General features: G+C 42.9%; 3 protein-coding genes and 1 long non-coding RNA gene across 8 annotated transcripts; 3 read left to right on the top strand and 1 right to left on the bottom strand.

Annotated features, from left to right (window-relative positions):
* Positions 1-35,310: 35,310 nt before the first annotated feature.
* sox13 (SRY-box transcription factor 13) lies at positions 35,311-90,003 on the top strand. Of its 3 annotated transcripts, XM_086117375.1 has the most exons (14): positions 35,311-35,582; positions 61,152-61,315; positions 70,343-70,563; positions 71,105-71,201; positions 73,863-74,035; positions 74,532-74,600; positions 76,795-76,909; positions 77,062-77,126; positions 78,134-78,284; positions 80,536-80,666; positions 81,981-82,086; positions 83,295-83,459; positions 84,521-84,737; positions 87,840-90,003. In XM_086117375.1, the coding sequence occupies exons 3-14, from the start codon at positions 70,345-70,347 to the stop codon at positions 88,129-88,131; spliced, it is 1,800 nt and encodes a 599-aa protein (XP_085973501.1). In that variant the 5' UTR covers positions 35,311-35,582; positions 61,152-61,315; positions 70,343-70,344; the 3' UTR covers positions 88,132-90,003. The 3 variants fall into 3 exon arrangements, with proteins under 3 accessions (XP_085973501.1, XP_085973502.1, XP_085973500.1); XM_086117376.1 differs by lacking the exon at positions 61,152-61,315 and having other exon boundaries at positions 76,798-76,909; XM_086117374.1 differs by lacking the exon at positions 61,152-61,315.
* A 3,990-nt stretch (positions 90,004-93,993) lies between these two features.
* On the bottom strand, positions 93,994-106,295 carry etnk2 (ethanolamine kinase 2). 2 transcript variants are annotated; one of them, XR_015101577.1, is made up of 10 exons: positions 105,909-106,295; positions 102,122-102,259; positions 101,905-102,026; positions 100,808-100,948; positions 99,024-99,166; positions 98,671-98,754; positions 97,211-97,371; positions 97,040-97,113; positions 95,085-95,938; positions 93,994-94,980 (listed from the first exon to the last, which is right to left on the bottom strand). XR_015101577.1 is itself a non-coding variant. In XM_086117377.1 (9 exons), the coding sequence occupies exons 1-9, from the start codon at positions 106,053-106,055 to the stop codon at positions 95,866-95,868; spliced, it is 1,083 nt and encodes a 360-aa protein (XP_085973503.1). In that variant the 5' UTR covers positions 106,056-106,295; the 3' UTR covers positions 93,994-95,865. The 2 variants fall into 2 exon arrangements, 1 of the variants encoding a protein (XP_085973503.1); XM_086117377.1 differs by having other exon boundaries at positions 93,994-95,938.
* An 8,785-nt stretch (positions 106,296-115,080) lies between these two features.
* On the top strand, positions 115,081-117,254 carry LOC147200900 (uncharacterized). Its single transcript, XR_015101628.1, has 4 exons — positions 115,081-115,218; positions 115,542-115,715; positions 115,810-115,975; positions 116,150-117,254. It is a non-coding gene; the product is annotated as an uncharacterized LOC147200900 (long non-coding RNA).
* Positions 117,255-120,892: 3,638 nt separating this feature from the next.
* Positions 120,893-129,533, top strand: LOC147200899 (EF-hand and coiled-coil domain-containing protein 1). Of its 2 annotated transcripts, XM_086118022.1 has the most exons (10): positions 120,893-121,634; positions 122,600-123,029; positions 123,111-123,245; positions 124,037-124,101; positions 124,363-124,507; positions 124,631-124,790; positions 127,935-128,051; positions 128,195-128,261; positions 128,354-128,547; positions 129,287-129,533. In XM_086118022.1, exons 1-9 carry the CDS (start codon positions 121,037-121,039, stop codon positions 128,521-128,523), a joined length of 1,887 nt encoding a protein of 628 aa, XP_085974148.1. In that variant the 5' UTR covers positions 120,893-121,036; the 3' UTR covers positions 128,524-128,547; positions 129,287-129,533. The 2 variants fall into 2 exon arrangements, with proteins under 2 accessions (XP_085974148.1, XP_085974147.1); XM_086118021.1 differs by lacking the exon at positions 129,287-129,533 and having other exon boundaries at positions 128,354-128,998.
* The last annotated feature ends 223 nt before the right edge of the window (positions 129,534-129,756 follow it).

Here is a 129,756-nt window from a genome sequence, read left to right as displayed (position 1 = left end):
TCCTGTGTTAAATTTGCATGTCCTGCCCATGCCTACGTGGGTTTTCTCCAAGTATTTTGGTTTCCTCCCACATTCCAAAAACATGCATGGTAGTTTAATTGAACACTCTATTTCGTAACTGTGAGTGAGACTGGTTGTTGTTCGTTTATTTGTGCACTGTGATTGGCAGGTCACCAGTTCAGGGCGGCCCCCACTCGCCCAAAGTCGGCCGGAAAAGGCTCCAACTCACCCTCGACTCGAGTGAGGATAAGCCGTTCAGAAAATGAATGGATGGATTGATGTTTGTTTCTATTTTTAAGACTTTATTGAGGGAGCGACTTTACATTCTACTACAAAATATACACATGCCCTTTTTTGCTTCAGGCTTTCACATCGAGATCATCCATTCATCTATTCTCAACACAGTTTATCCAGTTCAAGATTGTAGGGTGCTGAAAACAGCAGACTACACCCTGAACTGGTCGCCTTTTAATCACAGGGCACACACAGTGACATACAGTAATTCACACTCACATTAGCACTGTTCTTAATTGGGGACCGAACCCACTCTGCCTGCACCGAAGTCAGGTAATCGTACTGCGACACTTTCAATGATGACGTGAATTTCAAAAGAAAAAAAATGAGTGAACTTCTGTAATTGGTAAAACAATAAAACTGTTTTTAAATGCCTTTTGTCTGTCTGTTGCATCCAAGGCAAACATTTTCAACAAGTGTGACGCCGACACTCCCATGTTTTGCTTGCTTTTAAGAAACGTTGGGCCAGTAGACACACGTTGTTTTCAGTGCTTTAATCTTAAGCGCCGTGGTTCACTTTGCAACAAATGTGAGGGATTGTTTTAACACGGGGTGGAGAGATGACCACTTTTTTGCTGTGGGTCAAAGGACACCTGCAGGCTGCAGCCATTTGGAAACAAAACATTTTGGGTTTACAAACACCATGCAATGATATGGAAGTGTGAAACTGCCGGTGTGGGGTAAACATCTTTGGAAAATTCATTTGAATATTCAATTCAACGAATTTGCACAAACAACGGATTTACAAATACACTGCAAATCTCTTGGTGTTAATTCAACACCTAAGGTATGCATTTGAACCGAGACAAAATCTCTTGCATCCACACCACCCTGTGTTAAAGTAATATTTGTGTGTTACAGCAACAAAAGGTAGTCAGTGTTGACAGTGCAGCAATAATAACACTTACGAGTGTTGAGATTAACACTGATGGGTGTTCATGCTAACACTATACACTGTGGGCAAAAATACCCCATGCCTTGCTACTCTAAATAAAATACATTACACAATTTAAATTCAAAACACTTATCTTTTATTAAATCAATTTCAGACAGCTCATACAAAACATCAAGAATATGGATACTAAGCCATTCTTATTACATACTCAACTCAATTTTCTGTAGATCTACATGGCCAAATGAGAAAACCTTTGAGGTTTGTGCAATCCAATATTCACATCCTGTAACAAGTTGGTGAAGCCTTCCAGATTGGAGGAAGGACATTTGTCAAGCAGCAGACAAATGATGCTCATTCGACTGAATGAAGTCAGTTGGGTGACTCACTAGAGCACGCGAAACTCGTTGGCGGGTTTGCGTGTGGTAGAGGGCTCCTTCCTTCAAGTTCACACATACACTGGATTCTATATGAACTGTAATTTAAGCGGAGTCAAAAGAAAAGTTACGGAAATCTTTTTTAAAAAAGAATTTATACAGTGTTAATGATACCGATGATACCGACAGAAAACACAACTATGATTGGCCAAGTAGCTATACATTAAAGCACAGTACTGAAAAGATGTAACAATGACAGGGTGTCTTTATTGTTGGCACATTAATGTTATCCATTTTAAACAATACAAAAGAGAAACTGCATGTGCGGCTTTCGCCTACCTTTGGCAAGTTTGAGTCTATCTTGCGGGGAGGAAAATGATGCTGAACAAAATTGTCTCGACTCTAACCAGTGAATTTCAATCATAATGGTAAGGGTGTGGTTTCAATTTCAACCATCCATCCATTTTCAACACTGCTTATCCTGAACAGGATCACGGGGAGTTGCTGGAGCCTATCCCAGCTGACTTCAGACAGAAGGCAGACTACACCCTGAACCCGTCACCAGTCAGTCCCAGGGCACATGTAGAGACAAACAACCATACACACCCACATCGACAGTGTCACTGGGTGGGACTCGATCCCACGCTGCTCGCACACAAGTCCAGTGAGTGTTACCACTACACCATCAGTGACTTGGTTTCAATTTCAAATAAACATCAATTAGGGTCTAATCCAGCAAATGACACACCATTTTAACACTGTATCAGTGTTACATTCCACACAAGGCTAATTTAATGCAACACCGTCTCCGAACTTTTAACAGTGGCTGATTTGCATGGTATGTTCGAACAAATTTACAAGTGAAAAATGTTTGCTCCAGATTGGTCGTTCCACGCTTCCATACAATGAACACATTTGTACACTTTCTAGTATGCAATCCAACTACAGGAGTACTGCATAGGTTAGGAGTGTTGTTGTCTTTTCTTAATGATTATTTTCTTGCAGTTTACAGTATGAAAACTGAGGACTCCCTTTCAATGCGTTTCCACCATGTAGCACAGGCAGCCAAGTCGGAGGAACAGACGCTTGGAACTTGTTCTGCCAGCTAGTGATCCATCATCCAAGTTATATCAAAACTTAGCGACATTTTGATTGCAACTTTTGGTTGGGGAACTGTACATTTTTTTGTCTGAGTTTTTTTCCGAATGTTGATCATTGCATGTTGCAGTTGGATTTTGTTTGATTATTTATTAGCAGCTTTTACGCTAGTTGTGTGAGTAATGCTGGTTTCCTGGTATGTAGCCTATCAAAAACACATCTGCTGATCAAATTACAGGTAGCATGGCTGACTCAAGAATGTTGTTTCACTCTCTCTATCTCTCTTTCTCTCTCTGTCTCTCTCTCTCTCTCTCTCTCTCTCTTAACAGTTTACAAATAACATGTAGTTGACAAGAGCATTAATAACATACAAAGCAGGCCAAAAGCAAAAGTGTGATGGAAATAAGCAGTAGAGGACAGACAAGAGTCTGCAAGTGTGAAGAAAGAAAAGAAACGAGGAGCCTCAGTGGCGCAGGCCTTGATGTCTCCTTTTAGATCAGACAGCCCTCTGCTGCAGTTTATGGAAGCACACGTCCCTCATTGGGCATCGTTCAAGCACCAGATGCATTGCTTTGTGCTACAAGAGCTGCTATGAATGGCTGACTCTCAATGCCACACAAGCTCGCACTCACAAGGAAGTCTCAGAGAAGGCGACACTGTAGCCCGAGGGCCCCCAAAAATAAATAAATAAAAATGAGGAAGCAGGTTTTAACATGCACAGGGTGGTGCCTTTACAGCCATCATAGCTGTTACCATAATCATCATCATAATGGCCATAATTGACTATAATTTCATGAAAGAGAAATGTGCTACTAATTGCCCCACCTAAAAACATGAAATCTGAAGATTAAAAGTTACCTTGGTTTTATTTCATTGTTTGTTTTTTTAAACAAACACACAATTGAATGGGATCAATCATAATTTCATGAGTTGATTCTTGCCAAACGTTTGGAAAAAAGGATGACAGTAAACACATTTCCTACAGGACAGGTCCTTCATGATCTGTCTTGCTTGAATGATGTGTCACAAAATTCAAAGTTTGCTTTTGTAAGAACACAAATCCAAATGGCATGCAGTACAGTAAGCCCGATTTCTCTTGCTTGTTGCTGTACAATCGGCTGCATGTGCCCCTTTGAAAAGCCAATTATGCTATACGGAGTTACATATCACCATGCAAAACCTTCTAAAAATTTCTACAAAACTATTTGTGCATCATTCCAATTGTATAATCTATAGATTAACATAGTTGTGGTTGGGGAAACAGGTCGTGCGTCATTCGAAACATACTCTAATACTCTAGATGTAGCCATTGTGTTGTTGGTTTATAAGACAATACAAAAGACCATTATTAAAACATGAATGTTTAGATTCACTTTTATGATACAAATCTTTTGCAAAAAAAAAAACGATGTAGGACATTGATATAATGTTATAATAATAGACACACATAAGATATTTTGTTTTTACCTGTCTTTCACACCTTTACTTCCCTCATCTGACCCAGCCTAAGAGTTGGCTGAACCTCCTTTATGCATCACTTCCTGTTCCTGTTCCTGTTGGTGATTGTTCAGTGAAAAGGATGGAAGGCGGGCGGGATGGGAAAAGGGGGTGGGGGTGGGGGGGTATCCTCTTTGTTCTCCTGTCTGTCTCACCTGCTTGACCTTCACCTGACAAACTTGACCCGTGCCCCTGCCAAAGCCAGCCAGACACAACCCAGTGGATGTTTGTTTCCTGTCCCATTGACGGACAGGATATTCATTGCATGCTTGAAACACAGTTAGTTAGATGGCTGGTCTATGGCAATATTATTCCACCTTCTAAAAAGAAACTAGGCACAACAGCTCAGTACAGCAGAGTGGGCCAGGACCAAAAAGTCAACACAAATTCCTGCACTAGTCATACAAAAACAATTCGTGCGGTTTGTGGCAACTGTGTTAAACTTCTTATAAATATTGAGTTTCTGTTATAGTTGTACAGTAATATGCTCTTTAAATGTACCATGAGTGCAGGTGGTCTGTGGAGAGACTCCTCCTTGATGTGGAGAAACCACTTGGTTTTGTACCATGGTTGCTTGGAACATAACTTCCCCAACAACTCGTCTTTGTCTCTGGATGTTAAGGTTTGAATCCTGTTGCTTGCAATGGATGAAAATGAATTTGTTTCTCAACAACTGTCATGGGGCCCTGAAGCAAGGCACAATAGCCGCCCAAGGAGGCTGGCTTCATTTCAATAATATGAACAACCGTGTCTAAGGCTTTAATTATAATCCTGCACATTGCATAGCCTATTTTGGAAAAGTTAGCAAATGTGTTCTCCATGTGTATCAACAGAGTGCCAGGCATGAAATTGACTGAATAAGTAATGACACTGTTTTTTTTTGTTTTTTTTTTACAATTCATGAGCAGGCAGAGTAGTGGAATGTGAGTTGCTTCAGCCCTTGAATTTTGGACCTACCTGTATTTATTTGTCATTAGGTGTGACACTTGGGTCACGACTTGTGGTGTCCTGAATGTGGTATCAGTCACTGAGGTGACAGCGGACAGTCAGGGCACTGCCAAGCATGAAACAAACCTATTCAGTCACTTCATTCAAAGTAGGCAGTCTGACGAGCCGTCGTGTGACTCATTATTTTCCTAACCTTTGCTGGAGGAAACAAGCCAGTTATAGAAACATTCGTAGCTCTAGTTTTATTGTTTCTGTCACCACCGAACCAAAACGGAAATACATGACTGATTAATTGCATAGCTTATAAAATGTTGAACAATTCTTTGTCTATTTCTATTTGTATATCCTGTAGGTGCAAAATCAAAGTGGTGCCCTGTGATTGGCTGGAAACCAGTCCAAGGTGCACCTCACCTCTTTCCCCAAATTAGCACAGATAGGCACCAGATCATAAGCGGTAGAGAGAATGGAAAGAGGGACGGATGAATATCAAATTGTACTTGCAGCCATATAACTGAGAGCGCAGGTGTCAAACTCAAGGCCCGGGGGCCAGATCTGGCCTGCCACATCATTTTATGTGGCTCGCGAAAGCAATTCAAAGATGTCAACTTTTATGATGCTTGCTGAAATCTCAACCAAAGTTTCAAATCCTCATTTGTAATAAAAAAGAGTGATAGTATAAGCATTTTCTTGTCACCAAACCCCTCATTACAGTAACTTAAACAATAGATGAATTAACTGTTATTCTTGACTTCTTTATATCATTTCAGTCATAATGGCCCTCCAAGGGAAACTCACTCAAATCTGGCCGTGGACAAAAATGAGTTTGACATCTCTGACTTAGAGTATATCATAACTTCAGTTGCAGTTTCCCGAGTGCTACGAGACAGATCGAATGTTAGCACGTCTGCCTCACAGTACAAAAGGTGCAGGGTTCGATTCCTTTCCTTTGTGGAGTTTGCATCATGTTCTCCCTGTGCTGTGTGGGTTTTCTCAGGGTACTCCGACCTGCAAGGCAGGTTCATGGAACATTTTTAATTGTCCCAAGGTGAGATTGTTATTCAATATATATATATATATATATATATATATATATATATATATATATATATATATATATATATATATATATATATATATATATAAATTCCTCATCTCACCCCTCGGGTGGTGTCCGTCCCTCATTCAGCTCGGGTCCTCTACCAGAGGCCAGGAAGCTTGAGGGTTCTGCGCAGTATCCTTGCTGTTTCCAGCACTGCACATTTCTGGACTGAGATGACCGATGTTGTTCCCGGGATCTGTTGCAACCACTCATCGAGTTTGGGGGTCACTGCCCCGAGTGGTCCGACCACCACAGGCACGACTGTCACCTTTACCTTCCAGGCTCTCTCCAGCTCCTCTCTGAGCCCTTGGTATTTCTCGAATTTCTCGTGTTCCTTCTTTCTGCTGTTTCCATCACTTGGGACTGCTACATCCACTACAACGGCTTTCCTCTGCCCTTTATCTATGATCACGATATCTGGTTTGTTCGCCATTACCATCTTGTCAGTCTGGATCTGGAAGTCCCACAGGATCTTTGCTCTGTCATTCTCCCAACCACCTTCGGAGGTGTTTCCCATTTTGACCTTGGGGTTTCCAGTCCATACTCCGCACAGATGTTTCGGTAGACTATGCCAGCCACCTGGTTATGGCGTTCCATGTAGGCTTTCCCTGCCAGCATTTTACACACTGCAGTTATGTGTTGGATCGTCTCAGGTGCCTTTTTGCACAACCTACACCTTGGGTCTTGTCTGGTGTGGTATATCTGGGCCTCAATGGCTCTGGTGCTCAGGGCCTGCTCCTGAGCAGCCAGGATGAGTGCCTCTGTGCTGTCCTACAGGCCAGCCCTCTCTAGCCACTGATAGGACTTCTTGAGATCAGCCACTTCAGTTATGGTCCGGTGGTACATCCCGTGTAGGGGCTTGTCTCCCCATGATGGTCCCTCTTCCAGCGCCTCATCCTCTGTTCCCCATTGTCTGAGACATTCTCTGAGTACGTCATCCGTTGGAGCCTTCTCCTTGATGTATTCATGGAGCTTGGATGTTTCATCCTGGTCAGTGGCTCTCACACTCACTAGTCCCCGGCCTCTTTCCTTTCGGCTTGCGTACAGTCTCAGGGTGCTGGATTTGGGATGGAACCCTCCATGCATGGTTAGGAGCTTTCGGGTCTTAACGTATATGTATATATACAGCCCTCCGTGAGCCGTCACCTTACCGTCACCTTACCCTCAGGGGTTTGTGTGTCCCAATGATCCTAGGAGCTAAGTTGTCTGGGGCTTTATGCCCCTGGCAGGGTCAGCCATGGCAAACAGGCTCTAGGTGAGGGACCAGACAAAGCACGGCTCAAAGACCCCTTATGATGAGTAAAATTAATGGATCTCAGTTTCGCTTGCCCGGACGCGGGTCACCGGGGCCCCCCTCTGGAGCCAGGCCTGGAGGTGGGGCTTCTTTGGCGAGCGCCTGGTGGCCGGGCCTACACCCATTGGGCCCGGCCGGGATCAGCCCGAAGGGGCAACGTGGGTCCCCCTTCTCATGGGCTCACCACCCATGGGAGGGGCCAAAGGGGTCGGGTGCAATGTGAGCTGGGCAGCAGGCGGTCCAATCCTCGGCTGCAGAGGCTAGCTCTAGGGACGTGGAATGTCACCTCTCTTGCAGGGAAGGAGCCCGAGCTGGTGTGCGAGGTAGAGACGTTCCGACTGGCTATAGTCGGACTTGCCTCCACACATAGCCTGGGTTCTGGTACCAGTTCTCTCGAGAGGGGTTGGACTCTCTTCCACTCTGGAGTTGCTCACGGTGAGATGCGCAGAGCAGGTGTGGGCATACTCATTGCCCCCCGGCTCAGTGCCTGTACATTGGGGTTCACATCGGTAGACGAGAGGGTTGCCTCCCTCCGCCTTTGGGTGGGGGGGACGGGTCTTGACCGTTGTTTGTGCATATGCATCAAACAGCAGCTCAGCGTACCCACCCTTTTTGGAATCCTTGGAGGGTGTGCTGGAGAGTATTCCGGCGGGGAACTCCCTTGTTCTGCTGGGGCACTTCAATGCTCACGTGGGCAATGACAGTGAGACCTGGAAGGGCGTGATTGGGAGGAACGCCCCCCCTGATCAGAACTTGAGTGGTGTTTTGTTGTTGGACTTCTGTGCTCGTCACGGATTGTCCATAATGAACACCTTGTTCAAACATAAGGGTGTCCATATGTGCACTTGGCACCAGGACACCCTAGGCCGCAGTTCGATGATTGACCTTGTGGTTGTATCGTCAGATTTGCGGCCGCATGTTTTGGACACTCTGGTGAAGAGAGGGGCGGAGCTGTCAACTGATCACCACCTGGTGGTGAGTAGGCTCCAATGGTGGGGAAGATGCCGGTCCGTCCTGGCAGACCCAAACGTATTTTGAGGGTTTGTTGGGAGCGTCTGGCGGAATCCCCTGTCAGAAAGAGTTTCAACTCCCACCTCCGGCAGAGCTTTTCCCATGTCCCGGGATGCCGTCAAGCTGAAGAAGGAGTCCTATCGGGCCTTTATGGCCTGTGGGACCCCAGAGGCAGCTGACGGGTATTGACTGGCTAAGTGGAACGCAGCTTCGGTGGTCGCCGAGGCAAAAGCCCGGGCGTGGGAAGAGTTCGGTGAGGAGGAAATTCTGGTCCACCATCCGACGTCTCAGGAGGGGGAAACAGTGCACCACTAACACTGTGTACAGTGGGGATGGGGCGCTGCTGACTTCGACTCGGGACGTTGTGAACCGGTGGGCAGAGTACTTCGAAGACCTCAACTCCACCAACACGCCTTCCTTGGAGGAAGCAGAGTCTGGGGACCCTGAGGTGGGCTCTCCTATCTCTGTGGTTGAAGTCACCGATGTGGTTAAAAAGCTCCTCGGTGGCAAGGCCCCAGGGGTGGATGAAATCTGCCCGGAGTTCCTCAAGGCTCTGGATGCTGTGGGGTTGTCCTGGTTGACACACCTCTGGAGCATCGCGTGGTCATCGGGGAGAGTGCCTCTGGATTGGCAGACCAGGGTGGTGGTCCCTCTTTTTAAAAAGGGGGACCGGAGGGTGTGTTCCAACTACAGACACACTCCTCAGCCTCCCTGGTAAGGTCTATTCAGGGGTGCTGGAAAGGAGGGTCCGTCAGGAAGTCGAGCCTCAGATTGAGGAGGAGCAGTGTGGTTTTCGTCCTGGCCGTGGAACTATGGACCAGCTCTTCACCCTTAGCAGGGTCCTCGAGGGTACGTGGGAACTTGCCCAACCAGTCTACATGTGTTTTGTGGACTTGGAGAACGCATTTGACCGTGTCCCTCGGGGAGTTCTGTGGGGGGTGTTTAGGAAGTATGGGGTACCAAGCCCCCTGATACGGGCTGTTTGGTCCCTATACTGCCGATGTCAGAGTTTGGTTCGCATTGCGGGCAATAAGTCGGAATCGTTTCCAGTGAGGGTTGGACTCCGCCAAGGCCGCCCTTTGTCGCCGATTCTGTTCATCACCTTTATGGACAGAATTTCTAGGCACAGCCCAAGCGTTGAAGGGGTCCGTTTTGGTGGCCTCAGTATTGCATCTCTGCTTTTTGCAGATGATGTGGTACTGTTGGCTCCTTCAAGCAGGGCTCTCCAACTCTCACTGGAGTGTTTCGCAGCCGAGTGTGAAGCGGTTGGGATGAAGATCAGCACCTCCAAATCTGAAACCATGGTCCTCAGTCGGAAAAGGGTGGAGTGCCCTCTCCGAGTCGGGGAGGAGATCTTGCCCCAAGTGGAGGAGTTTAAGTATCTTGGGGTCTTGTTCACAAGTGAGGGCAGGAGGGAGTGAGAGATCGACAGGCGGATCGGTGCAGCATCTGCTGCTATCCAGACATTGCATCGGTCAGTCGTGGTAAAGAAGGAGCTGAGCGAAAGGGCGAAGCTCTCAATTTACCGGTCGATCTACGTCCCAACCCTCATCTATGGTCACGAGCTATGGGTCGCGACCGAAAGAACGAGATCCCGGATACAAGCGGCCGAAATCATTTTTTTCCGCAGGGTGTCCGGGCTCTCCCTTAGAGATAAGCTGAGAAGCTCGGTCATCCGGGCGGGGCTCGGAGTAGAGCCGCTTCTCCTCCACATTGAGAGGAGCCAGATGGGGTGGCTCGGGCATCTAATTAGGATGCTTCCTGGACGCCTCCCTGGTGAGGTGTTCCGGGCATGTCGCACTGGCAGGAGACCCCGAGGACGACCCAGGACACGCTGGAGAGACTATGTCACCCAGCTGGCATGGGAACGCCTCGGGATCCGCCAGGAAGAGCTCGAAGAAGAGGGAAGTCTGGGCTTCCCTCCTAAAGCTACTGCCCCCATGACCCGACCCCGGATAAGCGGTGGAAAATGGATGGATGAATGGATATATATATATATATATATATACATATATATATATATATATGCAGTGATCCCTCGCTACTTCGCGGTTCGTTTATCGCGGGTTCAGTGCATCACGGATTTTTTCAAGCATATTTAAAAAAATTTTTAAAAAAGTATTTTATTTTATTTTTTTAACATATACATGGAGTACAGTACTGTATACGTTGCTCTATGTGACTCGCTGTTGTTTTGCAGCTTCTCGCGGACCGTTTACGGACTTTTAAAAAAAACAACTTTTTTTTTTTACCTGTTGATGTTAATTGGACGCTACTTCGCGGATTTTCGTTTATCGCTGGTGGTTTTGGTCCCCATTAACCGCGATAAACGAGGGATTACTGTATATACTGTATATATACAGTATTTATATATGAGAAGTCTTTTACCAAACTTTATTTACCTTAATCAAGGTAAATGTATGTACATCTGCTAGTGTTGTTTAAGTAGGTACTTTTTGTCACTGCTTTTTGTTCTTTATTTTCTTTCTGTCTGTCCCCCTCAAAACCACATTCAAACTGAAGTTGTCATCGCTGGTATTTGTGTTGTGCCCATTTTTGCCTTTTGTTGTTGCTTTTTCTTTAGTTTCTCTCTGACCCTGACAAAATTACATACTGTATTATCAGGGGTTGTTGTTGTTGCTGATACATGATAAATTTGTGTTATTTGATCTCTTTTTATTTCTCTTTATGTCTTTCATCTTTCAAGCCATGTAGTGTACAGTACTTACTACCAGTGGCATGGACTCATCTATTGTACAGAAATTGTGTCTCAAATGCATGGAGATTACTTGTACCGCACCAAATAGTTGGTAAACAGAACATTAAAAAACAATAATGATTAATAAGTGGCATCTACTTTGGGGTGATCGGGTTAGTCATATCAGCAATGGCACGATTTTGCACAAGAAGAAATAGAAAAATGAATTTGTTCACACTGTCTATATTTAACAATTCATTCAATGAGCTGTTGGATTTGCTCATGCAGGTTCTTATCTTGTTTTAACAGCAGTGGTGAGATGCACAACACATGTATTTTTTTGTCCAATTAACACGTTCCATAATACACAGGTCTGATAAGAGCTTTTTGTTTCCAAATGTGTTTGTGAAACTGAGGAAATGTGGAGGCATTTTTCATTGTGAGATTGTTGGCTGTAACATGAGGATCTGATCAACATGTCAGCCACAGCTGCTGCAAAAGGGTAGAGGGGGTCAATTGGCTGAGGCCTGTGTGAAGAGGAAGAACAGAAGGTAACTGAAAACTCTGTGACTACATCACTCTCCTCAGATATTAATCAGCTTTTCTTCCCAAACATTATGCTCCTTTTTTTACAATGTTGTTTGGCTTAATATTTTCATTTTGTTCCTCATTGCAAATGTCTATGTGGCAACAATGTATGTTTCAATTCTAGTCAATATGTAATGCATCAAGCAATAGTCGTACATTTAGCAAAACATTAAACTTGAGCTCACCTTTAAGGGCTCTTTTTTAGTGATTGGTGTAAATTCGGCACAGTGGGCGGTCCCAACTGTGCGCCAGGGGCAAGTTCGATTGGTGCTGGTAATTTATCGGACAAGCGCAGCCTAAGGGATTTGCAAGAGGGCAGGCTGCGCCACTGTGAGAGTGACTTAAATCGCAGCTAATCAAATCGGTTCCTCTCATTTCCTTTAAAAATGGCACAACTGTCAGTCTGGACAGAGACACAGTACCTCATGCTAGATGTGCATTGGGCACAAAAATAGAGCCCATGCAGCTCACCTTCTTTCCCCTCTAAAATGATTCAAAATGGTTTAATAATAAGTTTCATGCAGACACAATGGGCAGGAAACAGGACATACCCTAAACTGGTTGCAAGCCAATCACAAGGCACACATAGATGAGTTTAGAGCGTTCAATCAACCTACCATGCATGCTTTTGGAATGGGAGAGGAAACCGGAGTACAGGTACCTGTAATAAACCCACACAGGTACAGGGCGAAAATGCAGACTGTACATTGGAAGGCTGGGGCCGGATTTGAACACATGACCTTTTTACTATCAAGCGGAGGACCTGAGAGAGAACCAGCAAGCTCCTCATCTGTTTTGTTCTTCCCGAGCGTTTGTGGGCAGTGTTCCCTCTTTGTTCTTTCACACCAAACTCATGCGCGCACGTCGTTATGGACCTTGCCTTGTGCACAGGGTACAAAAAGGGTCTTTCCCAAACTGTTTGCACAAAGGTGGAGCTGCTGATCAGATCAGATCAGTCCAGTCCAGATCATATCAGTTTCCCCACCTCTCACCCAAATGTCAGAAGAGATATGGTCCAGCTCACACATGACCTTGTACAGCATAACTGGCAGAAAGTGAATGTGAGGTATTGGGAAGATAAAAATTAAGATTAAGTCTATGAGGAAAACGTGCTAAACTCACACAATATTATGTTAATCTACATGAATTAATTCATTGATTAAGAACTGTTTATGGAAACGTTTGTTAATAGGCTATACTAGATTTAGGATAGGCTCCTGTTGCTTGAGGGCTACACAAATAGATCACATGTTGTATGGGTTGCGGACAATAGCAAAAAGTACAATAGGTCCGCTTTAATAATGCAGGGTCAAAATTGGTTCAGTGCATTAGCTTGAACCAATTCTGACAAAAAGGTAAACCAGATAACCATGTGTTTTTCTGCTTAATTATCGAGAATTCTCTGGCAAGTGAAGCTTGAATGTGGGGGTGTTACAACTGACCAAATATTTACTGTGAAGTAGAGGTAAGATCAGGCCTAAAAAAAATCCAGCCCGACCCGGCCCGCGGGTATTAAAGCCCAACCCGGCCCGAGCCCGACCAATTAACTTGATTTGCAGGCCCGAGCCCGTAGCAAACCCGAATTTTTTTTTGTGAGGACTCGGGAGGAGGAGGGGTGATTTATGATAACAAATTCAAGCCTGTCTTGTGTAACGAAATCTAAGTTAAACAAGACTGTATAAACATTTACATCTTTTATATTTCTGTTTCTGAAGAGGGTACATTAACCGACCATTTTCCATCATTGATGGATTTTTTTAAGAGTTGACGGAAAAATTTAAGGCCATCCGTCATTTTGACAGGTTGAAAATTGGGCCATAAACCACAGCAGTGGTACATCCTTAAGAATCTAGCGCGGCACTTTAAGAGGGAGAAGCAGAGAGACAAAGAACAATGACGGGTGGATAATAGACAGAGACAGGAAGGAGTTCTTTGAATTATCATTGCAAGAGTTTAGCTTTTCCATACCTCACTCTTACCGGTGCGTGTTTGTCTTTTCAGTTCTCCTGTCTTTAGTTTATCCTTAACTTCTTGCTCCTCCATATTGGGGATACCAGGCCGAAAAAGATGCGGACTTGCGGAGGGGAAGATTATTAAGAGGGCGGCGTTCACGTGCGCAGAGCATGCTCTGGCTCTGCTGCTCCTGTTTAGTAGTTAAATAGCAATTACATTACAGCGCCTTCTCTGTTTTAACCAAATTATTTATTTTAAAACAAGTACCAGTATTCCTTAGTTTAGTATCCACACATCGTTTTAGTATCCATTTTTATAGAAAATTATTTATTAAAAAAAAGTCAGCGAGAGAGAAGCCCGGCCCGACCCGAATTTCGGTTCGGGTCGGGCCTAATATGTCAATGTCGAGTTGGGTTCGGGCTTGGGCTTAAGATCTTACCTCTACTGTGAAGAGAGCAATGCGTTTGACAGTCGCTTTTCATTTTGCACATTCTCTTCATGAGTTGAAAATTTACCATATGCACACATTCCACATGCAATATTAATATTATTGCGCTTAATTATCGATCATCTTTTGCATTCTGCACTGGATGGGATATTATCACAATGACAATACTTTTTTCATATATTGAGCAGCCCTAATTTAAATTTGACCTCCCCTGTATGGGTAGAAAATAAAATGACCCCCACCCCCAACATAATCGTAGCTCCCTTTTGAATTCTAACACCTCTTCTGTCGAAAATCCGGCTTCATTTCAATGTAATAATGTCATTTATAAAACAGTAGTCAAACAAGTACGTATATTAATTTAACGAGAAAAAATAAGTAAATTCAGTCTTTAGATTTTATCCTCATAGTTGTTTCCTTCTCCATCCTGTGTTCCCGGGTCTAACAATCACGGAACTCAGTCAACTTTGCAGATAAACCCTCTCCTCATACAGCTTTTGTGTGTTTTTCTGTGTCGATATATGAACTTTGAGATCTCCCGGCAACTTTCTTCCACATTGAAATATGTACGTGCGAGCTTTGCACACTGTTACCTTTTACGTGTGTCAACACTGTCCATAGCTAGGAACAGTATTCATAACACATTTCTCGGCCCAGTGGCTTCAACCACAGCAGTGAAACAACGGTAAATGAAGGGGATGGCGTATTGCTTGCTTGAAAATGTTACCTCATCTGAATGATTTGTTAAGTTTACAGAGCAGCACTCAAAATTGGCATGTATTTCTTTGGTTCCAAAGCTTTTCACAGGTCAAACTTTTAGGACGAAGGCTAAAGTGGCCTTTAGCTCTGATCATCATAATTTGTTTTTGGTTGCATTTTTTATGCAGGCGGCACTGTGACTGATGGACAGATGAACGGAATTTTAATGCAATTGTCTCCAAACTTGATGGGAATGTTGATGTTGATGGCTGTTCAGCTGTCCAGTTTTGGCTACAATTAACCATGACCTTCAGGGGAATCCCTCTGTAAAAGTTACCTCGCAGAATCAAAACAGAATTTGCAACAAGTCATACTCTTTCATCATACTAAAGTTGAGATCAACATCTCGACATACGTACCACATTCAGTAATACAAAATACTCCTAAAATCATTTTGTCAGTATTTAATGTATCCATTACATCTCGTAGGTGCTTTTGGAAAGCAACTTGGTCACCCGACATGTGACTTTACTTGTTATTTGTTTTGTTTTCACCTTAGAACGTGTTGCGGTATTTGACTCTTGAACAAAAGGGTTTTTTTCTTTTTTATATTAGACATGCTACATACACTCAGGGTGTCCCCCGCCTACTGCCAGAAGACAGCTGGGATAGGCTCTCTTGTGAGGATGAAGCGGATCAGACAGTGGATGGATGATTTGAGTTGTGCGCTCTCATTTCTGTCCATATTTTATTATTTATGTTTCTGGTCCCAAAGCTAAGTCCCAACAGAGTGAGGCACCACTAAATCCACTGATTTAGTTTGCAGTATTCCTGTCATTTTGTTTATGCTGTAACAAATATCACATGGAAGTCGTCCTTTCCCAATGGGCTTAGCTCGACTGGAGCCCAGGGGCCTTCTGAGTCAAGGGTCTATGAAAAAAAAATATAATAATAATAATAATAATAATAAATTCTAATTGATTTTCCTGTCAATCACTCTACATTTTTGGCATGTGTTTCACAACCCACAGGCGATTCTGTGCAGCGCCGTTGCTGTAATTATAGTGTCTTTAAAGTCTTAATCGTTTCAGATTATTCTGCCACGTGTTTACCTTTGTGTTCACGTTGCCGCTGCAAATGTTGACGAAGAAGAAGCAGGCTCTAATGCCAAAGAGCCTATCGCAGGGCATGAAATTCGACATTATTCTGCCATTTGTTTGGCTTTATCAGTCAACCAATCTAAGCCACGTTTCGCATTTCCAAAATCAAGTGCCGTCCATGGTTTGAAAATCCGCCCCCCCCCCTGTCATCCACCGTGATGCCTACAAAGGGTTCACTTCATCTCAGAGAACCATTTCATCGTGGTTCCTGTTTTTATCTACTTTTGAAAATGACGCCTACTCAGACACACTCAAGCAAACAGACATATTGGCAGTAGGTCCAAAATGAAGTGCCTAAATATGGTGAACAAAAGGTCTGATGGGGAGTGAAAGGAGAAGCGGGAAAAAAAACAACAAAAAAACAAGTAATGAAATTATAACAATACAGAGAGAGGGTGAGATAGAGAGACAAAGCATGAGGCAAGGAACAATCGTGCCGCGTCAATGGAAAAAAAAAAAGGAGGTGGGGTGGGGGGGGGGGCGCTCTCTGGACAATGGAGCTGGTGACAGGAGCACAATGGCTCCAGTGTTTTCAATTAGACATTATCTGATAGACAGAGTGGCAGGTCTCATTGTGAGAGGGGGCTATTTCAGGGCTGCCTTTGTGTGGGGCAGTGCCAGACTTCCCCGCCCCTTCTCGATCCTCAACTCTATGAATCCCTCTCCATCGTACACTCGCCCCGTAGAGGCCCCTGAGAGTGTTTGTGCATGTATGTGTGTTTCCACAAACAGGTCTTTTATGTGGTTTGTTATTTGCGTACTATTAGTGAAGGGCAAAGTGCACCCAGCCAGCATGACCAAAGCTGCAGAGATATGTAGACTGAGAGGTAAAAGTGGGGGTTGGGGAAGCTGATGGGTGTCTATTTCTTGCTGAACTAGCTGACCCATTCAGTTGAAGTGTGGTGGTTAGATTCATCCGTGAGCTTGTTTGCCCACACTGATCAGAACAATCTCTATACCAGAGAGACTTTCCACACAGCACTGTGGACATGGCAATCAGCTCAATCGGTTTATTGTGGTCACTGCATTGCAGTAGACTAATGCTTAAAAAAAAAAAAGTTCTCATCTTGGGGCAATGCTTCCGTTGTGGGTCAGAATGAAATGTACTGCAATGCACTTGTTTCTGAGAAATATGGGCTTTTCTTATCATAAAAGAGCATCTGACACACAAAACATTTCGGCAAGCGTCATTCAGTCTCTGTGTGGTTTGGTGTGTGTTAGGGCGATGTTGGTAAAGAAATGTCTGATCGAAAATACACACATGCAGATTGCAGTGATACTGCAAGAGGCCCAAGCAAGTATATCTTGAAATGTTTTTCACACTGATGGTGTTTTTGTGGTTTATCTCACACAGTTGTTAGTGTGCAAGGGACATTCCAAATTTAGGTTAAATGTCAGTGGTCATATTGTACCAGGGTTACATGAATTTCTCAATAGTCACCAAACTATTTCAGAATTAATCCACACAACGATGATTCTACAGTATTTCTATGTTTGTGTTTGGCCTTGTAAAAATAATATGAATGTTGCAAGAAATTATTTGGTTTCTTTTTTGCATTTGTAAAACACGGAAATATCTTTATTTGATCCATCCAATTTTTGGACCTCTAGCCATCATTAAGGTCGCAGAGGAGCTGGTGCCTATCCCAGAGTTTGAGGCTTGGAACATCCTGGACTGGTCGCCAGTCAATCACAGAAAGAAAAACAACCACTCAAAATTATGATGGACAATTTCTTTAGTGAACCCACCATGTCTGTTTTTTAAATGTGGAAGGCAGCCAGAATAGTAAAAAAAAACCATGCAAGCATGGCAAGAACATGCCAACTCAGCACAGGAAAGCCTGAGCCGAGATTTCAACCAAAAACCTCTCGACTGTGTGGCAGACCTGCTAAACACACGGATTTATTTGAGTCTCATCTTATTTTCTTTTCATATCATTATAGTTGTCCTTTATATTCTGACTATTAATGTTGTTCTGAATCACTAATTATTACAAACGTGCAAGAGCGCGTCTCTCAAACATGGCAATTCATCATGGCATTCTATTATTGTGTAGCGAAGTGTGTAGTCTGGATAGTCACAGAGAACACAGATCCAGCTTCAACAATATGCTAGGTAGCATTCGCTTTTTTAATTTAAATAACAACAACATGTGAAATCTCTTCTTGCGGATGAGTGAGTCGGCCGTGCATGGGAGGTGGACCGTTGGAGACCGCCTTGCACGCCCGATCGTCTGTCCGAATGTCTACCAAAATGTTTTTGCGTGGTTACATAAAGAAGAGGCTTGGATAGGTTGGGTTGTGCAATCATAATGTAGCCACCATAGGAAAAGATAGACATCTAAAGGTTGAGTGGTCGTTGTAGCTGATGAGCTGATTGCTGATGAGTCTTTATCATTATATTTTGTTACATATAGGGAAAATTGGTACACAGGAAGTGGGTGACTAACATCACATGAGGATGCAGTATATTATGACCTGTTGCATGCAGATTTTTAGAAGTTTTAATTTGAAACGCAGGCTCGTCAGACCACAGTACATGTTTCCGCTTTGCGTCAGATGTTCAGTTTTTATGTCTTGTTGATACACGGTTTTCGCTTTGTATGGTAGAGTTTTAACTTGTACTGTAAAATCCTGTGAATAACACGCACTTATTAATAATATGCGCTCCAAGGTCAAAATTACACAGCAGCTCTCTGTATTTGTTTATGATATGGTCCCCTGATTTGCTGGTATAATTTATTATCAGAGTGAATAATATGAATGAATAAAGATTCAAACAGTGGTGGGCTTAAATTTTACCAGTCTGTAATTCATCATTAGCCAGTAGTCCGTCATCGCCAGTCCGTCACTCCGTCAGCGTTTTTTTCCATCATCAATAAATTACACTTCTTTTTTTAAGCTTTATTAAATAAATCACTACAGTTCATCACCTCTATTTTAGCTTTGAGGCAAAAATATTTTTTCATCAAATCACATCATGTGGGAGTTTTCTCTACCTTAGGGATGTTTAATTTTGTCTTGCAAGCGAGGAGCAAAATGATACTGAAGAAAATAGTCTCAACTCTAACCAGTGAACTGCAATCATTCCCAAAGGGCTTGGTTTCAATATCAAATAATCACCAATCACGGTCGAATCCAGGTAACACTCCATTTTAACAACATATCTGTGTTACATAGATTTAGACTCCAAAGGCTGTATTATTTCAGAGTGGTGTCAATGCAACACCAACAATCTGTTTTTAAAACCGTCCCCAAACTTTTAACACTGGTATACTTGCAGTGTAGGAACTCTGCACATGTTTGTCTCTTCAACGAGCAGGCTGATGTCTTTTTGTGTTCCACACCATAGTATATTGTAAGACCAGACATCATAACAGGCCTCCCAAAAAAAAAAAAAAAAAAAAGGATTTCTCAGTTTCACTATTTCTACATTACTTATACTTCAGTTGGATTTGAGGACAGACTGTTGGATATTTTGGCCAATAAAACACAATGACATAATTATATGTTCAAGTTCGTTCAAGTGATGTATTCAATGCTGGTTAGCGTGAATAGACTGTATATAGAGGCCCAAAACATAACAACAGCCTATAATATAATAATGGCCCATAACATACAAAATTGTCCCTTTTTCAAATGTAACAAAGCCAATAATGTAATAAAAGTCCTGTAATAAAAGACTCATATCCTAATAAACCTTTGGCCAATAACAAAATACCTTTTTACATTATTGGCATGGTAAAAAAATGTATTTATATATTTGTAAATGTCTCACTTGAGCTGTAACATAATAATGAATATCATTATATGTAACTCTGTTTAATTAACTTTTTTGGAATATCTTCTTCTTCTCCTTTCGGCTTGCCCCTTTTCAGGGGTTGCCACAGCGAGTCATTAATTTCCATCTTTCCCTGTTCTCTGCATCCTCGACTCTGACTCCAACTACCTGCATGTCTTCCCTCACGGCATCCATGAATCTCCTCTTCCTCTCTGTCTCCTACCTGGTAGCTCCATCTCTAACATTCTTCTACCAATGTATCCACTGTCCCTCCCCTGGGGACCTCTGGTGAGGGACAGTGGGCCTAACGTCAAGACAGTGAAGAGTAGCAGTCACAAAATTTCAAAAAGACATTTTTTACATCAGGTTTTGTTGTGAAAAGAAACCTGATATTTGGCAAATAGACATCCTTTTCAGAGTTTGTTGAGGGGGCATCTGCGAATTATTTACAATCAATGGATCTTGAGTAGGCGGTTCAGTGGTGCACTGGTTAGCGTGTCGGCCTCACAGTGCAGAGGTGCAGGGTTTGATTCCACCTCCGGCCTTCATGCGTGGAGTTTGCATATTCTACCTGAGTGGGTTTTCTCCGGGTATTCCGATTTCCTCCCACATTCTAAAAACATGCACGGCAGGTTAATAGAACACTCTAAATTGTCCCTGGGTGTGATTGTGAGCGCGAATGGTTGTTCATCCATGTCACAGGTGTCAAACTCAAGGCCCAGTGGCTAGATCTGGCCCACCACATCATTTTATGTGAATCAGAATCAGAATCATCTTTATTGGCCAAGTATGTAGAACACACAAGGAATTTGTCTCCGGTATAACACGCCGCATGAGTATCATCATAAACAAGGACATGACAAATAAGTATGGAAAAATAAGTATAGCAGGACATTCCGTAATGTAAGTGAACCGTAGTGCGGTGGTACCACCCAGTGACAACTGTGAGACAATGTGCAAAGTATCAAGCAGAGCTAAAGTGATCAGTGGTAGAATACAATACTATAACAGTTGTACAGTTGGTGCAGAAAATCATTGAACCATTTTAAAGTGACCAGTAGCAGTATTTGTAGTACAAGTGTGCAATTGTGCAGATGACCTTGAGCGCTTTAAAGTGTCTAGTGCAGTGGAGTATACATGAGTGACAGGGGTTCAAGTAAGTACAGAGCTGGAGCTACAGTGATTATAGTGGTAATGCTATTCAACAGGGTTGTGCAAAATCGCAAAGAGCCACTATACAGGTAGATTTGGTTGACTGTTTAGGGAGTTAATGGCGAGAGGGAAGAAGCTGTTTAAGTGTCTGCTGGATTTGGTGCGTATGGATCGGTAGCGCCTGCCTGAGGGGAGTAGCTGGAAAAGGTGGTGGGCAGGGTGCAGAGGATCCAGTCAGATTTTCCGTGCCCTTGTCTTGATTCTTGCAGTGTGCAAGTCCTCCAGAGTGGGTAGGGCAGTGCCAACGATTTTTTCCGCCGTCCTAACTGTCCGTTGAAGTCGGATTTTGTCCATTTTTGTGGTGGCCCCAAACCAAACCGTGATAGAAGAACACAGGATTGATTCGATGACTGCCGTGTAGAACTGTCGTAGCACATCCTGTGGCAGGCCATGCTTCCTCAGCAGCCTCAGGAAGTGTGTGTCAGAATGTGGCCCGCGAAACCAAATCAAACTTGTCAACTTCCATGATGCTTGCTAAAATCTGTACCAAAATTCATATTCTCACATGTAGTGAATAAGAGAGATATTGTAAGCATTTTCTTGTTGCCAAATGCCTCAATACAGTAACTTGAGGAGCAGTTGAATAAACTGTTTTTCTTGACTTCTTTATATGGTTTCTGTCATAACGGCCCTCCAAGGGAAGCAGTAACTAAAACGCGGCCTGTGACAAAAATGGGTTTGACACCCCTGATCTACGTGTATCCTACGAATGGCTGGCAAACAGTTCTGGACAGCTGGGATAGGCTCGAGCACGACCCACAACCCTAGTGACGATAAGCGTATCCTAAAATGGATGGATGGATGGAGCTCGCGGAGACACATACGGTGATCCCAATGTCTGACACTGAATCCTGCCCTCTGTCTGACACTTGAAGCAGGCCGACATGCATTTTTGACATTAATCTCTGCTCCTCCGTCCGACACTGAACTTTGATGTTGAAGTTCAATCTGTGGCCAGACCCTTGCCAGAATTCTCCATACCTACCCACAAAAGCGCCTAACAATGATAATTTCCCATTCTCTCCAACATTCTCTCCAACAAGTGTCAACAAATGTCCGTACAAGGAATGTTCAATAATTTTCGTTTTCTACAACCTGGATGCACTATTTGAAATTTTGAAACTTGAAAGGAATAACAACTGTTCCATCCGTTCTTATTGTTAGTATTAAACTCTACAAGGCAACAAGATGTTGCAGTGGTCTCAGTGCTCTTCTGAAAGAAAACTGTTTTGCAAGGACTTTACACGAGATGGATAAGAGACTGGATTGGGTGAAATCACATGCCCTTTGGGCAGTGCAAATTCAAGGACATCAACTGTAAGAAGTAGGCTGGCCAATTGACCATTTTAGTCATTGTGTTTGCGTTTTTTTTGTTTTGTTTCAGATGAGCAAGGAGACTGCTATGCAGCCATATTTGTTATTCATTCATTCATTCATTTTCCAAACCGCTTTATCCTCACTTGGGTCGCGGGGGGTGCTGGAGCCTATCCTAGCTGTCTTCGGGTAGTAGGTGTAGTATTTGTTATTTTGTTGCTCATATTTCATGTTCTATTTACAGTTCATGGTCTTGAAATAAGGTGAACATAACAAAAAGCAGAAATTGATATTGTGGGTATTTGAACTTATATCTTTCATTTCCCTCCTGAACAGCTTTTTTCAAAAATTGCAAGAAATAAATTTTCAATGAATAATGAGTGGCCATTTTATTTGAGAATGCGTCATTGTCAAAGTGGCACAATTTTCATTTTGGTCTACATGCAGTATCGAAGCAAGTATATAAATAAAAAATTAAAAGAAGTGATATAGTCCTTTGTATATTACGTCATAGGCTCCATTATGACATTTGCATTCATTCAGCCAGTTGGTTATGGACTTTTACTTCTTAATTGGCAGGTTATTACATTGTGGCCTATTACATTTTAAAAAGGGCGCATTGATTTTACATAATGGGCTGTACTTACATTTTGGGTTTCTACACACGATCATGGAAAATTGGTGACTGTCATGTGTTCCCCTGCTTATCATCGTAAACGGAGTTCCGAATGCCACTGTGGCGCTAAACATATCGACAAAAATCTGAAGTACCAGGCTGACAATTTGCAGCGATAACGGCTTCCTCTCTTCTTGTAAAGCTTTCCACAACACTTTGGACTTACGATCAGACGCTACTGTTAGGCAAGCGATATTCCCCTGAATGCAGCAGGCAGATCTCTATCTGAAAAAGCATGATGTTTCTTTCTTGAGGACCATGTTTGAACTTAAGTGCATCGCTGGGATAGAAAATGACACATACTGTACATAGAACACAGAAGATAAAAGAAAGGGTACAGGGAAGGGGAAAGAAAAAAACACAAGGTGCTGAACAGGGTTTTGTAATCGCCGTATGGTGGTGTTGTGCCATCTCCATGGTGACTGGCACAAAGGCTCATGGTTGGCCATTGATGGCCAATTGTATTCTTCACAGCTCTTTTGTTAATTGTTGTCTGCCCAGCTCCCACTTCCTGCTGGGCCACAGCACAAAGCAAGAAACAGGAGGGATTAGAAATGGCACGTCAACTATCCCCAAGCACAATCAACCTCTCTCTACCTCCTTCTCTTTTTCAATCTCTCCTCTTTTCTCCCTCTTTCCGTCCCCACTGAGTTGCATCCCTTTTTATCTTATCGTCACTGCACGCTCTCCCATGACCTAACTCATTCTTTCTGTCTTTCTTCTTTGCTAAGAGGTTGTCAGTACTTCTCACTCTGCTCTGAAAGCGTGTTTTTCTTCTATTCCTCACCTCATGGCCAGTTTTGCTCTTAAAAGAGTGACTGTATAAACAGTTTGCAGACACAGAGGTTTGTTTTTGGAATGCATTTTTCACTGAAACATTTTGCTTTCAAAAGGGACATAGAAAAGAGTTTGTTTACAAATTGCTTGGTGGCTGACGTGCCGTGCCTACCCTTCTGAAACGAAATTGAACAACCCGTAATCCTTAGTCTTCCAATCTCAACAAAACTTTCCATGAGCGATCGGTTCTGAAATAAGGCCAATTTACAGAACATGCAAACTCCACACAGGAAGGCCAGAGCTGGAATCGAACCCACAACCTCTGCACTTCAAGGTCAACAAGCTAACCAGTCGACCACCGGGCCACCTGTAGTGAGACTTAATGCTGCTTAAAATGACCTGTGGGCTAAGATTAAAGGGGGGGGGGGGTATTCATATCACAGATCTCTATCTATTGTATCTCAGGTTTTGGACAGGTGTGATACTGGTTTGGCCACCGTGTGCGTGTCTGATTTTCTCACAGATGTCAATATGACTGGCCTAACAATTGCCCTCTCACAGCTGAAGCCAGAGAGCAGCCATTTTATGCTGCCATGGGCACTGAATGTGTCTGTTTTACGCCAGTATCCCTGTATGGAGTAATAAGAGCTTTTGAATGAAAGAACCACCATATGCCAGACGCAGTGGCATTTTGCATTATAATAATGTCAATAAGGTGAAAATGCCACAGAGAAATCAATGTATTCAAGTTAGGTGCGCTAAGGAGTGGCAATATAAGATGGCTGCCAGTGGCAAACAAGTGGCATTGTTAGTCCTTTGATACTGTACATACCGTGGTCCAAGGAACGCTAGGGGAGTTTGTGTGAATGCTCAGACACGTGGAAAATTACAGGGATTCGAAAATAGCAACAAAGTCGTGAAGTTGGCAACATTGCTCTCTGCAAAAATCAAATCTCACTCGTGTATGTAAAGAGATGAGTGAAAAAAATGGAGGGACTATGGAAGGAACCTGCTTGATTTGTGCATGTAAACATCAGTAATGTCATGCCCAAAGGAGACATTCCAATTCAGCTTTCTTGCAGATGTCTGAAGGTTTTAGGGCTAAAATGGACTATTTTTCATCTCTACCTTCATTGAAGCTGCAACTCAAGAAAAACAGCTCAAAAGCATCATACACAAAGATCAACCTTGATTTTATCAGAACCGGTTCACCAAAGTGCTTTCGGGAAACCAGATGGATGTTTTTCTTTGAATGAAAAGGTTGCAGTTTAGCTACATCCGCCCATCGTCCAGATGAGGAAAGGCCAACTTTGATGGTGTTGAGGGCCATATGTTTATTCATACACTTGGCAGCCAGACTGTCAACATGTGGCTGGTAATACCAACCTCCGTTGTAGGACGCTATAACTTTGTTTAAAGAGGTTTTCAGTTTGCCCAGATTTTAGTTCTCCTTTGTGTGAATTGAACCCAAATACACAAACCACCCTGAACTAGACTCGCCCTGGCACGAAAATGAAGAAACACCTATTCTTTGGAGCACAGTCTTCTACCATGTAACCAAATTGTCAGGTACAATGGGGGCGCGCTAGCTCCCTCCGCCAGAATGCAGAGCATGGCGCAACACGGTCTGCCAAATTCCCAAACATGATGAACTAGACTTGCCCCAGCATGCTAATGAAGATGTGCTGGTTTTTACACTGAGCGCATGGTCGGTCGTCGAGGAAAATATGGCCCGGAATGTGTTCTTGTTGCACACAGGGGCATGTGGGCATGTCTTGAATGCACAGAAAAAGTTGCAGTGTTCAAGAAATCAAAGGTCGGACGTGCTGAAGTGTACAGACATTAATGTTCTGAACTGTTAGTACAGTTTTTCTGAGTCGCTTTGGTACATTTCTGAGATCAGTATTGAAATTTGCCAAAGAGAAAATGCATTTCCTAAAGGTAGTGTGTAAAATGTACTTGGAGAGTCACAGCAACCTCCCTGAACCCAGTTACCATAACAGTGGCAGACATACAGGAAAGAGTCTCAGATATGAAAAACTGGACAGCACCAGGCCCGGACATGGTCCACACCTACTGGCTAAAGAAACTCACAGCACTCCATGAGCGCCTAGCAGCACAAATGAACCAGCTGCTGAGGAATGGGACTCACCCAGGATGGCTAACCGAAGGGCGAACGATCCTGATCATGAAGGATCCCTCAAAGGGTGCAGTACCATCCAACTATCGGCCAATAACCTGTCTCTCCACAACATGGAAGCTCATGTCAGGCATCATTGCGGCTAAGATAAGTGGACACATGGATCAATACATGAGCGAAGCACAGAAGGGCATTGGTAGAGATACCAGAGGAGCCAAACATCAGCTCCTGGTTGACAGAGCAGTCGCACAAGACTGCAGGTCCCGACATACCAACCTGTGCACAGCCTGGATTGATTACAAGAAAGCCTATGACTCGATGCCACATACATGGATCACTGAATGCTTGGAGTTGTATAAGGTGAACAGGACCCTAAGAGCCTTCGTTGCGAACTCGATGAGGATGTGGAAAACCACACTTGAAGCCAATGGCAAGCCACTTACCCAAGTGTCCATCAAATGTGGCATATACCAAGGTGATGCACTCTCCCCACTGCTGTTCTGCATAGGACTGAACCCCCTAAGCCAAGTAATCACCAAGACAGGCTATGGATACCGCCTCAGAAATGGAGCTACAATCAGTCACCTCCTCTACATGGATGACATAAAGCTGTATGCTAAGAGCGAAAGGGACATATACTCCCTGATCCACACAACCAGGATCTACAGCAGCGACATCGGGATGTCATTCGGGCTTGAGAAATGTAGTCGGATGGTGACTAAGAGAGGAAAGGTAGTCCGCACTGAAGGGGTCTCACTCCCTGAAGGAACAATAGCAGACATTGAGGACAGCTACAAGTACCTCGGTATACCACAAGCCAATGGCAACCTCGAACTGGCAACAAGGAAAGCGGCTACGGCCAAATACCTCCATCGAGTGAGCTCAAGCTCAATGGCAAGAATAAGACCCGGGCAATAAACAGCTATGCCCTGCCAGTGATCAGATACCCTGCAGGAATAATAAGGTGGCCAAAGGAAGAGATTCAGACCACGGACGTTAAGACCCGAAAGCTCCTAACCATGCATGGAGGGTTCCATCCCAAATCCAGCACCCTGAGGCTGTACGCAAGCCGAAAGGAAGGAATCCGTGGACTAGTGAGTGTGAGAGCCACTGTCCAGGATGAAACATCCAAGCTCCATGAATACATCAAGGAGAAGGCTCCAACGGATGACGTACTCAGAGAATGTCTCAGACAATGGGGAACAGAAGATGAGGCGATGGAAGAGGGACCATCCTGGGAGGACAAGCCCCTACACGGGATGTACCACCGGACCATAACTGAAGTGGCCGATCTCAAGAAGTCCTATCAGTGGCTAGAGAGGGCTGGCCTGAAGGACAGCACAGAGGCACTCATCCTGGCTGCTCAGGAGCAGGCCCTGAGCACCAGAGCCATTGAGGCCCAGATATACCACACCAGACAAGACCCAAGGTGTAGGTTGTGCAAAGAGGCACCTGAGACGATCCAACACATAACTGCAGGGTGTAAGATGCTGGCAGGGAAAGCCTACATGGAACGCCATAACCAGGTGGCTGGCATAGTCTACCGAAACATGGCAGAGAGAATGACAGAGCGAAGATCCTGTGGGACTTCCAGATCCAGACTGACAAGATGGTAATGGCGAACCAACCAGATATCGTGATCATAGATAAAGGGCAGAGGAAAGCCGTTGTAGTGGATGTAGCGGTCCCAAGTGATGGAAACATCAGAAAGAAGGAACACGAGAAACTCGAGAAATACCAAGGGCTCAGAGAGGAGCTGGAGAGAGCCTGGAAGGTAAAGGTGACAGTCGTGCCTGTGGTGGTCGGCGCACTCGGGGCAGTGACCCCCAAACTAGATGAGTGGTTGCAACAGATCACGGGAACAACATCGGACATCTCAGTCCAGAAATGTGCAGTGCTAGGAACAGCAAGGATACTGCGCAGAACCCTCAAGCTTCCTGGCCTCTGGTAGAGGACCCGAGCTGAACGAGGGACGGACACCACCCGAAGTGGGGTGAGACGAGGAATTTTATATATATATATAGATAGATAGATAGATAGATAGATAGATAGATAGATAGATAGATAGATAGATAGATAGATATAACACCCCCCCCCCCCACACACTCACACACACGCACACACCACTCGCGATCGACTTGGGACCAGTGTGTGAGCTACCAGTCGATCGTGATCAACGTCTTTGGCACCCCTGCTGCAGTCATCGATCCAGGAAAATTGTGTTGGGCTGATTTGTCTCCTTTGAGTAGCCGTAGCAGGAAGGTGATGGCAAAACCTGTCAGTTTCCTGTAAAGTGAGGTGCAACACATGTAATTAATTTTAATTGACCTCCAATTATATTTAAAAAGTGTGTTGATGTGATAGAACATTTTTTTCATATCACTGAAATTCAGTAGGTTTTTACACACTGTCCCTTTAAACAGGGATGCCCAAACATTTTTGACCGAAGATCTACTTTTGAAGCAGCCAGCCTTCCGCGATCAACATGTTCCCCCACATGCACGCACACACAGGGGTGCATATGTACGCACACATGCATACCGTGATGAGCAATACCCATAACGGACCTTAACAGTCAGGTTCAGGTGCAAACCTGTAAGGAGGGGATCCCATAAACCTCGACACGAATAAAATAGAACAAGAAATTTAGTTACAGAAAAATGCAAGACTGACAAGTACAATAAAAGTCCCTTGGCAAAAAAGAACCAGAAGAAACGAAATCACATAAATCACTTACAACCTACAGGGTCAGAAATAAACAGAAAATAACTTGACGAAATAGCAAGAAATTCAATTATGTGAAAGAAAAGAACGAACGAATTTGCAACGTAAATTATACTTACATGCGAGATAAAAAAGCACAAAGATGAACAAACCATGAACTATGAACATGAGCCAAAAAGATTTGAATTCATGGAATGAGCAAGGCAAATAATCCGGTAGGTCCTTGCCCACGTCCATTGATAATAATGGACGTGGGCATGGTAATTGGTGCCATGCCGGAGGGACTGAAACAAAAATAAACAGCAATGTGACACGAAAATGAAGGAACCAGAGAAATAAATTAGATACAAGGCAAGACTGAGTTTGTAAAAAGGAAATCACTGCCTTATCTTAGCGAGAGACCTGACACAGGGAGACAGGGACACATTTTTGTAACATGTTAAGTGCAGAAATATCACAATCCTAGCTCACATGCAGCATTCGAGAATGCTCCTCCCGGCGCGACAGATTCCCATTCTTTGAAAATGCCATTGGTGAATTCAAATCAAACTGTGAATGAGAAAAAAATAGACTGCTGACTGCGAACAACTTTCTGTACTGTAGTTCAGATGCCACCGTAGGTTAAAGGTGACTTACTTTTTTATTTTATTTTTTGGCGTGTGTGTCAAAGTGAAGCTGATCGGATGCTTAGGGTGCAATGTACACTCCCAGAAAAATCCATCAATCCATCCATTTTCCAATCCGCTCATCCTCACAAGGGTCGCGGGGGGTCCTGGAGACTATCCCAGCCGTCTTCGGGCAGTAGGCGGGGGACACCCTGAACCGGTTGTCAGCCAATCGCAGGGCACACAGGGACAAACAACCGTCCGCGCACACACTCACACCAAGGGACAATTTCGAACGCTCAATCAGCCTGCCATGCATGAATTGGGAATGTGGCAGGAAACCGGAGTACCCAGAGAAAACCCACGCAGGCCCGGGGGGAGCATGCAAACTCCACACAAGAAGGCCGGAGCCGGATTCAACCCATGACCTCTGCACTGTGAGATTGATGCACTAACCTAACAGAAAAAAAATAATATTATTAACACACAAACAGACACACAAATCTCCCCCCACCAACCCCTCATTTACCCCGATACGCCTCGACCAGTCGTCCGTGGACTGGTCCCAAGTTCACTGGTTGGGCAGTCCTGCTTTAAAACAATTCATATGTTTTGCAAAACATGATGGTTCAACTGCAAAAGCCATTTTGTTTGTCAAAATCCTTAGTTCATCCCTCAAAAGTAAATATTTGTGCCACTGAACATGTCAGTGTTGCATGATTGTTGACGGGTTTGACAGTCTGCCTCACAGTGCAGGGTTCAATTCCGGCCCCAGTCTTCCTGTGTGGAGTTTCAATGTCCTCACAAGGGTCGCAGGCGTGCTGAAAAATATCCCACTTGTTTTCGAGCAGAAGGCGGCCTAAACCCTGACCTGGTTGTCATCGCAGGGCACACATACAGTAGACAAGCAGCCATTCACACTCACAACCACACTTAAGGACAACTTAAAGTGATCAATTAACCTACCATGCATGTTTTTGGAATGTGAGAGGAAACAAGAGTACCCTGAGAAAACCTACGCAGGCAAGGGGAGAACATGCAAACTCCACACAGGAAGGCCAGGGCCCGGAATTGAAAGCCATGACTGATTAATTATGATTATCCATCCATCCATCCATCCATTTTCCGAACCGCTTGATCCTCACTAGTGCTGGAGCCTATCCCAGCCGTCTTCGGGCAGTAGGCGGGGGACACCCTGAATCAGTTGCCAGCCAATCGCAGGGCACACAGAGACGAACAACCATCCACGCCCACACTCACACCTAGGGACAATTTAGAGCGTCCAATCAGCCTGCCATGCATGTTTTTGGAATGTGGGAGGAAACCGGAGCACCCGGAGAAAACCCACGCAAGCCCGGGGAGAACATGCAAACTCCACACAGGGAGGCCGGAGCTGGAATCGAACCCGGTACCTCTGCACTGTGAAGCCGACGCGCTAACCACTGGACTACCGGGCCGCCCTAATTATGATTAATTCATTGTAAAAAAACAAAACATATACAGTATATATATATATATATATATATATATATATATATATATATATATATATATATATATATATATATATAAAGTGATTCATTAAAAAAATAACGCATTTTAAAGCTTCTCTCAGGTTTGGTTGACGTGAAATCTATCTCCCATTAATACGAGCAAAGTGGTTTTATCTGATTCATTTGTTTTGGTAGCCGCTAGGCACATGCTTAGTCAAGCACTGACGTGCATCGTTTAATTCGTAAATATGGAAATCACGTATTGACAAAGCTTCCAAGTTGATTAATAAAAGTCGTTTTTGTGCAAATTGTGCGAAAAAGAGTTTGCATACCACCGGCACAATACACATGAAGAATAAGTATACAGTATTCAACATACATGTACCCCACTGGAGAGTGTCAGCACTTTTCATACTTGTGGACTTCACAAATAGCAAAATGACAAGGATGCTCGGACATTGACGGACACAATGCTTGACAAACTGGGAATTGTTTTTTGTCGGTCGGGTATTTTTTCTCTTTTTTCAATGCTTGTTGTTTTAATAGGACATGGTGTAATGTCGCAAAAAAAAGGAAGTAGGAATATTTCCCTCACTAACAAAGATAGTATTTCAGTCTCTAATCAGACATAAAAAATAGTCTCAATTGCTTTTGATTGTATTATGCCATTCAAACTCAATTTTAGCAGTATTATTTGCCCACATTATGACTAATACAAGATTGATAGATCCTGCCCTGGGATCAAACACGTGATCACCGTCGGCACTGATTGAGAGTTGAGCGCACTAGCTGGATGGCAGTGTTTGGCTGTGGTGATCCTGCTTTCAACATCAAAAACCTTTTCAGTCAATGTATTTTGATCGGCACGCTTGCATCCACGAAATCTACATTTCCCCAGGCGGTTCTAAACCTCGAATGCATCTCTTGCATTTGAAGTTCTGTTACATGTCAATCCTTCTGGCGTGCAACTGGACCTTTGACACATGAGAGACTGGATCCCACAGTTTTCCATAAGTGGGTCAAAAATTACTCCCATCAGAATCAGTGTTTCATGCCATTTTGGCATAAAACACATCAATCATATTAGTTATTATGTTTTGGCCAGCCAAGTGTGTTTCAGTTAGAAATGCTTTTGTCTTTCAGTCATGTTATATATGCATAGCAAGAAGGAAAAGAATGATTTGAGTAACCAACAATCAAGCATTGATCAACATCTTGTTACTGTGTATAAATATAGCAGACATGCGTACACACACAAAGTTGCTTACCTCTGCATTTTTTTTACACAATAGTCATGAGTGAGACACAACACACACAGTAAAGTTGCCTAATTTGTTGACACATTACAAAACATATACTGTCACAGTGGCCATGGATGACACACACCTACACACAGTACATGTCAGTAATGTGAGCTATAGTTAACTGTAAACTGAGTGATTGTGTTGATGTATGATAATAGCACAGAGAATTATTTTCCACACAGTGATCATGAATCATATGGAAACTCAGTTTTAGGCCCAATTCGAATACAATACTCAAAAGTAGGGGTGGGGTAAGACATGGCACTTCTTTTTGTTTTAATAAATATACGGTCTATTCTTGATAGTTGCAGTTGACAAGAATTAAGGGTTGCCATCAAATTCAATGAATATTGTTAAATTATAAAGAAAGTAGCAGAGATGCAGGGTTCGAATCTGGCTCAGGCTTTCCTGTGTGGAGTTTGCATGTTCTCCCCATGCCTGCGCGGGTTTTTTCTGGGTACTAGGGTTTACTGCCACATTCCAAAAAACATATGTGGCAGTTTAATGGCCCTCGAAATTGTCCCTTGTCTATTGTGAGCATGGATGGTTGCTCGTCTGTGTGTGCCCCGCGATTGGCTGGCAACCTCTTCAGGGTGTCCCCCGCCTACTACCCGAAGACAGCTGGGATTGGCTCCAGCACACCCTACAACCCCTGTGAGGATAACTGGATCAGAAAATGGATGGATGGATGATATAAAAAAACAAGTTAAAAATTCAAATTGCATAATGTCAAAAACATACTTTTTGAAAAATACCTGCACTGTTAAATTAACCTCGAAAAGGTCATTTTCAACCACGCATGCATTTTAAGGTAAAGGACATTCAAAATTATGTCGTGAATTTATCACAATTGCCAACGACGCTGATTATCAAAACTCAGTGAAAAACAGCACTGACGCGCAACATGTCTTTGGCAACAACAGAATAAAACTGTTTGTGTGCCTGCATGTGTGTAAAGGGAATGGTAATTTCAAAAAGGTATATTCAAGAGAGAATAACGATGACCACATTTTCCCCTAAATTACAGTTTAGTGCATCATGTTGAGCTTTATTATAAACAGAGTGCTGTCAGTGTGTGTTAAGGCACAGTGGTAGTAAGAAGCAGCATTATCCCAACATTTTACAAATCATTTCTACATATTTACAGAAATCGAAAATGTTTTTAGGTTCAAGCCAACGGAAGATCCTCAGTTGTTCACAAAGAAGGATGAGTGTCAGAACTTTATGATTAAACTGCGTGAGCAAATAGTCCATCAGTTTACTGTAAATAGCACTGCGATTTATCCATTTTGTATTTATATTGCACTTAATTGGACGGTGTTTGTTTGTTTTTTCTTCTTCTTTCTGCCTACATTCTTGCTGCTGGAGGCTGTAAATTTCCCCGGTGTGGGACTAATAAAGGATATCTTATCTTATCTTATCTTTAAGATTTCATCATCTTTGATCCATAATATCATCAAAAGCTTGATAGTCTGGAGAAATCTCTGCAGATAAACAGTAAGACAAAAACCAACGGTGAATTCAACACCAGCATCGTTGTGTCAAGAATATTGCCAAGTGGGTTCAGGAACACTTCAGAAAACCATTGTCGGTTTGTCGCGACATCTGCAAATGCATGGTAACACTTTATCAGGCAAAGCAAAAGCCATATATCAACGACACAGAAATGCCGCCAGCTTCTCTGGGCAGTAGCTCATCGGAGATGGACTGACACAAAGTGGAAACGTGTGCTGTAGTCAGTTGAGCCTGAATTGTGTCCTCTGGGCCGAAGAGGAAAAGGACCACGTGGATTATATTATGCGCAAGGGTTAAAAGCCAGCATTGATGATGGTATGGGGGTTGGTGGTGCCTGTGGCATGTGTAACTTGCATATTTATGAAGGCATAATTAATGCTGAAAGGTACAGAGAGATTTTGGAGCAACATATGCTGACATCCAAGCAATGTCTTTGTCAGGGATGTTCCTGCTAATGTCATCAAGATGATACCAAGCTGCATTCTGCATGTGTTACATACCACAGTGGCTTCGTCGTAAAAGAGTGAGTATGGCTGTCATGCAGTGAAATCCTGTCTCCCAGTGAGGTGCATTCATCCATCCATCCATTTTCTAATCCGCTTATCCTCACACGGCTCGCGGGCATGCCGGAGCCTATCCCAGCTGTCTTCGGTCAGTCGGTGGGGTACATCCTGAACTGGTTGCCCGCCAGTCACAGGGCACACATAGACAAACAACAATTCATGCATGGGGGAACATGTAAACTCCACACAGGGAAGCCGGAGCTGGAATTGAACCCGGCACTGTGAGGTTGACGCGCTAACCACTGGACCAGTGGGTCGCCGGAAAACAACCATCCATCCATTTTCTGTTCCACTTTATCCTCACAAGGATCGTGGGGGATCCTGGAGCTATCCCAGCCATCTTCGGGTAGTAGGCAAGGGACACCCTGAAACAGTTGCCAGCCAATCGCAAGACATACAGAGACGAACAACCACCCACACTCACATCCAGGGCCAATTTGGAGTGTTCAATCAGCCTGCAATGCATGTTTTTGGGAATGTGGAAGGAATCCGGAGTACCCGGAGAAAACCCACGCAGTCCCGGGGAGAACATGTAAACTCCACATCGGGAGGCCAGAGCTGCAATTGAACCCGGTACCTCTGCACTGTGAGGTTGACACGCTAACCACTGGCCCACCGGGCTGCCGGAAAACATAATACTTTTTTTATATTCACACATAAAATCGTGATTATTTGAATTTTAATGACAACCTAATGAATTTAAATACACGTTGAAAACGTTTTCTTTCTTCCTTGAAAAAAGAAAAATGAAATAGCAGAACTTTAAGTGAAGAAGAAAACCTGAAATCGCCTGAATATATCCGAAATTAGAAAACTGTGTACCTGTATGCAGTATTTCATATAGAATATATCCATTTGAAACATACTCCATAAAATCTACTGATGCCACTGGTTAAACTCAATGGAATTGGTGGACTCCTGCAGTGTTGAAGTGCATTGATTTAAAGGAAGCGATGACAGGTACCGACTCGTCAATAGTTAACGACAGATTGGTTCGTGTTGGGTGAAAAAATGAGCAGAAGCAAGTGATGGTTCCTATCGACCCCACTCCCATGTTTTATTGTCACCTCGCTCCTCCCCCACTCCGGTTGTCCCCGCAACCTCAACCTGGAGTCAGACTCTCGCCCTTTAAGTGGGAGGTGAGCTTTGGGCCGCCGTGGACTGGGTGCGAAGCCAGGTTGGCTGCGGACGGAGCCGTATTTTCCGCCAACATTCACGCACGTCCGCGGCTTCGGTGTGACACTGTTGAGCTCAACACCGACTGTCAAGATCCTCGTCAGAAGAAGAACCGGACTGAACAACTTGAGATTTGAACCAAGTCGGGTTTACAAGCTTGACACCGAGCACATAAAGAGGAAGACGAGGTCGGCGGAAGTTTGGCTTGCTTTTCTTGAGGAGTTTAGAAAGCACCGGGACTGCCTGGTGAGTGTCACGTTGATCACTATTTCTCCATTTCTCTCTCTCTTTCTCTTGTTAACCTTATTTCAAAGGTGAGCATGATTGCTCCTTGAACTGTATAATTCAATTTTAGGGCAATTGTGTTTTGATGGGATTCGTGAAGTTTTAACACAATTGTGTCAATATGTGATGCGATTATTCGGGATATTGTTTCAACGTGTGGATATTAGTATGTAACTTTCTTGTCGCGTCTCTACTTGGGCTTCTGAAACTGGCAGGAATCCGAGGCTGGCATAATGTATCGACCAAGAGTTTGGGATGATGATGATGATGGTGATGATGATGTTGTTTTAACAGAAGCAAATGAGTGAATTCCACTCAAATGAAGTGACATGATTTCTGCTTTGTTTCCTTTCGTTTTTTGTTGAATTTAAGGGTAAGCTCATTGTGTTTTTATAGCTTTGTATTTAATTCAACTTCATATTATCCTTGAAAATCAGAAGTTCCTGGCTCATGGGCTCAGCTTGTGAATGTCAAACCCACTAAACAGGTGAGACGTGATAGTTACATGAGGTTAACCAGTTTTAAATTGATGTGTTATTACTCTTCCGGTTTTTCAAAAAGACCAATGCTGGTATTTGTGAAAATGCCAAATATCAAGTAACAAGTACAACTTTATTGTCAAACATACAGCACAGATGATTGGCTCCAATAAGTGTCCCGGACGATGACTGGTCCATTTCTTGAGGCATTTATTTAATTTGTTAAATTTGTTAATAAGTGTATTTCTTAATATGAACACTAAAACAGCAACAGCTTAAAGTTCCACAATTTCTCCGTCTGTACCTGAAAGTGCATGTTAGGAACACCGAGGTCGTTTTCCTTTTCCATCCACGAATCTGCCTCATCATAAAAGCCTTGTATTGTGCGTTGTGGTTCAGCCTGAGGTGTTTCGTCAGGTTTGTTGTGTCACCGCAATATAATTGTTTATCCACAAACATCACAAAATGTATCTAAAATAGCTCCATTTATGAAATAGGTCTGCCACTCCGTCTATGTTTACATCTGAGACCGAGTGACTGACTTACTGAGCAGTGTAACATCCGTGGGTACAATTTATGCAGTCTTCTCAATTTATAAAGAACAGTTCTGAACATGAACGGTTCGATAGAGGGTCAACAAAATCTAATTTCCCTGCTACTCTGCGCACTCCTCAGCATGTTTAGTTGAGTAAGATGATTTCTTGAGTATCGCAACTTTCTCTGTGCATTCACGACATGATTTTTGTGACCCTGCGCTCAACAAAAAACCCCATTCCTTCTCCTGTTTTTTTCTTGAAATCGGCTGTTTTCATCGCAGACCTGAATCTTCACGGCTTGTTTCGAACAAGACATGACTAGGGCTGGGTGATGGGATACCATTTCCATCCGCTTAGTGCCACTTCAGAATTACATATTAGATGAAAGTTGTCAAGAGTCTGAGCTCTGGTAGCCCATTCGTTATTGAAACAAATCAACAAAAAACGCCCAGGGAAATTACGCGGCAAAAAATGTAGGGGCTGCACCAACATTAAATTCTGATGTCAAGTAGGGGGCAGCAAAATATCATCCTGCGGGCTGCAAATGGCCTCCGGGCTGCATGTTTAAGACCACTGATTTAGACAATCCATCCGTAGTTGAGTTACCTTTCACGATGTTCCTATTAATGATATTCATTACATTGCATTAAAAGTATTAAAAGCATCGATACAGTGATTTGAAAATCAGTTGTAGAGCATAAAGCGCTAGTATCAGAGGAATTATCTATATTAATAATTCAGCACATCATTGGTGATTGCTTTCTGATTTCCTTAGTTCTCCTGGAAGGAAGAGGCATTTTATTTGTGTTTTAACGAGAACGCAGCATTTATAGCCATTAGCTTCAGTTTAGGAACACTAACATTGGCCAAAAAAGTGTTACTACATTTTAAAATCAGAGCTGTCGTTCAACTTTTCTAGATGATTTTGTATTTATTTATTTATTTTTGCTGATTCATAACCTGCACCTTAGATTTTCAAAATAATAGTAAGAATAATTATAATAATAATATGTGATATGGTCTTGTATTTAGTAATGTTAGTAATTAAGGCAGCAATCTTTTTTGCGTCACGGAGCAGTTGGGACAAGTACATGCGGTTTGTGGACCGGGAACCATATTTTTCATTGCTTTTAAATTGCCGGTTATAAAGCAATGGTCCTGACAACAAAGATAATTAATATATTAATTAAACATTTTTTAAACATGCATTTTTTTCATTCATTTCAAATTTTTTATTCAACAGTATAACAAATATAGAATAATATGTAAAATATAGTAAGCAACTAATAAATGGACCAATCAGGAATAATACATACGCCTTTTCATGTAAACATAATAATTTTAAACATACGGCATTGGCATCGTTGCTCCTTGCAAATGTGACTGATGAAAAGATAACACGATTGATTGCTGCTTCCATCCGGCGGCCGCCGCCCAGTTATTAGCAACTAAACTGCTCAGGGTTACATGGGCAGGCTGTGCAACCTCGACTTGCATTTTCACGCTTTCCACTTTGATCACTAGTTGTTCAAATGATCCAACAGGTTTCTTGTATTGCTTTGTTTTTGACGACATAACACGCACAACAGCTTCCTCCCCCACGTCGCTCTGGAGAAACCGCTCAATCTTGGATCTGTGGACTTAGAGCTGATGTGCCTTGCTAAAAGGTTCCAGTTTTGTCTCGTCTGTCCATAGGACATTCTCCCAGAAGCTTTGAGATTTGTTAACTTCCTGTTTGGCAATTTTGTGATTTATTTTCAACAGTGGTGTCCTTCATTTGTCGTCTCCCATTAAGTCCACTTGGGCTGAAACAGTGACGGATGGTGCAATCTAACACTGACCTTGGAGTTCACTTTTTAATTTCTTTGCAGCTTTTGTCATCATTCGCATCATTCGCCTCTTCAATTTGTCATCACTTTTCCTTCTGCGGCCTCCTCCTGGGAGGTTGGCTACAGTCCTGCAGATCTGAAATTATTGAAGAATAGGTGCAGGCCTTTTTTACGAGTTTGTTTGTTTTTTAATACTTTTGTTGAACAACATTTCCAAAGCAATGTCTAATTTTCAATGGTTAATTTCCATTACTTTTAAACAGTTCATTTTTGTTATTATTCTTATTATTGCTACGATAGTTCTTTTTTTCCTTTCCTGTACAGTGAACCCTTTTTTTTTTATCACGGGGGTTACATTCCAAAAAGAACCCATGATTGGCCAGTTCCATGAAGTGGTTAGCTTTATTTTTTTTGCAATTATTATACAATATAGTACTGTACTATACAATTTTTAAAAATCAAAATCAAAATGCTTTCTTGCGAATAACTATGATAGTTTTAGAAATACTATAAAATAATAATTTTAAGAGTCAATGCGAGGTTAGACACATTGTGACTTTGGCCCTTTGTCCTGACTCCGCTTTTCTACTGAAGGCTGTGGTGCGGGTGTCGTTTTCTGAAGAGTTATGGGTAATTATTGGGGTATACCTTTTTTTTTTTTTTTTATCATTCTCAGTCAAAGTTTGTTTCATCTGGAATTCACCGATGGCACTGGCAAAGAATGGGAATCTGGATCTCCAGGAGAAACATTTTAAAATGATACACGTATGAACGATAGTTTTGCACTTGCAGAAATGCATTCCCTGCCTCTGCGTCAGGTCTCTACTAAGGTAGTCAGTGATTTCCCTTTCACACACTCACAAACATTTGCATCTCCTTTATTTTTCTGTTTTGTTCATGTTACAGGCCGTTATGGCTGTTGCTCATCATGGCAGGCGTGTGTAAGCACGTGCCCACGTGTGTGTGCGTGTATGCGCGTGTGCACGTGTGTGTTTGCGTGCACGTGCAATAACGGGTCGATTGCGGGAGGTTCGTTGTTTGTAAAGTAGATCTTCGATCAAAAAAGATTGGGCACCCCTGTTGCACAGAGACGAGGCACGGAGGATGTTGACGTTGATCTACAGTCCCTTAGCCCAAGGGTCCCCAACCGCCGGGCTGCGGATTGGTACCGGTTCGTGGGTCATTTGGTGCCGGGCCACACAGAAAAAATAAATAACTTACACTCCTTCCGTTTTATTCATTTCGGAATCTGAAAAATGTTATATTATGAAAAATTACCGGATTCTCTGTTGTATCCGTCTACAGTATGTCACTCTTGACGCAGGTGAATGCGCGCTTCTCTGTCACGTGATAGGAAATGAAACCCAGGGTTAGCAAAAGGAATAAAAAAACATACGTCTTTGAAATGTTTTTTTGGGAAAGGGAAAAGGCCCAGCCAGGAGACAGAAGAGGAGCCTACGACTTCCGAGAAAAAGAAGGCTACATTTAATAAGACAGTATCAGGAGTCCTCCTGAAGATACGTATTTATCTCAATGGGAGATTCCCACACACCAAGCCCACTCTGCATGATATGCGGCATGGTGAGTATGTATTTTTCATGCACTTTTTATTTGTGGCATATCTTATTTTGAAGGCAGGTTTAAACGTTACCATAGCGACCAGAGAACGTTGCGGCCAGATCAAACGTTCCTCTTGTCATGATTCGTGTTTATTATTACTGTATGTTTCGAAAATACCAAACTTTTCATGCAGGTCATATCATATAATATTGTTGTATCTATCCGGCCTTAAAGGCCGGTCCCTGAAAATATTGTCTGACATGAAACCAGTCCGTGGGGCAAAAAAGGTTGGGGACCTTTGCCTTAGCCAATCAGGATTTAGAACACAAAAACTGTACTGTAAAAATGAATAAATAAATAAACTGTACCCAAAGAAATTAGTGAAAGGTGAACCGCGCTGTAGCTGTATTCATATTGTTACTATTTTTTCATCATCCAACATAGGGGTACTATCACTTTTGTCCATGTATCTGTATTGCTTGTTGACAGGCCAATTAGTTCACTGTTTTTGTCTCAACTCTGGGGGGGGGGGGGGACAGAGACACATTCAGAAATTGGGCAGGACTTGTCCTCCTCCAATTATGCCCTTGGCCTGTGAATTTATTTGTGCTGTTGAATGTAATGCGCTGTGTAACAATCATTATATAATTCACCGCTCTGTCTTCATTTCCTCTCTCAGTGCAGTGAAATTGTAGTATTTACAGTATGTATTGAAGAAATTGTCTGAGAGCAGAGGAGAGTGTGGCGAGAGATTATAGTAAAGTAAACAGAAGCAGAGGCTCATATTGAGTAATACACAAACCCAACGCACAAAAATGCATGCACACACCACTTTACCATTAACGAGTAGGTAGTCTCAGACAGTCTTAATGTGATCAAAGCAACCTTATTATTGAGCTCTCACATCAAAATGTACCGTGGACCCTGGTGGTTCATCATATATTTTTTTTGTCAGTAATTCTTTTTTCAGCAATTTTTTCATAGTTGTTTTTTGAGTGGTGGGGGGCAGCCAACCTCAATTTTGGTTGAAATTGCATATTAGAGGTTTTTCAATGTTGTTTGTTTCTTCCCCCAATGCATTTCCCTGGTCGTCAATAATACGCAGTTTTTCGCTCTTTGCGGGCCAAAGTGGGACCCAGTACCCGTGACTATCCAAAGTCCACTGTATTTTATCTTAAGATCTATGACAACTGTTGTTATAACATCCATCCATCCATTTTCTAATACGCTTATCCTCACAAGGCTCGCGGGGCGCTCTGGAGCCTTTCCTAGCCGTCATTAAGCAGTGGGCAGGGGACACCCTGAACTAGTTGCCAGCCAATTGCAGGGCACACATAGACGAACAACCATTCGCACTAACAGTCACACTTAGGGGCAATTTAGAGTGTCCCATTAACCTGCCACTTATGTTTTTGGAATGTGGGACTGAAATTAGAATACCCGGAGAAAACCCACACAGGCACGGGGAGAACATGCAACCTCCACTTCCTGTGTGGAGGTTGCATGTTCATGTGCAAGAGTCCGAATCGCACCCTGCACCTCTAAACCGTGAGGTTGACGTGCTAACCAGGTGGCCAACGTGCTAACCAGTTGACCACCATGCCACCGTTTTTATAACATGACATATTTAAATAAAATAAATAGATATATGTTTAAAACTGGAGCCCAGAGCCCCCTTCGTGCTTGCGAAAATGGTACTCCATTCCAATCCCACGCCCTCTTCCATTTCAAAGCCAGACTGATAAGTGGGAAGACAGTTTGTTGATGGACAAACACAACAGTTGTGATTGCGCATGTGTGTGTGTGTGTGCATGCATGCGCGTGTGTTTTGTAGCTGACTTTATCTGAAGCTTGGGAGTTCCAATCCTTTTTATTCTTGTCAGTCTCATTTTGACACTTGATTGCTCTTTACAACCAGCTTCACACTCCCTGTTGCTGCGAACGCTTCCTTTCTTTCTTTCTTTCTTTCTTTTTTCTTTCTGTCTTTCTTACTCTCAATTTACTTTGCTTTCTGTCTCCCTTTCTTTTTTGTCTCTCTTTGACTCTTCCTATCAATGCAAATGCTGTCCATCAATACAACGTCATCTTTTCGATCAGTGTTGCAAACACACAACTACACTAAACACACATGGGCCCCCAACCCAAGTTATGCACAAAACTAAAGGAGAGCTCGGCATTTCACATTTGAACTCTGCCCCCAGAACTTCCCCCATTCTTTCTTTTGAAGTTTTGTTCAACTCAGGTGAACGGGTTCATACTGGTTGAAAGGTAACCGACGAATCGTCCCCCGCGTCTTAATCACCCATACACGCTCATCGGTTGTTTCAGTGAAAATATGGCTAACTGTATGGTGTTTCATTCATGTTTGGAAGCTTTTCTCGACATTTGATCTCATCTTGTATCAACAGTTCAAAAACGTAATTGTTTTTAAACAGTTTGGAAAAAAAATCAACAAGCCCAGTTGCCTTCAAGGCAACCTTTTTATCCATGACGTGGATGACCGAGAATCTACAGAAAAACAAACAACATTTTTAGCAAGGACAATGGTATTTTTTTAAAAAACTGATATTGTAAGTTAACATTGACTTTGGAAATAATGCTTTCAGGCGAACAATATCCACACCCTTCATTAAATCATTTACAACTGTGTTAAGAATCCTCAAATGTATTATTCATTGATTTGAGACCTTGGGAAAATATCATACATAGTACTGTAACTTACTCATTCATACTCTTTACTGGGGTATTATAATATCTGTTTTTTAAATTTATTTTTTTGTTATATTTCATTGTGTTGTATTCGACATTATATATGTTCTTTTCCAAAACTTTGTGACTGCATATGGGCAATCATGCGAGTTTGGTATTACGTTTGTGTGCTGTAGTGTGTGTATGTAGTCGTGTTGTTGTGTGGTGTACCATTTGTGATCGACTGAACACCTCCATGAGGGCAGTCAAGCAGACAAAGGTCCCCCCACCCCCCACCCCCACCGCACCCCATCTCTCATCCTGACCTCCTATATCCTTTGGACATTGTTCTCTGAATCCTATTGAACCAAGAGTCCACAGTGAACACCACAATAGCGTATAATTGTGTGTGTGTGCGTGTGTGTATGTGTCTCCTTCAGTTCTTAAGCATAGTGTGAGGCCAAGCCAATCAAACAGAACAATGCCTTGTTCGCGGAAGCCTTGTGATCTCTTTAAATAAACCCCTCTGACTGCATTGTCTCATTGAAAGACTCACAAGAAAGTTGAAGGTTAAAAACTCATGTGGTTGACTGAGTGAACAGAACAGTGACTTATGATGGCTTTATCCACATCACATTTCTGCATGATGGTATAGTGCCACGCAGTCGCACCATGAATCACTCACACGAGAAACGGCAACCGTTTATTTTAAGAGAGAAGCAAGACTTCTAAGGTTATTTAACCCCTTGTGGATGTGAGCCCACAAGATGTGCGTGCTTATTTGTTGAATCAATTGTCTTCATAACTTTTGTAGTTCATTTGTTGTTCATTGTGCCATTTGTCTTGAAACGTTTCATGTCCGTGTTCGTGAAAAGTTCTCATGGCTTAGTTGATTGTGAAAGCTCGATATAAATTAAGCTGTATTGTATTGTATTCATTTAGCGTAGCACCATCTAGTGGATGCATAGCACATCCGCAGCCACGATTGTACTTTCTATTCTATGTGCCTTATAATGCAGTGCCCCCTATATATGAAAACAGTTTTAAAGTAGGCCATTCATTGAATGTGCACGTTATAATCCGAAGTGCCCTATAGTGCAGAAAATACGGCATCTAGCCAAGAGGCAGTCCCTCTTCTTCTTGAAGACACCACTTATTGTTGGAGGCCCTGGTGAGCAAGGTCTGCCATCTAGTGGTGAACCCAGTTATTTCAACTGCTTAGATCTCAAGTAAGGGCTAGCACGTTTTTATTTTTAAAAAATTAATCGAGGGCATTAAGATGCACACATTCACTTTCTTTGTCAACGGTGCTGTTGAATGTGAAGGAACACACTGTTTGAATCGCAACGTTTGAAGAAAAAATTCCTCTTGAAAGGTCTTTTGATTGCTGTTGCTTTGTATTAACATTTTCTTCTTCACAAGAGGTGTCGTTGATACTTTTCATTTGTTACTGTGCAGAAACAAGACGGGAGTGTGAGCAAACACGACTAAACCGCTACAAGCAACAATACACACACACTCCATCCTCTCAGCATGACAAGGCATTCTCAAGATTTTTCTTTCGAAAGGACATTTAACAATCCTCTTTTATGTTTGGTAGGTTTCTATGCCTCACTGCTCACAAGGTTAAATATCTTTCTACTGCTCTCTGTCTTGTTTGTTTCAATCGACAATGCGCTGTGAAAGCATTTCATTTGTATTGTGGGTGTGCCGTGTGTGCATGTGTGTGTGTGCATGTTGAAGAATAACATTTTTCCCAGCAAAATCTTCAAAAATTCAGTCTCCTGACATTTAGTTAACATACCTTACATTTGAAGGAGAGGGATAAAATGTTTTGCATTTGAATATTAGTACTATATATATATATATATATATATATATATATATATATATATACAGGTATATGTGTGTGTGTGCGTGTGTGTGTGTGTGTGTGTGTGTGTATATATGTGTGCGGCTGGATAGCTCAGTTGGTAAGGCATCGGTTTGGCGTACGGGAGACGGTGGTTCGAATCCCGCTTGGGGCAAAAATGAGCACATAACACCATCCAGTGTGGGTCCTTGGGCAAGATCCTTCACGCTCATACAATGATGAGAGACAATAAAACGAATGACATGCCGGCTCAGACGTCGCACGGCCAAACAAGGTCTGCGTCAGGTGCTGGGGAACCAGAGCACCTTGATGAAAAATGGGCGACTGGAACAAAGAGATGCGATAACATGGCTCTGTTGGAATGCTACTACTCAAGCAACCCTAGTCAGAGGGGTTACATGCAGAGAATGTGGGCTAAATGGTTACTTCGAAACCCAGTCACGGTTGACCACGAAACAACTAGTAGCTCAGTGTTCCAACATCCACAAACGGCAACTGCTGCCACAACTTGAGATTGATGAGGTACAACGCAGGTTCCCTGGTGAAAGGCCCCAGGCTGCCAGATCAGAGGAGGAGGACATACCAGAGATTGGGAGGCAAGCCCCAATGAATGCAGATGATGAGATTGGGAGGCCAGCCCCAATGAATGAAATGCTGAGCGAGGCAGCAACTGACCTGAAAGCGAGAATGAAAGCTGGGCAACCTAGAAACCGATTACAACGGCTATGTGAAGTACCACCTGAAAGTCTCATGGAAAGTGTGAAGGCAGCACCGAGGGCGATCCCTACCATAAAGATCACGGAAACCAATGAGCTGATATACGCTTCAGCATCAGTGATCCTAGAGATGCTTGGCTATAACAGCAACCATGGAAGCCACGAGATACGTTACCCACCATGGAAAAGACGGTTGGAGGCTAAGATCAAGGCGGCTCGGAAAGATGTGAGTCAATTGACGGAGGCCCAGAGAGGTGTGATGAAAAGGCCGATACCCGAGAGGTACATCCTGAAGCATACCTGAAGCACTCGAAACTGCCAAACAAAGGCTCCAAGCCTTGTCCAGCCGCCTAAAGCGGTACACGAAAAAGAATGAGGCCAGACGAATAAACAGGCTGTTCGCAACACAACCTGCGAAAGTGTACGCTCAGTGGCAGGGTCCCAACAACAGAGCTGACCCACCAAGACTGGAAAGGCATATGGGAGAAGGAGGTTGCACATAACAGCAGTGCACAATGGCTGGTGACCCTGAGAGTCACAGCAACCTCCCTGATCCCAGTTACCATAACAGTGGCAGACATACAGGAAAGAGTCTCAGATATGAAAAACTGGACAGCACCAGGCCCGGACATGGTCCACACCTACTGGCTAAAGAAACTCACAGCACTCCATGAGCGCCTAGCAGCACAAATGAACCAGCTGCTGAGGGATGGGACTCACCCAGGATGGCTAACCGAAGGGCGAACGATCCTGATCATGAAGGATCCCTCAAAGGGTGCAGTCCCATCCAACTATCGGCCAATAACCTGTCTCTCCACAACATGGAAGCTCATGTCAGGCATCATTGCGGCTAAGATAAGTGACGGATCAATACATGAGTGAAGCACAGAAGGGCATTGGTAGAGATACCAGAGGAGCCAAATATCAGCTCCTGGTTGACAGAACACTCGCACAAGACTGCAGGTCCCGACATACCAACCTGTGCACAGCCTGGATTGATTACAAGAAAGCCTATGACTCGATGCCACATACATGGATCACTGAATGCTTGGAGTTGTCTAAGGTGAACAGGACCAAGGTGGCATATACCAAGGTGATGCACTCTCCTCACTGCTGTTCTGCATAGGACTGAACCCCCTAAGCCAAGTAATCACCAAGACAGGCTATGGATACCGCCTCAGAAATGGAGCTACGATCAGTCAACTCCTCTACATGGATGACATAAAGCTGTATGCTAAGAGCGAAAGGGACATAGACTCCCTGATCCACACAACCAGGATCTACAGCAGCGACATCGGGATGTCATTCGGGCTTCAGAAATGTAGTCGGATGGTGACTAAGAGAGGGTCTTGTTCCTTCAGGGGTCTCACTCCCTGAAGGAACAAGAGCAGACATTGAGGACAGCTACAAGTACCTCTGTATACCACAAGCCAATGGCAACCTCGAACTGGCAACAAGGAAAGCGGCTACGGCCAAATACCTCCAGCGAGTGAGGCAAGTCCTAAGAATCCAGCTCAATGGCAAGAATAAGACCGGGCAATAAACGGCTATGCCCTCCCAGTGATCAGATACCCTGCAGGAATAATAAGGTGGCCAAAGGAAGAGATTCAGACCACTGACGTTAAGACCTGAAAGCTCTTAACCATGCATGGAGGATTCCATCCCAAATCCAGCACCATGAGACTGTACGCAAGCCGAAAGGAAGGAGGCCGGGGACTAGTGAGTGTGAGAGCCACTGTCCAGGATGAAACATCCAAGCTCCATGAATACATCAAGGAGAAGGCCCCAACGGATGACACACTCAGAGAATGTCTCAGACAATGGGGAACAGAGGATGAGGCGCTGGAAGAGGGACCATCATGGGAGGACAAGCCCCTACACGGAATGTACCACCGGACCATAACCGAATTGGCTGATCTCAAGAAGTCCTATCAGTGGCTAGAGAGGGCTGGCCTGAAGGACAGCACAGAGGCACGCATCCTGGCTGCTCAGGAGCAGGCCCTGAGCACCAAAGCCATTGAGGCCCAGATATACCACACCAGACAAGACCCAAGGTGTAGGTTGTGCAAAAAGGCACCTGAGACGATCCAACACATAACTGCAGGGTGTAAGATGCTGGCAGGGAAAGCCTACATGGAACGCCATAACCAGGTGGCTGGCATAGTCTACCGAAACATCTGTGCGGAGTATGGACTGAAAACCCCAAGGTCAAAATGGGAAACACCTCCAAAGGTGGTGGAGAATGACAGAGCGAAGATCCTGTGGGACTTCCAGATCCAGACTGACGAGATGGTAATGGCGAACCAACCAGATATTGTGATCATAGATATAGGGCAGAGGAAAGCCGTTGTAGTGGATGTAGCGGTCCCAAGTGATGGAAACATCAGAAAGAAGGAACACGAGAAACTCGAGAAATACCAAGGGCTCAGAGAGGAGCTGGAGAGAGCCTGGAAGGTAAAGGTGACAGTCGTGCCTGTGGTGGTCGGAGCACTCGGGGCAGTGACCCCCAAACTAGATGAGTGGTTGCAACAGATCCCGGGAACAACATCGGACATCTCAGTCCAGAAATGTGCAGTGCTGGGAACAGCAATGATACTGCGCAGAACCCTCAAGCTTCCTGGCCTCTGGTAGAGGACCCGAGCTGAATGAGGGACGGACACCACCCGAGGGGTGAGACAAGGATTTTTTTTTTTTTATGTATACAGTACATACAGCCATTTCGTTACCTCTGCGTCCCGCGTCCTAGACGCATAATTTTCCCGCGGGACGCACAATTCCAAATAATGTGCGTTTTTTTGGAAGCAAAGAAATTTCTCAGTCAAAAAAAAACAAACAAAAAACTACGGCAGGCCTGAGGATTTCACGGTAACGATCATTCCCGGTAGCGTGTCGTTTCCGTGGCGCCATTTTGACGGTACCGAAAAATCATTTAACCATAAAAGTCACCTTGACTGTATGCGACTGTATGCGAGTTGACTGTATGCGATCAAATCTCTCCTGTGTGATCGACGCGATTTCACTGTGCCTGTATGTATGTTTGTGGTGTGGTGTGTGAGTGTGTTTCTTCTAATTTACTTTCATTTTGTTTTGTTTTCAGGGAGGCGACGGAACCGATAACGTCATGTGTGCATGCGGGTTGCTATTTTAGTCCGCAAACTGAGGAATCGCGCGGATGAAAGATTGAGATGGCGGCGAAAAAAACTCACAAAGGTCTACTAATTACGACATTTAAGAAATGGGAATGCCAGTCTGATTTTTCGTATGAATCATCCGAAGGGCGTATCACTAAACTCACCTGTGACGTAGGCACAGAAAACGAGAGCGAGATCGGACGGGAGGCACAATTCCGAGGCAAGTTGGTCATTAGATCTATAGGCTAATCGCTATGAAAAATGTTATGAAACAGTCTTGGTCATTCTATAATTTAGTGGTTGTAGCATGGTAACTATAGGAATAAAACATTTGTCACAAGGTGTAGTAATGCTAATGTTAACTGTTGGTAGAACTCATGATGACATGTGTTAGATTCTTTCGTCAAATTGATAGTAGATTACACATGCATCGTCTTGGGAAGAGGATGTCAAGCCACATCAATACTTACCTGTATGAAGGATTACCAGTAAATTAATCTTTGCAGTGTGAGATTGGAAAAAATACTCTGATTTTGTGGTATGCTGTATTCATGATGCCATATGAGTACACCATATTTTGATCCATTTATTTTTTGGAATAAACCTGGAGTACACAGCTGCAGATGTGATGTTCATTGTTAATGCAGTTTTCAAACATTTACCCTTTAAACGTTATACTTTTGAGTTTCAGAATTCTTGATTATGAATATCAGTCAAAATAGAAAAATGAGTTCCCATGATGAACATTTATGTAACCCAAAATTAGTTACCTTGGTTTCCCATTGGGTAATCCGACGGAACCGAAAAATGGTTACCGTGAATTTCCGAAATCCTCAGCCTGCTTCTGAATTATTTAAATGTTTGCAGCATTTGTTTATGTATATGTTGTTGTTTATGTTATTATCATATGCAATTGAAGTAGACCATTTCACAATTCGAAATTTGGGACTCTCTAAATGCATAATGGGACTCATACTTTTCTGATCAGCGAGTCCCTGGGACTCGCTCGGGATAAACTGTAAAATTATCACTGTGTATATATATATATATATATATATATAGACAGATAGATATACACACAGACACACCTGTGTATACAGTATATGTCTTTTTTTTTGTGGTTTGCGAAGTGTGGTGTGTGAAGCAAAATTCTCTACCTTTCACAAGTTATAACAAATACTAGTCATGTGGAAAGGTTTGAAAGACTTGATAAAGCTACCTATACTTTTCCTCACCAGATGTCTGTCTCTCTCTCTCTCTCTCTCTCTCTCTCTCTCTCTCTCTCTCTCTCTCTCTCTCTCTCTGTCTGTGCGCACGTAGAGCACAAGTGGTGAGGATGTCCGACTCACAGTTCTTGTGCTTTGGATCTGAATTGCGGGTATTCAAGGCTCCCTCCAAAATTCCAAAACCATGCTTATTAAACAGCCATAAGACAGGAAAGAACTTTGCAAAGCGAATCAAATTATGCATTGAAAATGATGGAAATCATGTTGAAAATGTAATTTATCAACATTAGAATTGAATAAAATCGTTTTGTTTTCAGAAGAATGCTTTTTAAATACCATCTATCTATAATGTATGGACACTCTGAGAAGTACAAGGAACAGAAGTATTTTTGATTGCTTGCTGCCCTGCTTTTTGTCACTTTTGAATGCCTTTGGCTCCATTGAAAAAGCAGCAACTCATTTTGGTCATTGCATAAATGCATTGAATGTTCATATGAGCGTGAAGGTGTGCTTTCTCAAAATACAAGCTCCTACAGGACTTAAGGTGTGTTTCATGAAACGATGTTGAAAAGAAAACCTTTTTGTTTGGAAGCATCTGGTGGTTACTTTTGTTTATGGATGGATCTTAACTGCCTTCTCTTTTGACATTGCTCAACCACTTTTATTTTGTATATTTTAGACATGTCTGTGCAGGCCTCTGTGCTTTAAACACTCAGATGCCACAGCATTAAGTACACCTGCATCCCTCTAATGAGCAGTAACCAAGTACAAAGAGTTTTTGTTTTTCCCGTATTTTACTGAATATTTATTTATCGGGCTGCGATGGGCTGGCAACCTGTTCAGGGTGTCCCTTATCCCCCCACCTACTGCCCGAAGACAGCTGGGATAGGCTCCAGCACCCCCCACGACCCTTGTGAGGATACGCGGATCGGAAAATGGATGGATTTATTTATCGGACTACAGAGGTACCTCTACTTATGAACATCTCTTCATACGAAATTTTCAAGTTCCCAAACGTCTCAACAGGAAAATATTGCCTCTTGTTACGAAATAAATTTCGTAAAAATACAATATGACCGGCTAGTCGCAGATCCGAGTTTCCTGAACGCAACTTATAGCTGCTCTGCTATTGGCTATTACTGAGCACCATCCTGGCATCCCATTGGCTAGGAGGGACTTCTACCATATGTGTCTGTGCGTGTCGATAAATAAATAGAGAAATGTGTCTATGCAACATCCTCGTCATTTACCTCGTGCCATGAGACGTTCCAATAGTTTTACATAAGTGTGAATCACCCAGAAAAAGTGTTCACCAGTCGGGCGATCGCTCACTATGTTGATGTTTGCCTTGGATAATTTCGAAGGATTGTTCAGAACTGACAAAAACAAATGTCCTTGGATCAGTTCTTTACAAAACGCCAGGCAAAAAACACTTCTGAGAGAGAACATGAACATAAGAGGGCAGAAAATGACGAGGACGCAGTTAGAATTTTTATTTTTTACTCTATTCTTTGTTTTTTTTTTATTATATTATGCACAACTCTCGTTTATTGGGCAATCTAATTGTAACATACACTATATTTGTTACATATTTTGATATATTTTTATGCTTTGGGAAATATGTCGGAATTTTGTGTGTGTGTGTGGGGGGGGGCTTGGAACGAATTAGGGCATTTACATCGAAACGCGTCTCTACTTACAAAATGTTCTAGTTCAGAAATTTCTTCCAGAATCAATTAATTTTATAAGTCGAGGTACCACTGTACTTTTTATTTTTACCTTTCACATTTTCAAAACAGAGTTGTTACTTTGGGATGTCCCGATCAAATTGCGATATCTGGAATCGGAGCAGATCACATAATCGTGATTAGGCCAAAACGGATGATTTTCTTCATTTTATGATCATTTAAATGTCCATACTGACCAAATAATCACGAACTATAAAGATCTTGTCAAATGGAACAGTAATAGCATCGGGGTACAGTCCGAGTGACTGTAAAAACCACGCACCAAGGCACATCTGCCTGTACACGGTGCAGCATGGCCTAAATTAGTTTTGGAGGAAGAACATGACTTTTATGCTTCTCTAGAACAAGGAGACACAAGCGATTTGAAAATACTCAGGGTAAACTCAAAGATACATCTAAAATATCTTATGTCGGCCAAGTCCGATATGAAGCCACAAAGAGGTGAATGTGCAACGGACAAGTCAGCAATAGTGATGCGCCCAAACGCTTTACCTTGAAGTAGAAGTTTAAAGAGTGGACATTATTTGGTGACAAGCAAGCTTGTTCCCCACTGCTTGCATCTAACGAGGTCATAAATCAATAGTGTTGTTTGGAGATCAGAAAAGTCATGCATGTGTCCACTCACTAAGTAACTGCGTGGACTCTGCATTTTACTCTGCACACACCCTATAAATAACTGTCAATGTATTGTTTCCCGTTAGACAAATCAAATGCACTCAAACAGAGGAATCTCTCATTCTGTGGTATACTTTGTCATTTATATGGGCCATTCCATCAAATTGGTGCCATTATGACCTTGGTAATAAAATGTATGAATACACTATCCAATTACGTACATGAAAACATTTTTTTTCCATATTGCGTCCTGCACATTGATTTGTATGGTGCTTGTAGTTCACATTCTATGAGTGTCAATGTCATGGCTGTGGTTTCAGTATTCGCTAATTTTATTATTATAAACGTGTGGAGAGTTTCACTACAAAAAAACAAAACAAAACAAAAAACTACTGAGATAGACCACTACTCATTTTAAGTTTTTCAATTGGTGTGTTGTTTTAAAAAAAAAAAAAAAAAAAAAAAAAAGATTCAACTTTAAATTTATTGTTTCACAGATTTGGTGAAATGGCCCATATAATATTATTCATTCATTCATTTTCCGATCCGCTTTATCCTCACAAGGGTCGCGGGGGGTGCTGGAGCCCATCCCAGCAGTCTTCGGGCAGTAGGCGGGAGACACCCTGAACTGGTTGCCAGCCAATCACAGCATATAATATCAATGTAAAAATATATAATAGCCTAAAATTATAGGGATGTCCCCAACACACTTTTTTGACACCCTAAGTCAAGTCTTTGGTTTTAAATATCTCCCGATCACCCTCCTGAAAAACTGTAGTGGTTAAGCTCTTGTTTTTTTGTTTTTTTGGGGTTTTTTTTTTGGTGACTCCTTGATTCACACATCAGTCAGACTACATCAGTGAGTAAGGAGGCAAGAATTGTAATGTTTTTTCCTGGTGTGCTTTGTAATGTTCTGTTGTCACCTAGTTAGTATCTGAAAACAGTGACGAATCACCACCAAAATTCAAATGCGGCTTTTTACTCTTGTCCACTTCATTTTGTGAAATGTAAAAGTGATCGGCACAATATTTGGGATTTTGTTGACATGAAATGTCATCTCCTATGAGGAAAAAAACCCCACCATCACTTCCATAATATCAAAAGTATTATGCTGATCGTTATTTGCAGGTTCAAATGGATAAGAGTAGGAATGCACATATGAATTTTCATGGCCAGTTTTCACACATTTAGTGACGCAAAAGTTTTGTTAGATTCCAAAGGTAGGCAGGCTGGCAGCAAACTCACGTGGCTAACACCACTGCAGCTGTCAAGGCAGTAATTAGTGTTCGGTAGGCTAATCAGATGAGGTTAGCAAGACGAAATTCGCTTCTTACCAGCCAGAAATGGGGCGGCAGTAATTAGTGTTCGGCAGGCTAATCAGATGAGGTTAGCAAGACGAAATTCGCTTCTTACCAGCCAGAAATGGGGCGGCAGTAATTAGTGTTCGGCAGGCTAATCAGATGAGGTTAGCAAGACGAAATTCGCTTCTTACCAGCCAGAAATGGGGCAGCCGAGGAGCTTCGCATTCGCCACTAGTCAGGCAGCCAAGCAGCTCATGTTGTTGTCACCCTTTTACCGGACCGCTTTGTCGTGGTCACCCGCCGATCATGCAGCTGCAGTGGGGGCAAATGCTAATTCTGTCTGGCCAGAGATGCAGCTTGGTGTCATGCAAGTGGCCTGTTCAAATGTGCCATATTTTGATATGCAGCAGTGCAACAAGCCCCAGATGTTGGCTTGGTGAAATTTCAAAGTTGGAAAAATCCAGCATGTGAGGATAGTGTGATGCAGATGATAGATGGAAGGATGGGTGAACGATGAAAATTTTGGATCACCAGACTTCCAGCGATGATTCATCCGAGTGTGGCCCTTAAAATGGCCTCATTTTCGGGTAGGTGGTGGAGGGTGTACTTTAACTTTTAGCAAAGTCATTCAATGTTAGTAATTATAATTCAATCCAAGTACAGAATGTCAGTACCTTTCCTATCTCTGCTAATAAGATCAAGTAAAAGAGCCGGATCCTTTCGAAGGATAATAATACTCAATTTTCATGCAAGCCATTAGGTATTGAGCTTCAGGGTCAGGAGAAAAAAAAACCCTCACCATTATATTAGGTGTGCCTTTTGAATTACAGTATTTTATAATTATATTATTTTAAATGCCGCTCAATGAAACAATAATCACGTGTGTGTATGCTTGGCAATGTAAATTGTGGTATCGCACCATGGTCTATGTTGCTGATGGCTTTTAAATGAGTCCCTCTGTTGGTGCTCTTCTCTGCTCACTTATAGCTCAAGCAGTTTCTCTCCATTTCTGATGCATATATTTTTCTTCTTAATCGAATTTAATTGAAGGCCTTTGTCAACCTGTCCCTTCTAAAAACTTTTTCAAATAATGCACACAAATGAACTGCCATGAGCAATTGCTTCTTCATGACAATGAAGTCAAATTTTAATTGTATTAGAAACTGCGTTATTGAAGATAACTAATTTAATGTGTGTGTGTGTGTGCGCGCGCATGCAAGAGTGCTATGTCTGTGTGCAGGGCATGTGTGCAAAGTAGAGAGTGTGTGATTAAGGTGGTCAGCAAGCAACTTCAGACATGATTTCTGTCTTATCGAAGCTGGTTAAGGCCCGTGGAACAAAGTTGTTTGTGGCATACGTCGTTATATAAACTCGCGCACAAAGACTAATGGCCTCCTGTAGTTTCTCACCGTGGAGATGAACAGGCCCCCAGTAGAATCACCTGTTGTGCTCAAAGGCGTTTCTATAGTAACACCTCAGAGCCCTGTAAGACCCTCAACAAACACAGACCCCCACCACTCCTATTTGGAGTGCCATAAAACACACACACACACACACAGACACACACACAGGGGTGCTCTTCAGAAGAACCAGTGAATGTAGTGAGGATATAAAGTGTGCCAGGCTAAAGGAGGGAGCACATTGTGAGAGTCAGGCTTCCTTTGTCTGTACTCCCCTCAAGGAGCAGAGCATGGAAAGGGTGGAGGGTGAGTGCGCTTTGTGAAGTAAGAAAAAAAAAATAGTGGCCTTCATACACATCCTTTGTTCCCTTTCTCTTGTTCTGTCTCTTTATTGGGAGTCTGTTGTGTCTTCTCCCCTCTTCCTCCTCAACCAGCTTCTATAAATGCCACTGTAGCTTCTCGTTAGCCATTACAATAGATGACCTGTTTCATACGAGGTGAGAGAGAGAGAGAGAGAGAGAGAGAGGGCTGTGGGTGGGGAGGGGGGAGTGGGGGGGGGGAGAGAAATGAGTCACAGGCATTGAGAGTAAGAGGGCTGCTTTTTAACTTGTGCCTCTAGAAAGAAGACACAGGGAGCGATGATTATGTGCTGATGAAGGGCCGAGAGCTACTAGCCTATTTATGTGCAGGATCTCCTTTAGGAAATGGATTGACATGTCTATTTTAAGTTTTTTTTTTTTTCCCCATTTTGGCATTTCATTCGGGTCAAGATACGCGCGAGTTCGAAGTTATTCGTTTGGCGAAAGGCGACCCGGCCAAGGGCAACCGCCGCCAGTTGACTTGTTTTTCAAGTGAGTCACTGTAGTTGTGGCATTTCACAAACCGTTGCCACTGATGACAATAACACAACGTCCTGAAATCAAGTTCACTCTCTAAAGATGAAAAAAAAAATAATAATAATTACCATGACATTGTATTATACGGCACCTGTTGCCACCATTTTGCTCGGTCTTCAGCAAGCAAGGAAGACGGTGATAGCTATCAGATTACGTTTCCAAGGAAGTTTAAAAGACAAAAATGACTGTGCACACAGTTGCTGTTTCTATTCATTGCTTTTTAACCAACCAGGTTACTGAAATGTTCTGGGGTTGCTGGAGCCTATCCCAGCCGTCCCACGGGTAAGGGATCATCCCTTTCTCTGTGACTATTTTTACATGCAGTCAATAACACCTTCAAAACCCGAATAGGTCGCACCTGGACCCAGAGAGGCCGTGTAAAAAACCTGAATATGCTCATTCGGGTTTTGAAACCCTGAATAAAACCCTTGGGTTATCACTTTTCTCACTTGAATATTTGGTCATATAAATGCAATCGGACTACCTCAATTCAAAGGGACTTTAGTTTGTGTTCTGTGCATGCTCATTCCACAAGGACTCTTGGTCTTTTGAATACAGGAAGTACTTGGCTGCATGGCGATGGGGCTTATTCGCTGTCGCGAAGCAGTGGAGCCACCAGAGGTCTTCTTGTGTCGCCATTCGCTATGTGAGCCTAACTTGAATACTGTATTTTCCGGTTGATAAATCGCTCCGGAGTATAAATCGTACCAGCCATAAAATGCATACTAAAGAAGAAAAAAACCCATATATAAGTCACACTGGAGTATAAGGGGAAATTGTATTTGATAAAATCCAACACCAAGAACAGACATGATCTTGAAATGCAATTTAAAATAAAAATAAAATAGAGAACAGCAGGCTCAATAAATGTACGAGATGCTAACGCTACATGACGCATAAACAACAAATTGAGAATGTGCCTGGTATGTTCACGTTTTATTACGTTTTACATATTAAGAGTTAATCAGATAACTAGAGCATAAAGAACATGCTAACAAATTAACCAAACCATCCGTGTCACACCAACTCATTAAATAAAATGAATTTTTCATCCTGTGTCACTTTTAAACAACTGCGCCAACTCCGGAGGTAGAAGGTGCCGTGTCTTCTCTTCTACATCGCTTATGTCAGACTCATCGTCGACTTATCAACACAGGTCTAGAGCGCCCTCTTCCGGTTTAATGTGAATATAACGTGAAATCATACAATAATGTGTTCATAAATTGACACATAAGTCACACCAGAGTATAAATCACACCCCAAACTATGAACAAAACTGCGATTTATAATCCCAAAAATACGGTACGTTGATTTCTTTTCAGCGTTTTCACATTATTTTCTTTCCCTACGGCAAAGAACACCTCTCTTTCAACTTTCCGAACAACTTTCCGAACAATTCTCCGTTAATCTACAAGCAGAGGTAAACAGCCACGGCGAAATACAGATGCGGCACAGAAACCATACTTTTGGAGCGAGAAGTAAAGATGGACTGCTTTATTCCCGTGGTTAGTGACAATGTGTTTTATTGACGGTAGATGTCGGAAGCGGAAATGACGTCTATTTGGCTTTTGATTATTTATCGTTCAGATAAGCGTGACAGTGACATCGAGTAGATGTCCGATTTATTTCTGTCATGATTCGGTTTAGGGACCAACAGGTGGCACTGTAGGGCTCCCCCGGCAGCTGCACACCTGTTGGCCATTTGGTAATTAGTCGTATAAAAGGACTCCTGCCCGAACACTCGGTGTCGGGTCATTGTTGCTTTTGCTACTGTCATGTGTGTTGCTGTTTGCTCTTAGTTTCTGTCATGTTTAGTTCATTGTTATGTTTTAGCTTTAGTTATGGTTTTTTGTTTGATACTTTGGACTTTGTGTGTTTGGGATTTAGTTTTCTTTTGTTTTAATACAATTCTTCAAATACACCCTGCTCCTCCCTCCTGCCTGCTTTTTGGGGTCCACCACCACCTCGCAAACGTGACAATTTCCATCTACGAAAGGGGCCTGGATTTGTACTGTTCATATTGCATAAGTGGGCGGCCCGGTAGTCCAGTGGTTAGCACGTCGGCTTCACAGTGCAGAGGTTCGATTCCAGCTCCGGCCTCCCTGTGTGGAGTTTGCATGTTCTCCCCGGGCCTGCGTGGGTTTTCTCCGGGTACTCCGGTTTCCTCCCACATTCCAAAAACATGCATGGCAGGCTGATTGGACACTCTAAATTGTCCCTAGGTGTGAGTGTGGGCGTGGATGGTTGTTCGTCTCTGTGTGCCCTGCGATTGGCTGGCAACTGATTCAGGGTGTCCCCCGCCTACTGCCCGAAGACGGCTGGGATAGGCTCCAGCACCCCCCGCGACCCTAGTGAGGATCAAGCGGTTCGGAAAATGGATGGATGGATATTGCATAAGTAAAAAAGCAGAAACCTTAGAAATTTAAAATGAAAATTGAGAGTATTTGCTAAAAGCAATTCATCAGTTTGAAAAATGAATATCTTGCCTTTCTCGTATATTCAACTGAATATAGGTTGAAAATGATTTGCAAATCATTTTGAACTTTTTACGCATCGCAACTTGATTAGAATTTGGCTTAGTACATTTCAAATTATATGACATGCTGATGAATTCCATATTTCGCTCAACTATGTACTGTATAGTTTTTTGTTGTTTTTTTAAAATATGAATTAACATATACCCGGTGCTCTACCATGATGAACAGGTTATACAGCATCAAGTTATTCACATCTGTGGTTTTGTGGTTGTGTTCAGTTCCAAACGAGAATAATACTCCAAAACATCTGTTTACACATTTAATCAATTTCCAGTTGTAAAGGCCTGTCAATATAAAGGAATTGAATGTCATTTTACCTTGGTTCATTGTTCATGTGTCCCTCTGATTCACTTCTTTTTAATTGGGTTTTAACATGAAACCATGAAACTTCAATTTACAAACGCCACTGTTCACACCCAAAGTTGGTTTGACGGACAAAATATTCCAACCGATTTTGCTTGGCTTCAGAACTGCAGTATGTTTCAGTTTGTGGATCGTCACAGCATCCAAACGGAATGCTTAGTTGTTGTTTATCTCACACAGTGTGAACGTCATTTGCTCAGTGAGCCATGTATTTCACTTATCTCTCTACATTTTCTCAGTAAATTCGCCTCACTATGTCCCAGAACAAAGTGAAAGGTGCAAGTGACAAGGAAGCCCCGTAAAGTGTTGCGGCTCGGCCCGTGCCACCATATCGTGTTTTTATTGAACTGTAACTTCTGAGGAGCTGTGAATGTTCTGCATTGCTGATCAGTCACGGCTGATGCACATAACAGCCTGCCACAGTATGGTGAAACACATTTACGGCACATCATCGTTGCAAAAGCCAGCCCTCCCTAGTGCTGTGGTGTGGAGGGGTTGCTCGGCAGGAGGTTCCCAGGTCAGTTTGCTCAACCATACCAGGGCATAGAGATTGAGCGGAATGATTATGTTCTGTAGGGCAGGGCCCACCTGGACCCAGTGAGGCAAGTTCCCATCACTGCTCTTTGTCTGATCCATTGAGCAGAGAGGATGCCTTATCAAGGTTTGTTGGGGGGTTTTTTCCACCCATGCAAATTTGGATCTTGAGCGTCTATTCTTAATGAGTCGATTCTTTGGACTGTGCACAATGTTTCAGTACCCTTGGTCAGGGGAACAGAGAAAGAAAGGGAATGGAAGGGTGAAGAGACTGAGGCTTTTGTGTCTCCAGCCCGGAAGGTTCATTCTCTAATGAGGCCCAGGCAGTAATGCAGGGTGACTGTGTTTCAAACTGTGTGGGTGCATTTGTGTTGTGTGTGTGTGTGTGTGTGTGTGTGTGTGTGTGTGTGTGTGTGTGTGTGTGTGTGTGTGTGTGTGCATTAGAGGTAAGATCGGGCCTAAAAAAATCCATCCTGACCCGGCCCGAGCCCGACCAATTAACTTGATTTGCAGGCCCGAGCCCGAAGCAAACCCGAAATTTCATATTTTATTTGTGAGGACCCGGGAGGAGGAGGAATGATTAAATTTTATGATATCGAAGTTAAACAAGACTGTATAAACATTTACATCTTTTATATTTCTGTTTCTGTAGAGGGTACATTAACCGACCATTTTCCATCATTGACGGATTTTTTTAAGAGTTGAACGGGAAAAGTTTAAGGCTGTCCGTCATTTTGACGGGTTGAAAATTGGGCCATAAACCACAGCAGCGGTACGTCCTTAAGAATCTAGCGCAGCACTTGAAGAGAGACAAGCAGAGAGACAAAGAAGAACAATGACGGGTGGATAATAGACAGAGACGGGAAGGAGTTCTTTGAATTGTCATTGCAAGAGTTGAGTACAGTACGTGTTGTGATGAGGCGACTTCTGTTTTTTTGCGAACCACGGCCTCGAAACGCCTCAGCACACTGTGATGTTTGGGTAGCAACATTACAGTGAGTTGTGACAAGATACTGATTTAATCACGGTGTATAAATTTTTATAAACATAGATTTATTTTTTTTAAAAATTAGCGAGAGAGAGTGTCAAAATCACTTACGTAGTTGGTTGTAAAGCAACTGTGACCAGATCTTTTGCACACAACAGTATTGTTTGTAAGCTAGAACTTGCATGATTTTTTTTCTCAGTCTTGTTTATTGTTTGCATTTTGTACCAATTGTCCAACAACTTAAGAAAAATCCCACTTTAACTCTCTTTTTCTCTCACGTACGCACGCACGCACACACAGACACATTCTTTACGGATCAAACAGCTGTAATGACTGAAAGCAATGTTCAAAATGTTAAATGAGCTGTCACTTAGCTCTTTTTATACCCCGGGTACTCAAAGTGCTTCATTCTGTTACCTCATTCGCCTCCTGATGACACAGCATCAGGAGCAACTTGGGGTTCAGTATCCTGCTGAAGGACACCTGGACATCGTCACAATGGCCGCGGATCGAACCACCAACCTCTGGGTTGGGGGAACGACCACGCTACCACTGAACCATGCCACCCACGCTTCTGTTTCTATAATTACATGTAGCAGTGTGCGTATTCAGGTGTACTCGCAACATCCTCCCGTTCTTGACTGGGATTGGCAGAAACCAGAATGCAGTGAGCAGACTGGCACTAGCTAGCATAGCAACAGCACTCACAACCTGTTCTTAATGTTTTAACATTTCCGACCACATAGGCTTGCGCTTGTCGAAATCAAATGACAGTGCTGGGTCTCTGCCATGAAACCCTGAGCTACAAAAATGTCTGAACATTGCCATGCTAAAAGTATTCACAGCTCACAACGACACCAACATATACAGTACTGCAAATAAAGGGAAAATATAAAGCCAGTGCCCCGTTTACTGTTATAAATGCTTGTGTGACAGTGGAAGTTCACCCAGAAGAATTTGGGTCTCTAATGTATGTTGTATGAGAATCTGTAAACTATCTTTATGTTTGTTTATTACCAAGTAACCGTTCTTTAGAGTCATAATAAAACAGCAACTGTTGATTCTGACACTTGGCTGTGGCTCACTATCCATTGTGCTTTTCTGCCTCAGGCATTTGAAAGGAGACAATATAATTCCAACAAGTTGCATTGCTGGGTGCGGATAGAGAAGAAAAAAAACCCCACCAATGTGAAAGTACAAGAAAAGGAAGGGCAACTGGCAGCAGCTCCATGATTCACAGAGGGAAAAGTGTTCGGTTTGATGTGTTACGACTTGTAAGTATCTCTTGTGATCTGAGAGGATGGTTTCAATGCTCAAAGAAATTAATGGATTTCCGTCACTGGTATATTCAATTAAAGTGAAAAGCTTCCAGTAATATTTCACCTTAAAAGTCTTGAGATGAAACACCCGAAGTTTGAAGAAAATCTGACAATTTCTGTCGGCGACGTTGGTTAAAATATGCTCTTGGGAAAAAAAAAAGGCAAAAATGGCGACAATTTCCAAAGTGGCGCAATGACAAATTTCCTGAGAGAAAGAGATTGAATGAAATTTATTGTAGGTCTTGGGACGTTACATCTCCTTTCCAATGTTGGTAGATCTAAGTGAAATATTTTCGGAGAATGTTTTGTTAAATATTTGTAGGGGCCATTCATTGAAAATCACACAAGAAATCTCGAAAATATTGTTTGGTTTGTCAGGCCTAAAGTGTGTGTGTGTGTGTGTGTGTGTGAACAGTTTCATGAGTATTTCTGCGTATTTAGACCTTCAAAATCAGTGTTGTTTTCGTAGCAAGCAAGCAAGCGTGTTTCCACGGTAACAGCGTTTTCTAAACTTACTGAAATTGATGAGATGTTGAGAACATTAACCCCTTTAGGGACAGCGGGGACTACAGTGGACAGCGTTTTATGTTATCGGGTTACAGGGAGCATGAAAGGTTAATCAATATTTGTCATAGTTGACCATTTCAGCTCTTCCCTCAGGAGGTGCCTTTTGTTGTTTTTTTTAATGCAAGAAATGCAAAGTTTAAGTTTCAATTTATATTGTTTTGGGATTGCCCCACTGAATGTTTTTCGAGAAAATAAAATACAGCTTGCTGTCATGTGTAATCTGGATTTCATAAACTAAATCTGCTAATTATATAAAAGGAAAGCAACTGGTTGTTTGTTCTAAAATAAAATGTACCGTATATATTAATTATCCGAATACAAGATTATTCTATAGAATTTTCAGTAAGATACTCGAATACTGAACTCTCCATTGAACCGCCTCGTTATATTGTCGTATTTTTATTGGTTAATAAAACCCTCAAACATACCGGCTTAAACATCTGTAGGGGGCGTGTATGAAAACTTTAACATATCTCATTTTCACATGACCTGATGTGTGTGTGCAAAGTTTGAGTTTTGATTGATGTTTAGGCCCTGAAGATGGTGAATGGTGAATGTTTACAGAGAATAATAATAATAATATGGATAATAATAAGAGGAAGAATTTGTACAGAGACAATCCAGGGACTTCGCATCAGTCGCTGCTCGAGCCTTCATCATTTCTCTAAAAACAATGCAGCCGTCCATCACTTGTGCACAGTGATCGAAGAATTGATTCAAACAAGGTGGAGAGAGAGGATATGTTCTCTCAAAGAGGATTTTCAGAACATAGCCATGACCCAAATGAGCTCTCTTGATAAGAATTAGACCCAAGTTCGCCTCAGACACAAATGTTAACATGTAATTAGTGCTTGCATCCCTTAGATTAGGTTTCCTCTGTTGTTGCAGGAAAGGGGACAATGGAAATCCCTGACATACAAATCCAAATCCGATTACAATTCAGTTGGGATTTTGCGTACAGCAGAAATAAAGTCAATCCATCCATCCATCCATCCATCCATCATCTACCGCTTAACGGGGGCCGGGTCGCGGGGGCAACAGCTTTAGCAGGGAAGCCCAGACTTCCCTCTCCCTAGCTACTTCTTCCAGCACTCCCCGGGGGATCCCGAGACGTTCCCAGGCCAGCTGGGTGACATAGTCTCTCCAGCGTGTCCTGGGTCTTCCTCTGGGTCTCCTCCCGGTGGGACATGCCCGGGACACCTCACCAGGGAGGCGCTCAGGAGGCATCCGAATCAGATGCCCAAGCCACCTCATCTGGCTCTTCTCGATGTGGAGGAGAAGCGGCTCGACTCTGATCCCCTCCCGGATGACCGAGCTTCTCACCTTATCTCTAAGGGAGAGCCCGGACACCCTGCGGAGAGAACTCATTTCGGCCGCTTGTATCCGGGATCTCGTTCTTTCGGTCACGACCCATAGCTCGTGACCATAGATGAGGGTTGGAACGTAGATCGACCGGTAAATTGAGAGCTTCGCCCTTTGGCTCAGCTCCTTCTTCACCACGACAGACCGATACAACGTCCGCATCACAGCAGACGCTGCACCGATCCGCCTGTCGATCTCCCGCTCCCTCCTGCCCCCACTCGTGAACAAGACCCCAAGATACTTGAACTCCTCCACTTGGGGCAAGATCTCCTCCCCGACCCGGAGGGGGCACTCCACCCTTTTCCGACTGAGGACCATGTTTTCAGATTTGGAGGTGCTGATTTTCATCCCAATCGCTTCACACTCGGCTGCGAAACGCTCCAGTGAGAGTTGGAGAGCCCTGTTTGAAGGAGCCAACAGCACCACATCATCTGCAAAAAGCAGGGATGCAATACTGAGGCCCCCAAAACGGACCCCCTCAACGCTTCGGCTGCGCCTAGAAATTCTGTCCATAAAGGTTATGAACAGAATCGGCGCCAAAGGGCAGCCGGAGTCCTACCCCCACTGGAAACGATTCCGACTTATTGCCGGCAATGCGAACCAAACTCTGACATCGGTGGTATAGTGACCGAACAGCCCGTATCAGGGGGTTCGGTACCCCATACCCACGAAGCACCCCCCACAGAACTCCCCGAGGGACACGGTCAAACGCCTTCTCCAAGTCCACAAAACACATGTAGACTGGTTGGGCGAATTCCCACATACCCTCGAGGACCCTGCTAAGGGTGTAGAGCTGGTCCACTGTTCCACGGCCGGGACGAAAACCACACTGCTCCTCCTCAATCTGAGGCTCGACTTCCTGACGGACCCTCCTCTCCAGCACCCCTGAATAGACCTTACCAGGGAGGCTGAGGAGTGTGATCCCTCTGTAGTTGGAACACACCCTCTGGTCCCCGTTTTTAAAAAGAGGGACTACCACCCCGGTCTGCCAATCAGAGGCACTCTCCCTGTTGACCACGCGATGTTGCAGAGGCGTGTCAACCAGGACAGCCCCACAACATCCAGAGCCTTGAGGAACTCCGGGCGGATCTCATCCACCCCCGGGGCCTTGCCACCGAGGAGTGTTAGTGGTGCACTGCTTCCCCCTCCTGAGACGTCGGATGGTGGACCAGAATTTCCTCGAAGCCGTCCGGAGGTCGGCTTCCATGGCCTCACCGAACTCTTCCCACGCTCGGGTTTTTGCCTCGGCGACCACCGAAGCTGCGTTCCGCTTGGCCAGTCGATACCCGTCAGCTGCCTCTGGGGTCCCACAGGCCATAAAGGCTCGATAGGACTCCTTCTTCAGCTTGACGGCATCCCTTACTGCTGGTGTCCACCAGCGAGTACAGGGGTTGCCGCCACGACAGGCACCAACCACCTTACGGCCACAACTCAGATTGGCCGCCTCAACAATAGAGGCACGGAACATGGTCCACTCGGGCTCAATGTCCCCCGCCTCCCCCGGAACATGGGAAAAGCTCTGTCGGAGGTGGGAGTTGAAACTCCTTCTGACAGGGTATTCCGCCAGACGCTCCCAACAAACCCTCACAATACGTTTGGGTCTGCCAGGACGGACCGGCATCTTCCCCCACCATCGCAGCCTACTCACCACCAGGTGGTGATCAGTTGACAGCTCCGCCCCTCTCTTCACCCGAGTGTCCAGAACTTGCGGCCGCAAATCCGATGATACAACTACAAAGTCGATCATCGAACTGCGGCCTAGGGTGTCCTGGTGCCAAGTGCACATATGGACACCCTTATGTTTGAACAAGGTGTTCGTTATGGACAATCCGTGACGAGCACAGAAGTCCAATAACAAAACACCACTCGAGTTCTGATCGGGGGGCCGTTCCTCCCAATCACGCCCCTCCAGGTCTCACTGTCATTGCCCACGTGAGCATTGAAGTCCCCCAGCAGAACAAGGGAGTCCCCAGCAGGAGTACTCTCCAGCACACCCTCCAAGGACTCCAAAAAGGGTGGGTATGCTGAGCTGCTGTTTGGTGCATATGCACAAACAAAAGTCAGGACCCGTCCACCCACCCGAAGGCGGAGGGAGGCAACCCTCTCATCTACCGGTGTGAACCCCAATGTATAGGCACTGAGCCGGGGGGCAATGAGTATGCCCACACCTGCTCTGCGCCTCTCACCGTGAGCAACTCCAGAGTGGAAGAGATTCCAACCCCTCTCGAGAGAACTGGTACCAGAACCCAGGCTGTGTGTGGAGGCAAGTCCGACTATATCCAGTCGGAAATTCTCTGCCTCACACACCAGCTCGGGCTCCTTCCCTGCCAGAGAGGTGACATTCCATGTCCCAAGAGCTAGCTTCTGCAGCCGAGGATCGGACCGCCAGGGTCCCCGCCTTTGGCTACCGCCCAGCTCACATTGCACCCGACCCCTTTGGCCCCTCTCATGGGTGGTGAGCCCATGGGAAGGGGGACCCACATTGCCTCTTCGGGCTGTGCCCGGCCGGGCCCCATGGGTGTAGGCCCGGCCACCAGGCGCTTGCCAACGAGCCCCACCTCCAGGCCCCACCTCCGTGAGTCGTCACCTTACCGTGGTGGAGGGGTTTGTGTGTCCCAATGATCCTAGGAGCTAAGTTGTCTGGGGATTTATGCCCCTGGCAGGGTTACCCATGGCAAACAGGTTCTAGGTGAGGGGCCAGACAAAGCACGGCCCAAAGACCCCTGATGATGAAAGTCAATCCAATGATTTGCAAATCCTTTTCAACCAATATTCAATTGATTACACGATCCCGACTATATTAAGTGTTTTTTAAACTGATAAATGTTATTGTTTTGTTTTGGGGTGGGGTTGGCTTTGTTTTTGTTATTCAAATCGGTTTCATGTTTTAAACAACTTAGAAAAGAAGTTTTAGGATATGGCAAAATGAATATGCAGTCCTAACTGTCCTTTTAGTTTAAAAAAAACATGGCAGGTATTGCTCAATCTGTCATGGTCTCATTTGCAGTGAAAGTAAACCTGTTCTGGCAGTTCATCGTCAATGGACTCGCGAGTGGAATTTGCTTTATATATTGTACTTATATTGTCTTTCTGTGTTGTAAGGCCCTGCTCAGAGTAGTTTTTGGAAGTAACCTTTTTTTGTGATCGTGTGAGATTTCTGCCTGCGGTGAAAACTGTAAAACATTGCAGGTGGTCAGCGAATTAGGTTCAGTAAAATGTGAGGCGCAAGATGGCAATGCTATTCTTATACTGTCACACACACACACTATGCATCGACATGCTCAGTCGAGATCAGGTTCCACTCTGGCGCAGTCAGCTGCAGATCGGCCAAATAGGGTACTGTATAGGTTTGAAACAAAAGAGACCCAGTGTGGAAGTAACTTGGGCTTACATTGTTGCAGTTGACGACATTGTTTAATGAATTCACATTGACACATTCCTCGCTGTCAACAACTCAGTAGGTCACTGAAATTGTGCGCATACCATTGGATGACACGCAGGCACAGTCTCTCAAGGGAGCGTGTGAACACCACTTGTGACAGTTGTACTCTTCAGACTTTGTGAAATTTGAATCGTAGACCAAGGGATAATTTTCAGCGTGGGACAAAACACACGGGTGTTACCACTCCCCTTACCACATCAAACAATCAATACCTCAGCTCAAGCACCGGAGGCTGATGTGCATGTCTGAGCTAAACACTGTTTTTTGGTTTCTCACTGCTTAAAATGACAGTAGACGGACAGGTGTATAAATCATGTAAAAGGGCTGTAATTAATTCAACGTGCTTTTTTTTCCGGTCTTTTGTTGCTTGAACAATTTTGTGGTTCAGGTTCAAAACATGCACAGACATCCATACTTTGATGGTCATTTTAAAGGTTTGGAACAATTACTGGAGTTTTGAAGAAACGTTGTAAAATACCTCACAGATTAAAAGTGAAGCAATGAAATATGTGTGTGTGACCTGGTGGTTGAGTGGTTAGCACGTCGACCGCACAGTGCAGAGGTTGTGGGTTCGACCCGTCTCCGGCCTTCCTGTGTGGAGTTTGCATGTTCTCCCATGCCTGCGTGGATAGGTTCCAGCACCCCCCGCGACCCTTGTGAGGATGAATCGGATCGGAAAATGGATGGATGGATGAAATATGTGTTAACGTTTAGAATTGCAGTGAGCAGGCTTGGCGAGTAATGGAATACATATACCGGTGGTATGTGTTCAGGATACAAAAAAATTAAGTGTATTCTGTCACGGTTACAGAAAAGAACCACCTAATCAGATTACATTTACATTTACTAAAAATGTGGATTATTTTGCAGGATTACAATCTTAATGCGGGGAGAGAGAAGGTGCAGTCCTCGCTGCTCGAAACTTTGTTGGCCAAACAAGCTTTCCCGGGGTTAAGTGGATAACTGCTTTTGTTGGCCAGTAATTAAATGAGATGGAATAAAACTCTTTTTGTACCTTACACAAAGTTATAACAAAAACTAGTCATGTGAAAAGGTTTGAAAAAAAAAAAACAAAGGTCACAAGTATCAGGTGGACTTTGCTCTTGTGCAGTGGCCCCCTGCTTCACTCAAGCACACCCCACCTTATCTCCCACATGCTCTCAGGTGCAGACCGGTTTGATTCCCGGGAAGCTTATGGTGAGGAAGGGTGCAGGTCAGCAATGTTTTGTGACCTTCCCTCCTCAGTCCCATCGACTTCACCTGTCCTCCGATATTAATATTGTCCTCAACCCGAGGCGCTTTCATCCATCTGCCATGGCTTTCTGCGGCCTTGGAAAATAGATTTGCTACAGTGAAACTCCTCTACAATGAAACCAACATGTGCGAAAATACCCCAGAGTGTGAAACAATCTTCATGCATTAAATCCATTCCCTCTTTATGCATTAAATCCATTCCCTCTTTTCTGCTTCCCCCTACAACGAAAAGTCCCCCTGTTGCATAATATGAAATCTCGCAACGAGGTTCACAACAACGAAAACAAACCTACCGCAAAAATCTAATCCATCCTCAGCCTGCCACAGCCACTGCTACTGCTTCGCAAGGAAACGGCAACAGCAACAACCACACTGGTTTACACATGCGCAGTAGTACAGGAATTATTTGTCATTGTTAACACGTGGTTAGAAATGTCGCGAGTAGTCTCAGACACAGCACGAACGTTGCATTGCTTGGTATAAAATGGCTACAAAATGGACCTTTGCAGACCAACGCTTTTCACAAGGAGTTAACAAAAGAAAACCTTTAACACTTGAGAGGATAAAAGTAATAAAGATGAAAGATGGAGGAAGCAAAGTAGAAGACATTATGCAAGAAATTGATGTAAGTGAAAGTGAATGCTGATCGTAATTTTTTTGGAAAATGTTTTTTCTTTCTACGCTGGCTATATGAAGTGTCTCATACGTATGCACTATTGGAATAAAAATAAACGGTACACTTACACGTTTTGTGTGAGTGTTTTTATTTACGTCGAAGATAAAATTTGCTGTTGTGAAAAGTCCCCTGTTGTGAAACATTTCTGGGTGCAAACATGATTGCGTTGTAGAGGATTTCTCCTGTATTTCATTTTAAATTACTTTGTTTTTCAAAGTTAATTAGAAATTTGATGATAATAGTTTAGTGATATTTTTTCCCCCTCAGGTTTATTTGTCGTGCATATGCATCGCAAGCGCCGAAGTGTGACACCAGCTGCCTCGATTTATTGAGCTATTTGACAACCGTAGGTGAAAGCGTGGATAAATCCAAGAACAGTTTCTTAAGAAAACAAAAAGTTGAATGCTACGCCCAACGTGAACGACATTAAAAACAAACGTTGCCTCACAGATGACAATTTACAACCATGTGTGAGAATGACGGTGACATGCTCATGTACCGGCGCTGAGGCTCAGTCGCAAAACATCACAGTATATTTCATGAAACAAGAACAACATGGATAGCAGTCATTTTGTGTATCCTGTTCCTTGCCAAGGAAATAACTTGTGAAGAAAGATTCATTCAGCCGGAGACTGGAAGAGACAAGGAAATGCAGCTCTTGGCTTCCCTCAATAAAAGTTCAATTCAATCAAGTCAGAGTAATGTTCCGTACAATGTGATATCCTGCATGTGCTGGTTTAGTTCAAATCATGTTAGTAGAGAAGGGTTACTGTACATTTATACCAGACTGAAATGCATACTCTCCTACACACATGTAAGCATCAGCATAGGCACACACGCATATACACACGCAGGTGTGAAACCCCGGACCGTGGCAGACAGGTGGCTTTGTTCGAAATCACAGTGGAGGTTCGATGAAGTAGGGTCTCTAATCATCATTATGTTTCTGTAGAATGGCGACGCTTGACTTTTTTTTTTTGTGTGTTCCCGAGTTGGTCGGCACATTCCACTGGCATTGTTATCCGGCCCGTTTCCTACGGCCGCCGGCTTTTGTCAGTCTCTCCCCATTGTCCTTGCTTCCTTTGTTCCACAGCTCAAACAATGGCTTTTTTTCTGCCTCTTTATATATCTGTGCACTTTTTGCCCTTGTGTGTGTGTTCTCTTTTTTTCTTTTGTTGTCGTTGTTCTGCTATCTACTGTGCCTTTCTTTCACCCAGCTGCAGAACTAGGAAATATAAACATATAGGCACAAACGGACATACTTTCTCAGTCACTGTGGTTCAAATTTTCTCACTCGGTCTTTGGTTGCAACCCCCACACACTGAGGTGTGTTCCGTTCTGTTTTGTCTCATATTACTCAACCATGCAAACAATAGGCTTTCAGGATTTGGTAACAAAACCGTCAATTAACCCTTAACCTTGACTTCAGCGATGAGTTACAATAGTGGTGTGCATACAAACACACATGCTTCAAGTAGCTTGACTGTCAGTAGATCTGAAACTGATATAGAATTGAATACAAATAGTTACCAGTGCATTCAATTGGTGAAAACTTGCCAGGTGTAAAAACTGCTTGTCCTGATGTTATCAATTTACTTTAAAGACATCAAACATCAAAGTAAAAATGAATCATAAGCTTAATCACACCCAGTGACAGATAATTATATGTGTTGTCTCAAAGGAATGGTTGAGCCCAGCCCTCCGGCGATGCACCTCCTCTCCAATGTGGATGGCAGCATGACATGTGTTGGTGTCAAATTAGAACAGGAGGACATGAGTCGAGGATCTGGACTCGTCAACAACGCTAAACCTGCTCTCAAGATGTCTCCCTCTCGCGACTGGGTAGGGAATCAGCCACTGGTGGCTCGTCAGCTTACACCACCTCTCTCCTGTTCACCTTTGGTAAGAGCGTACTAAATACAAGCCAGAATGTATTTGCTGGTCTATATCAACCATATTTCTGACATACTGTAAAATTCGTGTATCCATTATTGTGTCTTACTGTTCGGTATGTTTTTTAATTGTCTCTTTATATGCCAGTGTTTAGCAATTAAACAAATGAATTTATACTCATGAATTTAAAAACACAGTTTATTATGTTCAGCGTTGAGCAGACAGATTTGCTCAGGTTGTTTTACCAATTTCACATGAACTATGTACACAGCCACCTGTTGCTAGGGAGAAATTGTGGAGCACACTCATTTGTAAACCAAGCTATAAAAATGGCATATGTCAGTCACACCCACTTGGGCTGGATTGTTCCAATGACAAATTCGGAGTATTTAGCCTCTGGACGAAGCACCATCAGGGACAGGAAATCTGACTAACACACAAGGGAAATTATTTTAAAACTTCGAGACAAGTTTATTTATGCACTGTAGTTTAGCCAAATCGAAATGACTGCATTTAACGTTTTGTTGAAGATGGGTGTGTTTCTTGTCAGGAGGATTCTCCAGGTAAAGAGTTGCCACACAAACAAAGCCAAGTGACGCTCAAGGAGACAAAGCTGCAGGATCCACCAAAAGTGCAGGCCAAGGAAGGTCGGTTCAAACTCTTCAATGGATCTTTAATTCACTTTGTGCCACACTTAGTTCCTACTAAGCAATCTGATTAGACAGACACAAGTTCATGAGTGATGATGTACAATATTCAAAACATTAAATATAATGATAAATCAGAACTAAGTTGATAAATAGAGAAAGGTATATAAATATCCATTATGAATACAAGAGAAAATTGACACAAGAGTGTCAGGGTGTGGAAGTATATAAACCCGATACAAACCAAAAGTTGTAAAAATATCACGGTTAAGGGTAAAGTATGAGCCTTAATGGAGACTTCTTTCTTCTTACTTTTTTCTTTTCTGATTGATATAAAAATGATTTATTAGATACAATCACATAACGGGGTAGGACTAGATACGTTTTTTACTTCTTCCTACTCCCTTGAACATAATAACTGTGTTGAATGAAGATTGATTTCTTTCTTTTTACTTTTTTTATCTACCTTATTTTCTGTCAAATTATTACTGTGTATATATTTTATGTTCAATAAACAAACAAACAATACAACAGCACTGGCACATTTCACTCTGCCTCACAGGCGTTCTAAAAAGTGAATTTGACATACAGGTACATCTACAGTTAGTAGTTATCTGACATGACTGTGGGTTGTTAAAAATATAGCATCACAAAGATGGTCATAATTCCAGAGATAGTTATGATTTAAAGGATGAATGGGCATCAGATAAGGGTGAAAGCAAAGAGAGAAGCCTGGAGATGTCACCACAAACTTCCTGGTGTGTTCATGTGGTAAAAAAATACACATTAATGACATATTAACTGTACACACAGAAGCAGATACTTGCCCAACATGCTAACGCGGCTAACGACTGCACACTTGTCATGTCAGTTGGCTTCATTTTGCATTTCCGGACTGCTTTCTGGACAAGGTCCATCCAGCCATCCATCCATTTTCTACCGCTTATCCAGAGTCAGGTCGTGGGGGGTAGCAGCTTTAGCAGGAAACTCCAGACTTCCCTCTCCGCAGCCACTTCTTTCAGCTCTTCCCAGGGAATACCGAAGCGTTCCCAGGCCAGCTGGGTGACATAGTCGCTCCAGCGCGTCCTGGGTCGTCCCCGGGGCCTCCTGCTGGTGGGACATTCTCGGAACACCTCACCAGGGAGGTGTCCAGGAGGCATCCTAATTAGATTCCCGAGCCACCTCATCTTGCTCCGCTCGACGTGGTGGAGAAGTTGCTCGACTCTGAGCGTCTCCCGGATGACCGAGCCTCTCACCTTTTCTCTAAAAGAGATCCTGCACACGCTACGGAGGGAGCTCATTTCGGCCACTTGTATCTGGGATCATGTCCGTTAGCTCGTGACCATATGTGACGATTGGAATGTAGATCGACCGGTAAATTGAGAGCTTCGCCTTTTGGCTCAGCTCCTTCTTCACCACAACAGACCGATACAAAGTCTGCATCACAGCAGACGCTGCAACGATCCGCCTGTCGATTTCTTGCTCCCTCCTGCCCTCACTGGTGAACAAGACCCCAAGAAACTTAAACTCCTCCACTTGGAGCAAGATCTCCTCCCCGACCCAGAGAGGGCACACCTCCCTTTTCCGACTGAGGACCATTGTTTCAGATTTGGAGGTGCTGATTTTCATCCCAATCGATTCACACTCGGCTAGGAAACGCTCCAGTGAGAGTTGGAGAGCCCTGCTTGAAGGAGCCAACAGTACCACATCATGGGCAAAGAGCAGAGATGCAATACTGAGGCCACCAAAACGGACCCCCTCAACGCTTCGGCCGCGCCTAAAAATTCTGTCCATAAAGGTTATGAATAGAATCTGCGACAAAGGGCAGCCTTGGCCGAGTCCAACCCTCACTGGAAAGGATTTCCACTTACTGCCGGCAATGTGAACCAAACTCTGACATCGGTGGTATAGGGACCGAACAGCCCATATCAGGGCGTTCAGTACCCCATACTCCCGCAGCACCCCCCACAGAACTCCCCAAGGGACACAGTCAAATGCCTTCTCCAAGTCCACAAAGCACATGTAGACTGCTTGAGCAAGGGGACAATGTCTTATACATGAAATATTGATGATGTTATTCAGCATCACAGATCTATAAATGTATTTGGGTTCGTGCCATGTTGGAATTATGGGAAAGGAATTAATACATTTTTATGCAAAGTGTGCACTGAAAAAGGATGCTAATAATATTCATTTGTGAATGGGGAAGGCAGAAGCTAAATCATTAATGAAGAAAGAAGTTATGCCGATTTGGCAATCCCAGTGGAACAAAAGCAGTGCTAATTCGAATGTTTTTGTTATGTTGTTTTGCTATACATAAAATGTACCGATAAGAATACTGTTTAAGTACGAGCTCGATAAGCTGTGTTGTTAAAAGAAGTAGTATCATTAAAAGCATAACGATACCCATCCCGAGATCTAATTAATCAGTAAGTGTCAATGTGATTATGAATTGTTGTCTATCTCGATGTGTCAGTCCTGTGATTGACTCGTGATAGTTCCTGGACATACCCTGCCTCTCACCAATCAATCTGCAATTAGTTGTCACTTGCCTGTGACCCAAAACAAAAAGAATGAATACAGTACGATACGGATAGGTTTACTTGGAAAGTCATTACACTGTGTAATTTATGTCATTTTTCTTCTTTTATCAACCACCAGGGAACCCAGAGTCTCTGGCGGAGAAGGAGCTCCAGTTGTTGATGATGATCAACCAACTGAGTGGACTACGGGAACAGCTCCTGGGTGCCCACTCTGAGCAGAGGAACATGGCTGCCTTGCTTCTAGAAAAACAGCAACAACAAATGGAGCTGGCCCGGCAACAGCAAGAGCAGGTAGGATACAACTCAAACCAAATGGTCATCAATGGTGTGTGCTCCAGCCTGAGCACAGAAGTGAGAGCGAAGGTGACATATGTGCCATATTTACGTTTGCTGACATGGAAAAGGGGTGGCTTCAACCAAAGGCCAAAACAACAAAGGTCAAAATGAGAATCTTGTTAAGTTGTGGATCAAATTTCATATTTAAATACTTGGAAAATAAGTTGAACTATTAATTTCTTGTTTGCTGTTCATCTTTTGATATCAAACTCAATTGTTTTCAGTTGACAGCAAAAAAACAAAACAAAAAAATCCCACAAAAAATTCGCCTCACTGTTCCAGTACTTTTGGATGTAAGTATACTCATGGCAGTGCAAGTGCATTGCCGTAGTTTGAGCACCTGATTAAGATCCTGAGCCTGCTCACATTGTGCACAGCAGTCACTGTGTGACACATACAATGCGATATGTGTGTTTATGCGCGTGTAACAATCACATGTATTGTGTCTCAGATTGCTAAACAACAGCAGCAGCTGATCCAGCAGCAGCACAAGATCAACCTTCTTCAGCAGCAGATTCAGGTCAGCTACAATACACATTCTCGTGCGAGCGCTCTCTCTCTCTCTCTCTCTCTCTAAATGAAGGGCTGTCTTTTGAGTAGAAATGTGACAAGTGGCCGCCATCTTGTTGGAATTTTCTCAAAACGATGGGTTGATCACTTCAAATACCTCTAAAAAGCTCCATAACAAATTAATTCATGAAAAAAAAACTATTTATGACTGAAGTACATAACCTATTCTTCTCGTAAATAATGTTCAATTTGAACTCCTTTAGTCTTTTTTTTTTTTAAGGCAAGTGATACATTTTAAACATCACGGTAATTTTAAGGAGTCCATTTGGAGGACATCTCACATTTTGCCCCATATCAGCTTATTTGTCGATATTTTACCTGACATTTGTCAGTTAATCAAATTCGAGGATCCCCCAATAGCAGACAAAATTCGCAGTGGACGTATGGACAACAGAACGTATCACACACGAAAAATTAGGGAACACTGTATTCCCTGAGGGCGGTCCAGTGGTTAGTGCGTCGACCTCCCATTGCAAAGGGACCGGACCGGGTTCAATTCCATATTCGGCCTCCCTGTGTGGAGTTTGTATGTTCTCTGCGTGGGTTTTCTCCGGGTACTCCGGTTTCCTCCCACATTCCAAAAATATGATGTGAGATTGAACTCTAAATTGTCCCTAAGTGTGAGTGTGAGTGCGGATGGATGTTCGTCTCTGTATGCCCTGTGATTGGCTGTTCAGGGTGTCCCCCACCTACTGCCTGAAGACGGCTGAGACAGGCTCCAGTACCCCCCGTGAGGATAAGTGGATTGGAAAATGGATGGATGGATACAATACAATACATGCTGATTTATATAGCGCTTTCACAACAGCGGCGCTGTATGTATTCCCTGAAGCTCGTAGCACCTACTAATATCAAAAAAGTCAAGCATCATTGAATTTTAATACTCGTAACTGAAGGTAAAAACCAGTGTTGTCATAAGCAGATACAACTGGCAGCGCCCTATGCACATGTACTCCATTGCTACGCCCTCGGGGGAAGTTAAATACAGTAGAGCAAAAAATGGCTTTGCCTTCAACACTCAGCATGCATTCCGGCAGTATTGATAGAAGGTCCATCAGTCCGTCAATGACGGATGCCTGTTTTGCTGATGAGCGTTAGAACCACACATGGCATGTCTCCTGAGTGTTTGGTGGTGGGGCTAAATAAACAAGCCCAAAAAAATACCTCCAATAATTTCAATCCATGAAGTAGAGCAGTGGTTCTCAAAGTTTTGTTTTGTGTGTGTGTGTGTGTGTGTGTGTGTGATGTACCCCGGTTGTGTCGGTCTGTCTGTCCATTTCTCCATCCGTCTATCTTTCCATTCTACCTTTGATTAAAAAACAAACAACCCCCCCTTTTTTTTTTATCTCGAATGGCTTTATCATGGGCGACAATTATTCACAGCTCAGTCCCTATCCCCTGCAAATAGCGTGAGTCCACTGTACCTAATCTCCAAGCAAGGGCTAGTCAATGTTAATAAACACTTTCAATTCAACTTTGGGTATCTGCTGCATCAAGTAGAATTAACTGTATTGCACAGAACTTCATGAACGCACACACTAACTAGTTTTAAGTCAGTGCATACCAAATTTCAGCTGCATCCATCAAGTAGATTCTGCGAAATGGCCTTGTGTAATGATCCATCCATCCATCCAACCATCCATCCACCTTCTGAACCAGTTTATACTCACAATGGTCGCAGGTGTGCTCGAGCCCATCCCAGCTGTCTCTGGGCAGTCGGCAGGGTAAACCCTGAAATGGTTGCCAGCCAATCGCAGATTGTGAAAGCACATCATTATATTACATAATCGCTCTGATCATGGCAACCAATACAAACATATCTATGTTTTTCTAATTAAATTATGTTATTTAAACATTATGTCCAAATATGATGATTTTAGCTGGGATTATTAATTAGCCATTTGAAACTACAAATACAAAAAAAAAGATGAAATCAATCCTTTATTCAGGCATAGTCTATGCTAATTAGGTCCTTTCACATTATATTGCAAAAGCAATCCCACCCACACACACAAAAACAACATTTCTCTGTAACCCATCTTCCTATTTTCAAAATTGCTGGTGCATTGTGTTCAGTGCCCATTCCATCCAGACTTCTTGTCACGTTTCTAATGTCATTTGGATTTGTCCTACCTTTGCCCCAGCAGGTAAACATGCCCTACGTGATGATCCCGGCTTTCCACCCCAGTGCCCAAAATCTTTCAGTCCCGTCTGACCCTCCGATAAGCTTGCCATTGCAACCAATCCCATGCAAGCCAGGTGAGCCTATGCAATAAAAGATATGTCAAGCCCCCCCCTCAAAACTGCGAGGGCTATTATAGATGGTTTAGAAAATTGATTCATGAATGAAGAACAATGGTGTATATGATAATATATTTATGTACTCAAGTTAAAAAATGTATCTTTTCCAGCTATGGACTATCCAATGCAGCTGCTGTCCACGACTGTTAAGAGGAGCGGTGGTTCCATCCGACAGGTATCACGTCCAAATTGTTGCTGTTTCTGTTCCTTTCAATTATGCTCAAATCATTAAAGGTACTTCTTGTTTTGTTATCATCTTTAGACATTCAGACATGCAATATTCAAAGAAGCTATGACAGTGTTAGTGTACTATTAAACACTGTACTAGTAATACACTGTACCTCCAGACTAACTGATCCTCCTGTTCAGGATACAACAACTATAGACATTCTCCAACAGAACACACCCTGTTTTCAAAGGCTTGCATCTCTTGTTCCTTTGTGTAAGTGCGTGCGTAGGGATGGCAGGTTTTCAAGCTAGAGACCGATTACCAGAGCTCATTAAACAAAAGAGAAGTATACACAGAGAAAAGAAAGATACGACACTGGGTGTGACAGATACGTTCAGACATGCCTGATTGACACGTAGCATGCATAGATTGCATACAAGGTGTGTTCGAAAAGTTCCAAGACCGGTGAAAATGTATTAAAAAAATCCAAACAACCAGTTTTTCTGTTGGACGTAATCCCCCCTGGAGTCTAACACAATTTGCCAGCCTGCCCTGCCACGCCTTCATGGATTCTTCCGGATTCTTTTGAGATCCTTTGCAGCTCCGTCGTCCCTCCCGTTTTGATTTTGTCTACGTCTTCAAAATGGGTCTGCTACATGACCCCTTTGATACTTGGAAAGAGGAACAAAAAAAAATGACACGAGAACTCCAGCACTGTCATGTTCTTCTTGGCCAGGAACTGTGGGATGCTCAAGATCCTCTGAGCATTGTTCCTGTGAAGCAGCCATGTGTCCTCCGGCCATAAATCTCGCCTCATCTCATGCATTGAGCAAAGCGAACAACGCAGGATTTCCTTGTAGACATGCCGGTTGATTATCTGACCCAAGTGGAAAACTAATTTCGTTTTGAAATAAAAATCATTGATGACACCAGTCTTGGAAGATTTCTGACAGCCCTTGAATAGATTCTCACTGTTGACTCAATGCACTTAGTTGCTCTCACTGTGTGTGTAGGAGGCCGGTCAGCCTTTGAACCTGACGTCCAAGCCTGGCAAAGCCCCCAGTCCAAAATGCATGGAAATGGGATCGCTCGGGGTGCAGAGCACCTGCAGGCACAGAGATGTGTCAAAGGACGCATCACACAGCCCACCACGGTCTGCCCTCAGTGAGTTATGATTTACAGTCATTCTGCGATGACACGATGAAATAATCAGTCAAGCTTCATTTGTATCTCGAATAGATTTCAACTTGACATTTTCATCAGTGGTGTCATTTTCGTTGCTGTTCATCACTGTTTTAATTGAACAGACATGTACAAAGTTGGATTCTACAAAAGGTGCGAAACTACACCTTGACTTGATTTGCCTTTTGAAGAGCCCAAAAAAAGCACTTTGTTCCCAGGACGTATGGTCATAGTAGGCAGATGGGGCACGTCTGCTCCCTGCTGGCCGTTTTTTGCTTGTGAAGTGTTAAAAAACAAAAAAAAAAACAAATTCTGAATGGTTACATGAAATTACGTTCAATTTTCGCTCTATGGTCCGAGCTTTACATTGATTTTATCTTCAGTCCAATAAATCTGAATGATTTCATCATTAAAGTAGCTGAGTTTGCCTAGGAAAGAAGTTAAAAGAAAGATTTTAGAGAAAGGTATTTTAATCGGGCCTTTATATCATTGAATTTAGTTATTATATTAATTTTACCAAAAAAAAAACAACCACCACCCAGCAACAATAAATTTGACCTTATGTTGATATTCATTTTTCTTCTTTTTTTCACATTGTTGAATGGTGTGGAATTGATTGAAACATACCGTCATTAAAAATAAATATACAAAAATTAAATTTTGACCTGATTCGAAACAAATGTTTCAATGGAGGTCAACACAGGCTTATTTTCTGTTTTGGATTCATATTTATATCTGACTCCAGAGGTGCGGGGCTGGGTCTAGGAAGGGGCAAGAAGGGGCCTGGCCCCCTCAAATAAATGCCGTGCCACCCCAAACTAAATCCCCCAAAATATATTATTTCACATATTTTAATTTTGTTATGCCTCTCTCCACCACTTCCCTTATTACTGTCCTAATGTCTTGCTTATTGCTATTTTTTCAGTTGATTACAGGACAAAAGGATGCCTGAGCCTTTGTTTTGGGCCTGTATTTGGACATCCCTAATGGTCTTATCCAGCAGACCTAAGTAACTGTTAAATTGGGGGGGGGGGGGGATTCTAGGCGGATACCTGTTGTTTTATTTATTGAATTTATTTTTTTTTTAACTAAACAAAAATATCACCCTACGGGTATTATAAACATTTTAAAAAAATACAAAAGAATCCTTCTGAGGGGTTGCCACTTTATCATGCTCAGGAGGTCTGAGTGCCTCCGTGACCCTAAGAGAAGCTGGCCTTCATAGGGACACCCAAGTTGGGAAGGTCTTAGGGTAGAGGCCTAACAAAGTGCAGTCAGTTTAGGTTAATGGTATGACATAAATCTAACCCAAACCTAAGTTCATATATGGCTCGTCTAACAACATAGCCACAATAAAATAAGTGTCCTAAGCATTTGAGACCACAGTGTTTTCTTTACAAGGCGCTTATTTAGTGTACCCGCATTCGAGTGAGGGAATTTGTCAGTTAGACATGGTCAAAGGTGCTGGAGCACAATGCCCCCTCAAGATTTGTGGCTGCCCCCTCATACATGCCTATCTAGACCCGGCCTTGCAGAGGAGTAGTGACTCACTAGTCACGAACCTCACCGCACATCACTGCTTGGTTCTGTTGACAGACTTGTTTTCACGCAAACTATTGAAACATTTCAACAGCAATTTGAGACAAAGCAACAAAGCTCACGAGAGGCAATGATACAGCCTTGCAGTATTGAGTGCTTGAGAGAAAAAATGCAAATAACTTCTGGCATGTTTTTGTTTTTTCAATTAAATGATCCTGAAATTTAAAAAACAACATATAACAGCTTAGTCTCTGGGGAATGGGAAGTCAAGTCCAAAAATGCATTTACAAAATGTTCAGAGTGCCCCCACTAGTCAGAACACGGCATTCTGATTCATATGACGTTCAAAATCCACCTGTTGTAATTCAACTCAGGCCCATTTTGCCACTTGCTATCAGCTGAAAATGACATCGCAGTTGCTCAGGACGCAGGTAATGGCCAATCATGGGTCATCCCGTATTCTGAGTTTGGTCATGGGATATTAATACGCCGATTGGTTCCCTGAGCCCTGATCAACTGTGATGTCAGTTTTAGTTGACAGCAAGGGGCAAAATGGCTGCCCCACAGATAGAACAAAATGAATGGATTTTGCTGCTCAATTCATATGCAAAAGTATTTTCCTTGACCACCCCTTGGAACTTTTCTTTTCTCACTAAAACATTCTCTCTGTCTCTCTCTTTGTTTGATGCCAAAGCTTTACTCAGAGACAGTGATGTTGTCACCCAGGCCATTCATGATGCCCAGCAACTACTGAGGAGTCACAACGCTGGAGGCCAAGAGAGAGAGAGAGAAAAAGAAACAGACCGAGAAAGCAGCAGAAAAGTGGTCAGCAAATCTCCAAATACAAAACTAGCACACTCTTTTTCTTTGGGCCGCATGACGCAGTTTTCTCTGGGGTTTTCAGCTTCAAAGCGCCTTTCGGTGTGAATGTGATTGTGAATGGTTGTTTGTCCAAATGTGCCCTGCGATTGGCTCGTTCAAGATGTATCCCCATCTCTTGCCCGGACTCAGCTGGGATTGGCTCACCTGCGACCCTCATGAGGAGAACTGCTATCGAGAGTGGATGACTGATCATCCATCTATTGAAAATAAACAAAAGATTTCAGTACAATCCAGCTCGTAAAAATGCACATTATTACACATCACCGTCAAGGAGTTAGAAGATTTCTACAAAGGAATTCTCAGTGCATTCCTGGTTAGAATTCCCGCATGAGATCTTTTCAGCGCTCCACCCTTGCTCTTTGATGTGCATTTAAGACGAGGCACTTCTGTTTTGGAGGTGTGAGAACAACTTCTGGGTCACGATCGAAGCATCGAAGAGCGAGGTGCTTGCAACTTTGCTGTTGAAAGATATGAGACCTACCCGATGTCTTACTGCTATGATTTCACTATTTGCTGACAGTTATTGGAGGTCAGCACGGCAGATAGGGTTTTGCAAATAAAAACCACATCGTAGTCAGCTGGTTTCAATGTCCACTTTTAAAATCTTTGTCGGAGTGATTTCTTTTTCTATTATAACTATTGTTTTTAAACCCATTCATCTAGTGTCTAATCAGCTCATTTTACATCCACCAAACCTCTATTTGAAGCCCACATGTGGCCTGTGTATTGTGAAAATAAAATTCTGTTCTAGTCTTTGGTGTTCATCCTTTGAGGCGGCTGATGTGTTGGTCTCAGTCTGGCACTAAAGCCACAGCTGTTGCGGCCACACAATACCACAAAAGGCCTCAGTGTGGCATTGACGTAGCCAGCTGCCTGCTTCTTTGTGTACTGCAATATTGTAGTCTTCCTCTCTTCCTCTAAATGAGCCGGCTTCACCTTGCCTCTAAATGTTAGATCGTCAATGAAAGGTGGCATGTCATCAGCAGCGTTGCCATTGTCGACTGTTACATTCCTGCTGCCGTTGTCTCCTTCACCCTCAGACAATAAACACCATTTCTTTGTCCTCTATTGTGTCATCATTTTCTTTCTTCGCACTTACAGCTCTTATTTTGAACAGCAGCTGATGTAGTGTTTGTTCCATGTCTGTAAAGTCTGTTTCAAAATAGCTCTCCGGGCAACGCTCTAAGAGAGCATCTCACCTATTCATTCCAATTACAATTCAAGCTGATGACTTTGGATGTTTCTTTTTTTCTGCAGGAGTGCAGATATCCTCCTTGTGGTGAGAGAAGTGTTCATTCCGAGCAAGGTGACGACCGACACACAACGCTGTCCGCCGACGACCACCTCAGCAGTGACTCTGAGAGTAAGTGTAACCCAACCAGGATGACTCAAACACTAGTAGAAGGCATACTGTGTTTTTGCGGATGAACAAGAACGGTAACATTGTCCATGACAGCTAATGACCAAACAATTCCAGACATATAATAAATATTTTTCACCCTATAATTAGATACTCCTGGCAGCTTCCAACTTTTGTCACCACAAAATAATATAGGCTTGATTTCAAATGTTCATATTTCAATTTGGGCTAAACGTACATACAGTTTATTTGTATCAAGCAGGTTCAGCACTAGTCACCGTTTCGTGCAGGCCGCATTGGTTTAGTTCCCACTCAGTGATGTGTCAAGAGCTGTCTGTCTTAATGTGCCCTATGATTGACGGGTGACCACTCTTGGGCGTAGTATGCTGTTTTCCCAAAGTCGACTGGGATAGGCTCCAGCTCCCTGACTAGGATAAGCATTACAGAAAACAGAGGGCTTCAGATGCAATGGTGTAATCTGGAAGAAAGACGATTCTTAATTCTGAAAGAAAGACAGTGTCACCAGCTGGATCTGGCGTAGCACCATCCTCCTTCCCAAAGAGCAGAGTGACCACCGCATACGCTGACGTTAACTATTGTAACCAAAGCAAGCTGAGGAGCCGACGATGAGAAGAAAGGAGCGTTAGCGCCGAGCGCCGATGCGGATTTGGAACTGGGAGTCGCGGCTTGGAGTTTGAAGCGGATTACGTGGGACAGGAGAAGTGAACTAATCTCTTTTCGTCAATGGACGTTACAGCTTCGTGCTTGCTTTCAAAACTTAGCTCGTAGCAGACGTGTGCACATTTTCAGCATGACGTCTCTGACCCACTGGTGAAAGGACACTTTGATCCTCTCCTCTTTCATCCAGAACTGCTTCAGACAACAAAATGTATGCAGAAAAGTGGTGAAGATTGCACGACTGTCTGTGTCCTATGTGTTGTGTTGTGTTATTTTTGTTATTTTGACTTCAAAATGGCGCCGCGAGAGTGGCTGCCTTTCCAGCAGCTCCTATATTTTGTTGTTCTACTTCTTCCTTTCATAACTTTGCTGCTCTGAATTGGGAATTTCTCCATTGCGAGACTAATAAAGGTTTTCTTATCTTATCTTATGCATCCTTCCCGACACCAGTGAATTCCAGTGAATGCTATCAATGAACAAAAATATTTTGTTTTTTTCTATTCCTGGATTAATTTGATCTCTCTGCCCTCTAGGTCCCCTGCAGGTATCCAGCAGTTACTCTGAAGCCCGCCCCGCTCCTTCCTCAGGTCACATCAAGAGACCCATGAATGCCTTCATGGTTTGGGCCAAGGATGAGCGCAGGAGAATCCTACAGGCCTTTCCTGATATGCACAACTCCTCCATCAGCAAGATCCTGGGTGAGCCCGGCAAGAGGGTAGGGGTGGGCTTGCACTCTGCGCCTCTATTCTGAGACGCTGCCTTGCGAATACATTTGGGGGCATCAACAGCAGGCGGCCCCCCGGTGGTCCAGTGGTTAGCGCGTCAACCTCACAGTGCAGAGGTACCGGTTTCAATTCCAGCTCCTGCCTCCCAGTGTAGAGTTTGAATGTTCTCCCTGGGCCTGCATGGGTTTTCTCCGGGTACTCCGTTTTCCTCCCACATTCCAAAAACTTGCATGGCAGGCTGATTGAACACTCGAAATTGTCCCGAGGTCTGAGTGTGAGCGTGGATGGTTCTTCGTCTCTGTGTGCCCTGCGATTGGCTGGCAACCGGTGCTGGGATCGGCTCCAGTACCCCCGTGACCCTTGTGAGGATAAAGCGGATCAGAAAAAGGATGGATGGATGGATGAAATATGTGGTTTAGAATTGCAGTTAGCAGGCTTGGCTAGTAATGGAATACATATACCGGTGGTACGTGTTCAGGATACAAAAACATGTAAGTGTAGTGAGGATAAGCGGGTCTGAAAATGGATGGATGGATGGCATCAACAGCCACCTGCGTATTATAACCCCCCACCCCTCCCACACACACACACACACACACATATAACTACACACTTATACAAATTGTTATAGCTACAGCTGTTGCGAAAGCACTTAGTAAATAAGGATGTATTCAAAGTTTAAAAAAAATTGGTATTGCTAAATGCTATCAAATCTTTATGTTCATTGAAAAATAGGAACCGACTCATTCAGCAGCTCAGACTAAATAAATAACAGTCAGAGCCGCAAAATGCCTCAATGATGGAAATGTGAGTATGGATGGTTTGGGTTTGTCAACCCTTGTCATAACTGGCAATCAGTCCAGCGTCTGATTGCTTTTGTTGCGGTAGCTTACTCTGGCATCCTCCCACATTCCAGCTGACAAATGTATGTAAGCAGCCATCCTCCGATTTAAAAGTAAATGTGAACTTGATTTGTGGCAGTCACCCACTCCTACTGACTCTCCTTTCATTTATGGTTGCGTGTTTGCATTTAGGCTCCAGGTGGAAGTCCATGTCCAACCAGGAGAAGCAGCCTTACTATGAAGAGCAGGCCAGACTCAGCCGGCAGCACCTGGAGCGCTACCCGGACTACAAGTACAAACCCCGGCCCAAACGCACCTGTATTGTGGAGGGACGGCGGCTGAGGGTGGGCGAATACAAAGCCATGATGAAGAGCCGCAGACAGGAACAGAAGACAACATACACCAGGAGGTAGAAATACACCACCCAAACTTAATGAAATTATTTGCGGTGTCAAATAGCAGCAGCAAGTTGTCACTGTGACTGTTTCGTGTGTGACTGGATGCACAACATTTCTTTGTGATGTCTTGTTCCAGTTGCATGTTCACCTCAGTGTTCCAAGATTCGAGGTTTGGCTTTTCAGTGTGATGCATGCATGTTGACACAGATTTTCCTCCCAAAATACACGTTTGGTTAATTTTTAGAGCATCAGTCAGAATGTTATAGCGCGGATGCCTTCCGTTCGTTGCATGCAAGCAAGGCCACAGGCTCAAAATTAAGGATGCGCCAAACTTTCACCAACAGACAGGGAAGCACGAACCGCACAAGTCACCCGTAGTATGAATTGTATGTGTGCATATTCCGCCTTAAAAATGTATATGATTTTGCGCAGTGTCCGTGAGTATCTTCCTCACACCCAGTGGAGAATTGTTCATGAAATGAATGCTGAATGGTATCAAAGAGGATGTGAAAAGTGCTTTCTGACAGCAAAGCTGAACAAGCCTGTTTGAGAAACAGCTCTTTTGCTGCCGGAGAATGGCGGGGAGCCGATGGAAATGACAGTCCGAGAAAGGACAGCGTTTTGCTCAGCTGGTCCCTCACTGACATAAACGTCTCCATTGCGTCTTCAGTCCCATGATGCCACGATATTCTAACCTATGAGACGTGTTAAAATATGCTCACATAGCAGTAGCTATGTGGTGCACGCCCACCCACTCCCGCAGCTGAAATCGTGTGATGGCACATGACTGTTCAAAAACATCCATTTTTGTACCTTTTTTTTTTCCTCCGCATTTTGCTTCACATTTCCCAATTTAAGAAGCATTTCACTTTGCTGCACTGTAGTCTGCTGGTATGGATTTGGGTGTGTGCTCACACAACACCAGAGGGGTAAGGCATGAGTAAGGATCTTTAGCGAAATGCCACCCGTCAATTAGTAAATTGCTTAGAGTACAATTTCAGGTCACCGTAGGAAATGTTGTTCACAACAAGGAAATGTTTGTTTGGCAGGGGTGCCAAGATAAAATGTCCTCTCTAAAAAGAACAATGGCCCACATCAAACCTCAAACATTGTGTACTTTTTGTTTTCACTTTCGTTTTGTTGAGTCAAAGGATCAAATTGGTTTCATACGGCATCATATGTAGAAATAATTGTGGTCAGAAGAGCCCTCTCATCCCCACACCAGTTGGGGCAGCATAAAAGTTCAACGACAGGTTACTTGATGAAACTATAGGGTGGTCCGCGGTTTAAGTTTAAGTTTAAGATATCCTTTATTTGTCCCGCAATGGGGAAATTTACAGTCAGAGTTCAGAAAGGAAACCACTAGGTAGGTAGAGGGAAAAAAAAAACACGCTCGAACTATCCTCTTCTGAGGATAATTTAAGTCCAGGATAAAAAAAGACCCTAGCACATAAATAAGCATATGACAGTTACAACAAGTCACAAGACATAACATGTAATGAGGGGGCGGATGAATGGGAAGGGGGAGGGGAAGAGGGGAGGGGCGACCGCGACGCGGCCCGTCCGACCAGCTGCACGGTCCACCGAGCGCCCCGCAGATCATTCCACGTCGCGGGGGGAAAAGAATAGGAACGATGAAGACGGCGCTGATAAGGATGTGTGTGCGCGTGTGATTGTCTGGTTGTGTATGCGTGAACAAGCCGCAGCTGCTTCGTCAAGGTCTGCTCATGAAGACAGTCCTGGCTTATCAGTCCATGGCCGAGAAGGAGGGGCTAATGGTGGGGGCACTAGCTTCCGTGCATACCTTCCATCCAGGGGAAAGGGGTCCAAATATGTTGTTTGTTTTGGAGGGACGGCTGCCAACAATTTCAGGTGGCCTTGAGTCCGTGGCTGTATCCCTTCACTGGCGGCGATCGGCCAAATCCTCAATTCCTTTTCGAAGCGAGAATTCCAACTTCTCCATGTTGTTGTCGATCGTACGGAGACGCTCCAGAACCGCAATTGCGGTTGAGCTCAGTCACCGCTTCAGTCTGAGTGTTGGACATTTGCGCTAGACCATCGAGAATGACCGGCAGCTTCTTCACTTCCAATAAAGCTGCTCCCGTCAGTTGGATTTTGCGATAGAACAGGAAACTGCTAACACCAAACTGCAGCATACCTGCTATCAGTTTATCACGGAGTTCGTTCCTAACGTGCGATAGTCGAAACATGCATAGTCTCCTTTACCTCTGCTACCACAGTAGTAAAATCGTGACGACAGTGAATATTTGTGCGAAACCAGACGGCCGCTGGCCTAACAAGTTTCAAAAGCACTGACCTACATACACTATACAATCTATATTCTAATATTTGCTCCATGAAATTGTATGAATGTATTCCCAGCAGTCATAGCGTTTGTCTTGGCTGCATTGGATACACTATTGTATGTGTGTACTGTATGCTATAATGGCAATGGGTCTGTTTCTTTTGCCAATCAGGTTTCAGATTCGCTTCAAAGGGCCAGTTTGCTGGCCCGCAATGACGTCAGCATTTTTCCATCTTCTGATGGGTTGGTTGGAGCAAGCCAAGCGAAACTCGCTTGTAGTTTTTATATACCGTATTTTCTGCATAAGGCGCTTCGCATTATATGGCGCGCCTTCAATGAATGGCCTGCTTTAAAACTGTTTTCATAAATAGGGTGCACCGCATTAAGTGATTGTGGTTGCACTATGCATCCACTAGATGGTGCTACGCTAAAGGGAATACAATACAATACAGCTTTATTTATATAGAGGCTTCACAACCGCTGCAGCTGTAACAATGAGAACTAGTCACAAACGCGAACATGAAACATATCAAGACAAATGGCATTCCAAAACAATAAATGACAGACAAAAGTTATGAAGGCAATTGATTCAACAAAAAGGCACACATACCTCATGGGCTCACATCCACAAAGGACGAAATATCTTGCTTGTCTCCTTCCTTCGTTTAGTCAGTAGTTAACTATGCTTTTGCTATTATCTTCATTTCATTATGGCTGCGCAGAGCTCATAAAGTAGTAGTTTTTTGTTTGTTTGTTTGTTTATTTTTTACAAATATTCAAAAAAGTGACCTTTTGCTTATCTATTTAGTCCAACAGAACCACAACCCATCCACTACTCGCACAACGATGCTTTGTACCAGACCAGTGGCGGTGGCAGCGCTGTCTCCATGGCATCCATGTCCTTTCACTCCTCCCTTCTGGAGCATTACCTGCCGCAGCCTCCGCCTGCGTCGCATCGAGTCGAGGGCCTGGCCACACCTGCCCCTGTGCCCCGGCTGAGACAGCCGGACAGTGAGCGCCAGCAAGCGCCGTACAGCGAAGGAGAGGAAAGTGACAGAGGGGACAGAAGTGAGGGGGAACTTGTGCTCCTCACCGATTGAAAGGAATACATGAACATTCCAAATGAACTGGAAATAAAAGAAGGGAATCGGTTGTCAATGAATCTTAGAAAGCCGCGTTCCCTTGTAAATTATCCCCGGTGACGCACACCCAATTCACATAAAGGCAAGCTCTTATCTCACTCATTTCATGTCAAAAGTCAACAAAGACTTTCACTTAGAACCAGGCAACAATAACGGACCACGATGACAGCTGGGATAGGCTCCAGCACACCCACAACCCTCGTGACGATAAGCGGCTCAGATAATGGATTGATATCTGCCAGGTACAGTCTTGTCTTGCCCCCATGTTGCCGCTCAAGAAGGCTGTGAATGCTACAGGGAAAGGACAAACAATCCATATTTCGTTTGGGACATGATGGACTCATTCTTATACCAGCACTGCCTCCCGCTGATCAAGTCAGGTCGTCACAACACAGACAATGCCTTCATTTTGCTCAAGCTCCTTAAATAAGATTTAATACTTAAAAAAAAAGAACTTTCAAGATTTGTTCTGTTGCATAGTGTGTCGAACTTGTGGTCTTGAATATTTTTTAACACACACACACACACACACTCCCCTCTGTGTTTACTTTCTGGAATGTTTCTTGACTGTTATAAATGCACCTTTGCAGTGTACCTGACTATCTCTTGTTCAGATACAGCTTGACTGCACAAATTCTCTCTCTCTCTCCCTCTCTCAAAACCTCTTGCAATGGAATCAGTGGTGTTGCGGTGCAATGATCTGCACTTCTTGAGGCGTTTACTAGTAAAGGTTCTATTTGGTGACAGATAATTCCGTTTTAGACTCAGTTGTATTTGGGCATCGTTCCTTATTGATAGGATTACAAATGCGTTTTCATACCACATTTTATTGCATTCTTCCATAAACATCCATCCCCCGTAATTGAAAGCAAGCATTGTTATGAAATGAGCATAGTGGGCCAGTGGTGAAGCACTTCTGCATTTTCTGCACATTCAAATCTTGGCTCAGAGCTCCTCCGTGTTTTGCAGCTCGCCTGGCTTCTTCCTGCACTCGGAAACATGAAACGTGAGCTTAATGGAAGACTCAAAATATTCCATGTGTGTGATATGTGCCCTGCGATTGGCTGGCGACAAGTCCATGTTGTATCCTGCCTTTCCGCCCCCAAGTCAACTGGGATAGGCTCCAGCTCACCGATGAGCCAATTGTGACTCATCAGTCTACAAACTAGATGGATGCTTTATGGAATGTTACAGTATTGTTACTCGAACAATGCAAACTCTCTGTCTGTATCACTTTTTTTTTTTTATGGGTATGGGTGGTCTTGGGTTCTCAATGCTCATCTTACAGAGTGAAACCGAATTCTACTGTTGATACATTGACTTATGCTGGAAACCAAATCTGTACTTTTTATCTTCATGCAGTTTACGTGTATTCTGTCTTTGCTTGTAAGAGTTCTTAAACGGAAAATGTGCGTTTATAGGCGTCCGTAAGTAGTTTTATGTGAATGTGAAAACATACAGGATACAAAAATGGCTGCTTCATTTTAAAGGCAGTGCTGGAAGACATGGATGATTTTGCATATTCGAATCAATCTTAATACCCAACATCAGAACACTGGGTTTAGTTTACTTTCCACCAACTCCAAGGTTGACCCAGCAAAAAGAGGAAACCATAAGAGTTGAGGATGCTGCATTGAAAACAGAGGAAAATCCCCAATCTTATTTTAATAGCGACACATTGCTGAGGAACTGATCTTCACCCCTGATCATGTAAATACAGAAAGAGACTTTATTTTGTTTTATAAAAGCTTGTGTAATTTAAAAGTGTACATTTTTCTGTTTTATTGGGTTTATTCTCTTCCAAAATAAAATAAAAACAAATGTATCTTGCTTTGTGTGTGTCTGCTTTCTAATGAGTGAAAGACAGACGAATGTAAATTCGTGTACAGTACTTGTCATTTTGATTTCAGTCCATTGACTTGCATTAGTTTACCGGGGCAAATATGCCACATCCAATATGGCAAACGCACTGACGTATTGCAGCGACAGCCCAATCCTCTTGAGACGGTGACTCCACTTGTCAATAGTTCCACTGAGTGGTGCTATCGGGTCATATTTTAGGCTTTTATACAATAACTGTCTCCCAATAGAACTGCGTAGCATAGGGATGATTTTTCCTCCGAGCATCTCGTTCTCCCTACTTTTGCACATCATTTCCACAGCATTGCCAAGAAAACTCACAATATATATATATATATATATATCCATCCATCCATCCATTTTCCGAACCGCTTGATCCTCACTAGGGTCGCGGGGGGTGCTGGAGCCTATCCCAGCCATCTCCGGGCAGTAGGCGGGGGACACCCTGAATCAGTTGCCAGCCAATCGCAGGGCACACAGAGACGAACAACCATCCACGCCCACACTCACACCTAGGGACAATTTAGAGCGTCCAATCAGCCTGACATGCATGTTTTTGGAATGTGGGAGGAAACCGGAGCACCCGGAGAAAACCCACGCAGGCCCGGGGAGAACATGCAAACTCCACACAGGGAGGCCGGAGCTGGAATCGAACCCGGTACCTCTGCACTGCGAAGCCAACGTGCTAACCACTGGACTACCGGGCCGCCCTATATATATATATGTGTGTGTGTGTGTGTATGTATATGTATATACGGTACACAAATAGGAAGAGGGATCATGCTATACTCAGCAGGTCATCGATCCATCTTCTATACCTCTTTTCCTCACCTGGGTGGCAGATTTGCTGGTGGACCCGGCCCCTTACCTGTCAACTTGTACATTTTCCCCGTATTTTATAGTTGTTTTTTTAATCATTTCAAATCATGTACGGCGTATTACAACTTTTATACGGGGAGAGGGGGACCAACTGTGAACGATCTCACAAAGACCATTTTGGCTCAAATCCAGATCGCCTCACCTACTGGTAGCCAACGACAATGCCGTCGTCGATCGCTACTATTGTCACGGCAAACCAGCAAAAGTAAACCTGAATCGTATATTCTTTTTTCATCGCTGCGTACAGTCGGATTGATAAAGCGTGATGTGCGCATGCGCGGTAAAACGTACGGGTTTTTGTTGCTTTGTAAGGGGAATCGTAATCATTTAAAAGGGCAGCTTTTAGCCGAGGTTGACAGGTATGCGACCCCAGCTGACTCTGGGCCAGAGACATTGCACATACCAGACTGGCTGCGTTCCAATCACCAGCAGTTGTGTAACAATCGCTTTTCCATTATAGCTGGATGAGACCCGGGTGAAAATAAGAACCCGTCAAACCAGATGCACCTGTTGTGGAGAATCCATCCATCCATCCACCTGTTGTGGAGAAATGAACAAATAACCACATATGTGACTATACTATAGAATACTGTTGTGTGTTTTCTTTGAGGAGCGGCATCCATCTCCAAGCAGTGGTTAATGTCAATTAAAGAACCTCTTGACACAGCCAGATTTGATTTTCCCCAGTATGCCAGAATTTACTGCTGTCTCTCAAAAGTGGTGCGGCCCCCAAACCTTTCTTCTCATAGGGGCGAGCCACTTAAAAATACAACTGAACTGTTGTGACTGTTTGTTCCTTCTTGATGCTTAGTTGTTACGCATTTGCTGTGGCCCTTTAATGCTTTGTTCTTTATTCTGTCATACAGGATTGATGTCAAACGATACAAAGTCGGATTACTCAGTGACATGTACGTCAAGATTTCTCCCAGTCAGGGTGTGAGCTGCTCTCTGTCGTTACTTTGTATTTTCGTAGATAAAGACTTTTACTCTTCAACTTCCTTGTCCTGTCTGATTCTGGGTCCAAGCTCCTCATTCTCGTTTGATTCTTAAACAGAAAAAAACCCATATCATGGAATAAGGAACACATACGGTATTAATGAAAATGATCCATCCATCAATTTTCCGATCCACCTATCCTCACAAGGGTCGCGGGGCGTGCCGTAGCCTATCCCAGCCATCTTCGGGCAGTAGGTGGTTGCCAGCCAATCGCAGGGCACACACATACAAACAACCATTCACACTCACACTCATACCTGGGGACAATTTAGCGTGTTCAATCAGCCTGCCATGCATGTTTTTGGAATGTGGAAGGAAACCGGAGTACCTGGAAAAAACCCAAGCAGGCACGGGAGAACATGCAAACTCCACACAGGAAGGCCAGAGCCGTGCTCGAACCCACAACCTCTGCTCTGTGAGGTCGACATGCTCACCAGTCGACCACCGGGCTGCCCTAATGAAAACAAATTTATTTTTAATATTTAGATAATTAACAATTTGCAGTAAATACAAATATGTCCCGAAAAGGGTGGAACTCTTTCACATTCCATGTGTGAAGAATCCACTCATAATTAAAATTATTTCAATGCTCAGGCTCAAAATTAGAACATTCCTGAACTGGACCCACGACTGTACTTGCAAGTACTTCTTTGCTGGTGGCAATACGTGATATCACCTGCAAATTAACATGCTGCTTGGTGCATGTTATTCATGGGATTTTACAATAATTCACTTCAGTTACCGAAAGAAACTTAATGTTATGTTCAATTTATACATATTTTTCATACACTACAACACAAACTGATTGTTCTTATCAGTGGTGTAGTGGGGATTTTTTAAGTGGGTGTACGCGATTCTGGGATGTTCTATATATACATACAGAACATCAATCATAGGCTACAACACCAGTTGAACTAACGTTAAATTTAATGTTTTACTACTCCAAAATAATCACAGGCCAACATTATTAAGCATAACTCGCATTAGAACAATGATCAACAAACATTTCAATAACCCGCAGACAGCGTGATTGAAATTGAATGTGGCGTCGGGAGAAGTGGGTGGACGGCGTACCCCCGCGTACCACGGCCACTACACCCCTGGTTCTTATATTATAAAGAAGTTTGTTGAAACCCAGATATTGTATACCTATTAATCTGTATAATCTTTTCTTCCTTTTAACCACTCTTGTCATTTCTCTAACCATTGGTCTCTCAAAAAAAAAGAGATTTACAAAAAGACTTCGTCCTGGTGAAATGATTCCTTTTGAAATAGGCAGCAGAAATAATTTGCCACCCTCTGACAGCAAATTAAATACTCCAAGGATGTAACTGTATTTGTCTTGACCTTATTTAAAAGTGGGGACAACGCAGCTCTTGACAATTCCAGGCCGGTTGTTTCCCCCCATTCTGCCATAATCATCAAAAAAAGGATTAAAATATTTCAATTGTGGGCAACAAATGTAACAAACGAGTTCTAAATTTGGAAACAGATTATTGATATAGGTGGACTTTCCCTAGGTATTCTAACACTTTGGCACCCACAGTTCTTCCATCACAGTCTGGTTTGTTGCTGTCGCAAAGCAAGATTAAGTTATGACTGCTGAGAAGGTAATCGGTCCTTGCTACCCACTCTACCACCAAGAAATGCTCTTGGACCCTCCATATCCTGCCCACCACCTCTTCCAGCTACTTGCCTCATGGAGGTGCTATTGAACTATTCGCGCTAAAACTAGTAGACACTTGAAATTGTGTGACGATTCTCTCCTTCATCTGCACGGCTGTCATTGTTCAGTACAACCGTACTAATGGTAACATGACATATCTTAACTACTCTCCTTGCTTCAAGTATGTATTGCATGCTAAATATTATTTTGGTGATAGTTGCTTGTTACTGTCATACTAGAGTGACTCAAACCACTGGAGACAAATTCCTTGTATGTTTCTACATAGCGCTACTCAAGTTGGCCTGGAATAATGATTCTGATTGCGTTTCCTTCTGCTGCCTGGTGACATCGCCGAGGGACACGAGCAAATGTGTGCATGGGGTTTGGTGAAAGGTAATAAAACACACTCAATCCGCACATTTTATTGAGTACATTTTAATAAGACTAGTAAATAAATGTTAAATACATCTCGTAAGTCCAACAATAGTGTAAAGAATCAATGCACAGAAACACTTTACAATATTTCTCAAGATGATATTTACAGCCTTCATCTTTGTACATTTTTTTTGCAGTCAGTGAGTCCATTTATCTTTTTCCTGTCAAGTATTTAGAAAAAGTACATCGAAAGGAAAAATAAGTTAATCTGTATAGTGATTTGTTAATCATGTCAAGGGTCACACACGGCGTCACATCCAAACCTTAAATGAAGTGCAATGCAAGCAAACCAAGCTTTTCAGTATGATGACATGTTTCCCCTCAATAAATAAGATGAATCAAACGCATAATTGGTACAGTATTTCACTTTTCTTGTTGAGTTTTTATCACCTAACCCAGCACCCCCGCCCCCCCCCCCCCCAAAAAGTCTGTTCTAAACAAACACACCTTGCTAGTTTAGCTTAGTTGATCCAACGTATTTTGGGGTTTTTTAAACAAAATCATGCGAAACAGGTTGACCCCAAAAATAAATAAAATTAACATCAGGGTTTTTGAGTTAGTGTGGGAACCAAAGCCATATTGAAACCCCAAAATGGATATGAACCAATCACTAATGGATATCTGTGCAAAAACCTCAACCACCCTTGACCGACTTTTCACTACTGACACTCATTTAACCACATTTGATGACAATTCATTCGTTGATGGACAAGATAAGGGCAAACAATGCTCATGAACAAGCCAAGATCCAGGTTTAAGATTCTGAGGTTCCGTGAAATATTTTCTGGAGCAGTCGATTTTGGGGGGGTCGCCAACAGCATTTTTAGGGGTTGTTTAAATTCAATGGCCCTGAAAGCAAAGTGAGGAGAAGGATGCGGCCGGTGGGAACTTTTCCTCAGCTCAGGTGACCGAGGTGGTGATTTTCCATGAGGTCTGGAAAGTTTCGACGGAAAGATCAACAAAGCGGCTCACTGCGACCATAAAAGTCAAGGTGGTGGAAAAAAAGCAGTTCAAGGTCAGAGCCCATCAAAGTTCATGCAGCAGCTTCACTGTACAGTCGATGCAGTTGCTTCACCTGAGATGCTGAACGAGTCTTCCAATAAACGTAGAAATGCGCACACACTGCTTTTCCCCTCCGTTGACAGCTCCAAGGTGTCCAAAGAGCTTTTTCATTTTGCCGATCCCCAAACATTGTTGTTGTCGTTGGGTTTTTTGGAGAAATCCCACAATATTTGGGATATTGAGAAGTAGTAGCAGCAGCGGTTTCGCTAAAATTTAGCACCAGAGAGGATGAAAATTTGATGACACAATAAAAGGAAGAAATGGTGTCAAATGCACACTCCACAGACTGAATAATGCCACACCTACGTGGCTCGTTCCACTTAAGCACTTATTAATGGTTGCTTGAGGCACTGATTCAAAGCACTGGACAGTAGAAAAAATTAAAAATAAAATGAGCGCTGCAGAACCCAGAGGACAATTATGTGTGCGTAATTCTCAGTGGTGAGAGGAGCCTTGTCGAGCAGTGAAGGTACCTGGCGGTGGAACAGGGGCGTTCGACACAAATGCTTCTCTCGTGACTTCCATTACAAGGAAGTGGCACATATTCTTTGTAAAAAGTGAGCTCTCTCAAACTCAAACACTAAGCGAGAGTTCAGCTGCCTGGAAACAAGACATCCAGTGTTGGTCAGACGGATAAGACGCATCATCACAAATATTGAGCTACATTTCGGAGGAATGAAGTAAGCTTTTCGGGCTTGCTCCAGAGCAAAGTGCCATGAAGAAAAAGCAGGAATTCGAATAATCTTTGGCCCCCGGGAGAAGAACTCCCAATATTGTTGGCCCTCCATTTCCTCTCACTCTGGAATCTGCAAGGCCATCACCGTGGGCTTGATCTTGAAGTATTGATTGAAACGCAACACGGCGTACCTGGGAGACACAAACACCACACACCTCACATTGTTTCAGAGATTGAATGATTTTCAAACGTTCACTTTGCACGGTGGCACTTGAGGACCCCTGGCTCCTTATCTAAAGCCAACAATCTCGAACTTGGGTCTTAAACTGGGCAGTAATTTTAAATTGGACTGGCAAATTGATGCCATTGTTAAATTCAGCTTCTTTCATCTTAGGCAGCTGGCTAAAGTAAAACCTCTCCTTTCTCATGAGCACTTTGAAACAGTAATTCATGCCTTTGTCACATCCTGGCTGGATTACTGTAAGGCACTTTACTTTGGAGTCAGCCAAGCCTCCTTTAAGCATCTCCAGTTGGTCCAGAATGCTGCTGTTCACCTCTTGACTGGTACTCGTAAGAGGGAGCACATCACTCCTACTCCTACTCCGGCATCGTTCTTTTTAAGATCCTAGTATTTGTTTTCAAATTACCTGTCCGAGCTCCTCCGCACTTGCCTGGTGCCTCGGGTCTGCGGACCGGTTCGCTAAGTGGAGGCTCAGAGTGGATCGAGCCTTTTCTGTTGCCCGTCCCTCTCTTTGGAATGACCTCCCACTGAACATTCGGCAACCCCCTTCTTTGCTGCCCATTCCTAAAACTAGTCTTAAAACTCATTTTTATTCTTTGGCTTTGGCTGAGACTTGACTTTAGCATTATTGTTTTTGTGCTTTCAACTGTCTTTGTAATTCATATTTTGTTTGTTGTATGAATTTATTTTGCTCTACCGCTGTATACAGCACTTTGTATACAGTGGTGTTTTTTTTTTAAGTGCTCTATATAGTTGAGTTGAGTCGACAATATCACTTATATGCCACAATAATATGCTTCTTTATTGTGAGAAGAGCTTCCCCTTATCAGGAGTTAACAGCATTTTGTCGATTTTTAAATGGCAAATTAAATTGACAGTGTGTCACATGCTATTTTGCATTACAAACTTCGACCCACCAAGCAAGTTAAGCAGGTTGGTTTGCAAAATCTGCCAATCGTGCAGTCACGATCTGAAGGACAATGTTCACATCCAAATAAACACGTTCCTTTTGATTCTGAACATTTTCTGACACACACTCGCACACACTTACCTGAGGAAGTCAAAGTCGATAGAGGAGTATTTGGCCTGAATGAGGGCCCAGAAACCCCAAAAGAAGTGAGAAGCCTTCAAAGAGACAAAGAGACAGTGTCGTTCGGGGATGTCAGGGTGTGTATTAATGGGTGGATGAGACTTGTGTTCATACTGAAGTCGGCTTCCTTACCAGAGCAAACTTGTTGACCTGCACATAGAGCGTCTCTAGTTCTTTAGCGCTGACCTCTTCTGTTTTCTTGGTGAAAAGTTTATAAGCTTGCAGGTAGAATCTGAGCCAGTCCATCTGCATCTCCGGACTTGGGTACAGGCCATAGTCCAGCTCTGCCATGCCTAGTCATAAAATCAAACCAGGATCTGTCATGGCGTGTTGTACCATCTTGCTTTGCTTTAAAAGGGGCCCTTTCATCATAATCCATTTTTTCCCCATGAGATTATGCATAAGAAATGTCCATATGAGTTTGTGACATGGTTTATGCAGTTTGGCGTTTGCATGCAATAGCCTTTGAAAAGCAAAAGCATGCAGAAACGAGCGGATTTGAAATGGGCCTCGCTGTGATGCAGGATCGGGATTCATTATTCAAGTACGTGTCCACTTCATATGCGCTATGCACCCCCTCAACTCAGGAAAAATGATTGATTGCGACAACACACAGCATCGAAAATGTTGTTAAGTGGACATTTGTGGTGATAGTATTGATTCAGCCGGGCAGATGGGTCATTAGTGTCATGGGGCAATGACGTGACTTCATCTTTCGTCGACATCTGCTTGAAATGAGGAGATCGAGAAGCATCGCCACATATCCCCCAAAATATTTCTACCTCCTCCCGCCTCGCTCCTCTGTCATGAAAAGAGGGAACCGTATTTACTTTTGGGACATGACACTTTTTTGGAGGGGTGGGGGGGGGGGGGGGGGTTGAGTGTCATTTGATTGTGTGCTTTGTGTGCAGAATCCCAGACATGTTCCGTTCACATTGGATGTCGCATTTGTGTTTGCAATGTGAAGATCAGATTTAATAAAAATCTAAATAGACTGCAAGAGGATACAGGGTTCCCACTCTTCCACTTGCTTTTTATTTGTGGACCTTTTAAGGACTTTTGAGGGCTAATTTAGCCATTTTTAAGGACTTTTTCTCCATTCAGCAGGGGATTCACAGTGGATTTAATGCCCGCTGAACAGAAAGCCACATATCACTGGGCTGGTGTTCAAATCATTGCTGCCAAAGGAAGGGCACATCTTCATTTTTAGGGGCAATCAGCTAACGCTTTATTTGACATACTGTATGTCAAATTTTCATTTTTCTACCCGTTTTACAGGTAGGAAAATGAAAACAACTTGAATTCATTCTCAAATAAAGTACACTAAGAAAAATGTTAATTTAGAGAATATAAAACTTCTATTTTTGAATAAAAATCATTTTTTAAGGACTTTTATTAATTTTAGAAGCTTTCCCTGAAAATTAAGGACAATTAAAAACTTAATTTTACAACTTATTTTTTGTGGAATTTTATGAATTTTAAGGACCCGTGGGAACCCTGGGATACATTTGTTGCTCTCCTGTGTGCACTGTTGTCAAAGGACACATACATGACAGATAAGGCATTGAACATGGACAGAAAAGGTCACGAACCTGCAAATTCGTTGAAGTGGTTGCCAATGTCGAAAGCCTGGTAGTTGTAACTGGAGTACTCATAGTCTATGAAGCGAACGTGAGCTGTAAGACAACACAAGTAGGTTGTCAATGCATTCCATGTACACCTGCAAACTGAACATTAAGTTTGGCGGGTCAGACCGCGACATTCATCACATAATGAATATAAACAACAATAAGATGGTTTGTTTTCCACCGTGCTTTATTGAAAAGCAATACAACCATCGTGACCATCCCATAAGCGTTTAAGTAGCTTTTGTTAAATGACACAGATGCAGTTGCACAAGTAATTAATTAAAAGTCAGCACTAAAGTGGGAAAATGTATCGGTACCCTCTTTGCTGTTGTGTATTATGTTCTTGCAGAGCAGGTCATTGTGGCAAAGCACCACAGGCGACCCCAGTGTAGAGAGATGCTCCTTCATCCATAGCATCTCCTGCTCCAGCAACTCCTTGCTTGGCACTTCCTTCTGGATTCTAAATTGATGATAAGGCGCACAATGCAAAGAAGGAGTTACACAACAGTCAGCTTTTTCAGTTGCGCGACGATTCTAATCTTGTAGAAACAATTGTACAGCATCTAACAAAGTCAAATGAGCAAAAACCAATTCACTCGAAAGGAGTACAGGGGGTTCTTGCTCTATAATTGTGTTACGTTCCTTTGGCGATGACATAACATAACTATGTGTAAATGGAAAAGCGCAGGAGTCTATCATTAACCTAAGCTAACACTGAAGTTAAATCGCACTGAGAGGAAATATTTCTGAGAAAACCATTCTAGGCCATCAATATAAAACAAACAAATGAAAAACATTCATTTGGCCAGTAACTGAGTGTGCCTTCTTGTGGTGCCGGAGAGCACATGTCGCTGAAAAAAAATAGTTCATTGCGCACCATTTGGAACCATCAACATCTTATGTTGGCACTTGGGAACATTAAAGTGAAGATCACTCGTATACTTGTGGATACTGCGTCATTGAGTCATCAATGAGTTAAAAATTGATTTTATTGGAAGGTGTGTGTCTCGTTACGTATGGGGTAAAAATGGCACAGCATTTTGTTAAAAGAACATCAGGGTAACATGGAAGCATGGTGGTGGCAGGGTGATGGTCTGTGGCTGCTTTGCTTGCTCAGGAACAGGACAACTTGCTGTGATTGATGGGACAATGAACTCTGTCTGCTGTCTATTAGAAAACCCTGAAGGAGAACATCCGACAATCGGTTTGCGCCCTCAAACTCAAGCGCTTTTGGATCATGCAGCAGGACAACAATTCGAAACACACCAGCAAGTCTACTTCTGAATGGCTAATAAAAAAACAAAATTAAGGTTTTCGAGTGGCCAAGTCCATTTAAATCCAATTGAGATGCTATGGTGTGAGACTTTAAACGTGCAGTTCATGCTAGAAAACCCTCCAACCCTTGTGAAGCAAGTTTGCGAAGCAAGTCTGAGAAGAAGAGTGGGCCAAAAATTCCTCCACAGCGATGTGAAAGACTCATCACCAATTATCGCAAACGCTTGGTTTCAGTTATTGCTGCCAAGGGTGGCACAAACACAACACATTAGTAGGCTCGGGGGGTAGGGGGGGGGGGCAATTAGTTTTTCATATCGGGACAGGTAGGTTCGGATTTGTGTGTGTGTGTGTGTGTGTGTGTGTGTGTGTGTGTGTGTGTGTGTGTGTGTGTGTGTGTGTGTGTGTGTGTGTGTAAATAAATTTAATTGGCATTTTCTAGTTCCTCGGGTTGCCTCTGTGTGATTAAAACTGGTTTGATGAATTGAAATCTGTGTGTGATAAATATGCATAGAACAGAAATCAGTCAAATTACGAATTAAGGAGATTCATTCTATTGAGATAAAAACTATCCTGGAAGGACTGCGAGAGAAGTCTTTTTTCCCTGACGGCAAGGGTGTTTTCCAGGATGATAATGCCAGGCTTGTTTTATTTATAAAGAGTGCTTCAGAGATTCCAAAATGTTAACATCCACCACAGACTCTGGAACATTGAAATGAATTGACTAAATTAAACTTGGGAGTGTGATGGTGGTGAAATGATCTTTTTCAAGCCTTTCATGAATCCCAGAAGTTATCTTCTAACTAACAGTTGAGAAACAACATATCACCTGATGTTGGAAGCTTGTTCTGTGAACTCTGTAGCCACAAGGGAAAAGTATTTTTGCATCTTAAGCCAGAGATTGGGCTTTGGGATGCATCCGTTATGCGCATGAATGGCGTGGACACGAGCCATTTCTCCGGCAATCAGTCTGTGGGAAGACATGCGCATGCAAATATTAATATTTAGATTTTAAGTGTGCTGTAATCCTTTATCATTTGTGTATTTTGGCATTATACATCCCCTTTAATAGCCTACTGCAAAGACTGTAAATATTATTACCATATTTTCCGCACTATAAGGCACACCTGAAAGCATTCAATTTCCTCAAAAGCCGACAGTGCGCCTTATAATCCGATGCACTTTATAAATGGCGTTACGGTGTTTTTCTATTCCCCATTAAGTTGTTGGTCTTGTTAGTGTTCCTATGCCATTTCACGGCGTTTAGTAGCAGGAACCAATTGTAACGTAAAAGGGTTCTGCCCGACATTACTTCACATGTGCATTTGCCAACACACACTCAAACAGACAGCTACTTTGTGAACTCTGCACAGCCATTAGGAAAGTAAGATGACACCAAAATCATAGTTAATTACTGACTAAATGAAGGAAGAAGGAGACAAGCAAGACTTCTCAGGATATTTAGCCCCTTGTAGATGTGAGGCAACGAGGTTTGTGTGCCTTTTTGTTGAATCAATTGTCTTCATTTTTCTCTTTCATTTATTGTTTTGTAATACCATTTGTAGTTAGATAATTCATGTCCGTGTTTGTGACCAGCTCTCACGGGTTGCCAAGGAATAAACCCTGTATTTTTATGGACTTGTCGTGCTTCATGCGACATACACTGAGGGAGCTACATATGGATCAATATTCCGATTTCTTGGACGTAGTAGTTTAAATGTTCTGCAACCATAGCCACTATTGTAGCTTCTATTCTATGCGCCTTATAATGCTGTGCACGCTATATTTGAAAACCGTTTTACAATAGGCCATTCATTGAAGATGCACCTTATACTCCGAAGCGCCCTGTAGTGCGGAAATATGGTGTGTGTGTATATATATATATATATATATATATATATATGAGTGGTGTTTGGAGGTCCATACCTGAGTAAAGAAGGATCCCTAACATCTTGTGTCCCAAGAGCATCCCCCTGCATGTATTCGTAACATATGCCATTTTGAAATGTGCAGTAAAGACGGGGAGCACAACCATTAGCATGCAGCACCTGGAGGTGAAAAATAACACACATCCACCTTCATAAGTGGAACAACATTGAGGGGAACACCTGAGCATTTTCACACACTAGAAGATTAAACGTACCTGAAAGCTTTTAAGCTCATTGTCTCTGTCCACAATTAGCTCCGTCTTGTTGCCATAAACACGCACCAAAACCACATCTTCTGGATTATCGTCCACGTAGCAGCCCACCAGTTTGTTGGTTGTCCCATCAGTGAATAACTGAAGGAAAAAACAAAGAAAAGGTATGCGCTTTTTTTCAGACAGACTTGAGAGATAGACACCAGTGGGTGTGGGAAGGCCAAGACTCAAACGTGTGTGTGTGTGTGTTTGAGTATATAGTATGTAATAATAGAGTAAATAATGTGAGAACTGGCATGATTTGAAAAATTCCAAAAAGAAAATGCGAGATGACTGAAATACAATGTTTCAGTCGCTATTTAATATTCTTTTTCGGACGGGGTCTCACGCAATCAAGGTTTAAGTACCGTATTTTCTGGACTATAAATCGCGGTGGGGAAGGGGGTTCATAGTTTGGCTGGGGGTACGATTTATACTCTGGAGTGATTTATATGCTTATATGTGAAATGATTATATCATGTTATTTTCACATTAAACAGCAAGAGGGTGCTCTAGGCCTGTGTTGATATATCGACGATGAGTCTGATGTAAGCGACGTGGAAGAGGAAGCGCCACATCTTCTTTCTACCTTTGGAATTGGCGGTGTTGTTTAAAAGTGACACCAAGGTTGAAGATATCATTGGATTTTGTGATTTGGAGTGACACTGATGGTTTGGTAAACTTGTTCGCATGTTCTTTATGCTATAGTTATCTGAATAACTCTTAATATGTTACGTGAACACACCAGGGACGTTCTCCATTCGTTGTTTATACATCAAGTAACGTTCGCAAGTCGCACACCGATTCAGTCTGTTCTATATTTTTATCTGCCTTTCAAGATGGCATGTCTGTTCTTTATGTTGGATTTTATCTAATACATTTCCCCCCAAAATGTGACATACTCCAGTGTGACTGATAAATGTTTGTTTCTTCTTTACTATGCATTTTATGGCTGGTGCAACTTGTACTCCGGAGCTATTTGTAATCCGGAAAATACGGTAAGTGCTCTAAAATAAAAGCAAAATGCAACCCTGTGGGGCAAAACATCCAACTTTTGGGGCAGCAGTCAACACAACACGGATATGGACTGTATGTCAAATCTCAGGCGCTCACTACCACATATCTGGCATTCCATACATGGCCAACCACAAAGGTGGACGTCTAGCCATCCTTGTTATTACTGTCGACACACTGGCAAAAACACAGTTGTCTACTACGTGACTGATCCCTTCCACCTGCCACACAATACACCGCTAACACCATTGACCAATATGTCGACAGACAGCAACTTTGGAAGCAGACAGACGTAAACATTCAGCCAAGGTTCACGTGGGGGTGAGGAGGTTGTTGGAGCTCCCATGACTGCAGGACTGTCATGTATCTGCGGGTACCTTTGTCTGTTTATGATTTTTTTTTTTTTAAAGCGTGACATGGGTGGGGAATGTATTTCATTCAAGTTTGATTTACTGTAATTTGAGGATGATTAAATCTTGAATAGAAGTGCAACGACTGACTTATTTTTGATAATACAATATATAAATATTGAAGATAGCACTTTCAATTTATCAATGAGAGAGCTTGATTTTAAAGTGTTCAACTCCTTGGAAATTCAGCCTCAGGAGTGAAATCTCCGATTTCTGTAGTCGTTCATGAAAGCAGGCTGATTATCGGTGATTGTTTATATTTTTTTTTTGAGGTGGGGGTCAGAATATGACATTTGCAACCATTTCTACTTTGGAAAACAATGATTAATTTTGCAGATTTTCTGACATGATACAGATTAAATCCAAATATTGAATGATAATTTGTTTGTGCAATCTCATACACTGTCAATTTGGGGGGGGGGGGGGGGTCCTGTTTTTGAATGGATGGAAGTTAAAACCCCCATTTCAAAAAACCTGATTTGTCAATTTTTACCCATTGTGGGTCTAGTAAAAAAATTGTCATAACTGTACAGACAATACACAAGTAACAACTCGCACCACTTTTAGGACTTTGCAGAATGCATGATGAATATTTGTCTTAATTAGCATACCTTTTTTTCATATGAAGTACTGTCCCCTCCAAAAGTATGGGAATGACATTGTCAATTCCTTAGCTTTCGTTGTACACTGAAAACATTTGGCCTTCACGTCGTCAAAAGATGATAAGATAGAAGTTCACAAGTCCTGCTTTTCTGTCAGAGTGATTACATCTCATTCTGGTTAACAACTCACAACAGGGCACCTTTTGTTTATATATGTATTGGAATCGACGTTATTGACTTATATATGGTGGCATAACCCTTAGTTACAAAAACTACAACAAGCCTGCAACCCATCGACTTCATAAAATTGTAGCAGACTTCAGTTGAAATACATTTCCAGGCCTCATTCTGTTATTGTTTGTTTGTGGTGAGGTTCACCTTTCAGTCTCCCCTTAAGGAGATGAAATGCATTCTCTATTAGTCTATTGGGTTACAGGCAGGTGACTTGACTTGGCCACTCTAAGACCTTCCACCCTTTCCCCCCAATTAGGTCCTGTTTTGTGTTGGCAGTGTTTTGGATCATTATCTTGCATCACAATGAAGCTTCTCCCAATTTAGGATGTGTTCCTCTGGAAATTTTTAGACAAAATGTTTTTGTAGACTTCAGAATTCCTTCTCCTCCAACTGTCATCAACAAAGACTGGTGAGCCCGTTCCAGAAGCAGCCATACAACCTCCACCATCCATTCACATATGAGCTTGTCTGTTTTGCATCATGAGCAAATCCTTTCTTTCTCCATACTTTGGCCTTTCCATCACCTTTGTACTGGTTAATCTTGATCTCATCTGTCCATAATTTTGTCCCAAAACTTTTGTGCCTCATCTCTGTACTTTGCAAAATCCAATGTGGCCTCCCAATTCTTTTTGCTGAGTGGGTTCTGTCATCAACTGCTGTTAGTAACTCTTTGATGAATGCTGATCAGCACACCAGTAGTGTCTCTTTTTCAGAACATTCCATCATTTAGATCTAGACGTAAATACCATAAAATAAAAGCTGGACAAATGAACTTTTGTCTAATAAAACCCAAATGTCTTCTGTGTACAACAAAAACGAAGGAATTGACTTTGCCGTTCCAATACTTTTGAAGAGGGCTGTATGTAACGCAAGCAAGCAAGAGTGAGGGTCATCAATGTTCATAAATTGCACCTTGAAACCGAGCATTAAGTGGAATTCACAATAGTTCCTTCTAAAGTTGCATCACGTGTGCTTGGCAGAGAAATTGTGTGATTATTTTAGATTTTAAAACATTTGTTGCATTTTTGCAAATGTAGACATCCTGTGCAGTACATAAACCAATTTATTAGGAGTGGTGCGCATTTTTCCAACACCTTCCCATGTAACTTTGGCCACCTCCACCTTATTTGAACTAGTCTTTTAGTATATGTTGGGGGCCAATGAAAATGGATGATGGGCCGAAAATGGCCCGTGGGCCAATTTTTAGACACACCCGGGGCAATTTAATGTTCACTGGAAATCATTTGTAGCTATATGGGGTCTTCAAGTGTTACCAGTTGTGGTAATATTTAGTCAAATTTTCAACCCAAAATATTTTTTTCTTTGTAACCGGACAAAAAAGGTAAACTGATGTGGTGAGAAATAGATGAATTGGACGGATTTCAGGTCGTCCTTCTGCTCTTCCCTTGTGATGCTGCAGCGCCTACACACTAATGCCAATCTTAGTTTAGCCTAGCATACAGCGCACACCTAGCTTCGCAGTTGACAAACCTTGGTCCTGACAGGGTTCGTCTCCCACGCCGGTCTCAGCTCTTTCATGATCTTCATTGCTCCTTCCGTCACATTGTGCTCGTCTACAAAAACGTGAATCCTGCGTATAACCGGCGAGCCGACAGGCACATGGATCTGAGTTTCCATCCCACTGTCGTTTACCCGTTAATCCCCGGGCCCTTCTGGAAACTCGAGCACACAAGTGTCGCTTCGATTGCAAGTCAACTGGTTTAACTGGTTTAAGATATCTTTCAGAGGAGCAGGGGTGTTTCTTCTTCTTTTGATGGGATGGGTTAAAAACTCGGTGTTATCGCTGGAAGGATGTGGGATACAGTGCCTGAAGATACACGACACCGGTTCCTAGAGGCTGTCAGCACTCTTACCGCTTCCTCCTACTTGTCTCCGCCCATTCGGGGATCATCCGATTCTACCGCCCTTTCAGACGACACAGCAGAGCACGCCCATTATTTCCGAGTTTTGACGATGGTGCCCGAAGAATTGAAAGAGAATGATTGTCCTCGAGCTGTTTGGGCAGCATAATTCCTAATAGCCACCTGGGCACACTACATAATCCCAAAATGTCCACTTCACTTTACGGAGGTGTCCTATTAGCAGTATTGGGCAGGTTCCTAACATGTGAGGTATTACATATTAATAATAATAATAATAATATTAATACATTTTATTTGTAAGCGCCTTTCACAACACTCAAGGACACTTTACAACCAAGAGCAAATAATAAAACCACAGATAAAATTATAAACAAAAGAAAAGAAAGATTTAAAGTGGATATGCAAGTCTGAATAGGTGGGTTTTGAGTTAGGTTTTCAATGTGGGAAAATAGTCAATATTACGAATATTGGGTGGAAGTGAGTTCCAGAGTTTGGGGTCAGAGCGGCTGAAGGCTCTGCACCCCATTGTACAGTACTGAGACGGGCAGAGGGTAGAGAGAGGTGGAGGGAGGATGAGGACCTGAGTGAGCGAGAGGGAATGGAAATTTGAAGATCTGACAGATAGGGGGGTGCAATAGTTAATAATAGTTAGTTACTTGCATTAGACCTTTTTTTTAAAAATAATATTACCGTCTAGTCGAGTAAAAAGTTACTTTTTACTTTTAAGATACTTTTTACTTCCCAGTTAGTTGTAATTACTCATGTAGTTGAAGGGCACACAAAATTAAAGTCTCCATTTTAATTTTGTGACCATATTGCAAATAGTGGTTACCATGAATAGCTGATTTACAATAATGGAGTGATACAAAATAATTCAACAATCCAAATCTTGACACGACATGATACATACTCATGTTCTATGCCTCATTTATTTAACTCGTGAGTTATAAAGTGCAGCCACACAATAATTAACAAAAAAAAAAAAGAATGTTAAACATGTTAATGGCTTATACAGTTTTAATAATGCGATTAAAAGTGCACTTCAATAATGAGGTCGTACAGCAACCAGACATGGCTTGTTTTGTTATGTAGTATTTTGGAACCTTGGCAATATCTCCTCCCCTGATGTCGCAGTGCATTGAACAGCATAACGCAATCATGATTTAATGAACTTTTCAACAGTCCTACAGAGACTGAGCGAGTGTACCAACAACGTACCTTCATATTTTCTTTAGCTGACACAAACTCAAAATAGTGACCGGATTTTCTGCTTGAAAATGTAAACCTCTAATTCATATAAGAGTGACATGACGTCACCATCTCCAGATGGAATGCTAAATTTTGAAGTCCCAGGATGGTTCACTTCAAGCTGTAAACACTGTAGTTCCCCTCTTTTTTAATGTATGTACAGTCATGTACAGTCATTTGCTGGGTGTCTTTATCGAAAAAAGGTATTTCATCCTGTATTTTATTTGTTAATTATTAGTTTCATTCCACGTACACAGATGAGGGTTAAAATACCATGAGTGAGAAATACTGTATGTCATTGCGGATAACTAGACTCAAGATCCATTTTTTAAATGGAGCTTTTAACTAATATCTAGCTATTGACGTTCTTTAACTTTTTAACGCTTGTATCTAATGTGTATTTCTTTTTTCCAAATTTTAATACTTTAAATCTTTTATTTCTATTGACTGTATAACCATCCATCATTTTTCCACCATTTGTCCTGAAAAGGGTCACGGGAGGGTGCCGGAGCCTATCCCAGGAGACTTCGGGCGGAAGGGGGACTATACCCTTAACCAGTCAGTCACAAGGCATAGAGATGAACAACCATTCACACCCACATTCATATCGCCACTGAGCGGGAAACGATCCCACGCTGCCCGCACATAAGTCAGGCGAGTGTATCTCTCCGCCATCGGCGACATTATCGGCTCTTAAAGGCATCGCTCTCGATTTACTTTGCATTGCTAAGATAGCTGGCATCCATTGCACTACAAATATGAACTATTGAAGCTATTTTGTCTGAAACGAAACAAAATGTTACACTTTCAAAAATCTAATTATTATTAATAAATAGAATGTCCCCTCTCTGATATCGAACTGCCAATATTTTACAATAAGGTAGAAATACTCTGAACTGTGTAGCTGTATGGCTGGGGGGAGGCTGCTCATGCTTGGACTCGCGGTCTCAATCCTCCTTCTAGGCACTGCCGTCAAGATTTTTAAACCGATGTAATGCTTCTGGAGGCCCGGTGATCCAGTGGTTAGCACGTCGACCTCACAATGTAAAGGTACCAGGTTCAATCCCAGCTCTGGCCACCCTGTGTGGAGTTTGCATGTTTTCACCGGGCCTGTGTGGGTTTTCTCTGGGTACTCCGGTTTCTTCCCACATTCCAAAAACATGCATGGCACATATAAAACTGCTTCAAACCTTTGGCAAACGCCTTTAGCCACTCACCACTGTGTGCATCTAGTTCATAAAACGTTGTTGTTGACATGTACAGTAAAACGATAGATAATTACTAACATGTAGTTTTGCAAATTTGGAAAATAATAGCCGAACCCCTCTCTGGCACCAATCCAGAAAGTTTTACGTTGATTTGCACCAGCAGACAGTCACTTCATCAAATACCAACTGCAAAAAATAACGAAGGGAGTGAATGCCACATTGTACCTCCAACTGTCAAACAGATGGTGGCAGTAAAGCCATGTCATATGTGGTTTGTGACTTTTAGGTTTCAAGTCATCCCTGTGATTCCCCCAAATCACTGGCAATATTGCAACTACAGTATTTCAAAAACAGAAATAGAGTTAGTAACGGGCTAAAATGCGACGTGGACATTTGCATTGTTCAGTTACTGTACGCACACCCATCTGGTTAACACTGAACATAAATTTATACTGCAGTGATACACACTGTACAAGAAAAAGATGTTAGTGCAGTTCTCAACACACAGCTAGACATTGAACTCCTAGGTTTTCCAGGATATTGGATATGCAGTTCATTGCCTATGGTTATTCAAAAAGTACTTGAAAGTCAGGATTCAATCTGTATATCAAGACAAGCGATGCTAAATTGGGTGCAACAATCGCAACAGCTGTCACTTTTTGTTTTGTTTCTATCCAAAAGGAGTATTGATGGGGGTACTTCAATATTTCAATATTTCGTCTCAATGGGCCTCCTGTGAGTGTGATTGCTCAGTGCTCAGGTCTTTGTACGAGAGTCGTTGACTTAGTGGTTGTGTGTAAGACAGACAACTTGCAGCTCATGTTACTCAGCAGGTTGTCAAGGAGTCAGCTGAAGCTTTTGGGGGCCTAGTGACCCCCCCCCCCCTCCCCCACCCCATTCCTGCTTTCACTGGTTTGCACAGCTTTATTTATACAAGTAAGGGGCCAGATGCTGCATTGTCCAAGCAGTCAAATTCTTTCTAAAATAAGGATCAAAATGTTTACACCAACTGTATTCACTGTAGTTTTATACTGTACTTATATTCATGAATTTTATGTTTTAATTAGTAACATGATTTCGCAATGGCAAGTATTGCTGACATATAAGTATCGTGCGTGGAATTATATTTCAATGTATAAGTTTGCATAGAGGCATCTGTCCTCTTTGCCATAGAATCTATGGCAGTGGTTCTTAACCTGGGTTTGATCGAACCCCAGTGGTTCGGTGAGTCGTGTCTCAGGGGTTCGACGAAGCCTCTGCCATGGAGGGTAAGACACATGTGACTCAACGTCTTAATTAATTATGACACACCTGCTTGGCCATCACTGGCTGCAGATGATCACATGACATTGCTTGTCCAATCAGTGCTGCGTCGTTCATGGCAGATGAACGACGCAGTTCATCTGCCATCAGTGTTCGCTCAGTCGTCAGTGTGTGACTGTCATGAATAGTACGTTGTAAATTTTAAAAAAAAGTATACGTAGGTCTTGAAATTTTATTGACTTTTTTCTGCTTTTAATAAATGTGTTTTTTTATCTTAAATTTGTAAAATATATCTATATATTTATTTATTTTTCACTCATGAAAGGTTCAGTGAATGTGCATATTAACTGGTTGGGTTCGGTACCTCTAAAAAGGTTAAGAACCACTGGTCTATGGTATATTGTCGCATTGGTATTTTTTGTGGTAAAAGGTTCATCAAAAACCATCACCTGATTTATATATCTGTGTATAGTTGTACTGAATGCTGGAGGAGAACATCCACCTGGGAGAGACAACAAGGGAGTGAAAAAAAGCAAAAATATTATCAGAACCAAAAGTTAACTTTGAATTTTTATTTTTCTGAATGTTTCCCTTCCAAACGTTTTCCTAATTTGGGGATGGAACTGGCAAAGTGACTGACATTAGACACTCTGATATGTATTGATTAAAGTAATACCTGTACAATTTAGCTGTGTTTCCAGTCCACTTTATAGTCCACTGCTTCTCAAATATAGCCCGCCCTGCAAGAATAAACATCACTGCCACCTACTGCAGCAGATGCGCAATTACATTTTATTCTAGTATGACATTAAAAAAAAAAACATTTTCAGTGTGGTCACCCCCCCTCCCACCCCCTCCACGACATCGTACAGCGCTCCTAATTATTTGATAGATAGATGCACTAAGGTCCCATAAATAATTCCATAAGCATCAACACTGGGTAGTAACAATGTAAAAGTAAACATGAACACATAAAAAGTACAAATATGAATTGTTCCATACCATTTAAAGTAGTCGGCCTCTGCTAATTCTTCCCCTTCAGTGTTCCCCTACACTTTAACCGACCAAATGCTGCCTATTAAAGACCATGTCAAGTGAATTCAGAGATTTGTTTCTAAATACATTATCCATGTTTTTGCATAATCAGCAACTAGCTTCAAATACTGACAACAATGTCGTACTGAAATGTGGAGAGTGTTAAAATGTTGTCACCATTTAAATTTTTCTTTTTGTTTTTTTAGGCATGACTGAAACAGTCGTCCAGGTGTGCCCATTACGTCGATCACGATCGACCGGTGGCTCGCTGACTGGTCCCAAGTCGATCGCGAGGGGTGTAGAGGAGAAAAAACAAACAAACAACCATTTGTGTGTATTCAGATTTTTATCGCCCGCACAGTGGGTTAGCTCATATGTGACCGCTTCAAAGTATTGACAGATAGCCAGAATATTTAGTGACCCATCCCAACCAATTTTGGGCGTTTTAGGGGACATGCAGATGAAGTTACATCCAATTTGTACGTTGCCAAAGAACATTATCAAACCTTGAAATGGGATCCAGAAGAGCCATCCACCGGGATAAACTAGCTGTCCATTGTCAGCGATGGTGCGGAAATTTCAGGGAGCAAAACAAGCAACAGGCAGACATGGGCGTTGCACTGCAAAGGTGTTTTTTATGGCATACATAATCGTTCTCTCTGCTTATTTCAACTCAAATTGGTTCTCTTTGCTCTTACTTGTCCCGAAAAGCCGCACACTATTTCACACAGACACTCAATCACAGGCCATTCCTTTGTAACAATGGAGAAAGTTACCTCCATTTTTGCCCGGTTTTTGAAATCTTTAACATGTCATAACTTTGTTCATTCTTAACATATGGACCAAATTTGAATGTTTTGTTGCATTATTCCAGAGGTGTCAAACTCATTTTTGTCGCAGGCCACATTTTAGTTACAGGTTCCCTTATGAATTTTGGGAAACCATATAAATGTTTAGTCACCTCCACATATTACATATACAGCACTCAACAAATTGATGGATAACTAGTTTTAAAATCTTAAGTCAAGAATAATGACTGTTATTGTGAATTACATATGACAATTTGAAATTTTGGTTGAGACTTTCGCAAGCATCATGGAACTTGACATGCTTGATTTGCTTTCGCGGGCCACATAAAATGATGTGGCGGGCCAGATCTGGCCCCCGGGCCTTGACTTTGACACATGTACTTTATTCCATCTCTTTGCAGTGACATTGGTCTTGCTAGAAAAAAAAAAAGATTTTAATGTTGTTGTCATGTCCTTGCACATTGTAGTCCTTTACCAGTACCTGGAGGCTGTGAAAAGGTGTAGGCCTGATTATGAATGAAACGACCATGAATAGAGACAAACATGTCTTACCAAACGCCGTGTTTTATTGAAAAGTTGGTTCCCCAGGTAGCAAGAAGCATTCATTATAATTGTTACAATGCTCAGTGGCAGGCGATGCATATCGGTATATTTTTTTTCTTTCTTCACTTTTGAACACAAGAAATCCCAGTCTTTCAAATGACCATGTGGAGAATACTTCAGTTTTTGAGGGTGGATACCAGCAAATTGGGTGACTGGATAATACATCAACACACAAGGAATTTTGTTTTTGATGGGAGATTTTGGGGGTAAGCATAAAATTCAAGTTCGTATAATTCTTGAGAAATTACAGAGTGAATTTTGTCTTTTTCAGGCTAATTTGATGGAATATTATAATGATTGTTCCAGTTTCTGACCAGTTTCTCACTACTACTTCCTGATAGTAGTCCCAGGAGAACATTCCTGATGGGACTACAACAACCTGATTTTTACAACGATTGCAATTATTATTATTATTAAATCAATGTTTGTGAACTGGACTGATTCAGATCTGCCATGAAAAAGAAGAGAAAACTTAGATACCCTTGACCCGGAGAACATGTGCCAAGGGAAACATGTGGAAGGAATAACAAATTGACAACCCGAGCTGGAAGATCCAAACAATTTTTTTAGCAACCAATGCCAGCACTATAACTGTGGCACATTTATGTATCATCACACAAACTGGGAAAGACACAGGAGATGTGTTTGGTCACACCCAGGATCCAATGTTTTCGTGTAAGGGTGGGAGCTCAGTATTGCGGCTGTACGTGTAGCCACATGCCTCATCTGTGCTCCATAAACTTCATCCAGTCTCTTCACTGGCTCGTAGGAAGGTAGTTGCAAGTCCAATGAGAATTAGTGAGAGGGCACATGTATGAAACTGTACGCATATCGATGCAGCTTCACATGTCCACATCAAAAGAAGAATTATGTTGCTTATGTCTCTCTAATCTCCATCAAGAATGAGGAAATTAACACAGTCTTTAACCCCGACACACACACACACACACACACAAAAACACACCAGACCATAAATCACATCTCCATCGAAGCAATGATCTCTGAGCTCACTCCCAGTCTAATCTAGTTCCTCATGTCTAAACTCATGTTGACACACTCCTCATCGATCACTGATTGCACGATTAGTGTTTGCAAAGAGGGAATGTAACACGCGAAGAGTGATTATTTCCACACACACCTTTGTGAGATTTAACACACTCTATTAAAGAGGATGTTTGAACGCAGTGCCTGAACAATGCACACAGTTTATGATCGATTACAGAACTCATAATAATGTGACAATATGGACTAAGAACTTCAGTGTTTGTTTGCTTGAATTCCATTATTTAGCCATTTGTTACCACTGTCCAGTGTCAGTTCTTATGTGTTTTCATTCATTTCTATTTGTAATTTTTCTTTGCTTTTAATTGCTACTCGGGCGGCCCGGTAGTCCAGTGGTGAGCACGTCGACTTCACAGTGCAGAGGTACCGGGTTCGATTCCAGCTCCGGCCTCCCTGTGTGGAGTTTGCATGTTCTCCCCGGGCCTGCGTGGATTTTCTCCGGGTACTCCGGTTTCCTCCCACATTCCAAAAACATGCATGGCAGGCTGATTGAACACTCTAAATTGTCCCTAGGTGTGACTGTGAGCGCGGTTTGTTGTTCGTCTCTGTGTGCCCTGCGATTGGCTGGCAACCGATTCTGGGTGTCCCCCGCCTACTGCCCGAAGACAGCTGGGATAGGCTCCAGCACCCCCCGCGACCCTCATGAGGATCAAGCGGTTTGGAAAATGAATGAATGAATGAATAATTGCTCCTCTTTCAAAATCCAAGATGGCGCCACAGTTGGCAGCCACTCTTCAAGAGCTTTGCTTTTTGTTGTTTTTGTCTTTTGTCCAGCTCCGGCCTCCCTGTGTGGAGTTTACATGTTCTCCAAATCCAGTAGACACTTAAACAGCTTCTTCCCTCTAGCCATTAACTCCTTAAACAGTCACTGACGTAGTCACTCTTCTTGTACTACAAATACTGCTACTGGTTACTCTAAAATGGTTCAATGATTTGTTGTTTACGATGATACTAATGCAGCGTGTTATACCGGAGACAAATTCCTTGTGTGTTCTACATACTTGGCCAATAAAGATGATTCTGATTCTGATTCTGATTCTGATTCTCCCCGAGCCTACGTGGTTTTCCTCCGGGTACTCCGGTTCCCTTCCCACATTCCAAAAACATGCATGGCAGGCTGAATGAACGCTCCAAATTGTCCCTAGGTCTGAGTGTGAGTGCGGATGGTTGTTTGTCTCTGTGTGCCCTGTGATTGGCTGGCAACCGGTTTGGGCTGTCCCCCGCCTACTGCCTGAGGACAGCTGGGATAGGCTCCAGCACCCCGCGTGACCCTCGTGAGGATATAGCAGATCAGAAAATGAATGAATGAATGTTCTGTAAAGTGCTTTGTTACAGCTGCAGCTGTTGTAAAAGTGCCATATAAATTAAGATGTATTGAATTGTATTATGTTTTTCTCCACACGTCTCCTTTCCTTTTCCTGTTTTTCTTGACAACGATGTGATTTTACACCTTTCAGTCTTACGGCCTCTCCACACCAATCTGACGTCGCCAGTAGAGAAGTCGGTATATGTCATCTGCTTGGTGTAGAGCGCAGCGTTGTAAAGTTGTCAGGGTTTCTGGGGGTTGTCTTGTTTGGCCGGTCAAGCAGCCCTGACAAATGATCACTCTGATTAGCTAGTGAGTCAGTGCACGGAGACAAGAGCGGTAGTGCGGAACGCAAACAAACAGAGAAAGAAGAAATGTTAAAAGGTATAGACAGTTTTTGTATATTTTGTACTGCATTTACATCTCGTTGCAAGCATATTGATGACATGACCACCTGGATGGAAGAAAGACAAAAGGAATTCATCAGCATGATTCAGAGGCCACCCTTGTACTCATATCTGTTCGAAAGTGCTCTATAAATACAATTGAATTGAATTGAATTGAATATCAGGTGAGATCAAATTTTTTTTCTCCCGACTTGAGCGCTTTAATAGAAACAAAGCGTACCTGTTTTATTGTTTGCTCGTGCTTGATGAATATCATTATTTTGTGTAATATCTCCAGAAAATTTGTTTTCGTAATTGTAGAATGTTGATCCAGTTCCTGGATCAACAGTTCCTGCGTGGCAAATGTTTACGTCACCCATCCAAAACAAAGATGCAGCCTGAACACTTCCCTGAGCAACATTCTGCCACTCGTCCAAAGTCTCCAGCAGTGGAAAAACAAGAAAAGACAATGTGAAAGCGCATTTCAGAATCCAAGTCAGGAGTTCTTTACTTATGCTATAAAACTTTTTCTGTTGAATTACTATACAGCATATGAATTCTTTTTTTCATGATGTTATTTCACATTTAGTGAGCCTCCCACTTCATTATATGAAATGAAAATGTTGTCGGTGACACTCCAAAGTGTCTGGAAAGTGGATGACTCCAGTTAACCTTTGGATGAGCATATGGCAGCCAGCACAAAGCCTGAAACCCTGTCCTATCGATAACACAGTGCTTCACTCCTCCTCCCAAAGGTGAACAACCCGCCACTTGGGCCTGTCTCTAAAAGTACACACACACACACACACAAACACACACACACACACACACACACACACACACACACACACACATACACATTCACAAAGCTCCCGACCCCCTCCTTTTTATTTATTGCCCCTTCCGTGCTCCCATCCTTTCATTTTTAGATAAGGTTCTTTCACCACATGCAGGACGCAGCTGAGAGGTCAGGAGAACAACTGCAAGACAGAGGGGACCGATGCTGAGCTTCTCACCGAACTACAGCATTAATTACCCCGTAACACACACACACACACACACACACACGCATTCAATAAGAGACGGCACAATGAAGCATTTATTTCAAAGGGGGAAAAAAATCTATTCTTCCAAACTCCTTAGTTCCTAAGTCAGAACAGAGGCATGTTCAAATACTGGAACTTGAGCACTCAATGGGCAGATCTGTAAAGTATTATTTTCTTTTCTTCACCAAAGGGGATTAAATTATTCCTGGTGGGCGGATGAGGTTTATATGTATGTTGGCCAGAAAGCTTGTAGGGGTCCACTGAGGAATGACCATCTGTTACTAAGCTGGATCTAAACAATATCTGAGGTATAGTAGCTGTGTTCAAATATATATAAATATATATACAGTATATATATATATATATATAAACAATTGTATATAGTTTTTATTGTTTTGGTCATTGGCCTTCTTTTATATCTGTGATTCGTCGGAATCATCTTTTCCTTTTGGAAAAGGAAAAAAAATCCAGATTCCAACTGTTTTTTTGTTTTTTCGGAACATCTGAGTGAGTGCATAATTTTCATACTTCAGACTCTGTATCACTTGACTCTCTTTCCTTTTTTTTTTAGCACATCCATAATTGCATTTTTACTGACAAACGCAATGAGTTCCACAAATTGGAATGCATGTGATGCAACCAACATGACGTGGTCTAGTCATGCCCAGGTGAGTGTATCAAGACAATCTTTGCTTTGGCTGTCAAACGAATGACAAGTGGTGAGGTCAGAATGGGGGAAAGGTATTTCCACATTTACCGTACTTTGAAACGGAGATGCCTGAGGATCGAGACAGATGTTTCTCTTCTACTTCAGCCATGGAAAAAGCTGGCAGGAAGGGTTTTAATTTGGATGTGTCTGTGTGTATTGTTGCCGCACTTGAAGTCATGAATAAAATCTACATAGAAAAAGAGAATTTGCTGTCTGTGAACACTGAAGGAGTAAAACTTTTAGACATAAAGCACTAAAACACAGTTTAAACACTTTCCGCTAATGCAGGCAAGTCCAAACCTATTTTGCTGCTGATGGCCACATACAGAAAAGTGGAAAGAAGACGATCGATCACCTTGTGTTTTGGAAAAGTACAACTCCCCCCCACCCCAAAACAATCCAATACACTGTAGGTGAGCATATGCTTCAAAAGTCAAATGTGTCAAAAGAAAAACAATGTCTCCAGCTCAGCTTGTTCGCGTCAAAAATGTTTGTGTACTATCGAGTAACAGTCACAATTACTTTGATCCAAAATGCTCCCATGTCTTGAAACGTTCAATGTTGCAATTTATTTTCACATGTTAAATATACATTTTTAAATTTTATTTATTTTTGATAAAAACACCACTATATACTGTTAATATAAGATCATTGTGTGATAAATTCTCATCACTTATTTTTTACATTTCAAAAAAGATTCACATTTAAAATGTGGCATCTTGTTGTATTGAACTTTTTTCTACATCTTATTAAAAAAATTGATTTCTTACATTGAACGTTTTTCATGTACTATCGTTAGAATATGTGACTTGGCAATAAAAATGGTGCAGTGGGCAGCACAATTTGGACTTTGGGCAAGGCCTCTAATGGATAAAAACCCATGGCAACAGTGTTATGATCTACTAAATTGGCCACTGAATTAGGTCAGATGAGTCCCCGAATTGTATAAACTGAGCTGGATTCTCCATCAATCCACTTTTTTTCCTCTGATGCCACAAGCATAATCCAAGTTTATAATTCATTAAAGTTTTCCACAAGATGTCAAGAGGCATGTGGATGTGTTGGGTAAGACCTTAAAGTCCCTATAAAAGTGTGTGAAATGCCTTCTAAATTTCACACACACTACAGAGAAGAGTTTTGTTCACAGCACTGCCAAATTCAAATGAAATGACCAAATACATAATACCTGCATGTGGCTTCAAAATGGGCACACGGCAAGATTTGGTCCGGTGCTACGGCTGCCCCAGTACAGAGAGTTCACACGTGCAAAGTTACACCGGTGTAGACCCTGAAAACAGCTTACTCCGGAGCAAATTTAACCCACTTCAGGAAGGTGGTTTAAAAATTTGCTCCAGAGCAAATGCTCGTTTGCGGGGCAGCATCGATGTAAAATGTTATGTGTGACCGCTACAGGGTTAAAAATTTGCTCCGGAGCAAATGCTCGTTTGCGGCGGGGATAGTAAGCCTCCCTACGCATGAGAAGAGTTGATTACGTACGGCTAGAATGCTTTGCTTTCGTGCTCTGTTGTACTTCCGTCATCTGTTTGTCTAATAACGATACAAGACATGATGGCTGGCAATAACAGTAGCAAGTGGCATCTTGCCTCTTGGGTTTACCATCTCAACTAGAACAGGGGGGGGGGGGGGGGGGTAGTGCCCAAACATCATCTTTCCTTTTGTAGGAGACTTGACTGTCTCTGAGTTGTTTGTGTAGTTTGTTCCTCTGTTGTGTGTTCACAACCCCCCCATAGAATTTGTGATTTCCTCTCTTGATTTTCTGTTTGGCGCATTATATGTTTGCTTTTCTGAGTGTCATTGAAGTCATCGTTGATTTACGTTTTCGGGGGCGGTCATTCAACAAGCAGAAGGCACGGAGACCAAGAAGAAGGACGTGCCTGTACAGCAGTTGCTTGAGTTGTGTATGTTTCAAAAAGAACCAACACGACAGCTCGTTTTTGCAACGCTGCAGAAACTGCCGTGTGGCCGCAAGTGGGGCTGCACCGGTGCTACGCCGAGGTTAACACGCTCAGCGGCTTTGTACGTGTAACCGCTCCTCAAAGTTTGCTCCGGTGTAAAAAATATCGCAACAAAATACATCGGTGCAGCACAGGAGCAAATGTGTGCCGTGTGAACACCCCTAAACACTGTCAGCTATCAATTTAGATCGCACTACACCTGAAAAATTGATGCTAACTTGTGCAGCATCTTTCTTGCTCTAACACACAACTACTGGTACATGTTTGAACCGTGCAAAAATATCTCCTGAAAGACTTCAAGCGATTGGAATATATCCCACCAAGTTGTTGACTTGCCTGCTGACAACAAGGCACTCTAAAGTGGCCACGTCAGTGCAAAGCACCAATTCACACACGAATTGTCATGTCAGAATTTTGCTTTCAGACTTTTTCACGCTATATCTCCCCAATTCATGACTGTATTGTTTTCAGATTTTGCACGTTTTCAGCAGTTACCTTTAAACAAGCATAATATACACCATTTAGTATTTAGGTACAAATTCCTGAAATCACTTCACAGAGTCTTAAATACAAAGGCTTACTTTTCTATAGTTAATATAAGTTTTTTCCCCAAAACTTTATGGAACTCTGAACTAGAGGTTGACAGGATTTTTTTTATGTATATGATCTGGGACTGAGGCAGGATAGGAACTTTGATTATTATTGATGATTGTGAAATGTGAATGGGATGGGATGGGAGTGGAAATCCACCCCCCCCCCCCCCATCCCCATGTCACCCACTACTCTGGACCCAACAAATGAAGCCTTTAATCAAAGTCAATGAATATAACGTTGTTCTTGCTCCTTGCCTTTTGCAAGCGCTTTCGGTTTGTTCTCTCCTTTTCCTGGTTCTTTGTTATTAGCGTCCTTCGTTGTACTTTGTCAGTCTTGCGTTTTTATAAATAGATATATTTTTGTTCAAAGTCTCTTATCTCTGTCTATGCTTGTGGAATCCTTGTTCTGTTCAGAATCCTTCCTGACAGACACTCCTTGATCTCCTCATTTAATGATGTCTACTTCAGGCGATGTCACGTCATTGCCGCGCAAAATAAATGAAGCGTTTGCATGACTACTATCACCACAAATATCCTCTTTAAGCTTCATGTTTCAAGTGGTATTCAATTAAAGTCAAATGTTAAGACAACAGCTGTTCCTCAAAACAACTCACTTTTGCCCGCGAACTTGCTGATATTGAGCATTTGATGATGTATAGGTCGGATGTGTGTGGATGAGTGTTCATACTGCAGACACATGACATACATATCCAATTTATACCCATAAACAAAAGAGGCTCGATTTGAAAAAAAAATTACAAAACTAAATTATACAATTCAGACTGCATGAAAAAAATCTGATGCGTGTCATATATGCACAAAACTAATTAATTGACCTGCAGTGTGAACATAGCCTAATTGCCAACTTCCCAGTGGCCAACTTTACATCATCCACAAGTTAGGATCTCATAACATACTTTTCATGTGCCGATCTCATGCATGGACTCCAGTGCGCCTGTTATGCTTGTTACATGTAGACCAGGGAGTGTCCGTTTCGAATGAGATCAAGTCAGCTATGTTCACTCCCACAGCAGCGCAAACCTCCATTTTTTGCTTGTGCACATCTACGAAATTATTAAAACGAGAAAAAAAAACGTTACCCAAGTACACAGACTACACTTTGTGCTAGACTAGTAAAATGTATCATACAGCAATGTGAGGCCAATAATGGAAGAAAACATAGTGAGACTGTACTGCTCAGTGCTCCCGGTCATTCTAGTTTTATGCATCTAGTAACAATTCAGTGCACAAATAAGGCATAAAATAAAAGCTTAATGGTAGTCACAGAGACCATCAAGTCAAAGAATTTGCATTTGAGGGTGGAGTCAGGGTTGAATGGGACTTTGTTTTCTCTAGTAGGGATCAGCTCATGATGTGGGCAGACCTGGAAAGAACCCGAGACTAGGCGAAGTGGGGCTGGTTTTAAAAGTGCAATCTTTGGCGTAATTTTTCAGGTGAGATTTCTTAGCGTGATAAAAGTGAATGTGCTATCATGGAGCGCGGAGCTTTAGCTTTGAAGTACGTCCAGCCTTGGCCGAGAGCAGCGCGGAGGAGCGAGTGGCTACGGAGCGCCTTGGCCCACCACCACTGCCCCGATCCCGGCGTGGAGAACGAAATCGTCGTTCTGGCCACTGGAATAGACCAGTACTTGCAAGAGGTCTTCCACCATCTTGCTTATCCCAATCGGGACGATAAAGTGTCGGCGGAGGACTTCAGCACCCTCTGCGCCGTGCTCGGGGTCACCGGAGCCCCGAAAGGGAAGAAAACGATTAAAGGAACGCAGGATGGAGAAGGCGAGGAAGACGAGGATGAGTTCAAAGACGTATGCTCCGGACTGCCGAGTCAGATAACTTTTAAGGACTTTCACTCGCGTCTGTGCGGCTTCTTTAGTGTGCGTTCTGCGCGCAGAGGCACAGGAGAATGTGTGTGGCGACTGCCCGTTACTGAGGAGACGGAGCTGGTGGAGAGACACATTCGGCTACGTTGGCCTCGTGTGAGAAGGAGAAAATATGTCAGTTTTGATCTGACAAAGAGCCAGAACGGCCAGAACAGATCCACAGCTGGTCGGAATGCAGAGGACAGTTCTTCCGGTACGCTGAGTTGTGCATGTGCAAGACCATTTGACTACCAGCTCTTTGTTCACTTACACGTACATTTGATATATTGTGAGTGTGAAGTATACAGGTAACAATCCTGAACCGCAAACGTGTCTCTCTGCCCTTAAGTTTACTTCTCTCTTTGGGGGCGTCGATCAGGGGGGCATGTTAAGGGGCCTATAGGAATTATTATTGGATAGAGCAAACAGATGTCAGCAGCTCCACCCCCGTCGACCAAGGTGTGTGTGTGTGTGTGTGTTGGGGGGGGGGGGGGGCTAACGTTAAATTCTCATCATGTTTGTGATCATCTGTGTCATAGGGAAAACATCGGGTGCATGGGAAATGTAAGGAGTAAAACCAAAACGTCAAAAAATATATACAGTATATTGTACATAATTAAAACACGGTCATAAATGACCAATACTTGAAAAACCTATTTAAGTGTAGTGAGCAAATATTTTTACTTTGCTACTTCCCACCATTGCTTTTGACTTATTCTTACTATCTATCATTTTTCTACAATATTAGTGGCAGACAAAAATAAGACCAATCACAAAAGTGCAAGTTGAAGTTACAGACTATTCTGTTTGCTACGCTTCTATTGATCGAATAGAGGTGTCCAAGTCATTTTCATCGCAGTCTACATTGTAGTTTTGGGTTCTGTCAGAGGACTATGACTTTAAACACCGTTACATGTTCAATGTATGTCAAACATATACAACAAACTTCATTTGAAATCAGCAAGCATGTTATACCCCACGCCCGAAGGACATGCTTCTTAGTATCATCAAAGTTGTGATTTTGTAGTCATGTTTTAATGAAGCATAGTCATTAATGGATCGAGCAGTGTATTATGGTTCTATTTTGAACATGTCAACAAAAGCAGAATATGAAGATCATCTTTAGTACTGCCATATCTTTATTGGTTTACCTCTCCTACTTCCTTTCGTCATTCTCAGAAGAGTTAGCAGCTCTGAGGGAGTTGGTGGAGGACCTCCGATCAGCACTGCAGGGTAGTGACGCTCGCTGTTTGGCCCTTGAAGTGGCTCTGAGACGAGAGAGGGGCGCCACGCAGTCAGCTCCCGTCTGTGTTTCATCGCCCACAACTTCCATTTCCCTCATACAAGGCAAACTGGTCCCAACACGGCGGATTAAAGGACACTTAAATGTTGCTGGAGGAAATGGTGGGAGGAGGTTGTGGAGAAGATGGGACATGAGGGACCCCCTTTTAAGAGAGTTGCAGCTGATCCGTTCCTCACGTGATGGACAGCTGGAGGAGGCCATCAAGTTTAATGAACGTCTGGAGGAAGAGCTGCGATGGGCATACCAGGAAGTGAGCAAGCTTCACGGAGTGGAATCTGCGCTCAGGAGGGAGAACATCCAAATTAGGTTGGATTTGGGTTCAATCACAGGGGATTCAAATCAGCAACTGATATATTCAAATGTGATCATTTTCATAACCTTGATCAGGCGACGAGCAGAGGAGGCCAGGGAGGCTTTGAGCTTGGGCCTTGAGCAGGTGCGAATGATTCAGGAACAAGCTGAATCTGTGCCGCAGCTTCAGTCGAGGATCAACCAGCTGGAGAGTGAACTGCAACAGTACAGGTATGTTTGCGTTTGTGAGCGGAAGGGTTCTAATTTTTTTGTAGTCACGTTTTAATGATTTTGTAGACTGCACACATGTGCTCGGGTGGAAAAATGGGCACATTTTTGTGCATGTGCAACTTCCTTTAGCATGTTTGGAATTTCGGCGCTACGTCATGCTAGGCTTTCCGCCAGACGGCGGGTGTGTTCTTTTATACACCCCCCCCAATGCACATGACAATTTGGTGGCTGAAGTTAGACTAAACATGAGACCCACTGAAAGCAGGTCTGAGTTGTGGCGAAGGTGGTGTAAAACCATTCTGGTCGATTTGATCGTGGGGCAGGCAAACAGATTCTGAGCTTTGTGGACCTATGTGGTGGATGTTATCATAAGGCAAGACAAAGCAGGGCAGCTTTATTCATACAGCACATTTCAGACATAAGGCAACCCAAATGGGCTTCACACAAAACCTACAAGCATTTACAAACACAACAGTTAACATTCAGAAGCGTATTTCATTCACAAACACAACAACATCTTGGATCGAAGCCTCTGGGTCATTGTAGAAGTCAATTCATTGAACGCATTATTATTATTGTCATCTTTAATCACACCCCTGGCCGCAGCACAGCTACGGGTGTAAGTGTTTAGGGGGGTGCCCCCTTCACAGCGGCCAAAATAGGGCCCTGTGAGTTTGTTTACGCATTAAGTTCCGCTTCATTTGTGATCATGAATGTACTGCACATGGAGTGTGACAGAGCATGAGTACCGAATATGATTTGAGATACTGTGTGTTGTCTTCCTCCTTCAGATCCGGCTGCGTTTGTCTTCCTGAAGCTGCCTCAGCAAGAGGAGTGGAGTCAAACTGTAAGACAGGTAAGGAACTGATTCGTAATGAATGTGATCAATAACGGTAAAGTCAAATCCTACAGCACAAAAATAATGACTATATTATAGTTATAGTTAAAGGTATAGTTTCTCTGTGAATATCTGCGGGTGAGTCCCCGCCCAAAAATCAGCTCATAATGATGTGCTGTGCTGCAGGAAGTTCGTTTGCTCCTTTTGCAGCCTTTGCTGGCCATTTTTAAAAAATGTTTCATTTCAAATCTCAAAAGTAACGACTTGGATTGTTTGCAGATGCCGAGTGTCTTCAGAGAGCAGTGGAGGGAAGAGCCGCCTCTGATGAAGAAGAGGAAAGTGACAAGGACTTGGGCGATGAAGGACAGCGCTGCCTTTTTGAGGTGAAGAAGCACATGAGCCGATCCCCCGGCTGGGGCAAAGGGTTAGCTCATTTTTAACATCTCAGTCCAAAGCACAAAGTCTGCCGTTGCTGTCTTTCCACCAATTTGGCACGTAGAACTGTAGAAAACACGTCACCGCACTCCTTTTCTGCCTGTTCTTAAAGGTGTCCGAGTCACGTGGTCCATCAGATCCTCTCAAAGGGCGACCTGCATGACAGCCACCTCAGCGGTGATTCGAAGGGCAACAGGGGATGCTGCAGCTGGCAGCGACCAAAGGAAGATCTCTCTGCAAGCAGCAAAGGCTGTGAGCAGAAACTTGGTGATGTAAGCAAGGAAAACATGATTTTAACATTTTGCACAGTAGGATAGTAACTTGGCCGATTCCACAAACTGTTAATGTTGAGCTCCTGCAAGTGTCAACTTCGCCAAAGAAAACTTGGCCACCTGTAGGAATAATGAAACAGAAACCAACAAAGAGTTTTGGGTCTTCTTAAAACAAACATTGCCAAAGCTCATAATGTGTGTATTTGGAAGGCCAGGGCTATTGATAAAAACGATCTTCTGAATAGGGTGTTTAAAAAAGTGAAGCCCCTGTCAAAATAATTACTTTTGCTTCTTTCAGTGAGGTCTGGAATCCCGATTATCGTATATTGTGTGACTAGAGAGAGATCGTCACTACCAGTACTAGCTTTCCACATGCAGATCTTTTATATTGTGAAGGGAATGTCACTTTAAGATCACGTAATTTTTGAGGGAATCAAAGTCTCAGCCCTCCGCTGACTCATTTTTGTCTCTTCCGAAGCCTGTTATTAAACAGGTCAGTGCAAGTTTGACACACACTACCCTCTTATAAAGTTTTACTTCCATTGGTGAATGCATGTGAAGACAAAAAAAAAAAATCACCGTTGTTTGTGTACTTACTCTAAATTGTAACTGTAAGAACTGTAAACCTGTCAGAGCAGTTCTGGCAGCTTCGGTACTAGCTTCATACCTCTGGCATTTAACTTTGTGTAACATGTACATAGTTGCGACTTTGGGTGAAATACTTCATGGCTGATAGCATCTCGAAGCAAACTAGGCTCCTAGGCTTGCAGTTGAACCTATAATCTGCTCTCTATTTTACCTGAAAGACATGATTGCCTGTTTTTCATCATGGCATCCCCTCTCTTTTTCTGGAGAAAGACACAGTGGAAGCACTAATAACCATTGTCTGCTACCCAGTGGTGACAACTTAAAAACAACCAGGTACAATATGGTTGTTTTCAAAAATAATTGAGGTGTCAAGGCAAGTTAAGGCACCAGCTGAACCATCTTCATTCCTGTCAACCATCATCTTACACTTGAAGTTTGGACCTCGATAGCGAATCATTTGTTTTGATTTGCGTCTATGTTGGGCGCCAAAATATACGACTCATCTGGGCCACGACGCAAAGAAGGTTGAGAGTAGCTGATACATTAGAGTAAACAGTATATTGGTTTGAAAGTGTCACAGTTCGAAGACGCACTGAAAACTGATTGGATCCCACAAACAGGCACAAAATAAAAACTCCTTCACAAAAATTATTGACAAAAAGCAAAGCGCACCGACAAAGTATGAACAGAAATCGCTGGTCAGCAATAACCAGGAAAAACAAGACATGAACAAAAGGTGCTTGCAAAAGGCTAGCAAATAGTTCAATCGAGAATACCAAATGAAATGACAAGAGTCCAATTCACTCGACAAAAGAAAAACAGCATCAGATGACTAAACAAAGACTATACTTGCATAAAACGTGGAACTAAGAGAACAAGAACGACTATAACAAGAGTGAGAGGTCCAGAAAACAAACAGTTGAGAAAAAGCAGCACAAGGTCCAATAATCTGACAAGCTGCAGGCAGCTTGTCAGTCCTTAAAAAGGCTGCGAATGCTCATGGGCAGCAGGTGTGCACACTGGAGGAAAGGCTCTCGTCTGCCACCTGCTGGAGACAAACAAGAACAGGACCATGATATAGAACAGAGGTCTCCAACCTTTTTTGACCCACGGACCGGTTTCATGTCAGACAATATTTTCAGGGACCGGCCTGCAAGGCCGGATAGATACAACAATATTACAGTAATCCCTCGTTTATCGCGGTTAATGGGGACCAAAACCACACGCGATAAACGAAAATCCACGAAGTAGCGTCCAATTAACAAACAGGTAAAAAAACAAAACTTTTTTTTTTTAAGTCCACAAACGGTCCGCGAGAAGCAATACAACAGCGAGACAGTACTGTACTCCATGTATATATAACAAAAAATAAATAAAATAATTTAATATGTTTGAAAAAATCCGCAATGCACTGAACCGCGAAGTAGCGAGGGATCACTGTATATGATATGACCTGCATGAAAAGTTTGGTATTTTTGAAACATAATAATAAACACGAATCATCAAGTCAAGTCAAGTACAACTTTATTCTCAAATGTGCTGTATGTGTACAGCACAGATGAAATTTCCTCCCTCTTAAACAGACAACAAGAGGAGCCGCTGCGGGTGCCCGCGTCGCCATCAAAAGAACACTTGACATAAAATGACAAAATAATACAACACAACACATAAAAGAGACAGTCGTGCCATCTTTACCACTTTTCCTCCATTCACTTTGTTGTTTGAAGCAGTAATAGATGAAAGAGGAACAAATCAAAGTGTCCTTTTCACTACTGGATCAAAGACGTCATGCTGAAAATGTGCACACATCTGCTACAAGCTAGGCTTGAAAGCAACAAGAAGCTGTAGCGTCCATTGACGAAAAGAGATTGGCTCACATCTCCTGTCCCACGTAATCCGCTTCAACTCCAAGCCGCGACTCCCAGTTCCACATCCGCATCGGCGCTCTGCGCTGACGCTCCTTTCTTCTTATCGTCGCCTCCTCAAGCCCTGCATCCATCTAGCCGCAGACTGTCCATCAGCACCGACCTTTTCGCTGAACAAAGCGGGGCTGTGAAAATGCTGCCGATTTCAGGCGCAAGACACAAGGCACATCATGACACGAGGAACGTCCTATCTGGCCGCAGCATTCTCTGGTCGCTATGGCAACGTTTTAACGTGCCTTCAAAATAAGATACTCTGCAAATAAAAAGTGTATAAAAAATATGACTCACCATCGCCGCTGATTATGCAGAGTAGGCTTGGTGCCTTGAAATAAAGCCGCATTTCAAATAGGACTCCTGATACTGTCTATTAAATGTAGCCTTCTCTTTCTTGAAAGTCGTAGGCTCCTCTTCTGTCTCCTGGCTGGGCCTTTTCCCCTTCCTGAAAAAAATTTTTTCAAAGACGTTTGTTTTTTTATTCATTTCGCTAGCTCCCTGGTTTCACGTGACCGAGAAGCGCGCATTCACCTGCGTCAAGAGTGACATACTGCAGACTGATAGAAAAGAGAATCTGGTAATTTTTCAAAATAAAACATTTTTTTTTACTTTATTATTCAATGTTCCTCCTTGTTAGAGGCCGGATCCAGAGGATAACAAGACAGGTCTGGAAGGGACAGAGAGGGAGAAGCTCTATTTGATGGAGGGAAAGTTCAGAGATGCCCTCATGTTACTTCTGCAGCTACGCAATAAGGTAACCCCCCTCTACCACTCCCTCCCTCAGACGGATGCATCGCTTCTTGTCATCGAGGGATTATTGATTCACAACTTTGTTGCAATCACATTGATTTAATTTCACGAAACTTATCCCGAATGAACGTTTTCTTGCCTGTGTAGAAGTTGTCCCGCAGGGAGCTGGGGAGCATCATGATGGATACTCTCGACATGTGCAGTAATGGAGATGGTAAACGAGTTCCGATTTTTTTTCAAATACTCGGCCATTGTTGTTTTTATTTTTTTTGCTCAGTTTTGTGCTTTTTTTTTTTCTTTGTCTAGGTCCACCCCAGGTAGTGCAGGTAGCTGATGCCCTCTACGTGCAGTTATCCTCCACTGATCATATTACAGAAGGAGGCGAGGCCAAAGGAGATGAGAGGGAAGGCAAACGCCTGCTTCCATCATCAGGACATCAAACAAGCAGCACCAGCCCACTCGTCATTTCCTGTTAACTAAGCTGAACTTTCTTTCACACAGTAATATCACTTTTGCAGCAACATAAATGTTACCAAATCTATACAATGTTTCCTTTCTTTTTATTGTTTAATTTAATGTTTATTTTTTCCTTCAGGAAACACATATTGGGGGGGGGGGGCTTTTCGTGCACAATGCAAGTATGAGTGTACATATGAGCGGAGTTAGAAATGGACATTTGCGCCGTTGTGGGATTGAACGAAGCCAACATTATTCCCAGCGACTCGGAGTGCCTTGTCTCATTCACATTCTGCGTAAAAAATGTTTAAAAAGAACTGCACCAACATATCCACCTGTGGACAATGTAAAGCTGGTTACTCCAAAGTGGACACTTGGAGCCTGCCTTCACCCCCCCAATTGTGTGCTCGTGTATACACACACACACACGTGCCACAGGCAGAGGGGTGTTTATAAAAATGTTAAAGATGACAATAAAACTAATAATACATTAAATGAATTGATTTTTACAATGATTCAGAGCGAATGATGCATGTTGTTGTCATTTTTAGGAATGAAATACAATGACATTTGGAAACATACATTTCATACAAACAATGACAATGACATCCGTCACACCTATCAGTGGAGTGCACTGTCTGTAGTCACAAACAGAACCATGACAGTCTGTCTTCCTGTGTCTCGATCAAATCCACCAAAATCTTGTTACACCACCTGCGGAACAACTTTCACACGGTTTTTCCTGGTCTAATATCTAGTCTACCCTCTGTCACCAAATTGTAGGGTGCGCTGATGTGTCAGAGAAAACACCCTCGGTCCGCTGGAAGGCCCAGCAAGACGCTGCGAGGTCTACTAAATTCCCAAACATGGTAAGAAAATGAAGATACTGTACACCGGTTTGTTTGTTTGTTTGTTTTTTTTTGTTGCTAAAATAAGGCGAAAATAAGCTAATGAACTTCCTAACCACTTTTAACTCAAATTTCAAAGTGTTTTTGCTGCTTATATTTGAGACATACCTCAAATCTGTCATTCTTATCTTAAAATGTTCAAAAGTCAAATGTGTGTGTCCATTTTTTAGTTGTATGTAACACATAACATCAGTACATGAGTGGATGAGAGAATGGTGTTTTTGAATGTTGCAGAGGTATGGGCGGCAGTGGCGTTCCGTCAGGGCCAGCAAGGCCTTCTCTGCTGGCCTAAACATTCTCAGAAAAGTAAATTTAATACATTTACTTTTCTGAGAATAACATAAA

This window comes from Hippocampus guttulatus, chromosome 8 (genome assembly GCF_054856545.1).
Source record: "Hippocampus guttulatus isolate MCC_2025c chromosome 8, RoL_Hgut_1.0, whole genome shotgun sequence".
Classification (NCBI taxonomy): Eukaryota; Metazoa; Chordata; class Actinopteri; order Syngnathiformes; family Syngnathidae; genus Hippocampus; species Hippocampus guttulatus.
The sequence above is the reverse complement of the archived record's forward strand: the minus strand, read 5'-3'. Positions and strand labels throughout refer to the sequence as shown.

Coding starts and splice junctions, on each gene's coding strand:
- etnk2 (XM_086117377.1), bottom strand. CDS start 106,055: ATGGAAACTCAGATCCATGTGCCTGTCGGCTCGCCGGTTATACGCAGG. Junction 102,260..105,908: donor CGAACCCTGTCAGGACCAAG/GTTTGTCAACTG, acceptor TTTTTCCTTCAG/TTATTCACTGATGGGACAAC. Junction 99,167..100,807: donor GAACAAGCTTCCAACATCAG/GTGATATGTTGT, acceptor TCATCAATTTAG/AATCCAGAAGGAAGTGCCAA.
- LOC147200899 (XM_086118022.1), top strand. CDS start 121,037: ATGGAGCGCGGAGCTTTAGCTTTGAAGTACGTCCAGCCTTGGCCGAGA. Junction 123,246..124,036: donor AGTGAACTGCAACAGTACAG/GTATGTTTGCGT, acceptor TTCCTCCTTCAG/ATCCGGCTGCGTTTGTCTTC. Junction 128,262..128,353: donor CATGTGCAGTAATGGAGATG/GTAAACGAGTTC, acceptor TTCTTTGTCTAG/GTCCACCCCAGGTAGTGCAG.
- sox13 (XM_086117374.1), top strand. CDS start 70,345: ATGGTTGAGCCCAGCCCTCCGGCGATGCACCTCCTCTCCAATGTGGAT. Junction 76,910..77,061: donor ACCAATCCCATGCAAGCCAG/GTGAGCCTATGC, acceptor TATCTTTTCCAG/CTATGGACTATCCAATGCAG. Junction 80,667..81,980: donor GAGAAAGCAGCAGAAAAGTG/GTCAGCAAATCT, acceptor TTTTTTCTGCAG/GAGTGCAGATATCCTCCTTG.